The sequence below is a fragment of the Malaya genurostris genome, chromosome 3 (assembly GCF_030247185.1).
Source record: "Malaya genurostris strain Urasoe2022 chromosome 3, Malgen_1.1, whole genome shotgun sequence".
Lineage (NCBI taxonomy): Eukaryota > Metazoa > Arthropoda > Insecta > Diptera > Culicidae > Malaya > Malaya genurostris.
Window position 1 is genome coordinate 84,867,448 of NC_080572.1, and position 144,179 is coordinate 85,011,626.

The window sequence follows — 144,179 nt, forward strand, 5'->3', positions numbered from 1 at the left end:
CGAAAACGTGCAAAATCGGAAAAAAAGAAGAAGAAGACGAATTGACAATTCAGTCCGCATCTTCTCACTCAATTCCGACAGATTTCCGAATCAACCGGTTGCAGGCGAAATTCATTCGGAATCGGTTGTTGCGCTGGAATTGGAATTGTTTCTCGCCGATTCGGAATTGATTCGGATCTGATAATGTGGGAATGAACAAAACCGAAAAAAATTAATACTCATAAATAAACACTTTGATTTTACTGTGTATTGCGAGCTTTATCGATTCGAGAAAACAAGTTCGATGAACAGCCCGATTGGTTCGAGTCTTAGATAAAAGCTTAGGGAACCCCAGTAAATTCCAACATCGAACGAACCATGCTCGAAGCTTACGATTGCATGTCGATGAAGGTTGCTGCTAACATTGTTAACATGTTAAAGAATGAAAAAGATAACAAAACAAGCAGCACGACGGTTTGCCGTTGCTCTACAGCCCGCTTGTGAGGAATTCTGGCAACCGTGAGAAGGCTGGCTACATTCCGGCTGCTGTCGAAATTATCCAGGCGAAATTGCGTCATTATCTCGCCGTACGTGTCTTGTTTATTTCCCTCCTCTTTCTTTTTTCTTTTTTTTTATTCGACTTCATTTGATATTCGTCAATCCCGCATGAACGTACAAAAAATGAATCTTGAGACGAGGTAAATGAGATTGAAATATGGGTATGTTTGGTAGTGAGAAAGCAATGTTATTAGCAATAACATTTTCCATGATTAGTATATATGAAGGGCAAAAACTTATTGCCTTTCATATGTATCTTTTATTGAAAAAATAACACCAAGACGCTTAAAATGTAGAACCGATTCAAAACGGTTCTGCCAATCTTGAATGGCAAGAATCCGACAGAAAAGAACCGTTAATAACCGCTAGGCAAAATTCTCAGCAGGAAACGGTTGTTGCATTTTTGCCAGATTGAAATTCTTGTTCAGATGTGTTACAGAATGATTTTTGCGCAGGATACATATTTTTCAGAAAATTACCTTATTAATCTACATGAGGATGCGTTTTTAAGATTTACATGGTTAATGCAAATGAAGCAAAATTACCCGATGACGGCCCGATCGCACTGCTTCGATCATATAGTGCTCTACGCCGCACAGTGGTTCAAAAGCGCAATTTCACGCTCTTAATTGATAACTCATAGGATCGTGGTTTTTGAGGTACAGTATCTTCAGCAAAGTTGCTCAGAATGATAGACGCCATCTTTTGGTAAATTTTATTTATGTGATTAATCCCCCTAAAAGTGAGATAAACATTTTATTTTAGCTCAGGGCAAACATAGGGGCTAAGTTACTTCGACAAAGTTGTGCAGAAAGTTATTTCAAACAAGTTTGCTGAAGGTACTATTCCCGTAACTTGAGTGTAATTCAAGATATAATGTATTTTCTGAAAAGGGTGTCCAAAACCAGTTTTTGTAAGAAAACATTTATATTTTCAATTTATATGAGTTTTTCATGTTATACAAAGTTTTTCATCTTTAAAAACTACACAACTTTCTCGAACATACTATGCTGCTATCATTTCAGTTTAATGAAATAGAACAATTTTTCATGTTTTTTTTTAATAAAATTCTAACTTGTCTAATATCAAAAGGCGCAAACTACTTCAAAAGAGCTTTCGTACCGTGGTTGAATTACTCATCAGCGATCGTCTGCAGGCGAGATATGTTCTTTTCAAATATCCTTGTCCTTGACATTTTCAATGATAAGGTTCATTGTATGTCAGATCAATGTTCTTAACCAGCTAAAAGACTCTTAGCATCGTTCGACAGATTTTTCTTGGACTGTTTTGGCCATTCACGAATATTTGTAACCAAAGGATCCAATGAAACTACTTACCAATTCATGGGATCCCGATTCGTAAGTGATCTGGATTGCTCGCGTGTATAATACTCCCGACATCTGTATAAAAGAAACTTCTTAATCATTATGAACAGAACAATATAGCAAGCGTTTATCGATCTCCACATTAATTGATGAATAGAGGATATTTATCCGCAGAGCTTTTCTATAGAAAAAACGCAATTCGACATGATGATTGCCTTTTTTCAAAGTCGTGGCTTCTTATCTCACTTTCAAAAACCGTCGGACAGTTATTTTCAAAAAACGTCTGTAATTATTACTAAACTTTTCTATTTGTAGACTTCGATGTAGATAAAAACCTTTTATTGTGAGAGTTTCCATTGTAACGAATATATACTAAAATCTGATCTGACATACAATGAACCTTATCATTGAAAATGTCAAGGACAAGGATATTTGAAAAGAACATATCTCGCCTGCAGACGATCGCAGACGAGTAATTCAACCACGGTACGAAAGCTCTTTTGAAGTAGTTTAATATGTAAGTAGTCTCATCTGCATCTTCCTGCGCCTTTTGATAATAGACAAGTTAGAATTTTATTAAAAAAAACATGAAAAATTGCTCTATTTCATTAAACTGAAATGATAGCAGCATAGTATGTTTGAGAAAGTTGTGTAGTTTTTAAAGATGAAAAACTTTGTATAACATGAAAAACTCATATAAATTGAAAATATAAATGTTTTCTTACAAAAACTGGTTTTGGACACCCTTTTCAGAAAATACATTATATCTTGAATTACACTCAAGTTACGGGAATAGTACCTTCAGCAAACTTGTTTGAAATAACTTTCTTCACAACTTTGTCGAAGTAACTTAGCCCCTATGTTGGCCCTGAGCTAAAATAAAATGTTTATCTCACTTTTAGGGGGATTAATCACATAAATAAAATTTACCAAAAGATGGCGTCTATCATTCTGAGCAACTTTGCTGAAAATACTGTACCTCAAAAACCATGATCCTATGAGTTATCAATTAAGAGCGTGAAATTGCGCTTTTGAACCACTGTGCGCCGATGCGGTTCAACAAAATCACAGCTGTTTGACGGTCAATATTTGACGTGTTTGAAGAACAAGAGAGATTGAAAAACGATTTTCTCAAGATATACACTCATAGACCGTTTTTATCAATTAGTTTTATTTCAGTTTCATAATTGTTCATATAACAGTAAATATCAATAAGTGCCAAATATTTTTCTTACAATTTCCACCTTATTTAGTTTTATAATTTTCGTTCTTAAGGTTAAATTACGTTTTTTGTGTTTTTTTTCTCATTTTTCTGAATAACTCTTTTTTGTATCGTTTTGTTCTTATATTTTGCCGAATTATTTTACAATTTTGATAGATCTGTCACTATAGAAATCACTTCTTAAGTACAAAAATCAGCGAACGCATTCGAAAACAATCAAAATCAATAAGTTTAAATAGAAAGGAAATATCTCATAAACACACAAATGTGTCTCCGTGGGTTTGACACTGGGTGCACGTACACTTACTTGTTACTCTCGTATCAGCCAAATCATTTAACTTTGGATTTTATTCTTTTTGTTTAAATAATTGTGCCTAAATAACAGTTAGTTTTGTTTGCCATTTGCCTAAAACTGCATTTATTTATGTTTTTTTGTTCGTTTCACGTCCAAGTCGACATTGGATTTACTTTGTCTTGTTATTAAATTTTCATTATTTTTTTCACTTATTACATTCCACACCCGTGTGTGTGACTATTTTTCCTCTTCGACCAAAGAATATTCTCTGCACATTTTTGTTACCGCTACCTTACCGAAATTTTCGATTTTTATTTACAGACGTCAATACGATCTAGTACCAAATATGTTTAAAAACCAAAAGTTCGAAATATCTCAACTGAGTTTGAAAAATTAAAAGTACTTTGATTATAATATTAACAGTACAGGTTGATATCACATATCGAAAAATTACATTTTACAAATATTTACTGTATATTTGCTCATTCACTCTACAATTTTCTCTACTGCGAAATCACGCAACTCCGTCATTTGACATCCGACTGTCAAGTAATATTCAAACTAGTTTGTGCTCCGATTTCATCAAGTCATCATTCATTCATTCATTTGTGTTTACTATGTAGTATCTAGCTCTAATATTATTTTTTCCATTGTGTAGTTTAAGTTGTCTGCTCTTGTTTGTTTGTTTCGATTTGTTTTGTTTCGTTTAATGTATATGAAATTCAATAGATTACCCTGTTTTATTCTTTCCGTTATTTTTTTTTCATTTGATGAGCAGCAGCTTAATTTGTAATTCAGTATAAACAGTTAATGTAAACAAAATAGTAGTTGAGTAGTTTAACGAGGGGTGCTCCGATTTGAAAATGTACTTGTAGGGCTGTAGGTTTGCAATATATGGTAGTTCCTGTTGTTGCGGTTGAAATCCGATTGTCTATTGCTGCAAATGGTTTGCTGAGGTTGTTTATAAAGGATTAACATCTGTTGCTGCTGATCTGAACATGAAAACAAAATTTATGGTATGGAACGGATTGTGGGCTTATTTCCCAGAGAAACAAAACATAAATACCAAAACAGCGGTAGTTTTGTTTCAGTTCCTATTATTGTAGCTACGTTATTTTGTACATGTGGTTTACAGAATTTTTTTAATTTAGCCTATTATTTTTCTTTGTTCACGTTCCAATTTGGAATATGACACTACGAGACCTGTTTCGATTAAGATTTTAACATTGTTCGTCCATTGTTCGTGGATGAAGTCAGATAGAATTCAATACAAACCCGTAAGGCGTTCCAGGAGAGTCTTGATAAATGCTTAATTTATTCTCTTATTGAGAAAAAATTCTTCCCCAGTACGGATGTCTGTTCTCGCTGGCATATTTGAATTATTTCAAGAATTTAGCATTTCTGCAAAATAACTGAAACTTCTTTCTGTCATGCTTGAGTTTCAATGGAATGGTTCACTGATCATCTCCCGGAAAGTCTTATAGATAGAATCCACTATCTGAGAAAATTTGAACAGAGTGACATTTAGATCTTAAATCGTATACTAGGCAAAACATATTTCGTTTGGTGATAATTTCTACAGAAAACAAAGGGAGGCTCGGTATTAACTTGTTATTATCATCAACAGAAAATGTCCACTAACTTGCCTTATTGGTTTGGTTTGTTTCACGACACTCAGTTCTAGAATAAATTTTGTACAACGCTTAATGTTACGATTTAGCTTTACTTTGGGAGACAGCGCTCTGTTCTCGAATTTACAGCCAAAATTAAACATTCAATTATTTTTGCAGTTACGGTTAAAAGTTGGTGCAGAAAGGAAACGAACTAATTTTCGGCAAACATTCTTAACTCTTGCTATCTGGATCTTCCCTAATTCACTTATTCAAAGGGATAATTAATGCACTGTTGTCGCAAGACTTGTATATTGGTTGTTGTTTCACTGTAAATAATAAAAATATATGGTTTGGCTCTATTGGTAAGTTTTTGGTTTATCACTGTGACGTTTTCGCCGTATCTGTCTTTTGCTTCTGGTATACACTATAGTGCACTGCTGTAATGTCCTTGGCATCCTCAGATTTTCCCATCGTTGCATTGTAGGGAATAGGACTCATTCGACAAATGAAAATAAAAAAAAATCCAAGTCTATTGTTCCTGTTGCTGTTGTTAATGTTGTATATAAAAACATCAAACGTTTAATCAATGTGTCCTATTTTATGTATTAGAGAACTATTAAAAAGCATTGTTTATTCAGTTCTTTCCAATCTGTGTTTCGAATCATTTCAATTATTCGAGAGCATTTTCTTTAACCTTATCCTATTTGTAGAGATTATCCTGTTAATTGTTAATGTGAACAATATATTTCTGTAAATTAAACTGAAAACATCGATCGTTCAGGTGAGGTAGAAGTACTGCACAATGGTGCGGTTTTTTTGTACAAAGTAATTTGCATACAAAAGTAAATTTCATTTTACGGGAATTTTCATTTTGAATGTATGTTCATTCGGCGTAACTATTTAGTTTTGCACGTTGACGACACAAATAAACTGTCGGTGGTTTGTTTTGACTGGAATGACAAGGAACCCAATGGAATGAGAAAACGAATAACATGAAACAGAATGAAATGATACGGAATGATCATGTAAACAAACCACTGATAGCTGTCAAATGGTGTTCATCCTAAACCTGTGCAAAACCTAATTGCCCTCCGAGCGATGCGAATTACTGTAATAACCAGTGATTAGCAGAGCCTGCGATGCTACCACTGCAAAGATTATAAATTGGGTATGGCAATTATAAACAGATTTTTAATGTACGAATACGAAATGTTTGTAAATTCATGCTTAAGCATGAGTTTACATGATTTTTTCGAAAATCAGAACAACTGTCGGCTGGCAGAGCTGCAAATTGTCATGTGTCATGTCAAATGACCTTAACAGACTGACTAAAGTCATCGTCAACTGTAATCGGTACGATCAAAGTGTCTGTCAAATGAGATACTCGATAGTTCTATGACGAAGTAGAAGTATACTCAGTCAAAGACAGACGACTTTTTTGTTTTCTCTCTCATTCTCCTATTCCCTGTTGAAGTAAAAAAATTTCATGAGAGTACTAACATAAACATAAATTGATAAAGTTCATTGTGTTTTCCAAAAAGTCATCGGACTTCGGAGTTTATTGGTGTAAATGGTTTTAATTCAATGTTTATGCTGTTTGATTAATATTTAGTCACATCGTAATCAAACAGTGACAGTGGAGAAATGAAGATAATATCAATCGCATCGCAATCAATGAGCGTCCTGGTGAGTGTAATATCAAGAGTATTTAAGTTATGACAGATCGGCTCTCAGACACTCAATATATGATGATTGGTAGAGCCTGGTTGGCAGCAGTCCAGTGACATAAGCTTTCCAATCTTCATCGTGCAACTTTGCTAGTTGATAGTGACATGTAGCAGCTCTGTCGGCTGGTAAATGTTTTCGGGGAAACGCCCATTGTTGTTTGCTGATATTATCCTCAAAATAAGTCCCAATAAGATATTTTATTTGAGCCTAAGCCTAGAAGATACACTCTTAGAAAAAATGAAATTTACGCTTAACGTAAATTCAAATATGCCGTAATTTCTTCGGTGATGACACAATATTACATCTACTAACATGTAAAAATAAATTTTGCGATTGTATAAATGTAAGTTTCAGCTAAATCAACTGTGAAGTTAATGATATGACTTATCTTTACATGCTTTGTATTGTGAATGTAAGTGAATCGCGACACACCTTTTATGTGGATCTAAGAAGATGTAAGATTTTCTAATTGTGTAGGTTTTACCGTCCCCGGTATGAGCTCCACTTCTTTTGAAGATTTGACCTCTATATCTGGATCTAGAAACTGAAATAAGTCTGTTCAAATCCGTTTAAGCTGCTCCGAGAAAAATTTGTGCACAAACTGGGTATTTGATTCGGATAAAGTTTAGGAATTTTGTATAGAACAAAGCCTCGAAATTGAATCGGCCCAGCCATTTTTCCGAGAAAGTGAGTGACATTATTTGTCACACAAAGCAAAGTCTTGGCATTACTTTCCTTTTGTGGAATTTGGCCTTTTTGTTTCAACAGACTTCGCAGCCGATTCATAGCATACAGAATCATTGCATGACTAGTACTACGATTCGACTAAAAATTAAAATCCATTCAAGTCGGAGTTGGCGAGCAAAAAAAAAATGATTGCGGCAATTTCAAAGGTCTGTAAATTTGACGAAAGTCTGCGAAAAACTGGATTTTCCAAAGTCTGCACAACAAAAAATGTGTACCCCACTATATACAAAATCTGCAGATTTACAGACAAATCTGCAGATCTGGCACCTCTGCGCTTGAACCTACGTCGGCCGATAGTGTACCATAAACCGTGTTCAATTTGATTTCCAAATGGATTCGTAATCAAATGCAACAATCAATTCCGATTGCATTCCATAAATAGGTAAGATGTTATGAACATTGCAGCATCTATTAAAATATATGCATCTATATTTTGGACCTGGGCTGTTCAATGCATACGGCGGTGGTCGTACAGGCCAGTTGTGATATGTTCGAGCCCCGACCTGGAAGGATTCAGAGTGTCAGTAGGACTAGCCATGCAATGATTCTGTACGCTGTAATGCCATGACTTTGCTTTGCTGTATGTTCATTCAGTCTGATTGAAATGAAAAATTGTTATTTTCATAACCATAGCACAAGCTTTTTACAGCTACGTAGTCTTAGTTCAAAAATATATGTAATAAGAACAATTCCGAATCCTCCAATAATATCAATAATAAATGTCCAATGCTCAATATAAACATCATAAAAATAGTTCAACAACAAATTGTTTATCGAATTTGTTGAACGAATTAAGCTATCAATGATTGCTAGCTGTTCAATAAACATGTTCCAAAAATAGCATACTTGTTCCCAGAAACGTCTATAGCATCGATCAACGAGATGTCAATTAGATTTACTCGATTGGACGACTTTTTCGTCAGAGCATTTCTGCCTTCTGTCAAAATATCGTAGGAAATTTTTAATACCCCGTGAATTATGTCGAACCTCATCGGTCCATCAACAGTGCAAAAAACGTTTCCGGCTGAAAATTTCACTTAGCGGTTATTGACGGCACTGTTTCTACCAGATTGTTACCATGCAAGAATCGTTTTTCAATAGGATCGACATGTCCACTGCATACCTATAATACGATTGTTGGGTAGTTATATTTACCTTATCTCATGATTTTGTCGTGAATACGACTTACTTTACTAAGGGGCGCCTTTTCAAAATTTACCCCATATAAGAATGGGCAGAATTTTATCGCAAATATCTCTTGATATACTTAACCCAGCCACATAATTTTCTCTACAATTTATCAGAAATATAATCAGGAATTTATGGTTAAATTTTCAAAAGCATGAGATAACCATAAATAACTGAAAAACAGAGTTTTCTGAAACTTTTGAAAATAATGAGGAAAATTCATCACGCTTGCTTGCTTTTTTCGCACCCGGACGACGGTTTTGAGGTAGTCAGGCACATATCAGTTCCGATTATCTACTGGACGAGTATGACAGGTAAACTTTGATTGAAAATCGTTTCTTTCTTCTAGTGCTTCAGACGGAACTGGATGTCGAGGTGAGGTTTTCCCACCGACATTAGTAAGAACAAACCAAGTTTAAAGCATGAAATGCTGAGGTCGTGCTCTCATTTGGACTTCGGTTGACAGGTGTCAGGTCAGGAATTTACTTTCAAAACTATGTTTCAGGAACTTAGTTCCAGAATACAGGTTTAGAATTCAAAGCATGCACTGCCAACTCACTCAAGAACTAAATTGCAACTTAATTCTGTCCTAAGCTCTTGAACTCAGGTTCAGTCCTTAATTCCTGAACTTTTCGATTCGGTTCTTTTTAGAACCATTAACATATTCCCAAAGAACTATGCGAAATTTTACTTTACTATATACGGCCTTTTTTCAACCAGTTGTAGTTCGAAGTTGTAGGAATTTTCTGCTGATTTTTTATATAAAATGCATAGCACCGACTCAGTTCAGGTGCATCTTTCAAATTATAGTAGTGAAGAAAGGGAAAACTGGCACAATTCACATAATCGATCAACTAATTGATATTTGTAAGTAAAAAGAAAGCATTTAAGTTTTTTCGTATTCACGACACCCAGTTATGTCTCTGACATTACACACCCGTACTTTTTTTTCTACGTAGGTTCCAGAGGTGTAATAGAGTAATGGCGTTTTTGCAAGACATGTCCAACTAGAGAATGCCGGTTTCTAGCTAGGCTTCTATCGGCTGCCGAAATTCCATTAAAGCGGGTTAAGACCGATTGAATACGATCCCAGTGAATTTTACGCGAACCACTTTGGTCCGATCAGCGGTGCTAGTATCACAGCGCTGCAATTTTTAAATTTTTGCTAATGACCGTGAAAGCAAGTGACAGTTACTCTTTGTATAATTTATCTTCTATTAATTACAAAGAGGTTTCCACTTTACTACTTAACTCTTTATATAAAATGATACCCGAAACCTTCGACATTAAAACAGAATTGTAGAATTCTGTACAAAAATTTTTATAATCTTGTCACAATAATCGAAGAGAAACTATCACTTGCACGAGAAATCTGCAGAATTTGTATCAACCGTGTCAAACAAAACACGCATCGTGATTTTATGTGCGACTTCGTTCCGATGAAACCGGTTGATGAACTTGAGTCGAGATTCATTTAGAATGTCGGAAGATTTAATCGGGTACAATTGCGTATCGACACAGATAAAGAAAAAACTTTACTCGACTGTCGGTTTTTCAGTGCTCGATCCTCTCACTCTAACCGATTTTGGGGTCCCATTGACATTCAGTTTCACGGACAGTTTTTCGTCAATTTGAGTCGAAACCGAATTGAACCCATTTAAATCGTCCGAAATTTGAGACGAAATTCATTACGATACTTAGATGAATTAGATAGATTCCGAATCAAGCGCAACATCCGGTGTCCCGCATACACATTGCTGCCAGATGGCTGACTAAACGCTGCCAGCGGGAAAATATGGCTGGCAGATATTCTGGTTACCGACTGCCTCACCGCTGCCAGACATACAACTCAAACGATACAACCGTATCCACCAGGATTTTTCCACATCGAAATCTTTGACATTTTCGGTGAAAGTGAAAAGATGAAAACACTCGGCTAACTAAGATACAGGCGACTATGTTTTGCAAAATTGGATTTGACAGCCGTCACTGACACAATTTTGGTAGCCGTCTGGTGGCCATGGCTGCCCAGGTAGCCAGAAGGCCGAGCGGGTTCTACACTCAAATATAAATTCACGTTCGATTTACTTGAAAAATCACGTAAAATGTTTCAAATGTTAAATTGAATATATTACGTAATGAAAATGAATGTTATACGAACACCCCCTAAAATGCATAGGTTTACGTTAATTGAAAAAACGTCAAAAAATGGCGTTTACGTGAATTGACCAAACGTCAAGAAATGTCGAACAAAGCCCCTCAAAGTGTAAGTAGTGTAATTATTTGCGAGAAATGTTATTTAATTACAATTTTTACTACATCGACCGGACCATTCCAGTATAAAAGTTTCCATTTGTTCGACTGGACCCAGTGCCTGCGTGAGCCCGGTAGTGTGCCCGCTCCGGCCGAATGCTTCAAACAGGCCGTTGGTCCACCGAAACACGGGTTCAAAATCGGTAGGAAGCTAGAGACACTGGACTCATGTAAATGTGGGAGTTCTCGGATCTCGACTTCGATTTCGGTTGGATGACAGTGACAACAAAAACGATTTCTGGCGGCTTGTCGATTCGAGATCACACGACGTTATCAGTTGCTTTTTATTATCAGCCATTGTAACTCCATGCTAATTTTCTGAAATAAATGTTTTATTTTTCATAATATTGTTCATTTAATAGATTTATATAAAAATCTGAAATATCTGAAATATCTCTGGTATCTAAATTTGATATGAACTGATAGGTAAATGTGATATGAACAGTATATTACATTTTACCTATGAAACACGTAACTTTACTGAATTATGCATTAAACAGCTTTTAAATGCCAGTCCATTAAAACCTACGTGAAAAGTAGGGTGAAAAATATTCACATAACTTTTCGCGTAACTATAACATGATTATTATTTTGAGTGTAGTCATAATCGGTTATTGCACTTGGACCCACTTGTACGCGGCCGGCAGATTTTCCCCCCAAACGGCTGGCAATGCTTACCAAACATTTTCGCCGGGATTTTACCACAATTCCGGCAAAAGTCTGGCAACAATTCAACAAACGTTTCTGGCATAGAATTTCGCCTAGCATTTATTGTTGGTCCTGTTTCTACAGCATTCTTGCCATACAAGACTGGTAGAACCGTTTTGAATCGGGTCTACATTTTTAGCGCCTTGATTTTATATTTTCAATAAAAAAACTCACATGAAGGGGAATACAATTTCAGGATTCGTTTTTTTTTGTATGCATATGCGGGAATGACGAATATCAAATAAAGTCAAACAAAAAAATAAGGAACAGCGAAATAAGCAAGACACGTACGGCGAGAGAATGACGCAATTTCGCCTGGAAAACTTCGAAAGGCTACTTTCAAAATTGACGTTCCGTGACGGTGACGTTATGTGTGAATGTCTCCATAAGAATGCAATAATTCAACTAATTTGGACCGTGACGGAGCGTCTGAATCACACTTAAAGTGGCAACAACCCCCGCACCCATTCGATCGATCGATCCTAAAACAAAACAGTGTTTTTTTGTGTTGATGCGAATGGTCTTCTATTGTTAGTTTGCTGGTTTCCATTTGTTTTGTATGTATACCAATATTTGAAACTGGATATTTGTGGTTTGGTTGAGGAACTATTGTTTTGCGGTCTCGCTCTGCGTGTATGATCCCTACTATTTCTGCTTTTGCGTGTAGGAAAGCTTCCATTGAACTTATGTTTCGCTGAAGTTAGAAACTTTAACAAACCGACTCGTTTACTTTATTTTGTAAAAAATAGTGTATTGTGTTACCATCTGTAGTTTTGTGTTTAGTTTAAATTGCAATCTTCAATTATAAATTTTCATTTCTTTTCTTATTAGTAGCTTGAGGTACTGGAACAGATCGGCTGTCGATTAATGTAAACAATATAAACGAGAATGCAAACTTCCAGATGCAGACATTTGACGCATGTTTTGCTTATTCTGTTTGCTCTGACCTTTTTAAGACGGTTAGAATACCGTTTCAATAACTCAAGGATTCTGGATTGCAAACCGATTTATAGCCTGACTGGTTCCGTCAGTAGTAGTAACCTATGTAATGCGAGTTAAAATTAGTTCCATTCTGTTTTGCTTTTTACTGCGATTTTCGTTTGTTTGTTTTATTTTTTTTTTTCTTTTAGTTTAGGCTAGACCACATTCTAACCTCATATCTTTCACTAACGGTGAATGTATTTCGACTGTTACACGGTCGATCTTTTTTACTTAGTTTTATTTTCCGTCTGTGTTTCGGTTTTTACTCAGTTTGTTACTGATTACATCAACAAAAATGTTTAAAGATTGGCCTTTCAACTTACGCTTGGCTGTTGGAATGTTTCGATCTTACGTAACCGGAATATCGGAACAGATAACAGGGCTTGCTCAGTCTTTCATTGATTCTGGCTGTTGGGTGTAAGGGATGGGGGGACGTGAAATTAACCGAAAAAATAAAACAAAACAAGGAAAATAATTTCATTTAAAAATTGCTGTTTTTATTTGATTAATACTGTATCGTTTGTTGGTTCCCGTTGCTTCTGCTTGGAAGTACGCTGGTGTGCGGAAAACTAAAAAATATACAAAATGTATAATACCATTCTAGTGTTTGTCTGTGTAGGTTGAAAATAATACTAAATAACTATCGAAGGAGGGGCGGGATTTCCGTTAAAATCATATCTAGCTTCAACAAAAATAGAAATTATACTACTCAAAATAAAATATGGTGTACATAACTGCTCTCGCGATAACAGCACTACGATTCACTTAGTTATGATTGATAAATAAATTAGCTATTGTAGTAGTATTTGTGTATGCGTATTTACCACCCTCTGTTTCTCTGTTATGCTGTATATTCACTTAGATCTGTTTTGTTTCAATCTGCTTAGTTCACTGTAAATGGATTTTAAAACTTATACTTTAACTTATATACTCAGGAAGCACGTTTGTTTATCTCTTAATTAGTAGTTCTATTGTTTTGTTTGTATTCCATCTGAAGGACTGCACAGTTTTATCTTTGTTGAAGAAAAATCATAACTTCTCGCTCGGTAAGTTCTGTTCTGTTGTTAGGGTTGTATCCTTTGCAATCGTTTGGCTCTCGCAAGTAGATTCAGAGTAAACTTAAATTGTATCCCATAAAGCACCATCTCGCCAAACTAATTCGCTTAGTATGTCAAAAAAATTGATTAAAAACTAATTGCTGCGATTCTACCTGTTCTATCGCACGTTCTATCGTTTCAATTTTCAACTACAAATATTGCCCCAAAGTTGTTCACGTGTATGCTGCTCCTCTGCAGAATCTTGCCAGAAAATAAAATAGTTTTCAACTTAGTAAGGTAGAATTTTAGTTAAAATAAAATATTGCATTTTTTCTACTATAACATTGCTTTAAATAATGATTCAACTAATATACTCAAAATATAAAACAAACATATTTAGGAATCGTTCAAATAAAAACCCTAACGCTATCACGTTCGCTTGTTGCTCTGTTCAATCAGCTTTCGCTTCGTTGGGTGGTGAAGCTTTTATTTTTTACAGCCGTCGAACGCAGCTTCATCGACGGCTAGCGGTCATTGGCTAGCCTAGACACGAACCGGTTAGCCGCCGGGCGCGCTAGCTTTTTTTTTCTTTCTTTCGTCAATATCACACAGCCGAAGGTAGTTTTTGAATTGCTTTTTCACTTTCCTTGTTTCGAAGTTGTTCACACGTTTCTGTTTTCCTTTGCGCTCTTTCGTTTACCCGACTTTCTCAACCTACCCACTTGGGATACCGTGGCATTGCCTTGAGGCGGTCAAGAAAGTATAAATATTAGTCCTGTCCGTTCTGTTGGTAGATTTCCCTTCGGCTATCGGCCGCGTGACCGCCGGGTCCACCGTCGGCCCGCTCCGGACCGGACAAGGACGACCGGTTCAGGGCTAACGGTTGCGGGTAGTCATCATCCAGGGACTGCTTCGATCGATCACTTTTGCAGTCTTCGTCAATGCCCATCGGGAGTTGATGATGCGGCCCGTGTCGGTCCGGCGGCAAAAGATTCAGCATGCTAAGGGGGAGACCAGGAAATCCACCGGGGAAATCCGGATAGAATCCCGGTGGGAATGGATTAAACAGAGGGTTAGGACTACCGAGTAGATCCGGTTCCGAGGAAGCCGACCGAGGCCCACGCTGATCCGGACCACCATTTCCGCCGCCAGTTCGTCCATCGTTAGGCCCTCCATTACCCAGGTGGAGCGGTATGTCCTTGTCAGAACCATCCTTCTTATCTTTGTTGTTATTGTTGTTCATGCCCATCTGAAGCAGTTCAATCGGTGGGCCACTTATACAATCTTTTCGCAGTTGCTCCAATTTTAAGCTTTTGCCATATTTGCCACGGACGTACATCAGCAGGGAATTGTACGGAATGCCGAAGATTCGTGATGCCTGGCTGGTGGTCATTTTTTTGTTCCACACATGCTGTAGGGCTTCCGTCAGTTCCGCATTCGTCCACGATCGAGGCGGACCTCCACGCGGGGCCGAGTGCTGTCCTTTCGGTCGATTTACTGTGAACAAGAGATAGGGAAGAGAAACGAAATGATTAGTTTGGTTGCCTTCTGATGTGATTGGTATGATTAGCGAGGTCAGTGAAACTGGCAGTCCAGGCTGGGTCGTCCGCCGTTTGGGAGGAAGGGACGAATCACGATCCAATAGATCTCCCTCCCACAGCCCGAACAGATCTTGAATAGTGTTGAGCTTTTTCCTTTGCTAACATAAAAAAGCGAAGACTATCACCGACGACGATGACCGAGCGGATTTGATTTCAGTCGGATCGGAAACGTCAACAGATTTGAGAAACTACGCGCTTCAGAATTCTAAGTAAAAACCGCCTTTTTGTAAATGATGCCTTCGAGCGGAGATTGATTGCAAGGTGAAATGTCAGATTGCTACCAGTTTATTTCGCTTGACAATGCTGATATCGATGCAATAAGATTTGAATAGTACTTTGACAAACAGATCTGTTGGATTGAGATAATGAACGAATAACTCATTTTGTCCAATTTCCTAATCTATTCAAGATGGCAATTTATTTAAAAGCCGCAATGATATTTTATTTTTCGCAAACCACTTCTATCGCAACAACCACCGGTTATCAATCGAATTTAAATTACAACCTCGATCAAAATCTAAGCGATTCTGCCATTTGAACCTTACCGGCGTCACGGACTGCTGCTCGTTTGACCCCTTGCAATAATTAATACGATCGACTAATTCGATGCTTGTTCACCCTAATTGGACAATTTGACTACTTTCTTCCGATGAGGCTGCTGCTGTTGCTGCTGCGTGGGTTACCGGAGTCAATACCTCACTCCCGAGCTCTACTCCATCGTCCCTATCAACCGTTCCTCGAGGAAACGAGGAAGATAAAAGGCATTCCTGCACCGTTTGACTGTTCGCCGTCCCGGTCCGACAATCCGAGAAGCCACGAGCGGCGGAGAGTGAGAAGATAAAAAATCACTTCGGTTCCACCCCCAAACAATTGAAAAGTTTCTTCGAGTCACGACTTTTGGCTTGTTTTTTTACTATGATCACTACTACTACTACTACTACCTTTTTCTGTCGGTGCTGACACAGCCGGTGTGGATTCTGTTTCTTCAAAAGGTATAACGACGATGACTGTAAAAGCGACGGGTGAAGAAAAACAAAAACAAAAAAAAACTCCGGGAACGAAACATGAAAAATCTCTTATACTCTACGAGCAGTGGCCCTGGTGGACCAACTGGGGTCCCGACAGACGCATATGTACACGCCGGGACTTGTTTGTTTCAGAAGTTGATGTTTGTTCTCGAATATGAGGGATAATTTGTCGCACTGCGTGCTACCTCCGGTTCTGGGGATATTAATCTTCGGTAGGAGCATACACGGACTCCAGAACGTGGGCTCGTGCCCGCCAATGGTACGCAGTTTACACCTTCTTCCGATGGGCGGCACGAGGATCGAACTAGTAAAAGATTCCTCAGTGGTAGAAGATTGGAATCATTTCAGCCAGGTGAAATTGAGGCTTCGCGATAAAAAAATAACTTCCTTTTACAAAAATGTTAAGTGTTTAGAGGTTCCATTGGTTCTATAAGTAGTTTTGTCGGACAGGAACCAGGGTTTCGTTGGTACAATCGGCAGACGGGTCCATCGATTAATTGACCATTTGTTGCACAGACGCTTATGGGAGTTTATTAGCATTAGCGTTGACCGATGCGACAGCCAACGATTGCAATGACGAGGTAAAAGTTTATAAATCAACAGACAAATCACAAATTAAAATGGAAATATTTTGAGCAGATATTAAATGATGAGCCAAGTAATGAACACTGAAATACATTTATATTATAATTTGAACTGATATTCAAGGAAGTCATGGCATCATGAAACTTTATTGTCAGACTAAGAGTTGTATGACCTTACTTGACGTTGCATATTGGACGTTGGAATTCCATGTGAACTTATGAAGTCACCATTTTCAAACGGGAGCACCTCAAAAGGCCGAATCAAAAAAGGCCTAAATATGAATGGCCGAAATCGTTTAGATTTACGCAAAAGGCCGAGGTACAAAAGACCGAAAACGTTGTCGTTAAATATTTCTGTGAGCGCGACAATGACTTACGATGATATGAAGAATAAATGCTCATTGAATTTACCATTCTATAACCATAATTTAATGGAACCATCATCATTTTATTGTAGAAATTTCATACAATTAGTGAATACAAATTAATACAGCTTTTTTATACTGAGATATGCAGATTTTCTATGAAAATTATGGCATCTCTGGTCACGCACGACGCCATCTTGATGAGACTAAACTCAGAACAGCGTTGCCAGGTCATATTTACAAAAATCAGTATTTGTCGCAAAATCTATCTGTACCATATCGGTGTCATAAACTCTGCTGAAGGCATAAAAAAAAAGACCCCACGACAACCTTTTCTCATGCCTATTCAAGCAAAAACCAAAAATAGGTATTTATCTGTAAATCTTGCTTCATTTAGAATTATAACAAACGTTTGCTCATATTGTGGCGCTCCTTGTGGACGGATTTGGAAGTTCTTGGCGCCCACGTTTCGGGAATTTTGTCAGCTTCACGTATGATTTTTGACATTCCGCAAATTGACTGTACTTTGTAAACAATCAACATGGAAGCCGAAAGAAGGGAAAAATTGTGCACAGTTATTTGGAAAATCCATTGTGGTCTGCATCTAGGCTAGCTAAACAGCTGAAATTGCCCAGAAATACCGTATGGCGCGTTATCAAACGGTATAAGGAAACATTGACGACGATTCGGAAGCCTCAAGCCAATCGTCGGGATGAAACTGTCGACCGGAAACTTCGTGGTAAGATTTTGAAGACGATTAAGAGGAATCCTAATCTGACGGACCGTGATTTGGCCAGAAAATTCGGTGCTGTCCATAGTACCGTGAGGCAAACTCGATTCCGGGAAGTAATCAAGTCGTATCGAGTTAGCAAACAGTTAAATCGGACCATAAAACAGAATAGTGTGGTCAAAATTCGTGCTCTGAAACTATATGACCAGGTGCTGACCAAGTTCGACGGGTGTCTTCTGATGGACGATGAAACCTATGTCAAGGCTGACTTCGGGCAAATTCCAGTTCAAAAATTTTACTTGGCAACGGCTCGGGGGGATGTTCCAACCAAATTTAAATTTGTTTTTGCCGACAAATTTTCAAGAAAATTTATGATTTGGCAGGGCATTGGCAGCTGTGGCAAAAAACGAAAGTTATCGTTACAAATAAGACATGATCCGCATGATTATGATTATAATCCGCGTATTATCGGTATTTTAGAAGATATCGGTATTGCGGTATGGAGGTCAAAAATCTGTATCTGATTGCAACGTACATAAACAATCAATAATACAATCGAAATTCGCTCTACCTTGTTTGTTACCCTAAAGTTTGAGATTGCTGAGTCGATTCTCACTTAGACCATGCCCACCAGTGGGTAGCTAAATGCGTGTCTATTATGATTACGCATTGCGTTACTATTTTACTTAAACACTCATTTCTGGTTGTCATTCTAGCAATGCGTGAAAATAGAAACGATTAATCTGGTTGGAGAGCGTTACTAAATTTAATTATTTAATATCTATTTCTCACCAGTTTAGCAACTGTTATGATCATGGTTGCCAAATTATTTTTACCCACACTCCGGTGGGGATAGTCTTAATAACATGTCTGTTTGCCTATTATACAACTGGAAGTATTTTGGGCAGAACGGTGGCAAGGATAGGGCGCTCCAGCAAGTGCTATCGTAGCCAACATCTGGGACATTTGGTGGGCAATCAGAGCGCTCAGAGTATGGTAAACAAACATTCGAGTATTTCAAATAAAGTAAGATCTGAATCTTTTATTCGCTCCTTCCATTGTTGTCAAAATACAGCGAGAGTAAATACAACTTACCATTGAGTTGATATATCTCATCTTTAAGTATTTTTTGGACGTGCCTTATGAAAACTGCCTAGAGTCACTTTATCTAAAATTAGGTTATTTAACGAAACCCCCGAATTGGGTGGAGTGTAGTTAAAATTAGGTTGTTTTGCGGTTCCGTGTACATCATATGTTTTGTCGTGAATACGACTTACTTTACTATGGGGTGCCTTTTCAAAATTTACCATCTGAGAGAGTGATAAATTTTTGATCGTGAATATCTCTTGTTGTATCTAACGAATCAACATAATTTTTGCTACATGCCATCGGAAATATGATCACAATTTTATGATGAAATTTTCAGTTGTGTGACATAATCTCAAATAATTCAAAATTAAACTTTTCTGAAATTTTTGGTATAAACGAGTATCAAAGAGGATAATTCATAAGGCGCGTTTGTCTTTCTCGTATTTTGAAAGAGTCCTTCTGAAAGGCAGTAATGAATCCCGTACAGCATCCTGATAGTTTCTTTCAATGAATTATGCAAATCCGAAATGAAATAATCGACATTAAAATTATGTATGCGGCTATTTTTATAGCCGTTAGGACCACCCATTAGTGAAAAAGCTACAAACGAAATCTCGTAAAAAGAAACCTCCTAATAAAAATTGGATCAGTTTGGATTCTATCGCCACTGCGAGCAGATGTATTGTGTATCGTTTGCAAAGCTATGTTTGCTTCCGACAAGAGCGACTGCGACACAGCTGCTATTCGTTTGCATTGGTGAAAAAACAACGAAAAGATGACAACGGTGGGAAGCATCACACAAAATCAGCCGTTCTAATGGCTTTAAAAGATTTCTAAAGAACTGTTAGGATTTCTTGCTCGCAAATCGAAGGTAAATATCCTTAGTTTAGTGCAAATCTAGAACAGTTTGATTAGATTTTTGCACTTTTCGCTGTGTGAAATACAACTAATTGATATTCGGAAGTGTTAAGGAACGTGTCAGTTGTTTTCGTATTCATGACATCCAGTTATGTCTCTGATATTACCCACCCGTCTTTTTTGACTGAAGTACGATTCAAAAGTTTTATCAGGTGACCGTTACAGGCAAGGAATGGAAATGGAAAGGAGCTGTTTGAAACACTTATTAAAACACTGTGTCAACCTTATGGAACGTTTTTACGTCCGGTACGTGTATTTGTTTCAATAATGAAAGCTTTAAATTAATCTAAACAACAAGCGAAGCCCCATTAACGTGGACGAAAATTGACAGATCATCTGAATCGTACTAAAAACTATTTGATGGTTGTTTCGTTTCGTGTGAAAACAAACTAATGTGCAAATGTGCATTTGTCAGTAAGCTGTCAGAAAAGTCTATAGAAATGTGGCCAGATGAAATATGATGCACATAAATGGAGCGTCGCAGTTCACGCAAATTTACGTGGAAGAACATTTAATATTGTGTCTAAAACTCCATGACATGAAATTCATTGAAATAAAAAAAAGAACACTGATAGGAACCGCCGCGATTTGAACCGAAAATCATTGGATCGCAAGTACGTCGGTTTATCGACTGAACCACAGAAGCATGCATCTGCTTGGCTGGTAGAAGGTGCATTTAAATTCATACATTCGCACCTGCTAGCAGAAAGCAAGTTACAGTCGAAACCAGTAAAATTCAAGCTAATCTAACATTAAGTCATTACAAATAAGATTTTCAAATTAGGTCTTTATGAATTACATCGTATAAGGGATTAAGTCACCTGTAAAATTCAATTTTTTTGGAGTGTAGTACACACACTCTTAGAAAAAATGAAATTTACGTACGCTTGACGTAAATTCAAGCATGCCATAATTTCTGCGGTGGTGACACAATATTACATCTATTAACATGTAAAAATAAATTTTGCGTCTATATCGATGCAAGCTTCAGCTAAATTAACTGTGAAGTTTATGATATGACTTATCTTTAAAAGCTTTGAATTATGAATGTAAGTGATTCGCGACGCTCCTTTTATGTGCATCTATAAAGATGTAAATTTTTCTAAGTGTGCATCTCCTGATACCGACAAGCGTCAAACGTCAACAATGACTTATTTTTGCAGTTTTGCATTCTGACATATATTTTAGTGCTGAAACATGTAAGGCTGACGCAAATTCAAATCGTTCCCGTAAAATTCTGTCATTTTACGGTTTAGGTTCTTATGAATTGAGTCATATGTAGATTTGCGGTAGTGTGATATATTGGTTTTACGCCGTGATGGGGTGCCTTTTCAAAATTAACTCTCTGGAATAGTGAAAACTTTTTCATTGTGAATATTTTGGCTACATGCCGTCGGAAATATGATCAGTAATTCATGATAACATTTTTTAAATTGTTTGACATAACCACCTCATTTCGGTTGATTCCTGTTCCTCTGTTCCAGTTCCAGTATGGCGAATTCAGTTCATGAATATAGTTGCAGGTTCCCAATTCAGTTCCAGATACAGAATCTAGATCCAGCATTCAGTTTCAAATGGAACAGGAAGGGAAATGACACCAGTATTGTGAAGCATCGAAGTGACTTAATTAATCGATTCTTTTTCTCGCAAAGAACTTCTTTCCATATTTTCTTCCAGCATTCAGCTGCTGGTCATTCGCAATGCAGAAGTGAACAATGAGAGAAAATTTTTCAAATTGGCCTTTTTAAGGACTCTAAATGTTCACAAAAGAGCTATAAAATGATTAATAATTGAAATATGCAAATCGGAAATGAACCATTCGCAGTGAGAGCTTCGCTACAAACGTGTGCAAATGAAACCAACATTCAGAAGATCAGTTCGCTTTCACATCTCATCCAAGTCAGTCGATAAAACAAAACCGCTTACGTTCGGGACGAAAGAAACCAAGTACAGTATTGTGTAGTGAACAATAGAACGACCTCGAAAATTAGTGAACCAAACGAACAAAAGCTACCGCCGGTACGAAAGAATACAATTATTGTTGACTTGAAAAAAAATTCGACCTTCGATACGAGAACTTGAAGGTTTGCTTAAGGAGCAAATGCAACTTGACATTAAACGTTTGCATTTACTTCAATGCAATAAGACAAATAATGTTGTTTACATCCAGTTTTATAAAGAGTTGTATGCAATTCAATTCGCGTCTTTTTTTTAATAATGTGCATTATGTGGAGCACGAAAACATTAAGTACAACATTCCAGTATATATGGAAGATAGTGCTATAGAAGTGCGTGTGCATGATCTTGCCTCAAGCGTCATCGATCCTTATATTCGCAAAACTGTCCCAATACGGAGAGATTTTCTCTATCGAAAAAGAAAAGTGGAAGAATTTTTTCCCCGGTATTCTAAATGGCGTACGTTTGTTACGCATGCGCTTGAAGAGGCCTATACCTTCTTATGTGTCATTCGGTTAGGATACAAGAATCCCGTGCAAATCACTTGTTACCTATGACAATCAGATGGCCACATGTCCATATAGCCAAAAAGCTGTTCACAACGGTAAGCCATGTGATAAACTGGACAAGGAGACAACCACACCAAAGGACAACGGTGCTTTCTTCACACCAACCCCAAGCAACCCCAGTACACCTGTGACAGCCACCAACAACAATGAAGCATCCCCTTCAACGAAACCATCAGTATCCCCTATAAAACAAAGTACACCAGCTGCATTTAACAACATACCCAACGACTGTGAAATAAGTAACGATTGTTCCGCCAATAACAGTGATGCCGAACCAATGGACGGGAGCCTGAATAGCGAACCACTGCTCCCCCTTCATTCGCTAGATAACAGCGAAAGCGCCTCTCCTCCAAGGAAAAAAATTACAAGATCCAGCAAAAAAAAAAAATAAATATTTTTTTATTGTAAAACGGCCGCGTTAATCTTAAGTGCAAAAGAGCCAAATGAAAAACAATTAAAAAAAAAACATTCAGAAGATCGTATGGTCCCATCATGGTCCCATAGCTTGCTATTGAATTTCATCTTTCCCCGACTTCCGGTTCCGGAATTACATTTTAATATATGCAAATGTATGAGAAAATGCGCACTCAATTTTCTCGGAAAGTTTTTAACCGATTTTTACAAACTAAGATGCAAATAGAAGGTCTTAATATTCTTTAAAAAGTCCTTGGAAAGTAGATCCAGATGGCGAAACGAGGTGCAAATTTGTTTAAAACTTACTGATAAATTCATCTAGTTGGCAGATCTTGTTGATTATTGGATATATAAACCTATCCTGAGACGCCTAGCCTCCGGTTTCCGATTCCGGACGCACCGATAGTAGTGAAGAAAACCTCCGAAAACAAAACGCACTTCGATTTCTCACCAACGGTTAAGCCGATTTTCACAAATCTTGATTCAAATTGAAGCTCTCATTGTCTTAAAAGATACTGCGCAATTTCATCTAGATCCGACTTCCAGTTACGAAATTATATGGCGATGAGTGTCAAACTTTCAAATCGTCATACAAAATGACGAAGCAAAACCGGTACGCATCGATAAGTGCTGGCACGGAAGAAGAAAACACCATCGTCTACCGGTTTCCAGTTACCGATTCCGAAAGTACCGGAAACAGTGACAGAATCTTTTAGTGGAATTTTTCAGAACACCACCAGGTGAATTAAAACAGGTTTTTTTGTAAGTTATACTACATGGAATGAAAAGTCCCGGGCCACTCACAGAAGAAAGACGTGAATAGTTTCGAAACGTGTATATTTTTGTTGAGAACAAGCCTCCAGACGGCCCAATACCAAATTTCATGACAAGCTACCCACTAGTGCTTGAATGACAGCTGATTCTGATTCCAGACGAGTTCTAGTTTTCATCAAGCTACGGAATAACATGCTCCAGCGCATTCGTGCAAAAAAGGAACGGTAAAATTGGATGATTTGCGGTACGGATTGGTCCACCACCATCCTTCGTATTCTCCAGACCTGGCCCGCAGAGACTATTATCTATTTCCAAATCTGAAAATGTTTCTTCGAATGCTGAGGTCATTCCAGAAACGAAAGACTATTTTGAAGGCCTGGACCATTATTTTTTTCAAAAGTCATCAACATGATGGGCCAAGTGTATCGCTCTAGAACTAGATTATACTGAAGAATAAAAGAGTTTTCCCGGTAAAAAATCAAAAATCTAGACTCGTCCGTTTCTTTTAATTTTCAGCATCATTATAAATCTGTTATCATCAATAGTTCAATTCACAGCTAATAATAATAAAAAAAAGTCATAAAATCTCTATTTCACTTTTCATTGCAAAAATATAGGTCCGTTCATGTTTCAATCGTTTAAACTATGAACCTCCAAAACTCTTTATATCGAAGGGATTGGTTCTGAAGCACCAATCGTTTCAATTGCGGTATGCCCTTCAGTTCGTTCAGTCGAATCGAATCTTTTGCCGTTTGATATCACACCTGTTTTCATCGGCTTGGAGAGAGAGAGAAAAATGATTCACTTCACATACGACCCTGTGGCTGTGGTTTACGGTTGAAATCGAGTTATTCTATAGTTCAATCAGAATACACAGGAATCGACCAAAGCCGACGTTACACCGTCGTATGGAAATACCACACCATAGACAAATAGACTCACATACCAGGTGTCCCAACTGAAACTGCCAAACCGACGTTGGATCTGTGTTCGTACTGAGGTAAGCCCATGAATTCGGGGAAAGGCGTTTTGTGAGATAACGGAGATTTCAGCGCTAGAGTTTAATTCATGTACTCACATTTGCGGTTTTGTCGGCCGGAAATCGTAGTAAAATCATCCCATATGAGAAATCGGCATCCGAAATCGAACGGTAGAGTTTTCCGGCACTGCACACCCACATGCACCGAGAGATGATGGTGGTAGCACGGCTGGGCCGAGGAGTGAAACCAGCCGCCCATTGATTTGCATAAGCGTTGTCTAAACATACAATTAGGCCATATTTCGGTTGGAGGAGCTTGGCGTAGCGCGTTCGGAAAGAAGGTAGCAAATTACTAGCCTACAGGCGATGATCAAATTTACAGAATCGAAACCATCGGCGGAGTTAGTTCCCCATTTAGGCAGTGCGGCTACGCCAGGCAGCAAAGCAACAAACGGTAGCTTAAAAGGTGAGAAAATCATATGATTCTTAGCCCCAAAACGGGGGCTATTAGCCGGAGCCAGAAGTGCTAGGAATCCAGGCAGCGGCAACACGTGCAGCAAACACCTGAGCGGTAAAGTGCTTCCTCTTGGCCACCGGAGGTTACCGGCGAAATTCCACTCCCAAACGAAGCATTGATAAGAGCATATATTACACTGGACATGGGAAGTACTAAAGTTGTGTGTTTTTCTGTTCTTCTTTTGTTCTGCACCATGATCATAATTCGGATGTGAATTAAGTGAGGATAAGATAATTATTTCGTAACGGATTCGCGCCCAGCAAATACAGCGCGAAAGGGGCAAACCACCGAATAGATTGCAGCTTCCTAGGTCAATAGGGTAAAGGGTTGTGCACGAGGATTGCATGCATTTGTCGTGAAATTCCAATTGCAGTAGAATGTCGTCGTAAACAATTCCTGGAAGCGGATCTTCTTTCAAATCGAGCACAACCGTTCCAAACTTGTACAAAGGCACTTTCTCAAAGAACTGAAAAACAACTGCGGATTTCCAACGAAAACTTTGCATCGACGCTTCCCATCCCGCAAGCAACTTTTTAATGACTAAAATGTATGACGAAATCCACCTCACGAGATGCACATCGTCAAACATTCCTGAACCTTCTCCAGAAAAAAAGACGCGAGACGGAGAGAAAGGAAAAAAATCGAAAATCAGCTTAGCACGCATTGACATTGAAGCCAACCAGATTTAACGCATCCTTTGCACGATGATAGATAAACTTCAGACCGAAAACATCCTTCCTTCCTGTCATCCTTCCTGGCTGCCTTTGATCCATTCCACACTTGCAAATCGACGACGATAGACATGTCATCCGTTCTCCTTGCATGATGATGAACCTTATCAAGTGCCAGTGTGCGAAACGTATTCTCGGCTGATACCCAAGTGTGACGATAAAGTTTTTTTTTGATCCCGGATGTTGCAACCGAGTGCGAGTCTCAACGCATTTCAACGGATCCAAGTAATCCTTTCGGCACACTCTTCATTCATTTATGCGGTGGCGGAGCTGTCTCCGGCTTCTTGCGACCAGGGGAAACAAGAAGGCAGAACAATTGTTCCAAAGCATCAAAACATTTAGAAAGAAGATTAACTTTTGCATCTTTGCTTCCATACGGAGCCGGAGCAAAAGAAGGGAAGCATTCCAAAAAAAAATGATGAAAATAAGTATGAGGTAGTGATTTTTCGTTATGCCACCGTTTTGTGAACTCTCCGTACGTGTGTTGCCTGTGTTGAATAACTCCATCCAACCGAGGTTCGATTTCGATTTCCACCTGTACTTCCATCCATAGAGGACCGGTGTTCGTGTTTTCTCCCCCCCCCCCCCTCCCCCACGTATCGTGTTCAAAGTGGTTGGTTGCCTTATTTTTTAAATTTCGATTAAACAATTCCACCTCGACCACCTCGCATTGCGGTTCTCCCAGCCTCTGTCGATTACGATTACCCGGGTTTGGCAGTCGGTAGTCATGTGCAACGTGCGACCTGCTGGGGCAACACTTGCTTACCACTTGCTAAACGATGGCGGCGACGACGACGACGATGGCGAGGAGGTCTCCACCTCCTCATACCATTGCCCCGAAAGCACAGGTTGCTATAACCGCTGCAACGTTTATTGACAAATTGACAGTGATGACAGAACACTGGCTGCGATGATGATGGGGGATTTGTGTGACTGATTCACATTCGAATTATGGGACTGGTTTCTGACGTTCGAGTTAAATTTTTAGAGGATCTTGGAAAAAAAAGTCTGCGAACAAAGTAACTTTTCTTTCTGATCTTCAGTAATTATTTGTAAGGTGAGAAATTGTAAAATCTATCCAATTCACATTTAATCTGTCAATGAATTTCCTTATGCAGTAATCAGAAATAAATTTATTCTTTGTTCGAAAATATTAATAAACACTTTTCTCAAAGATAGCTGCGATTTTCTCAAACTCCGATTCAAACGAAAGGTCGTATGGTCCACAGCTTACTATTGAATTTCATCTTTATCCGACTTCCGGTTCCGGAATTACGAGGTAATATGTGCAAATCATTGAGAAAATGCGCAAATTCTTTGCAAAATCTCCGAAAAAGTGATCCAGATCTAACTTCTAGTTCCAGGATTACAGAACGATAAGTGAAAAATTTTCATTTTCATGAGTATTTTTTCACAAGTGATGGCGAAACGAGGTGGTTAATTCATCTTGTTAGTTAGTGGATATAGAACTCTACTTTGGGACTACTATTCCCCGGTTTACGCTTCCGAAAGCACTGATAATAGTGGAAATAAGCTCCAAAATGGAGCTCGCTTCGATTTCTCAGCAACGGTTAAACCGATTCTCACAAATCATGACTCAAATTAAAACTCTCATTTTCTTGAAAGATACTGCGCAATTTCGTCCAGATCTGACTTCCGGTTTCGACATTATAGGGCGATGAGTGTCAAAACTTTCAAACTGTCTTACAACATGATGCCAAACCGGTACGCATTGGCACGTGCTGGTACGGAAGAAGAAAACATCACCGCCTAACACACAGCGTGTTTCGTTCGATTTTGTATAGCGTGAAGGCTCGCCACATTTGAATCTATATTAACTTGACATAACTGTTTACAAGTTGAAAAGGTTATGGTAGTTTATATCCAAAGAAAGTTTTTGATTTAATTCATGTTTGAAGAAAAATTCTTGACAGAATCTTCTGGGGATGTTTTTGTAAACATACATTAATATACACTCCAAAAAAAATTGAATTTCACAGGTGACTTAATCCGTCATACGATGTAATTCATAAAGACCTAATTTGTCAACTGACTGAATTTTACTGGTTTCGACTGTAACTTACGTTCTGCTAGCAGGTGCGACTGTATGAATTTAAATGCACCTTTTACCAGCCAAGCAGATGCATGCATCTGTGGCTCAGTCGATTAACAGGCGTACTTGCGATCCAATGATTCTTGGTTCAAGTCGCGGCGGTTGCTTATCAGTATTCTATTTTTTTTATTTCAATGAATTTCATGTCATGGAGTTTTAGACACAATATTAAATGTTCTTCCACGTAAATTTGCGTGAGCTGCGACGCTCCATTTATGTGCATCTAATAAGATGTAAAATCACAGGATTTTTTTAAAGTGTGTATTTACGGAGTAAATATCACTGAAAAGTAAAGTCTTGGCATTACATTCCTTTGGTGGAATTTGGCCTTTCTGTTTCAACAGACTTCGCAGCCGATTCTTAGTGTACAGAATCATTACATGGCTAGTACTATGGATCCTACTGACACTAAGAATCCTTCCAGGTCGGGGCTCGAACATACGACAACTGGCTTGTAAGACCAGCATCCTATGCATTGAACCGCCAACCCGGGGAAATTTCACTGAACGTTGGTAAAAAACGACGAAAAAATCATCATAATTATAACAGGAAGATGTTTAGTGCACTCTTCCGATCGTTCCGCAAATGAAACTTTTACTAAACTGACTATTGAATGTTCAGCTGTTTGATATTTAGTAAAACTTTACCAACATCCGTATAACATATATAATGTTGTGAGAACATAATCTAAAATCGCACAATTGAAAATGAATCCCGTACAGCGATTTGATAGTTTCTTTCACTGAAATATGCAAATCAAAAAAAGAAACAATCGACATCAAAATTCTATATGTTGCTGATTTGGTGGTCGTTTTGACCGCCAATTTGTGAAAATCCTACAAACGAAATTACGTAAAAATAAAACTATGAACAAAAATTGAATTAGTTTGGATTCAATCGGCAATGTGAGCAGATGTATTGCGGGTCGCTCGCAAACCAATTCAAATAAGAGCGATTGCGTCATCTTGCTGGTGGTCGTTTGCATTGGAGAAAAAGAAAGCGAAAAGTGGAGAACGATGGGGAACATTACACAAAATCAGCCGTTCTAATGGCTCTGCATGTTATCTGAAGAACTATTAAGATTGCTTCCATGCAAATCGAAGGTAAATTTGATTAGCTTTGTGCACATTTCGCGGTACGAAATTGCAAATAATGCTAGCATTTGACTGCATCGCATTCGAGAAAAATGTTTACACAGTTTGACCCTACTAAATGCCAGAAATGAATCTCGTACAGTATTTTGATAGTTTCTTTCACTCAAATATTTAGATGTATGAAATATTGAAACATATGAACGATTCTACGCCTTGTGGAACGATCATCTAAGCTCAAACTTGCCACTCATTTGGAATGGCCCCCTACTTCCTGTAATACGAGGTCTGTTCAAAAAGTACCCGGCATTCTCATTTTTCTAAAAAAATATTTATTTATTCGTCTACATCTATATGGTCCCCTTCATAGTAATCCCCCCTAGATATAATACACTTATGCCAGCGTTTTTTCCAGTCTTCGAAACACCCCTGATAGTTACTTTTTGTAATGCTCTGTAGCACTCTCAGCGGTTCTGCCTTTATCTCTTCAATCGATGAAAAACGCTGTCCTTTCATGGGTCTCTTCAACTTTGGGAACAGGAAAAAATCACACGGAGCGATATCTGGTGAATAAGGAGGTTGACAGCTCCTGAGCGATGGTAATGCGTTTGTTTTTTTGATCAAAATTCAGCAATTTTGGAACGAATTTTGCTGCCACTCATGCCCAAAACATTTGAAAAAATATGATGGCATGAGCCAACTGATATGCCAACTTCATCAGCAACTTCTCTAATAGTGATTCGGCGATCATCCATAATCATTTTTTCCACTTTTCCCACATTTTCATCGATTATTGACGTGCTGGGTCGACCGGAGCGTTCGTCGTCTTCAACGTCTTCGCGGCCATCTTGGAAACGCTTATACCACTCGTAAACACTTGTTTTTTTCATAGCAGACTCACCGTAGGCTCTCTGTAACATTTCGCACACTTGGTTACACTTTATTTCATTTTTCACGCAAAATTTAATACAAATTCTTCGACTCTTCAATTGTTTAAACTAACAAAAATCGCCGAGCTTAAAAAAACACATCTACACCAGCCGCTACAAGACAGAATGTAAACAATGAATACAGCTGAAAATTTCACCATACATTAGGGACATATGTACCAACACAATAAAAAAAAATTTTGACCACCGGACTCTCCAGACGCGCGCAATTAAAAAATTCCGGGAACTTTTTGAACAGACCTCGTACAAACGTAATCATCCGTAACCAAATAATCTTTTCCAGGACTCCAAAGCCACTAACGGTCCTTTCCAGTACCCCAAAAGTAATGTAAAGAACTTATTTAGAAAACTCCCTTAAATTGTCGCCCTACTTCCTAGAATACAAACACAATATTTGGAAACCAAATTGTCCCTTTAGCACTACAAAATCGTTAAAGATCAAATGGTATAAAATCAATTAATATCTATACACATATCGAATGCAGTCTTACGTCAATCTCGCGGTGATGTCTCTGGCGTTATATACTACCAGTTTATTTTTAATTTTACAAGTTGATATGTTGACAAATATCGAGATCCGGAATTTGTTTCGGTTCGGTTGAGGTTATTTTGAACGCTAGAGAAATAAATCAAAAAGCAGTAAAAAACTATTTCCCATCATATCATCGCATATTTGGTTTGGTTTGCGCATCTGCACGGTCCTTTAAGTAACATTTCATAATACAGGCGACGAATAAAATCAATGGAAAATGATCAACATAACATTTTCTCGCATGTTGAAATCGGAACTGAAAATTTTCATTGTTTACAACGAAATCTTGGGTGCAGCAAAAATAATAGAGATGGAAAGTGATTTCTCTCACCCTAAAATTTACTTTTCACTTGAACTAATGACGTTGTAAATAAGTTACAAAGGCTTTTACAAGCAGAGATGCCAGGTAAAAATTTCAAATATCTGCAGACAGGGTCTGCAAATCTTAAAAAAAATCTGCAGTCAGCAAGTATGTCTTGCTGGCAGCAATTTCTCTATAAAGTATGACACGCAAAACTGACTTGGCGAGCAAAAAAAAACAGGTCGCGGAAATTTCAAAAGTCTGTAAATATAGACGAAAGTCGGCGAGAATTTCAAAAGTTGCAAAAGTCTGCGAGAATTTCAAAAGTCTGTAAAAGTCTGCACAACAAAAAATGTCTGCAGCACTATACCCCAAATCTACACATTTACAGACAAATCTGCAGACCTGGCATCTCTGTTTACAAATAGAAATTTGATTTCCTTTTGACAGATAAACTTGCTATCATCATCCTCGCACACGTACGCCTCTAGCTGTGAAACAAAACGTTAGATCGCCCATAAGTGAAACGACGTTTCAGCCAGAGATGCCAGATATTTTCATAGAAAATCTGTATAAATCTGTATTCACTAATAAAATGAAATTCTCACAACAAAATGATGCTAAAAGATGTTATTCCAATAGATTGTGGTTGTAGGATGGTAGATTCAATCAGTCCTTGCCGCGCTCACAAGAATATTCCACGACGAAATTTCATAGTTTTTTTTCAATTCTTTATCCACAACAATTGAATTGTAATTCCGTATATTTATCTATTTTGAAATTGTTGACTTTATAATTTGACATGGAATTTCAACACCCAATATGCAACGTCAAGTCGGGTCATACAACTTTCAGTTTGACAGTAAAGTTTCATGGTGCCATTACTTCCTTGAATATCAGTTCAAATTAGTTTCAAATTATAATATAAATGGATTTCACAACAGATTTCCATATAAATTTGTGATTTGTCCGTTAATTGATAGAATTTTATCTCGTCACTGGAATGAAATACTAAAAGGTAGCTCAGACAGAAAAGTTTTCTTCTTAGTTTTAGTAAGATCTGTATAAATCTGCATTAAATTGTGGATATCGGTATAAAATCTGTACTTTGTATTTAATCTGTATCAGTATAATTAAAAATATACACTGAAAGAAACGTGTCCAAAATTTAACGTGGATAGACTATACAAGATGATTTTCCATTGTTCTCGTTTGGAATCAGAATAGTAGTAGTAGTAGTTTCGTTGTACTTGTATGCTCAAGTAGGTGTTCAGTTTCCCGCAAGAATTTCTGTAGAAAGCGGCTTTCTGGCGAAATTGGGAGAGAATTGGCATCACTGGGAGTACGATGCGGTACAGCAGTGTTACTCTCAGAAAAGACTAATTACAATTTCAACCAACTTATAGTAAAGTAATTGGTCGAAACAGTGCAGCTGTGGCAAGTGTGTGTTGATCTGTGAAAAGTGTTATTTATCGAATAATGCGCAAATAAAAAATAACCAAGAGACTACGAATTTAACACCCAAAATTGAACGATGTCAACCGATCGGAGCGCCATCTGCATATTATTTTCGGAGTTATCAGATTCATGTTTTCAGATTTATAGAGAATGTGTGAAAATTTACAAGTCAATCGTGTGATTCAAGCTGAAAATCTAAAATTGGTCTGCAGCAAATCCATCCGCGAGTGTTTATTATATTTTATTTTTTTTCTGTGGTGGTGTATTATCTTGCATTATTTACAGCAATGCGCATAGAAGAAACAGGATACTGGTGAGATCGTTCCTTAGAGATATTTGACAATTCGGCGTCATCATTTCATAAGGTCACATAAACCAAAGAGAGTTTCTCTTTGTTTACTCTCTCTTTTGTTAATATCTCTTTAATTTTCACGTGTACTTCCAAAATATTCGTATATAATGAAAGACAATATTCCCATGTTTCTAACAGTACTAAATATATAACGAACATTCGTATAATAACGCAGATATAGTCAAAAGAGAAAATAAACAAAGAGAATCTGGCAATTGTTTTTATGCCCTTTTGAAATGTTGACGGCGACTTCTCTTATTTACAATGTCTTATAATATTGCTCCTTACTAAAAGTTGGGCTAGACTAAACTCCATCGATTATTCGGGGAACGTTTGATCAATGGATCTAGTCTTATTCGGGCTAAACGCTAAGTTTAAGAAACACGCGTGAAGTTTATAACCGTGTAGATATCTTTTGCGACCGTGCTTAACAACGACGTACGAAAATAAAGTTTAGACTGCGAGGAGGATCCATTTGGTATTTTATTATTTTGGTTAGGAAGTAGATATCGACATTACTTCGTATCACGTAAGGCGTTGTTGTTCGTTTGAGAATGATCGAGTGATATCATGCCAGTATTACGGCTATCTATTGTAAAAACTTAGTTGTAGATGGAAACGCATGGTATTTAGTTCTGAGGGCATGTGATATATGGTTTTAGAACTAGATACCATGCGTCTCCATCGGATGATAATTTGATGGAGGTGCATGATTTTTCGAATGATTTATTATTTTTAAAGTCTGATATTATACACGTCCAAATTTTTTAAAAATCTTAAAAAATACAGCGTAATGTACTCCTAAATGATTTATTTTTTATGTAAACTTTCCAGAATTTTGAACATTTTTCACATGAAATACATTACAAAAAATTCTGAAAAAAATCAGAAAGGTTTCCCATAATTCCTAAAATATTACTGATACTTTAAATTTTTTTAATAAAATGAACATCAGAAGAACCTCCTGAACTCCACAAATATGGTAGTTGAAGGGTTAAAATTTTGGGAATATCATCTCCAATATAAATCCTTCCAAACAGCTTATATCAATTTTATTTCTGTTTGGGGGAAGTTTTTATATGCAAACCCGGCTACACCATTTTATACCTATCAGTCTGTAATACTGGAACGGGAAGTCGTATCCAGATGAAATTTAGTATTTTTATATGGGGTAGTAAGACCTTTCATTTGAACCTAGGTTAATGAAAATTGGATGAGCGGTCTCTGAAGAAACCGAACCGGAAGTTAGATCCAGATGAAATACAATATAAACTTATGGAACTATAAAGCCTTCAATTTAAATCTTAGTTAAACAAAATCGGTTGAGCGATCTCTGAGAAAATCGAGCGCACTTTTCATTCATTTTTTGCACATTTCACCCCGTTACTTCCGAACCGGAAGTCTGATCCGGGTGAAATTCAATAGCATCCTATGGGACCAAGAGACCTTTCATTTGAATCTAAGTTTGTGAAAATCGGTCCAGCCATCTCCGAGAAAATCGAGTGCACATTTTTGTTACATACACACATACTTACACACACATACAGACACACACAGACATTTGCTCAGTTCGCCGAGCTGAGTCGAATGGTATATGACATTCGGCTCTCCGGGCCTCTGTTAAAAAGCCGGTTATCACAGTGATTGCATAACCTTTCTATATGAGAAAGGTACAAAGCAACTATGAATAAAATGTGTGAATTGATAGCGAATCTCGCGACAGTCGGCTGTCCGGAGTTTCGGAAAAAAATCTTATTTATTAATACAAAACGCGAGAAAATTTCAACGTATTCTCGGTAGCCGACTACCCAGAGTAATAAACACATGATAATATTAAATTTACTAACTAACAACCCCTTCCCGTGAAATCCAGAGGAGCAACATGCATTGAACTAACAATCCTTCCTTCCAAAGTAGATCTGCATTCGGACGTGGCCGGCGTCGGTATTGATCAGTGGGGATCAATGCAGTTTACACAATGTAAAACTACGTGCTATTCCCAAGCAAGTTGTTTCAGACATTTGGCAAGCTTAATTGGCTTTGATCAATAACGGAGTAGCAACACACGGGCGGTCGCCAATGCTAATGCCAAAGATAAGCGGATTTTTGGCAATATTGAAATTGTTGATTACCGTTGCCTGGGTTCGCGATTCAATGCATAAGGCACTGGACTTGTTACAAGCCAGTAATTCTTAGTGGCAGTAGGATCGTAGCACCAGCCATGCTAAAAATCGGTTGCTAAATCTGTTCAAACAGATGGTAAAACTCTACAAAAAAAAATGTAATACCAAGGCCTTGTTTTGCTTTGATTACCGTTGGCGACCAGCGATTTATATAGGTACATTGTGTTTTGACCGAAAGTCGCCAAAGAAGGAATTGGTTTCCTCAAGCGCACATGCAACACACTAACGTCATTGATGTCGGTAAAAAATATTTTCCACACTTCGTTTTTGACACCCTTCGCACTGCGGAATGGCTGTTCGAGCATAGCTTAGTGCACTGTAGTGCATTTCGCTGTACGAAATTCGCACCAAACGAGTGCAAATAATGCGAGCATTTGACTGCATCGCATTCGAGAAAAATGTTCCCACAATATGACCCTTCTAAATGCAAGAAATGAATCCCGTACAGCATTTTGAAAGTTTTCATCATTCAAATATGAAGATGTATGAAATATTGAAACATATGAACGATTCTACACCTTGTAGTACGATTATCAAGGCGCAAACTTGCAAATCATTTGGAATGGTGCCCTAATGGTCCTGGAATACAAACGTAATCATCCGTAACTAAATAGTCTTTTCCCGGACTCCAAAGCCACTAACGCACTGCGGAATGGCTGTTCGAACATAATTGTCGATAACGGCTGAAGGAATGTTGTTGTGGTATGTTATATTCGACTTTCTCTTGTTCAACATAGTGTATGTTGCAACTGTCAACAACGAATTTAATTGTCTGGCACTAGAAGGAGATTTGAATGTAAATTGCACATTTACTTTTGTTGAATTTAATCTCACGCACCTTTTCTAGATAGCATCTCAGTCTAGAAAAGGTGCGTGAGATTCAATTGAACAAAAGTAAATGTGCATTTTACATTCGAATCTCCTCCTAGTGCCAGACAATTAAATTCGTTGTTGACAGTTGCAATATACACTATGTTAGAGCAATTTTTTGAACCGGATATCGATGCATTGTTTGAAATCGAGCACGATTGTTTTTGGTCGATGCAGTCATTCTAAATCAAACAATCAATCAGTTCAATCGATCTCCTGTACTCGGTTGTCGTAATTGATCCATGACAAGCAAACAGTTCATCGAACAGCTTGAAAATCACACATTACTACTCGCTCGAATATCTGCGAACCGGGATCATCTACGTATCATCCGAAACCATTCAGTGCCACATCCTATGCGAAGTTGATTCCAGAAAACGAAGGAGCACCGATAATAAATTATCGTTTTATACTTTTTTGATGTGATTTATTGCTGGTTTTGTTGATACTACTTCTGCTGCCGATGCTGCTGCTGCTGCTGGCACCGCAAAGGAACAAGATTTGCCCTTGGATCACACGCCTAAATAAAAGCTCGGCTGTCTACCCTCGCTCAGTCGCCGGTTCGCTTCTCTTGTGCGAGGGAGATGAAGATCTTTCCTGCGGCGACGAACGCCGGGCAAGGCATGGGAATGGAAGACGACGGCAGCCGCGGTTATGATACATGATTTTGATTCAATGTGACAACCTGACTAATAATATGTCTCCGCTTCTTTGGCTTTTGAATATTATGGGGTTTATCCGGCGGGTAAGCAGTTTGGATGTTTGGTAGCAGCAACGGCGGTGGTGGTAGTTGTTTTCGTTCTTTGTTTTTTTTTGTTTGTTTTGTTTTCGGTGGTTAATTCCATTATTGCAGTCTTCGCCGGTTGATTTGTTTACGGATTGAAACAAGACAACGGCTCGATTCTCGATTGACGACGGGGTAGCAGAACCTACACAGGTGCGTGGTGCAGGTGAGACCTCAAAACATAAATATGCTTCTTACGGTGGCAGTCGCGCCGCGGTCGGTGGTAGCGGCAGCAACAACCACGACGAGTCACACTGCGCCGGTCACTGCGGTTTCTCGGTTTCACGCCCGCACCGCGAACGATTATCAACACTGTACCATATAAACGTACGCAACGGAAATCTATTACTGTATTATTCGGTCCAGTGGATGATGGTTTGAAAATCAATCACCGCCAGTACACCGCTGATCGCCTCGGGTCGGCCATGTACGACGAGCTTTGAGCCACCGGTTGTCACCGGTTGACTCGAGGACGAGGTCACAGATCGACGACCACAGCACAGACACGGGGAGGTGTGATCATGTAGCACCTTGAAGGACTAGTTGTCAACGGCTGTGACCACAAGGCAAGATCACTATCGGCTAATCAGGGGCCAAAAAGATTGATTGCCGGAGAGCAGTGCTAGTTTTTTTTCCCGTGTCAAACATTGCGACACGATCGAATAATTAGCAGGATACGGGCAGGGCCTGATAATACTGGCTAATATTAGATACCGAAACTGATAAATTTCTGTGTTCGAACGCTTGTCGATTCCGGCATTCGATAGACACCAGAAAAAAGTGTGTGTGGTCAGAAACAGCAAAACATTAATTCAGTTTTTTTCCCACGATTGATTGACATTATAATGTGTCAATTATTCTATTTTAACAAGTTTGCTAGCGGTTCGTAGTTGAAGTTTGTTGAATTTTAAATCTTCTTGTTGCCAACTTATTAAACATGGACAGCTCAAAATATCTACTCTTCCCGTTCAGGTGGTTTCCATAGTAGCCGCTCCAGTGTTCCAATCCGTCACACGTCTTAACTGTTATTTCGTAAAATTTTGCCATTCGGTGGTTACTGCAGCAACCAATCAACGGTATGGCCCAGTTTAAATTGGTCTTAGCTTTCCAAGTCACAGCCTTCCGGTAATATACGATCATCATCTGCCCCGGAGAAGCAGTTAGACTACTAGATTCGAAACCAAATCAATTAAAACTGTCAGCTGCTGCGGATTAAATGTTCCGTTGGCTGGTTAGTTTGGGAAAATTTTCTCTTTTGTTTTATTTGAATGCTTCCCACACACCGATGAGCTGCCTGATCCCCCTCCCATCCCCTCCGACCCCTGCACAATTGACCGTGCTTCTGTGAACAATCGGAACAACTTCAGAATCGGAATTAGTTTTTTGTGTCTGATGGAAGCTTCCCGTCTGGCGGCTACCGGCAAAACTCGTTACGACAAAAAATATTGCACCTGCAAGCCTACCCGGTAAAGTTACGCGCTCCAGGCGTAGAATGCCATGAAATATCCCCATTCAATCCCCACTGTCAAAAATCATGATTTTTATGCAATTGTTGTTATTCGGTTTGCTTTACTTTTCCATTTCTACGGACGGTTGTTTCCACCCTCTTCTGTTGAAAATCGACCCACAGTCGACTCAACAAGCCATAGATTTTCGTGTTTTGAACTGATTTTTGTTTTTCACCTTGTGCAAAGCGGTATGCCATGGGATTCTCAACCCTAACGGCGCAGCACCTTATTATTAGACCGTGTCAGCCTACTGTGCGCCGTGTTCTAACGTTTAGTGCTTGCTTCCCGATTGGAAGGAAATTGTTCGAATGCTTGAGTTTTTTTTTGTCAAAATTTGAACGCTTTGAAGGCTGCTTACTCATGGTGACGTGTGGGGTGAGAAGGGGGGGTTGAATATAAACAAAAAGTGCGATGCTAACCGGGTGCTGCGTCACTCGTGTTAATTTTTTTTTGCAAACAAAAATAGTGCTTGATAATGCGAAATGTACGCGGCTCTTCGTCCGTCCATCCACTAGTCCAGAATGGAGGAAATTGTTCAGAACCAATTTGTGATTTGACAAATTTTCCCCACGGTGCAAACCAACTTCACGTTGTCCGTGTTTGACAGAAGAAAAAAAACAGGAAACAGAAACTGGTGTTGCTGCAAAGTGGGTCAATTTTGATTTGTTTGCTCGTTCAGTCGACAGTTTCATTTCACCAAACTAGCAACTTCCGTGTGAGAATCGATTGGTTGAACGTCTGAAATGGTATCCGCACGAGGTAAACTTCGGCAATGCTATTGGAAATGTCTTAATGACAATTTAGCTCTTCTGGTAAGCTTTATTCGAATATAATTAATGGCGTGTCGTTCCGTAAATAAAATAATCAATAAGTTATTCGTTTTCTGGTAGCGAAAGAATTAAGCAAGTGACGAGAAATGAACATTCGAATAGGTACAGTTTTGTCAAAAATTGATCTCAAATTTGACATGTCTGATTTTTTGATTTCGCGATTGAATTTTGCGAAAAACCAACATCACTTAGAGATAGAATTCAAATATGCGAACCAAACTTCTCAAATGCGTAGAACTGCTCTTCCACTGAGCTAGCCCGAAGAGATAGAAATCTCATCTCTAAAGTGAATATCCAACGAAATAACGCTCTGCACTTGTCCACTATTTGAATTCGGTGCAGTGTAGATTGCAAGCGACGTTCACAAGTTTACACTCTCAACGTCCTCTCTATCATTCACCAGTATGTATCGTTTTGACATTATGCCAGGTTTTTCTACTTTCCAGGTTCGTCGCTTTGATTGAAGCTTAAATCATTTAATAGCAGGGCACACTGTTTATATTACTGTAGCGCTTCTAGCAATCGGATGTGGAATGTTCTGACAGCAATTTGTTTTGAAATGTTTTCTACTGTAACACTAAAAATTTGTTTGTTTATTTTGTTTCAAAATAATTATAGTTAATGACAGCCGCCAAACAAAAATTTATTTTGAACATCTACTTCGTAAATCTCATGTGTTCAGGCTAATAATAAACCCGTCGTCATAGTGGAACTAAGAATCCGGAGTTGCATTGGAAAGTGTTGAGAACGATTAGAGCCAACCCAAGGTTATCGGATCAAAAGTTCTCTAAAGGCGTTGGTTGAAAAAAGATTCCTAGCAAATTCACTTTTACCGATTTCGTTGCAAGAAATCTTCTGATCTGGCAAGGTATTTGCAGTTGCGGATAAAAAACCAGAATTCCGTGACAAAAAGTCTATGGATTTTTGAATGCTTTAGCCGGGGCGCTTAATACACCGTATTCTATCGTACCTTGAAGCCTGTTAAACTTTGGTTTGATGCATGCAGTCGATGCTGGGTGGAAAATGTCCTTCGGAAAGGACACCAATCTACCAAACTGTCCACATTTCCGTCCAATTGAGAAATATGGTTTAGTTATTCAGGGGTTTTTAGTAGCTCGTATGTAACCAGTTCACGCAAAGTGCACATGACTCGAATTTCTCGAATAATTTCAATAAAATCTCGAACTTTTCTTCGGGTAACACTCCTCATAAGTGTTTGATAACTACACAATTATTTTTTTTTTCGTTTTGTCTTCGACTATTCAGTGCATAAGTGCATGAATTCATTAGTTCATTAGTTCATTAGTTCATTAGTTCATTAGTTCATTAGTTCATTAGATCATTAGTTCATTAGTTGTAAAATTTCTTTTTCTTATAAGTGAAAAATTCAGTAAAAACATTTCTATCCAGTTTATGAAATGATGAATCCTTATTTCTTTATATCTTTAATGAACTGTCTCTTATGTCCGTTTTACACAAAAACTGTTTCAATCCATCTGATGACGCCTTTTTTATGACTTTTTATTCTATGGAAAAATTGTTTAACCTGATGTATGCTCCACTTTGGAGTTTTTGACCAAGTTTTTAGTAGCCGAAGTCGATTCACTTGGCCATCAAATACTTTCAAATTTCTGCTCCGTTTGTTTGCATTGTCAATTTTAATAATAGGTTCCAGACTGTACTCGACAAAAATCCAACAGACAAAAATGATCTCTAAAAAATTATTTTAAGTCTGATATTTTTGAAACTATCAGGGACAGACTACACTCATATTAGCTATTTCTTTCCAAAGTTTGTTTATTCAACTTCCTTTCCTAAGGTAAATGTCCGTACTTAGGACTTAACACTACTGATCAAATTCTGTATAACAACTGCGCCATTTTTCTAATACACTTTCTTTCACTCGTTCGTCGAATCATTGTCGTTTATGAAGACCTTACTTATTTTCCGAAGTATTGCCTTCGTAATCGCTCAGATTGTTTTTACAGAGCGAAGTTTGGCGGATTGGCTGCGTTCGGTACAAAAACAACATCGTTGGCTTGGTACCACTCCATCGCTGGTTCCGCGCAATGGCACGATGCCAGATCCCACCAAAACAGAGTGTGTCACCTTCGTGGGACCGAATGAAGGTCAACAGGAACTGGATTTTCCACAACCACGCACAAAGTTTTTTCTTGAAACACTTTCTGCTCTAAAACCATCTCGATAGCCACTTGATAGATTGTAACTAAGTTTTGCACATGCAAACGCTACACTCTGAACTATTTTTTTGTTTTGGTTATAGAGGCATTAACCATAAGGTCATTCGCCTCTTCCGGCCAGAAAAACTTTCTAACCAGATGTGCGGAGTAGGAAATCGAATCCAGGTGGACAGCGTGAAAGTCGTCGACTTATTCATATAGCTATACCTGTCTCCTACACTCTTAACTAGTTTTGCCCAAAACTTTATCAATTTTTACCCATCCAATTAAAAGTATGCATTTGCTTTCGAGTACAGTCCTCAAACCATCTGTAACAATCGAACTACTTATATCCACTAAACTGAAAACCAATAACCGGAATGGTAAAGTGAGCTTTCTAGACTATCAACTAACCAATTCGGTAAACTATTGGGAACTGCTTTTCAGTTTGAAGGAATTTGCTGCGTTTTTTCATAATAACTTTCTAGAATACGCTTCTGAAGTTGAGTTTTTTCACGCACCCCCCTATAAATAGTTCCGGAACTGCAAGTCGTATGAAATCAAATGGAAATCAATGAAATTATAAGATCATAAATTTGAATCTAAGTTTGTGAAAATTTGTTAAGCTATCTCAGAGAAAATCTAGTGGATATTTTTTATCTTACACATATCACCCTGTAGCTCTGGAACTGCAAGTTGGATTAGATTAAAATTCCATTTAGTGCACAGTTTTGTCACACACACACACACACACACACACTTGTAAAGGCAGATTAATTCATTATTTCGACGAATTGTTGCAATTTATTGAGTTTACCAGGTAAGTTTACCGTTAAGATACAAATGTGCCTATAGTGAATATTTGGTTCGAACGAGCCTTACATTTTTTTGTTTGGTTGGTATGACATCTTACAAACATGTTTAATATATCAATCAAGCCATTGAACAAACAGCATCATATTTTTACATCATATTAAAATGCCGGACTTTGTATCTGAAAGTGATTAATTTGCGGAAAGCATTATTTGTTTTTGTTTTGTACTGCAGAGTCCAAAAAGGTGGAAAATGGGTGCCACATGAATTGAATGGAAGACAGATGAAAAACTGAATAAACTCTCAAGTTTGTTTTAAATTTACGTTTTGCGTCCAATTTTTACTGGATTTATTATAACTGGATTTATTAAAACATTATTAAAACATGGGCTAATACAGGACAACCAATGCAAAACTAGATCGATTCGGCAAGGACACAATGCTCTGTGTTTGGTTGCATAAGAAAGGTGTGGTGCATCATGATCTTCTAAAACCTGTTGAAACTGTTACTAGAATACAATTGAGAGAAAACTAAAAAAAGTGGAATCAAAAGATACGGCAATGTAAGGCAAAGCAACACCCGTTCAGGATACAATCAAAGCTTTTGGCTGAGATTCACCAGGCTTGTCCCCTTTCGAGCAGCATTAGAAACTAGAAAACATTCACTTTACACCAGTATAGCTGGTATGATCCGCCGCAATGGCTTTCAGTAAAATGACCCGGAATCGTAAACAGTATTTAGTATGAATAAGTAAAATGTTGGTTTATTTTTATACGAATTTTATCAGAAAAGAACTATTAGGTCACTCGATTGAAGTGTAAGGAGTGTATCGAAAAAAAAACACTGGCCTCAGCCCAAGTGCAGATTTTTGTCACACACAGACATTTTGCAATCGTAACGAACTGAGTCGAATGGTATATGACAATCGGCGTTCCGGAAAAAGTCGGTTTCCACAGTGATAAGGAGTGTTTCGAAAATAAGCTATCCACATACATTTGTGCTGTACGCATGTATTTGTGATGTTTTTTTATGTTCAGATGCTGTGCGCTTGGCTGTCAGCTTTCGTTTGTTTACTTGTTTGTGCGGTTGAAATTCTGCGTTTTCCAAAAGAAAGTGAAAGGAAGTGAAAATTAAGGTTCCAGACACATGGCTAAGCGAAAAGAGTATTACTATGCGGAAATTGGCGAAGCGGTGTGGAATTTATCGTGCCAGTGTTAAAACCATCATTAATAAGTTTGGGGAACACTATTCTTTGGATGAGCTAACAGGAAGAGGCAGAAAACCCGGCTCTTCCAACCCGAAACTGGACCAGAAAGTGGTATCTCTAATCATGAAGAACAAATCAATGTCATTACAGGATTTGGCCAAAAAAGCAGGAACGAGTCTCGGAATGATTTAGCGTATTAGGAGGCGAAATCACCTGAAGACCTACAAGAAGCAGAAAATCTCGAAACAAAGAGTAAAACAGAAGAAGCAAGCAGCAACAAGGGCCCGGAAATTGTATTCGCGTCTTTTGCAGGGTCCGGATGCATGCGTTTTGATAGACGATAAGACTTATGTAAAGGAGAACTCAAAAACCCTTCCAGCTCCACAATACTTTACTGTCGTCGTTGGGGAGGACGTGAGCGATGCGGACAAGTCGATTCAAGTGGAGAAATTCGCTTGAAAGGTACTGGTATGGCAAGCAATATGTTTCTGTGGTTTGAAGTCAACCATTTTTTACACTACCGGAACTATAAATGCAGAAATCTATCGATCTGAGTGTCTCCAGAAGACATTGCTGTCTTTATATAAAAAGCATAGTACACCTCCACTGGTTTGGCTGGATTTAGCATCGGCTCACTACGCCAAAACCATTCTCAATTGGCTTGCGGAAAAGGGTATAAATTTCGTTGAGAAAAATATCAATCCTCCAAACTGCCCTCAGCTTCGACCCATCGAACATTACTGGGCAATCGTGAAGAGGGTCTTCAAGAAGACTGGTAAGGCAGCTGGGAACATGCAGGAGTTCAAAAAAAAATTTGGGCTCAAGCGTCCAAAAAATGCGATGCATCACTTGTCAGGAACTTGATGAAGAGTGTTCGATCAAAAGTTTGAAAATTCGTGAAGGAATTTCATCCGGTTTTTCATTATGCTCAAGTTTAATCTCGTACAATAAAAAGATCAATTTTTTGTTTGAATAAAATATCGTTTTTTATCATTATTTGAAAGAAAAATTTGTGGATAGCTTATTTTCGATACACTGCTTATTGGTTAGGAATAGTGAAACTGCAATATTATTACAAATGACAATTTTGAATGTTAAAACCGCAGGAACTGAACATATTTGAAAGGTGAAGTTTTATATTAAGTAAACGCGAGCACATCGGCCGACAATTGAGTCATTACCCGCTCGGCAGGATGATCATTCAATTACTTCATAAAACACCCACAAAAATATCACTTGCAGCAATGGCTTCGGCGGCGATTCGCAGGAGACCTTTTCCGAAGCAGCCCTCCGGCGGTCCGGTATGGCCACAGTAAATGGCACCAGTCGAAACTGCGCGCCAAAACGAGCAAATGGTAATACCGATGCGCCACCACTACGCTGCCATACATGCCAAATTACACCGCATCATAGGTCGCCCCGGCGCTCGATAATAGTAATTTCGTCAATATTTACCTTGCACGCGCGAGCGCGCACCGCAAATCGATGGGCCATTCATCGATTGATGATTGATTTTATCTGATTTTACAAGCTAACCTATCGGTACCACCCACTTCCACCCGTGGCAATCGAACGCGGCACGGTGAAACGCGTCGTCGTCTCGGCAGATTGTGTAAACAAAGTCGGCACCGGGTAAGGTTTTGGTACCGTATAAGGGGGCTTTTTCTTAAAAAAAAGGTTTTAATTGAAAGAAAAGTCTCACTGTAACGGGTTTTCAAGCTGGTGCTTCATCTGAGTTCAAGGGGTATCAAATCTGACTGGATCCTTAAGCAGAGACATTTACGCGCGTTTTGTTACTAATCGATTGAGATCGGAAATTTGGCACGCGTACTGGATCTTTGGATGCCGATCAAGGACACCCCATTGCATCGTGCCTAAAATTGGCGCAGCATCGACGGAGTCCGCACACCGAAATAGGTAACCTTTCCTATTGGCACACACCGTCGTCGAAACAATGGTCGATTCGCTGGTGGTATTTCACCTTTCACGTGCCGTTATTGCGCTATTATTTGCATATAAAACTCGATGGTGAGATCCCGATATTGGCTCGAGCCTATGGCATCCACCCGTAGACGTGAGGGAAGCGTGAAGGCGGGGGGGAAGGCAGGTTGCAGTGGCTTAAGGAAGGGTGAAGATCAACCCACCCAAAGCGAAAACCATTCCAAAAGCCCATACTTCAGCGCTGCGTTCGACTACGATCTTCATCTCGTATATCGCATACGCGGCGCTCCTTCCTACCACTACACAGTCACCCATCGCAAACCAATACCGCACTAATCGAATATATGTTAATCGATTAGTCTATTGGCATATTAGCATCATAATCCGGCTTGGCGCTTGGGTTGAATGCAGTCTCTTTTTTTTCGGGATTATTATCTTCTTTTTTGCTTTGCCTTGCCTCCGGGTTTCCCCGAGTCAGGCTGGTAGTCAATAGGGCAGAGTGGTGAGAAGCGAACCAGGTAGACAAACCAGAACTAATTTGCCTTTGGAGATTTTGAGCTTTTCCTGTTGTTGCTTTTCCTAGCGAGCAGCAGGAATACGACTCTAGAGCGGGTGTGTTTCACTGGCACTGGTACCTGGCCTCGCCTTTGTTTTGTTTGGGTTGCTTGCCCCCGAGATGCTAATCCCCTGTGCTTGCCCATTGATATGGTTAACTGCTTTATTGGTTGATTCAGACATCGATGGATTACTGTAATTACGCAATGTTGCTGGAGCCGCAATGATGCTTCATTTCGGTTGTTTATGGTTTCGGTGAGTCGGAGGGCATGATATCGAGTGCCCCATCCGTCATAGCAGCTGGACAGTAATTATAGTAGCTCAAACACACGCAAAATGTATCTACTATCTAATACAGAAATTAACGATTGCAACTATGTTCTAAATTTACTCCCCAGCACATACCGAAAAGTATCTGCGACAGTGACGGCGACGGGCCAATTCCCACGGATTCTTCACACCGTGAGTGATCGAGATAATTCAATTGCTCAAAAGCCTCCACTTTCTCCGCTAACCCGTTCCGTTCCGGCTGGATTGTCTCCCGTTCGTTCTGATCAGAGCTGAAACCAGGCGCGCGATTCCGCAGACCGATTGCGTCCGAGTCGTCGACTGGATTGCGCTTCGATCCTTCGTTCCACCACCGTCCGGCATCATCTCACAAGAGACCGGAAGTAACGTGTTGGATCGAGCTGTTTGGCGGTGGAACGGTGGCGGGCACGGTGATTCCACCGGCTCATCGATTTTGGGCACTCGTTCGTAAAAGGGCACAACAAATGGAACGGAGCACCAGCGTCGTTCCGTTCGTTCACTGGCCGCGACCCGGTCCCGTTGTGGTGTCTTAATCGAGCCATTAGATTTGGTGTAAAATGTATATCATTTCGCGGTTGACGGATTGCGAGAACGATCACCAAGATTGTTGCGTCGTAGTTCTTTTTTTTTTTTTTGGTGCGGGTGTGCGCGGAGGTAATCATGTGTGATTAGATGCCGCCGGGAAATGTGATATGTTCAGTGTGGGAAAAGTTGGATACAATGTAGGAAGCATCGTTTCTTTTTCGGAGGGGAATTAAATTTAACTAGGCGATTCTTGTTAGCTTTCAAGATTGCATTAGAAAGTATAATGTAATGGATCAGAGAACTACTTATTTTTGAGGGTTCTCACATGTGATTGAATGTTGGTAGCGGATTTTATGACAAGTGCTAGTTCTAGTTTAAATCAGAAATGAAAAACTCATGAAGAAAATTATAAGCACCTTTTTCTTCAACGATATATTTAATAAGGCACACAGAAGGCTCTTAAGATGCCGAGGACATTTCCTAATAGTTATGTGCGCTTTGGTTCTACATGGAATAATAATTTCAATTATTCGAAAATTTATATATAATATAATTGTTTTATATTTCTCTTCAAACCATAACAGAACTAACTAACTAAGTATGGATTGACGATTGACTTTAAAAGTCCAGAGTTGACGAAAAGTAGAGGTGTCTTGTTTCATCGGGCCAACGCCAGGTCACACACGTCTACTAATTGTCTAGTAACTTGTCAGAGAATTCGAGACCATTGGGAGAATGTTTTTATACATCCAGTTTTTATGTATGGTCGACCCCGACCTGGAAGCCTTTTTAATGTCAGTAGGATCGTAGCACCCGCCATACAATGGTTCTGTACGTTATGAATCGACTGCAAAGTTTGTTGAAACTGAAGACCAATTTTCACGAAAGGAATACGAAGGCGTGTGCATGTGTGGATCATAGTTTTACCACAAACAAAACTCAAACTCAAAAAGATTCATCATATCAAAGGACAAAAAATTCCATTGGATTAATATTGGATTACCATGAACATTACTGGCTCCAATTGTATTTGTAATCGGCTAGCAAGTGCGACTGTATGAATTTATATGCACCATTTACCAACCAAACAGATCTGTTTTCATGTGCAGTAAAATTTCATTTTCAAATGAAAAAATATTTGAAGAATATGAAAGCTATGGCCAATCCCTGTCAGCATATTCCTTCTGATTCATTTGATTTTTGCTGCCATACTCAAATGAAGCTCCCAGAATTCATCTTCAGGTGAATAACCGTACCTAATCATTCGAAGTTTTGCTTGGCCGATTTCAAATGCCATGTTGTCTACCTGTTTCATTGTTTCAGCCAAGGATGGCTTTTATCGTATCAAAGAACGCTCACTGGCAACTCTTCACACGATTGAATCAGTGCCATCAAAGAGAGACGGATATCATCGCAACAACAAAAAACCCGGCATGGCTCATTTAAAGGCTGTCCGCACACAGCTGTGTGCATGTGCAGCTCAGCCATAACCGAAGCAGAGAAAAAGTCAACGCCGGAGAGCTCGGATCGGTCGGATCGGCATAATGCGGATAGCCTCTTAACATAGATTCGACACCAGTGCGAAAGCGAATTTCTCTAGATGAAATTTCTGAGAATCAAATGTTAGCACACTGCTGTGGGGATCCTCTCTGAAGCAACAAACGGTCGCTTATTCTCGTTTCGCGATCCGATTCTATGCAGGCAGTTGATAATTGCGATAGAATCATTTTACTTTTGCCGCTTATTCTAACTGTGTGCATATCCTTTGTATAAGTAGTGTCTATGAAAATGTCTGTGAATGCTCCACACAAGGGTTTTGAAATATTGCAACCTAGTATGAGAATCATCAAGTTGAATCATCGATTCGATTTTCTGCGATAATTGTCGACTTGCGATTCTCTTTTGGGAAATTCCACACAGCAACGATCATTATCAGACTGTAAATTTTTTTGAGGGTGTGAAATACTCAAAGTATGAAGTGGAGCGAAGAAATGTAGTAAAATTCTCTCACGGTGCATTGAAAGACTCGAGTTCTTGTAGCATCTTCTACCGGATTAAAAATGTTGTATACAATATAGATAGCAATATTGCAGCTTCTTTCAAATTTTCGGCAATCACTAACACTGGTTTCATCTGTTGGTATTAAGTAAGGCAGTCGGATTAACAACTCTGATAATCGAGTTATTTTTAATCGATTAGTTCGAAACTAGTATTCGATTATTACACTAATCGAATAATTCGATAAATCCAACAATAATAATCGAATAATTTAGCGAGTAATCGATTAATAATTCTGATAATAGATTTCAATTTAATCGATTAATTTGAAAATTTTCACCCGATTATTGAATAATCGAGCAATTCGAAAAATCCGGCATCCAGCAGTGAACGATGGCAAATCGAATTTAATTTGATAACTTTTGACTGTTTGGAAGATGTATTAAAAATGGAAACTGGAAGAAGAAACATTTAATTTATGTATATTCTGTAATTCTGTATAAAATGTTCAAAACGACGAATGTAACAATGAGAAATTCTCTTTGTTTACTTTCTCTTTCCATTATTACGGTACTTCTAGCTATCCTTCTCTCCAATTATTTACAGATAATAATAACTAAAGCTATCAACTTTGAATCTGCACTGCAGAAATTACCGAACGAAGCAGAAATATTTCGCAATAATCGAAAGAGAAACTAAACAAAGAAAATCTCTCATTGTTACATTCGTCGTTTTGAACATTTTATGCAGAATTGATATATTAGCTATCATGACTGGTTTACCTTTCATCTATTATCTTGAACCAATTCGAATGTTTATGTTATATGAACCTCATTTGAGATGCGCTCTCTCATTGTCAGCGAACGTTGTGTGTGTGTCAGAGTTTGAAGTTTACTGCATCAGAGTGAACGGCAGTGTATGGCATATTCGGTTTTAGTTGAATCGAATGGAAATTTACTGCACTGTTTCTGAGGCTCAGTAAATTAACAGGCCTACTTTGTGATACAATGATTCTCGGATCATGCCACCGGTGCCGTTATTTTTTTTATAAAATTCCATGCTGTTCTTGAACGTAAATTTTCGTGAACTGCGAGACATTTTTTTTAAATATGCAGGGTATTTATTACAAAAGTTTTAGTTGTTTTCTGATCATAACTAATTCACGCTGTTGTTCGATGGATAATTTATAGTAAGGACTTTGCAAGAATAGCAAAGGATTCGCAAGATCCATTTGATTTACGAATTTATTTAAGTGATCGTAAGAGCAACTGCACCGTTTATTATACTTCGTAATGATGATGCATTTGCATTAATTCGCTCAATTTGCGTTAATCTCCCGTAGAACTGTTCGTAGGAGTCTCGGAGTATTCGAAGAAAGACGCGACTCTCGGATGAATTGCACCCAGTGGCGTACCGAGGAAATTTGGCGCCCGGGGCTAAATAAGAGATTTACCGCCTCCATCGTTGGTTTAGTGAGCAACAAAAAAAAACCAAAGATATCGTGGGTGAGCAAAAAAAAAGGTCCCAAGGATAGTCGGTGTTGAACAGTCGTTCGCACCGCACGCGTATAGCTCTTGGCTCCTGGAATTTTTTTCTGGCTACCTAGAGTTTCATTGATTCAAGGCTTCAGTCTTTTTCAAGGCTACCTGAATCACTAACTAAGTGACTAAGTGATACAAAGAGTGATATTAGAGTGACTAAGTGATACAAAGAGTGATATTAGAGTGACTAAGAAATTAATCAGCCTTTTTTAAGGCTAGCTAGGAGTCTAATCGAAGACTAATTTAGCCTAGTTAATTTAATTTAAAATTTCATTAATTTCAAAAATGCCTGCGTCCAACCGGAAAGGCAACAAGCCTAAGGCTAAAAATAATTCAATACGGAATAAATCACAATCCGTTATTCAACATTTTTCTAATAACATTCACGATCTTATAGAATCTGAATGTAAAAATAAAAGACAACGGACGGATTTCCCTTCCGTTGATCCTATGCCGTCTAACAATATTTACGAGATTCTTCCTGAATCCGATTGTAGCGACATAGAAGAAAATTCTTCAAAAATTCCCAAAATGGACGCTTGTCGTTCTGGGAAGAAACATCAATCTATGCCACCAGTGACGGTGATGATTTCCGACTTCAAAGCATTCCGTACTGAGCTTTCTACTTTTCTCCCGGAAGTAAAAGTCTCATTTCAAATCGGACGAAGAGGAGAATGTCGAGTCTTGGTGGATGGATTGGAAGATTACGAACGTCTTATTCGATATTTGTCCGAAAAACTTCATAAATTTTATTCATATGATATAAAATCAGACAGACCCTTCAAGGCTGTCTTGAAAGGATTATCAAATGATCAAAGTATTGATGAAATTAAAAATGAAATAAAAGAATTGCTTGGTTTTGCCCCTTCCCAAGTAATACTTATGAAAAAAAGAGCGAATGGTACTTCTAAACCACGCTCTGGAATTTCCCATGAACTTTACCTAATACACTTCAATCGAAGTGATGTAAACAATTTGAAAACTTTAGAAAAAGTACGTTTCATTTCCCACATTAAAATTCATTGGGAACATTATAAACGGCATAATCGTATTGCAAACTTAACGCAATGTCGTCGTTGCCAAGGCTTCGGCCATGGAACCAAAAATAGTCATATGGATATACGGTGTTTAAATTGTGGTAAATCGCATTCGAAAGACGTTTGTCCAATGAATGAAACCACTGATAAATTTTCATGTTCAAATTGCAATGGAAATCATAAATCCAATTATTTGAAATGTCCTGTCAGGGAAAAAATTTTAAACGCTCGTTCGCTTAGACAACAAGTCAAATCAACGACCTTAAATTTACAGAACATACCTGAAAATTCTTCTAAGGCACCTGCCAATTCGTCTTCTAACGAAAACAATTTATTGACAGGTAGATCGACCTCGTCATCATCTTCTTCTAATGTCAGTTATGCTGGTATATTAGGTAGAAATCTATCTCCTATTTCTTCTAATGTAAATAATCAAAACACAGAACCGCCTTGCAGTTCTTCTTCTAACGAAAACAATTTATTAATAGGTAGACCGGCCAAATCATCTTCTTCTAATGGCAGTCTACCTACAAATATTCCTTCAATGCCATTCGCTTCTTTAAATGAAGTCGATTTAGGCGATATAACTGAAAATAAAATGATCTACCTACAAGATCAACTTTTTCAAATGATCATCCAAATGAATTCGACTTCATCACTTTTTGAAGCATTTCAAATCGGATGGAAATTTGCAAATAATATTATAATGAATTTAAAATTTAACAGTGATGTTAAATAATTATTTGAATATTTTAAATTGGAATGCTCGATCTTTGAAATCGAGTGAAGATGAATTTTATAATTTTCTCAAAGTTCACAAAATTCATATTGCCATTGTGACAGAAACTTTTCTTAAACCAAATGTAAAATTGAAAAGTAATCCACATTATGTGGTTCATCGATTTGACAGGTTTACTGGAATTGGTGGTGGAGTTGCCATTTTTGTCCAACGGCAAATTAAACATCGAATTTTACCTTCTTTCAATACTAAAGTTATTGAAAGCTTGGGAATCGAAGTTGAAACCATTCATGGAATTTATTTCATCGCTGGAGCATATTTGCCATTCCAATGCACCGGCGAACAATTAAATTTCTTTAAAGGCGATTTGCAAAAACTTACAAGATATCGATCGAAATTTTTCGTAATAGGGGACTTAAATGCTAAGCATGTCCAGTGGAATTGTAGGCAAAATAACAGTAATGGTAAAATACTTCATAATCAACTCTCAGCTGGTTACTTTACAGTTCTTCATCCCAGTAATCCTACTTGTTTCTCTTCCGTGAAAAACCCGTCTACAATTGATCTGGTTCTAACAGATCAAAGTCACATTTGTAGTGAACCGATTACTCATGCTGATTTTGACTCAGATCATCTTCCTGTAACATTCAGACTTTCCAACGAAGCTATAATTAATCCAATTAGTTCTATTTTCAACTATCATAGAGCTAATTGGTTGGATTACAGATCTCACATTGAAAATCATGTGGATCATGAAACTATTTTAGAAAATTCTGCGGACATCGACACAGCAATTGATAATTTGAATCATTATATTATCGAAGCTAGAAATCTTTCAGTTCCCAAAGCTCAAACTAAATTAAATTCTCCTATCATCGATGACAATCTTCAACTGCTCATTCGGTTGAAGAATGTTCGTCGACGACAATATCAACGTTCTCGTGATCCTGCTATGAAAAACATAGTTAAGGATTTACAAAAAGAAATTAAACATAGATTTACTCTTTTGCGAAATGAAAATTTCGCTAAAGAAGTTGAACAAATTAAACCATATTCTAAACCTTTCTGGAAACTTTCTAAGGTTCTTAAGAAACCTCAGAAACCAATTCCTGCTCTCAAGGAAGGAAATCAAATACTTCTTACAAATGGTGAAAAAGCTCAAAAGCTAGCTCAGCAGTTCGAGAGTGTCCACAATTTTAATTTAAACGTTGTGAGTCCTATTGAAAATGAAGTCTCACTGAAGTATGATCATATTTCAACCCAAGTGTTATCACACGATGACATTATTGAGACGAATTTTGATGAAATTAAATCAATTATTAGGAAACTCAAAAACATGAAGGCTCCTGGTAATGATGGAATTTTTAATATTCTTATTAAAAATCTTCCCGATGTTGCCTTGAGACTCCTGGTTAAAATTTTCAACAAGTGTTTTTCATTAGCTTACTTCCCAAAAAGATGGAAAAACGCTAAAGTAATTCCTATCCTAAAACCTGATAAAAACCCAGCAGAAACATCAAGTTATCGCCCAATTAGCTTACTTTCTTCTATCAGTAAACTTTTTGAAAAAATTATCTTGTTAAGAATGATGACTCATATAAATGAGAATTCAATTTTTTTACCAGAGCAGTTTGGATTTCGTCATGAACATTCAACTACTCATCAACTTGTCAGAGTAACGAACATGATAAAATCAAATAAATCTTCTGGGTTATCCACTGGAGTTGCTCTTCTAGACATAGAAAAAGCATTCGACAGTGTTTGGCACAAAGCTTTAATAGCAAAAATGTCTGATTTTCAGTTTCCTATTTATTTGATCAAAATGATTCAAAATTATTTAACTGATCGTACTCTTCAGGTTAGCTATCAGAATTGTAAATCTGAATTGCTACCCGTACGAGCCGGTGTTCCGCAGGGTTCGAGTGTAGCTCCAATCTTGTATAATATTTTCACTTCTGATCTTCCAAATCTACCCGTTGGTTGTCAGAAATCGCTATTCTGTGACGACACAAGTCTGTTAGCCACAGGTAGAAATCTAAGAGTGATCTGCAGTCGCCTACAAAGAAGTTTAAATATTTTCAGTGATTATCTGTCAAAATGGAAAATTAAACCAAATGCAGCAAAAACGCAATTAATTATCTTTCCTCACAAGCCAAGAGCTTCTTTTCTTAAACCAAACAATAATCACATTCTCAAATTGAATGGTTTGGAATTGACATGGTCTGATCAAGCTAAATACTTAGGTTTAACGTATGACAAAAAGCTCACTTTCAAGGATCACATTGAAGGAATCCAGGCAAAGTGTAATAAATATATTAAATGTTTATATCCTCTTATAAACAGAAATTCTAAGCTCTGTCTAAAAAACAAATTGTTAATTTATAAACAAATTTTCAGACCAGCCATGCTTTATGCGGTACCAATTTGGTCAAGCTGTTGTTCCACCAGGAAGAAAACGCTTCAAAGGATTCAGAATAAAATTCTGAAAATGATTCTGAAGCGTCCTCCCTGGTTTAGTACAAATGAGTTACACAGACTCACAAATATAGAACCATTAGATGTAATGTCACATAATATTATAAGCAAATTCCGACAAAAATCGATGCAATCTTCAATTGAATCGATTCGCTCTCTGTATTAGTTAGTAAGTTAGTATATAAGTTCCTTTTCCCCATTACACAATACAAGTAGGTTTAGAATTTTCCCTACACAAAAATCTCAGAATTGCGGAAGCAAATGATGTCTTCATGGTAATAAACAAATCATATATATATAACAGGGCTGAAAAGTCACCACTTGTGGCTGAACACCCAATTTAAATCTTAATAATTTAATTTTAACTCATATTCCAATAAATAGTTATTTAAAAAAAAAAAAAATAAAAAAAAAAAAAAAAAAAAAAAAGGTCCCAAGGATTGTTTTACCGCCCCCCTAAAAACCTTGTGCCCGGGGCGAATGCCCCCTTCGTCCCCTAGATACGCCACTGATTGAACCTATCCGCATTCGGCCGGATCCGGCAAAATTTGTAGATCGGTCGCAACAATAACCAAAGTGGGATTATTGATTTTTTTTATTTTGAAGAATAAGAAACACTTTTAAATATACGAATTTTCGAGCCCCCTGAAAAAGTCCGGGTCCGGGGGCAAAATCTAAGCAAAACGACTTCCGGCTCTAGTATTATAGGATAACGAGTGCTAGAATATTTCAAATAGGCATACAATAGGCATGCATAAAACGTAAAAGCATTTCTAAATTGTGCTATAAAATGATACAATTTGTAGGTCTTGTTAGTTGATGATCAAACGAATCGACTTTGGCAAAATCGATCCCCGGTTTCCGGTTCCGGAAGTACCGGAGATTGTGGTCAAAACTCTAAAGCTGTTCTGAGATGGTCGAGCCGTGAATACGAATTCTTTTCCAGTATTCGGTTCTAGAATGGAGTTCTAAAATCCAGAATTTCATTCAAGTTCACTTCATGAATTTAACCTTGGAATTCTGATCCTGGATTCTGAACCTGAGTTTAGGACCAAAATTCTGGAACTGAATCGTAGAACTGAGTTCTGGACTTGGAAGAAATGAATTCTCAAACTGAATTGTAGACATGCATTCTATGTTAGAACTAAATTCTGAAGCTGGATTCCGGAACTGAATTCACAACTTGAATTCTAGACCCGTTCTTGAATGGAGTTTTGGAGCTGAACTCAGCACCAGGATTCTAAACTTGGAATCGAGTTCAGAACTTGAATTCTGGACCTATGCTCTTGAACTGAATCTTGTTATTTGAGATTCAGGTCCTGAATTCAGTTTATGGATACAGTTCCGAAATTAGGGATCGGAATTTCGTACTGAAGTTTGTGTTCAGAGTTCAATTCCCAAATCCTGGCCCCGCATTTAGTTCTGGAATTCAGTTTCAAAATTGAGATTCAGAACCCAGACCCAAAGTTCGGCATCGAAGAACTTGAACGATCATTTTATTCATATCATCCGATTTTACCTCAGACAATACATTTCATTAACTTAGATTCATACCCTATAATCCTACAGGCGACTGTTAAATCACAGATAACAGATATACAGGCTCGAACATTTTTTTTTCAAAATCCTGTGTAAATTTCAAATTTGCTATACGTTGGAAACACTACTGTCACCTACTCGACTGTTCGCCGCGTTCCACTACGTTCCGGAACGATAACAAATCCTCCTGCCTGGTATAGAAATATTCCAATTAAAATAATTTTAACACTTATAACTTATTCCTAAGTGTTAAAGACAACTTTATTTCCATGTCGCATAAATCACACGAGAATTCGATCGGAATAAAACAAAAAAACTTGTCATTTTAACCAACAGCAAAACAGAAACCTAGCGTGAAGTGAATGTTGCTCCAAAAAATTGTGGCTCATTTGAAAGCGGAACCCAAATCATGGTGGCACCCTGTGTCGATCGTGATGACATCTGCAAGTGTTCGCCACGCTGATTGAGCCTGAATATCTGATATCTACGGTTAAATCTTAACTAGATCCGTCTTCTGAGGTAGAAATTAGAAGATTAGTATAAAAAGTGTCAAGTCTGTATTTAAAATGATGAATCCATTCCGTTTTCGGAAGAACCGAAAATAGTGGTCGAAGTTTAGAAATGGAACTTGCTTCGATTTCTCATATTAACGATAATATGATTGGTATCAGTACATCACTGGGTGGATTAAAGCAAATTATTTCGCCTAGCATCACTTTGTTTGACGTGTCGCTTTTACTCTATAGTTTCGCACATAGCAGACCGTGATAGCAAACACAAAGCGACGCGTTGCGTTAAACTGTTTTAAGGCGTCGCGTTTACTTTGACATGTTTGTTTTGATGAAATGTGAAAATCTCATTTGCACGTGTAGTCACTCCGTAAAACTCATTCACTGCTACATTGTCTCAAAAGAAGTACTGAGTAATATATTTTTACTCGATTGCTTGTTTCTGATTGCTCGATCAATCCTATTGACATTGACATAATCAGGTGTTGCACGAACATGACATAACCTCACAAAATAAACAGAATGAATATAGGGCAATTTTTTTTAGTACTTTTCACTGTGGAACACGTTTTTAACAGGCACTTTTTCGTTATTTTTCAATTTTAAATTTGCAGTAAAACAAAACAAACACACAGCAGCTGTCAAAGAACATGATTCATCGGCAGTTCATTTGTGTCGTCATCGCGTAAAACCTAATTAGATTTTTTATCGTGACGTCAAAAAATGAACAAGTAAAAAACCTAATTAGGTTTTGCACGAACATGACATAACCTTACAAAAATGAACAGAATGAACTTTTTTTGACAGTCGACGTGTACTTGTTTACAGTTTAAAAGTTCATCAGAAATTCATCGTTCGAATGTAAAAATTGCAAGTCGCCTCACACTCAACAGATTCATACATATATCGCTCCTTGATGCTGGAAACACATACAGGGCAATCTTTTTAGTTGTTTTCACTGTGGAATACGTTTTTAACAGGCACTGTTTCGTCATTTTTTTCAATTTTTAACTTGCAGTCGCAAAACAAAACAAGTACACGCCAACTGTCAAAAATGAACTTGATTCATCGGCAGTTCATTTGTTTCGTCATCGTGCAAAACCTAATTGGTGGTTTGTTTACGTGCTCATTCTAATTTGAATACGTGTTATTAGGTTTTACACGAATATGACATAACCTCATAAATTGAACAGAATGAACATTTTTTACAGCCGCCGTGTGTTTGTTTACAGTTTAAAAGTTCATCAGAGGTTCATAATTTGAATTTAAAAATTGCAAGTCGCCTCACACTTAACAGATATATACAAAAATCGCTCCTTGATGCTGGAAACGCATACATGGCAATCTTTTTAGTTCTTTTCACTGTGGAACACGTGTTTAACAGGCACTTTCTCGTCATTTTTCAATTTTCAATTTGCAGTAAAACAAAACAAACACACGGCAGTTGTCAAAGAACATGATTCATCGGCAGTTCATTTGTGTCGTCATCGCGTAAAACCTAAGTAGATTTTTTATCGTGACGTCAAAAAATGAACTAGCATTCATCCATAACAGTTCAGCGGTACACATTTCAAACAATCATCTTTACACTTTGCAACTAGTCACTTTTATTTAAAAAATCTCAAAAACAAACCGTATTCAATTGTGAACAAATGTTTTAAAACTCTATTTAGGCGATATGGCCCGAAAATGCTCTCATCCAATTTGTCAACAGACAAACAAAAAAATCTCTGTTTACATACAATACTACTGAACTGTCAAAATGTGTTCATCCGATTGAGGTTAGCAGTGACGGTAAAAAACCTAATTAGGTTTTGCACGATGACTACTCGAATGAACTACCAATGAACTGTCGATGAATCAAGTTCACCTGTTGACAGCTATCAGTGGTTTGTTTACATATCTATTAACACGTATTCAAATTGTAATGAACGCAATGAACACATAAACAAACACATTTAGCTGTCAAAATTGGTTCATTTTGTTCATTTTTGTGAGGTTATGTTATGTTCGTGCAAAACCTAATAGGAAATGTGAACAAACCACTGGTACATGTCAAACATGAACTTCATTAATTACGAATTCATTTGTGACATTATTTTGGATAACCTTATATATGTTATTGAATCTTCGCTAGCTTTATGAATGTGTTAGTCTAAAAGTCAGGCGACTTACGCCATTTTATCACACCTCAACTAGATGAATACAAGATGCAGACTAACGGCATTTTCGTTTTTAACGGTGGCAGTACACCGGTGTATGGAAGAAAAGCATGCCATGAAAACATCCAAATTAGAGCGAATATAGTCACTGCTACACTACACCGGTGCAGTGCTAAAAACAAAAACGGCATACGGTAGGCCTTTATTTTACATTTACATTTTCTAGTTCTATATATTCTAAGAATCAGAGAAGAAGAAAACGAATTGATAATTCAATTCGCTTTTTCCCACTCAATTTCGACAGATTTCCGAATCAATTGGTTGGAGGCAAAATTTGATTTGATTCGGGAATACATCCCGAACTTCGTGGAAGGATTCCTAGTGTCAGTAGGATCGTAGTACTAGCCATTAGATTTTTTATTGTGACGTCACAAAAGAACAAGAATTCATCCTTGACAGTTCAGCGGTACTGTTTACAAACAAACTTAAACAAAAGCGAGGAGCATAACTGAAACAAGCCTCTTTACACTTCACAACGAGCCACTTTTATTTAATAAATCTTTGAAACGAACCGTATCGAATCGTTAACAAATGTTTTGAAACTCTACTTAGGCGATATGGACCTGAAGAAAACAGTCGTTTATCAGTACCACGAACGTTTCAGAAGTGGGCGTGAGTCTGTGAATGATGATGAGAGAAGTGGTAGGCCATCAACATCGAAAACTACCGCAAACTTAAACAAAATCAAAGAATGGATGACCGCAAATTGTCTACGCAAGGAGTATTATTCGGGCGTTATTTTTGCGTGAAGCGATTCGCCGAAAAAGACCAGATTTGTGGGCAAACAACTCGTGGATCTTGCACCATGATAAAGCACCGTCACACAATGCCATCATAATCCGTGAACATTTGGCTAAAATCGAAACAAATACCATTCATTATCCACCGAATTCACCTGATTTGACTCCCTGCTACTTTTTCCTATTCGGCCGACTCAAGAAATCGCTCCGTGGAACGCGTTTCAGCACCCGAGATGAGATTATGCAAAAATCGCAGATGGCTCTGATAACCATACCGAAAACTGAATATAATTTTTTTTCGAGACTTTGATCAAACGCTGGCATAGGTGTGTTGCAGTCGATGGGGAGTACTTTGAAGGAGACAATATCGAGTTCGAGAAATAATCTTGTATGTTTAATTTTCTGAATAAATTCCGGGAACTTTTTGATCAAGGTAGTATGGTCATGGCACTAGCCCCGAAAAGGTCCTGTACGTTAAGGATCGATTGTGAAATCGTTTGAAAGAGCAAGGAAAAACTCCTTCAAATGAAATATAATTTCTTATTATGCCCTTTTCAGCCTCAACCTTTTAGGTGTAGTGACTGTACGATTGTATGTATGCATTAGAAATAATCAAATAAACAATATAATGAATTTATTAAACCGAACGACCACCAATTTACTAATAGATATGAATAATTATTTACCCGATGAATTGATGCTTTTAAACTATGTATGACAAATCAAATATAAATGTATATTTTGGTGAAGAGATCTGATTTTAATTTGTGCTCCTAAGAATAGCATCCCTTCAATGTTTTTGGTAAGGCTGTTGACTTCCGCCATCAGACATGAAGAATGAAACACCTCATCAAACACTTTCAATTCTCAATCTCATTTGCACCAATTTATCATCTCACACCCAAAAGCACTCTATCAAAAAGCATCAAATCACCCAATCCTCATTTTTCACGAGCTTGCTCGTGTGATAAAATTATTCATATCAACTTTATCGCAACTCGATCAAGACACATAATCTCCATCAGAGTCAACCAGGCTGGAAGCTTTGGCGGTACGCTCGCTTATACCAGACCATCAACCGAAGCTCATCATCGAAGACGTCGTGAACCGTCGTATCCTCCGTTACATCCACAGCCATTATTACCACCACCACCACCACCACCATCGCCGTAATCATCCGGGTCCAATCCAATCGCTGTAGAGCTGCCAAGAGCGCATACCTTTCGCTCCCCAAAGGCGAAATGCGTTTCCGAACACGCGGTTCGGGTTTGGGCCCCAACTGATTAGGTATGAATTACGATCATAAACGACGATGAGTGGAAGAAACCCTTCCGCACCGCAGTCAGTTTCCAACCCGGGCCCGGTCGGTCGAACATGATAACACACCCAATCTGACGCAGATGGTGATGGCAATGACGAAGTTGAAAACAAACAACTCTGCCGCCGAACTTCCCCAACTTTCGTTGTTTGGTGCCGAGTGGGGAGGGAGTTCGTCGAGTTCCGCCGAAAGGGAACTTCAAAGTTCATATGTTAACCGAAGCGGGTGGATCCCGCTTTGTGGCGAAAAACTTCACAGTCGAAAGCAATAAAACGCTCGATTGAAACCGTTTCAACTTTTACCGGGAATGCCGCACGCGGAGACAAGTTTCAAATGGCTGCATGTCTTATCCTACTGCAAAGGGGGAGGGGGATGGACACCGCGCGCGCGGGAGGAGATAAATGATCTCGGCGGGCTCACATGACAATGTGGGAAATTATTAATCATCTCACCCGCCCTAGTCGATGGCCCGATTCCGTTTATCATCTGCCCTGGTGACGACTGACGCGTGATGGCGGCGACGGTGGTAATTCGCCGGAGTATTGCAGATAAGCTGCCGGGGAGGGGGAAGGAATCCACGACTAATATTTAGTCGATCAACGCAACGCCGCATGGAAACACAATGACCGACAGCAGCAGCAGCAGCATCGATCGCGCCGTATAAACATGTGAACTGTGGGGCGGCATTGGATCAAAGCCGGATGCCCTGATGACCGAAGCTGGCCCCGGACGGAACTGGAATCCAACGACGTCGAACGGTGCGGAATGAAAATATTGCCGAAAGTCGTGAGCTGCCTGGTGTTTTTGGATTGGAATTCTTCAAAGTTGCAGACGATCCCATCGGGGCTGGTGAGCTGCTTTCGCCGATTGTGGATTCAGTTTCTAGTTAGTCAACTCGTAAAAGATGAAAAAAAATAGACTAACGTCTTTCGGTAGTTGATTCAATCAATATATTAAACAATAAATTAAAAGCAGCGGTTGTAGACGGCAGGTACCACCAGCAAACCAATCTATCCATAACCTAGATTCGCACAGGAGACAACAACATATTTTCCCCGAAAAACTTTACCTAGTGGAAGCGTAGCTCGAATCCATCATACGAGCCTTCGAAACAAAAAATAGAAACGATACACACACAAACATTTAACCGCTATTCATAAAAATAACTTTTCGCAACTCGCTAAAAGCCCTCACCGCGCGGCGAAGGCTCCCATGGGGTAGTGTATCATCTTTATTTTTTTTACTCTCTCTCTCTTTCCAAAAACGCCATTCCGTGTCATCCCATTTTCAGTTTAGTATATGAACTGAAATGAGCGGCCCTAGATTCTGCATACTGGGGGGGAGTGCAGGCACTTGGCCAACTCTGGCTGTGCCATATTTATGAAGAGCTGCTACCAAGTGAATAAAGTAGTCCCATGGAGACGTTCTGCACACTCTGCCAATGCACACAGACGCGCACACACACACATACATACCCACACATGTGGAACCGGGGTGTGTGGAAACCGAATTTATTTGGCGAATTTCCGCCGAAATGCTTTTCTCTTTCTAACTTGGTCGGTTTTTGTGCGGACGAACTTTGAACTTCTGGCGATGAGAGACAGAGACATTTGCAAGTGGAAATGGGACTGGTTCCTGTGGCAGCAGAAAATAGAAGGCTGGAGAGAAAGGAAAAAAACGGCAGCCATAGAAGGAAGGAGACATGCCTGGAAGCTACCAGCTTGCCTCGGAACCGTGAACCGTCGACACACAGGGACATGTAAGTTTATAAACATCGTTATGAATATGAGCATCCGCCGTTGCGACAGCCTAGGCTAGCAGGAACTGACGTGAGAACTGCTGCCAACATCAGCGAGACTGCCGAAAAAATAAACGAATAAAAAAAAAAGTAAACGGTAATTTTATATCCTTGCATCGCTATTCGCGCTGTTGGTCTCCGTTGGTTGAAGACTTGGCGAAAAGTTGGACCTACGGTTGGTTTCTGGAGTGGGCTGCCCTGCCCGTTTGTGTAGCCGTGGCGAAGGTTGCAAACCGACATGTGCCGCGTGTTGTAACTTTTTGGCTTCTTTGAACGGTTACATCAATAATAATGACGACTGACGGAGGCTCTGCTGCAACGGTGGAGACTTTGAATATCACAGCATTGCGGCAGTTTGAAGTGAATCATTTAGACAGCCCGACCGACAGATAGCCACCGATAGACGGGGGACGTACGGGGACGACTAGGCAGTGGTTGTATTTCGTGGAGATTTCTGCACGATGATAGTAATTAATGTACGTTGGAAATTCTCTAGTCCAGTTTGTTTTTTTTTCTCTCTCTCTATGCAGTGGACTTAGGTTAGGGCCGGGTTTTGAGTGCAGTACTTACGCTTCTTTTTCAGAAATGGTGGTCCATCGTGATGCATTCCACGCGGGTCGGACATCTCCATCAGTGGGCTGTAGATTTTGCCCGGATCCATGCCCGGTGGAAAGAGGCCTAGCGGAGAATCCAGACCGAACACTAGCGGGAGAGAGAGAGAAAGAGAGAAAAGGAAGTTTGTGTAATTTAACTGAAACAAATTGGTTGCAATGTTGAATGGTTGCTGAATAAATTCTATTATATTGCTTGTGTTCGAGCCGACGAGAACTTCATCAAGTAATACTGCAGTGTCAAACAAATCCACGAATGTTGAATAAAATCCATTTTCTATATACATTCCTCGGAAATGACAAAAAATACAAGTTATCGATGAATATGACTCTTGAGCCACTACAATACTAACTAACAGTTTAATGAATGTTTGACATGTATACAAGTTGTGACTAAACGCCTTTATTTTTCTAATTAAAGAGAGTACGGAATCAAATTGCATCTCTCAGTTCGCTTTCATATCTCATCTAAGACAGTCGATAAAACCAAACCGCTTACGTTTGGGGCGGAAGAAACCAAGTACAGTATTGTGTAATGAACAATAGAACGATCTCGAAATGAGTGAACAAAACGAACAAAATCTACCGCCGCCACTACGAAAGAATACAATTCTGTATAAAATGTTCATTTCGACCTAAGTAACAATGAGAGATTCTCTTTGTTTACTTTCCCTTTTGATTATTACGGTACTCTTAGCAATCCTTCTTCCCAATTATTTACCGGCATCTTTCTATATTCACTGAAGAAATTACCGAAAAGAGCAGGAATATTTCGCAATAATCGAAAGAGAAAGCAAACAAAGAGAATCTCTCATTGTTACTTAGGTCGAAATGAAATGAACATTCAATTCATAGGGCACTGGTCTAACAAACCAGTTGTCGTATGTTCGAGCCCCGACCTGGAAGGATTCGTAGTGTCAGTAGGATCGTAGCACCAGCCATGCAATGGTTCTGTACACTCTTTATCGGCTGCGAAGTCTGTTGAAGGTAAAATTCCACTACAGGAATGTAATACCAAAACTTTTCTTTTCTTTTCATTTAGAATTGGAACAAACTTTTGCTAATATTGTGGCGCTCCTGGTGGACGGATTTGGAAGTTCTTGGCTTTGTCAGCTTCACGTATGATTTTTGACATTCTGCAAATCGACTGTACTTTGTAAACAATCAACATGGAAGCCGAACGAAGAGAAAAAATTGTGCACAGTTATTTGGAAAATCCATTGTGGTCTGCATCTAGGCTAGCTAAATAACTGAAATTGCTTAGAAATACCGTATGGCGCATTATCAAATGGTATAAGGAAACATTGACGACGACTGGGAAGCCTCAAGCCAATCGTCGGAGTGGAACTGTCGACCGGAAACTGCGTGGTCGACCGGAAACGATTAAGAGGAATCCTAATCTGTCGGACCGTGATTTGGCCAGAAAAAACGGTGCTGCCCATAGTACCGTGAGGAGAACTCGACTTCGGGAAGAAATCAGATCGTATCGAGCTAGCAAACAGCCAAATCGGACCTTAAAACAGAATAATGTGGTCAAAATTCGTGCTCGGAAACTATATGACCGGGTGCTGACCAAGTTCGACGGGTGTCTTCTGATGGACGATGAAACCTATGTCAAGGCTGACTTCGGGCAAATCCCAGGTCAAAAATTTTACTCGGTAACGGCTCGGGGGGATGTCCCAGCCAAATTTAAATTAGTTTTTGCCGATAAATTTGCAAGAAAATTTATGATTTGGCAAGGCATTTGTAGCTGTGGCAAAAAAGGAAAGTTTTCGTTACAAATAAGACAATGACATCGGAACTATACCAAAAAGAGTATATCTAAAAACGATGTTTGCCGTTCGTTCGATCCAGCGACCATCCCGTAATGTTTTGGCCAGATTTGGCAAGCTGTCATTGCAGCAAAGTCGTCCAAGAATGGTATGCAGAGAAAGGGGTCCAGTTTGTTCCGAAAAACCTTAACCCACCCAACTGCCACCAGTTCCGCCCTATTGAGAAATACTGGGCAATCATGAAGAGGAGACTCAAGGTAAAGGGAAAGGTTGTCAAAGACATCAATCAGATGACGACCTGGTGGAATAAGATAGCTAAAAAAATTCGAGATTTTTTTCGAAACCGTGACGAATAATTTTATCCGTATTTTTTCTTAAAAGTATGAATAAAACGCTACATTGTATAAAAAAAGATCTTGAATTCAGTAATAAATAACATTAATACAGGCAATTGTTTTTCTTCCTATTGTATCTGAAACAAACTTTATACAGAATTATTGTTGATTTCAGACCGTTCAAAATGCGTCCTTTGATACGAGAACTTGAAGGTTTGCTTAAGGAGCAAACGCATCTTGATATTAAACATAGTTTGAGAAGATAACGACCTAATTTTGAGTAGCTAGCTCGATAATAAGTGATTTCTCCTCAAAAAATAGGTTAAAATATTTTTCAGTGTACTCCCAAGCATCTGCGATCCCTATATTCGCAGAACTATGTCCCAGTACGGAGAGATTCTTTCCATCGAAAAAGAAAAGTGGTAGAACTTTTTCTCCGGTGTTCTGAATGGCGTACGTTTGTTACGCATGCGCTTGAGGAAGGCTATACCTTCCTATGTAAATTTCGGTCAAGATACAAGGATTCCGTGTAAATCACTTGTTACCTATGACAATCAGATGGCCACATGTCAATACCGCAAAAAAAGCTGTTCAATATGGTAAGCCATGTGATACCTCAACAATACCAGTTGTACCCAATGTAGGACAAGGTGCTCCAGCTACAGCTAACAACGCACCCAACGCGCCCAACGCACAGTGGGGAAAAATGGATCAAAAAACGCGACGATTTTTTTGGAGGCATGATACAGCTGACCACAAATCACTTTTTTTTGTGTAAAACTGTCAGTAAATTCGATTACATGTATTTAGAAGGACCGCACGAAACGCTATCAAGTTCATTTTACCCTAAGTTCCCTTTTTATACTGCATTGTATTCAAGCTTAACTATATAAGATAAAACCGAAGAACTTGCAGAAGAGCGAATAGAGTGTTTCTGACGTAAAAAAGTCTAACAAATCGATTGCATATAGTTTTAATGACAGCAGAAAACTCGTTGTACCGTTTTACCCCATTTCATTTCTAGTTATAATATTCAGTTGAAGTATGATCTACAATCCAAAAGCAGGTCCAATACGATCTATAAATATTGGTTCATATTACGTGCAAATATCTGTGATTCAATAAAACACAACGGGAATGACAGTAGTAGCTTATTTAACCCGTTTTACCCCAATTTATATCAAAAGTCGTATTTCTGGTCAAACTTGCTTTCGCATACCGAAAGCAGGCTGATTGCGGTTGATAAAAATCGATTGGTATTACGAAGAAAGACCTGGAAATAAGATTACAAATGGATTCAATGATTGCGTGAATCTTGTTATACCGTTTTACCCCAATCTATTTCATAAATCGTATTTCTGGTTTGAAGAACAGTTCAATTTTTTTATCAATCTGTAGTAGACGAATCACTGTCAGCTGAAGACACTGACGATACTGATGAGTGGTGATGAGAAAATAGAGAAATAATTATCTGTGCAAAAAAAAACGAAAGAATGAAAACATGTTTGTAAGTGTTCTTCGAACACTAATTTTTTTAACTTTTTTTATAATTTTTCAAATCAAGGTATCATGTTACTGTTACTGATCATGTTACTGCGAAAATGTTCAAAGAGCTGCTTAAGCCACTGCGTATTTTCAACAAAATGTTAGTATTATATAACCAATCTGTTTTATAAATAATCGATTAGACCAGATTCCTTTCAGAATTTAGGAAAATTTTATCTCGAAACTGTTATAAAACCTTCAATGACAGTTATAAACCATAAAATGTAATTGGTCACTGAAGTTTTTTACGTAATATGGACCAATATTGATAGTTCGTATTGGATCTGCTTCCGAATTGTAGATTAAAAGGCTCAATTAATAAAAACTTGAGGCTCAAAATAAAAAACATTGAGGTAAAACGCTATAACAAGATTCGTGTGGTCATTGAATTAATTTTTTTCTTATTTTCAGGTCATTCTTCGTAATATCAATCGATTTTCATCAACCGCAATCAGCCTGCTTTCGGTATGCGAAAGAAAGTTTAACCAGCGATACGACTTATGAAATAAATCGGGGTAAAACGGGTTAAACGGACTAGTACTATCGTTCACAATGGTACTTGAATCACTGAAGTTTTCTACGTAACATGGACCAATATTGATAGATCATATTGGATCTGCTTCTGGATTGTAGATAAAATTTCTACTGAATCGGAAGGGTACGGGATAAGAAAGACGACAAAAAGTAACGAAAAGCTTACGAACTGCTTCCTTGGATCCTTTATGATGCGAACTTGGAAGAATACGACAGTGAGTAAAATTCAGCCGATCTTTGAGTTGTTACTCGATATGAAGGCTACTTACGGCTCACGCTTTGAGGTATTCTTTTTTACAGTCTACCATAAACGATGGTAAAAATATGAATATAATCTCTTGCACTTGATTTATCGCAGCGGACTCTCAGTGTTTCGGTTAAGACGAAATGTTCTCGATTTGAATTACATTCAATCTCGGATAAAGGCCACCTAGATTTGATACAATGCTCACTGCTAATTACACCCGTCATCCGCCCCCTGACGAGTGTGGCAACGTTTGACGGCACAACGACACACATCTCCATATAAAAGCCATTTGTCCGAAAAATTTAATCACCACCTTTGGGGGAGGCCGGTGGTAAAACAATCGCAGATCGGGAAGCCGCACTTTGCCGAAGGGTCACCTAACGGGCGCCAAGCAAAAAAAAAACATTGGCTATATGGATGCAATAAAAATTAAGATATTTCCATTGTTCTGCGAGTAAGTTTCTCCCGTATTCGTTCGCTCAAAGTCACAGGAAAATGTCTTGGGAAAAACAATGACCATATAAAGATATACATATTCATTTGCCCGAAGAAGACGAAAAACACACCAATTTCGATTGAGGCCGTGGTGGACCGCGCGCACAGATGAAAAATCTGACCGAGAATGTTGTACTCCTCCACACGCAACAACACACACAGCCGGAGAGTCGCATTAAGATTAGCATCGTAAAGCAAGTTTGTGCTGATACCATCTTCATTTCATCAGACTTGATTTCGGGGGACCCCCCCCCGCTAGGTGTTCGCGGAAAACCACCGTTAGAAAGTGGCGTGTGCATCGGCAGGTGGCTCCGGTTTTTATTGTGGCGGGAAAATTCGGTAATTCCTGGTCGAATGGAATGGTGTTTTCTCTTGTTTTCGAGTTGATCCCCTGCCACCGCGCTCCCTTCCTTCCACCACCGTGTCACGGGAATCGTTAATGATCCACTTACATATACGGACCTCGTCGGTCAGCTGTAACAGACCTTGTCTTATCCGCGCACACGGAGTTGCTTTCGAACCATGGAAAAATTCGCACTCTAATGTATGTGGGAATTTACCCGAATTTCGGCCGTTGTTTGTTCGAATGGCCCGCCTTGAACGACGACAACGACGACTGCGACGATGGTCAAATGCGTGTTGTGTAGCACATGGTTTTCGTCAGCAGCCAGTCGGAGCCGGATTAACGCAGCTCGGTCCAGTGCCGGTCACAACTCCTCATACATACATGCGCATCGTGGGAGTCTTTGAAATTAATTTTTTTTCGACGGTACCATCGAAATGGATTTATTCTGTTACTCGATTATAATTGTAAAAAGTCTACTCTTTCACAAAGCTCGGACAACGTAAAGTGAGTGGCGTAGACCGGAGGAGCCTGAGCGTCATACATTATTAATTGTTCACTATCGCTACGGTATTTATGTAGTATTTTGAAAATGAATTGTCCTCTCAAAACAGTCACCTGTAATTACGTGAGACTGACGCGCAATAAATCGTTTGACAAAAAGAAAACTAGTCACAGTTGAAATTGAGCTTGTTGCATGTCCATCGGATGCTTAGCTCACTTGGAAGCATTTCAAATGTTGCACGATTAGTATTTTTTCAACGGTTTCAAAGATAGTGTAAAGTTTTAATATTTTACATGCGTCATATAGGAATCAAGGAATGTTTCTAGGAAAGATCTAGCGACTGTGGTTTGCCATCACTGTCGGACACGAGCAGTAAGTCTAAACGAAGCACGACGTTTTGCATCATGGTGGGAATAAAAGGTCATCAACGAAGCTTACAGCGATACCCACTATTCATTTTTGAGAAGTGAAGGGGAACATGGAAAAATTTGGCACATGGTCGATTGTTGGATCAGAATTGAAGATTCTTATTTTGTGATGCAATGTAGATAGTAGAAATAATTTGATGGAGGATAATTAAGATAACGTCGTACTTATTGAAGACTGAATGCCTAGGCCTTATCAGTTTTTGCTCGGGAGCTTTGAATGGAAATTTTTCGAAGATATTTTTCACTGCCGAATCTATTATTGTTTATTTTTTTTTTCGACGAAGTACTACGTCTTCTCAGATTGTACAATCTCTGTGAAAACCGACTTTTGGACTAAGGTTCGTAAGGTCAATGTGATTCGAATGAAAGTTTTTTTGGTCCGATATTAGACTCCTGAATATTATTTCAATATTATTTCTCTTTACGGAATTTCAGGGTGATATACGCAAAAAAAATGAAAACATATTCCTTACACAGAAAATAATAATGGATTTTACAAGTGACTAGTTCAACAAACGATACAATTCGAATGTAATTTACACTCGGCTACCACCGGCAGTGACAAATAATGTCACTCGATTTTCTCAGAGATGGCAAACTTGGATTTAAACGAATGGTCTTATGGTCCCATAGATCGTTATTGAATTTTATTCCGATCCGACTTCCGGTTTTGGAATTACAAGCCAATATGTGCAAGTCTATGAGAAAATGCGCAATCAATTTTCTCTGAAATTTCTTAGCCGATATTTACAAACTAAGATGCAAATGAAAAGTCTTTAAATTGTTTAAAAAGTCCCCAAGAAGATGTTCCAGATCCGATTTCCGGTTCCGGAATTACAGTGCGATTAGTAAAAATTTTCAATTTCTTGTATAGTTTTTCACAAGCGATGGCGAAACAAGGTGCACATTTTTATCAAATTCACTGGTAAATTCATCTAGTTGGCAGCCCTTGTTATTTGGTGGATATATAAATCTACTTTGAGACTTTTAGTGCCAGGTTTATGCTTCCAAACGCACCGGTAATAGAGAAGAAAAGCTCAAAAAACGGATTTTCACTGATTTTCACAAATCATGATTCAAAATAAAACTCTCAGTGTCTTAAGGGCTGAGGACAGTACCATAAAGTGGTAGGTTTTTTGTTATGTTCCCGTCTCAAATTAAATTTTCTTGGAAACGGTGCAGAATGTAGAAAAACCTATCTGACAATATCTTCTAAATTTAGTTGAGAATATTCTGTGAAATTTTCAGAATGATTCAATGAGTTTAGCGGTCGTGTTGTATTTTTTTCTGACTGAAGAACTGCTGAAAATTGGAACGCTCGGAAATGCATACCTCTACTTGTTCATCGAATATCTCGGCTTTGAAGGCTTGTATCATAAATCCACCGGGACAAAGTCTAGATAATTTAGTTTGAATGCGATTAGTTCATAAAAACATATATGTTATCGCGATAAAAATAAAGTCTTGTATTTTTCTGTGAAACAAAGTCAGTTTCAATGCATCCGCCATTTTTTTCGCTTTGGTTTCCTGATAGCATTCTGAAAAAGGAGAAAGAAATAAAATTGGCTCGACAAGGCTGCCAAACACACAGACATTCAATCTTTGTGAAAGTTGAATATTTTTCATTGTTCATTGGAACCCATGTAATGTCCAACCCATACGATAGATTAATGTGATAAAACTTCTCATCAAAATAATAAAATGTATGCTGGCAGCTCGGTACAGGTTGCTCATATACGAGAGAGTACAAGAGAAATACGATGCGAATTGGGAATTGAGCGTGGTCGATTCAAAACTCAACACGTGACCCTTTGTCCTCATACCTTAAAAGACACTGTTCAATTTCATCTACATCCGATTGCCGGATCCGAAATTATAGGGCAATAAGTATAAAAACTTTCAAACTGTCATACAAAATTATGCAAAATTGTTACGAATTGGTACGTGCTGATACGGAAGAAGAAAAAAACACACCCGCCTAGCACACAGTGCCATATACCATTCGATTCAGCTCGACGAGCTGAGCAAATGTCTGTGTGTGTATGAGTGTGTGGCAAATATTGTCACTCACTTTTCTCGGAGATGACTGAACCGATTTTCACAAACTTAGATTCAAATGAAAGGTCCCATGACCCCATACAAAGTTCCTGAATATCATTTGGACCCGACTTCCGGTTCCGGAATTACACCACCAAAAATGTGAAAATTATGCATTAAAAATGGGAAAATAATGTCACTAACTTTGAACACTTAACACTAACACTGAATTTCATTCGGATCCGATTACCGGTTCCGGAATTACAGAGTGATATGAACCAAAAATGTGAAAATAATGTCACTAACTTTTTTGGGAGATGACTGAATCGATTTTCACAAACTAATGAAAGGTTTCATAGTCCCATACAAAGTTCCGTAATATCATTTGGATCCGACTTCAGCTTCCAAAATTTCAGGGTGAAATGCACTAAAAAATGTGAAAGGTCTCATGGTCCAAACAAAGTTCCGAAATTTCATATGTGTTGATAGAAAATATGGAAATAGTGCATTAAAAATGTGAATATAATGTCACTCAGTTTTCTCGGAGATGGCAGAACCGATTTTCACAAACTTAGATTCATATAAAAGATCTTATGGTCTCGGACAAAGTTCCGGAATTTCATTTGGATCCAACTTCCGGTTCTGGAATTACATGATGATATGCAAAAAAATGTGAAAATAATATCACTCACTTTTCTCGGAGATGGAAGTTCTTAAGATGTCATAGGAATATCCTAATTTTTATTCGGATCAAATCCCTGGTTTCGGAGATAGGGTGCTCAGTATGAAAACGTCAATTTGAGGAATACTTTACTCATAAGCTACTTTGTTAACATATACTCTTACTCTCACTTTTATATTGACTAGTGGCACCTTTTTATATTGGCTAATGATTTTCTCTAGTTTGCAGACCATGAGACTCTGAAACCAAATAAACCATTGATATTCCAATAAATGATTTGCTAAAGTCCGACTACTGGTACATTTTTTTCCCACTTTCAAAACGTCATAGAGAACCGTAAATAAATTTGTAGTTCATGTTAGTGTATGGTTGAATGAACCGAATGTCACTATGCCGATATCCAGCTTTCGGTTCCGGAAGTACCGGCAATCATAATCGAATATGATAAAATGGAGCTCACTTCACTTTCTCACATATGATTGAATAGATTTTCACGAACTTAATTTCAAATATAGTGTATCAATGTAGTAGTATTATTCAACAGAAATCATCAAAACTATTTTCTGAACTTTTTTAAACTGTGGTATTTCGGGGAATTTCTGCTGAAATATACAGGTAAAAAAGGGAAAAGGAGAAAGGCATCATTACACCACTAGGTGAATCAAAGAAGGTTTTTTTTATTTCATTCGATTTCAAGCCATATAATGTTCAAATCACACAATTTCACATGTTCTTGAATATAAATTTGTGTGAAATACGACACTACATTTATGTGCATCTTATAAGATGTAATAAGATTTTAAGTTAATGCCGGGTATGAATAAATGATACATAATTATTTGAAAAATTTCTCTAATTTATAGATCTCTCTACCAGATGACCAAATACTCTCAATTTAAATATACCGGCTCGCATTTCCGGTTCCGAATCTATTGGAAATAGTGGCTAAAAACGGTGATTTCTTAGAGATGGCTTGGCAGATTTTCACAAACATACATTGAAATGATTTTATGGTTCTGGAATTATAGAGTGATTAAAGTTTCAACGTTATTTAGAGCGACTGTGAGCAGGACGGTCCCAATTTATTAAATTGATATAAAAACTATTAGGAATACAAATCCATTCGATCCGTTTGTTTTAAGTCAAAAATGCATTTATTTCAAAATAAAATGAATTTAAAGATTAATCAACGTATCGTCCATTGCTAGTTACTACTTTTTTCCCACCTCTCAAGCAATTTTCGAATTCCATCTCGGCAAAATATCTCGTCTTTTGAGGTGATTCAAGTTTGAAGCCAAAACCAGTATTCAGAAGGAGCAATGTTAGGAGAATACGGCGGGTGCAGCAAAATGCCCCACTTGAGCGTTTCCGAATATTTTTTCATGACTTTTGCGTCATGAGGCCGAGCGTTGTCGTGCAGGAGAATAACTTTATCATGTCTTTGCTTACTTTGCCGACCATTCTTCTCGTAATGCTCGGCTCAAACGCATCAATTGTAGCCTGTACCGATCGCCCGTTATTGTAACACCCTTTTGGTTCCACCGGATGGACAACATGATCTTCAAACCGAAGCTTTGGTGTTGATGTTGAGCTCGATGACAACAGTTGACCGGATATAGCGTAGTATTTTTTCTTCTTGGGGTTATCATAGAATAAAGACTGTCCCAGAAAGTATGGACGCAACCAAAAACCGCTGCCATTTCGCAATGGCTCAGAATCTGTCAATTTTTATGGCTACGTCCTGTTGTTTACACTCTTCTCTAACCACATGTGCAGTTGTTTATTCGTTTTCATTAGTTTGTTTCGTAATGCGTGGACTTTCAGCAGAACAACGTCGAAAAATTGTGTACAAATGGTGCACAGAACGCGGACTGTCACTGAGAAAGATAGCAAAAATGGAAGGAGTAAGTGAAAAAGCCGTGTGAAATGCAATCAGGAAGTTCGGTGAGGTTAACACCTTTGAGGATAAACCGAAAACGGGTCGAAAAAAAGGTTCTGCTAACCCTCAATTGGATAAACGTATACTAAAGGCGTTCGAGGTTTCAGTTCGGGATGTGGCCAAAAAAGTGGGTTCTTCGAAGTCAGATGTTCTTCGTGCTAAAGAACGTTTGAATCTTCGAACCTACAAGAAGCAGAAACAACCAAAACGTAGTCCGAAACAAGAAGCATCGATCAGGCCGAGGATTCGAAAGCTGTACAATACGATTCTTGCTGGAAATTTGAACTGCATAATCATGGACGACAAAACCTACGTGAAACTCGATTACAAATCCTTGCCGGGACCACAATATTATACGGTGCGAGAAGGGCAAGTGCTAAACTAGTCCGAGACTTCGATTGAAGTCGAAAAATTTGGTAAGAAAGCTATGGTCTGGCAAGCAATTTGTAGCTGCGGTAAGATTTCGAAACCCTTCATCACCACTGCTTCAATGAACAGCGAAATATACATCAAGAAATGTTTACAAAAACGACTTCTACCCATGATTCGAAGCCACAAGGATCCTGTTGTCTTCTGGTCAGATCTTGCTTCTTGCCACTACTCGAAATCAATGGTAGAATGGTATACTACCAAAAATGCCACTTTCGTCCCAAAAGACATGAATCCACCAAATTGCCCATAACATTGACCAAATGCGGAATTTTGGGCATTAACGAAGACATATCTTAGGAACATGTATCGGCAGCCGGTACCATTCAACAGTTCGAAAAAGGTCGAAAAAGTGCAAATGTTGAGAATAATATTCTGTTGTTGTAGTCTAATATTATCAGTGTATCGAATAAAATATTTGAATATCTAACACTTGTGAATTATTTACGGCGGAATCAAAGTGCGCCAGGGACAGGGACAGTCTTTATCCATTTTTCATCCCCAGTAACAATTCGAGGTAAGAAATCCTTTCTTTGTTACCTTTGAATCAGCTGTTCGCAAGTAGAAAAATCGTCTTTCAATGTCTCTCGGCTTCAGTTCATCAGGCACCCAGCTCTCTTGCTTTTCCATGGGTTTTAATCGTACAAAAACTGCTTGTTGAGTCACTTCCAATGATTCTGCAAGCTCCTCTTGTGTTTGAATCTCACCTTCATCGAGTAATAGCTCCTGTCTTTAACGTTGAAAACTCCATTCTTGAAACGTCGAAACCTTTCCCTACATGATTTATCAGTTGGAGCATTATCACCGTAAACATCCACAAGAATTTGAAGCGCTTCAGCTGCACTTTTCTTCCAATTAAAACAGAAAACTAAAACTTCCCGTAAATTCTGCTTAGTTAGTACAAAATTGCTCATAATTAACAATGAAAATCAAGTTTATTCAAAAGAACTGAGTATTAATGACTAACCCGTTGAAACTTTCGACATTAGCTGTTATTGTTCAATATTTATAACAGGCAGAGCCATCTTTTGAAAACGGACCGAACTAATTTGTACTTCCAATGATTGAATTTATGAATCATATTGCTTGCTGGCCATTAGAGCTGATTTTAACTATACTGGTCTCCAGAATATGGGATCGGAAGTACCGGAAATAGTGAGCACACACTCAGAAATGGAATTCACTTTACTCCGAGATGGCTGATTTGACAAGCTTAGGTTCAAATGAACGGTGTTATGGTGCCAAATAAATCGGCGGAATTTTATCCGAATTTGACTACCGGTTCCTGGTGTCGTCAACAAATCTTTGTTCAAAGCGCTAAAAACTAATGGGCAGGTCACGTTAGTTGATGGCCATATGAAACACTTTGACTATACCAGTTCTCGGATTCCGGTTTCGGAGCTTATTTCTTTTTCTCTGAGATGGTTCAACCGATTTGAGAACTGTACAATAGCTAAGATCGTGAGTATCCAAGAATTTTCCGGAAAAAAGAATTCAGTGTATAAACGCGTCAGTGATGACTTTTGTATAACTTTTGAGTGCGGTATACGCTCGTAGTAAATAGCCATATGGTGGAAGTTCTTGTTCATCCGAAATCTCCTTGGAATATAGGCCTTAAGGTCTACCAATGTAATCCATTACTTTAGTGAGTTTCTTGTTTGTGGGCCATACTCGTGGTATTATGAAGAAGCGCTTGTTCATCCAAAAACTATCTGGAGTTCAGATCTCAAGATCTACCACCATAACAAATAGAATTAACGAGCTTGTTGTCGGCTCGTGACACCACATTCAATTAATGATGATTCACTGAAGTCCTTGAATGATTGAAAATATTCCAAGCTACTGATTGCTCGTGTAAATTTTAAGACCTGTTTTCACTGAAGTTGCCCCGCTACTGAAATCACCACATGAACTTATTGTCGGTTGAAGATGGCAATTTTAGCAGGAATTTTTATTTTATTGTTATTTCAAAATCATAACTTGCTCAGGTCCTAACAGATCACACTGGATCAGTAACGAACGCAATTGATGCGTTTGAGCCGAGCACTGATCGAAAAATGGAACCATACAAAGAAAATACTCAAACGTGGTAAAAGTGGTCAAAAATGATTGAAAATGTTAAAAATAATTAGCTTCGTTTTTTCGATCAATGAAATAGCGTATAAAAATACCATTTTCTAACAAGAGACAAAAAACAGCCAGCAAAAAATAAGAAACAAAATATAATACTCACTGTGCGGTGGTGTCAGCGTCAGCGACGAAACCGACGCCATGTGCGGGAAGGAGAGCGGCGAGTGTGGCGGCCGCGGTGGCCCGTCCGATTGATTGAAGAACGGCGGAAAATTTAGCGTTGGGCTGTGTAAAAAATCCTTTGGACCGTGGCGGTCCTTTCCCATGCCACCCGACGAGGGACCATGGTCCCGCCCGATGGGTCCATTTCCCGAACCGGAGCTGCTGCTGTTGTTGTTGTTATTGTTGTTGCTGCTGTTGTTGTTTTTGCTACTGTTACTGTTGTTGTTATCGCCATCCGGCGTAAGACCCGGTGGTCGTAGCTGTGACGAGGAGTTGTGATGCGCGAGGTGTGCGAGCTGGTGTTGGTGGGAGGCCAGAGCAAGATCCATGTGGTCTAAAAAATGGGATCCTTCGTCGTCACCGAGACGATCATCGTCACGATCTTCCAGCTTGACACGTTTTTCGGCATGCGATAGTCCCGATGGTGGGTTGTTATTCAGGTGAAACGACGGTGGAGGCGATAGGGAACTTAGCGAACGTACCAACGAGGACCGGTTCAGATGTCGAATGTCTTTCAACGATAGTCGACCGATGGCGGATTCCGGAGGACTGTCTTTCAAGTTCTGTAGATCCGATAACCGAGAAATGCTGTCTTTGTTGGAGCCGCTGTTGTTCAGACCGCTGTTTGTTAAACCACTGGAGCTACTATTCGAAGTAGTTGTTAGGGATTTTTTCATGCAGAGATTCTCCGGTCCATCCAATCCAGACAAAGTAGCCGTCGAGGCCGTCGAGTTATTTTTACTGTCACTTTCGTTGTTTTCACTTTTACTGGGAGTCTTGTGGGGTCTCGTTTCTTTTCGATCTTCGCTTTCACTTCTTCGCAGGATTTCCTTAATATCGTCGTCCTCGTCTTCCAACTCGTCATCATCTTCACGTTCAATATCATTGTCCGCATCTTCTTTTCCATCCAGATTGTGTGGAATTGGACTGGCAGGTTTGCTGCTGAGATCCTGTGGGGCACAGTCTCCGGATCGTCTTCGCGGACGAGCTTGCTTTCGCCGTGGCATCGGTGAGGTACAGATGTCCGGATTGGGTAGGTTCAAAGCGGGATCGGCGAACACCTGCGGTGGTAGCAGCAACTTTGGAGTGCTGGAACCTAAAATGCTCGGTGCGTTTGAGTTCTGATGCGAGTGTCTAGCGTGGTGATGGTTGAAGTTTGGTGATGGTAACGATGGCGACGTTGGTGATATCAGCGAAGAATCCAACAGGCTGAAGTCTTCCGGAGACTGCGCCGGAGTTGGAGTGTTTCCTGCGACCGGATGATCAACCAGTCCCCGGACCTGTAGCGACTCTCCGGCCTGTATCAGCACTGATAGCCGTTCCTGGGGAACACTGATTTCACCGCGGTACATAAAGTCCACGATCGCTTGCACAACCCATCCGCGGAAGTCTTTCAGCACTATCACAGGATGTTTACAGGGTGTTTCGGAGAATACTCGTTGAAAGAAGGGAGAACAGGCGGACAGGACGACTTTGTGGGCCCTTATACTCGTCTCGGCACAGACCAGTGTGACATCCACGAGTGTTTTGGTCTGCAGTAGGGTATCGAATGCTCTAAGAATATGGTTCTGGTGGTTGTTCCACCGAAGACTGTAGTGCTCTTGGTCGGTCATGATTTCAAAGTTTTCTTTCATGCCACTCTCCAGATCGGAGAGCAACTTATCGGTTTGCGTCCAAAGGGGGATTGCTCACATCCGTACCGGCCGGTTGGGACTGATCCGTTCTTCAAATGTCGTGGATGATGATGGGTTTTTTAATCTGCAAATAGAAACCGAAAATCACCTATTAATGAATGGTGTTAACTCAATCACCGGGGAAAAAAGCACTATTTAAAGATGAGTTAGCGTGGCAAACACAATAAATTGGATAATGGTTCTGCCATCGGCAAACTCTTTTGCTCCATGCAGGAGCCGCGGACCCTGTGATTTAATAGCTCTATTTTTCAATTTGCTTGGCAGCCAGTCTGCCACCCAGAAGCCATTTAGTAGCAGCCAGTAATTTGGCTACACGAACTGGCACGTTTGGAGGCACGCTTCACTCGATTCCGGTACCCGGGAGCTTATAAACAGAGCGCAAAGCTCACACGCGTATCCAAAAGGAGCAAAGCACTCAAGCTTTCCACGTCTGGCTGCCTGGGCAGTATCGGGAAAAGCAAGGATCAGCGTCAAACAGCAGAGCTGGGTAAACACTATGGTGGTGGTGGAAAAAAAGTGTTCAATTTAATTCCACTATTGCCTGGTTGCACACTACTACTGTGCTGCTCTTCTTGGCCATCACGTAGGGTGACAGTAAATTTAAATTCCGTTCCGTGTTCACTTTTTCTTTTCGTCCGACAATTCACGTAGAAAGCTCAGCGAAAAGCACACGGGATCCGGAAAGTTGTATAGAGATTCACAGTATAATACACTGACAGTAGTTTGGCGAAAGTAGTAGAAACCAGAGTATGTTTGTTTTGATGAAAGTGCTTGCTGACGTGTGCAACTAATTTTGAAAAATTTAAAGAGTTGAGGTTTCGTCATATTAAGACATGAGCAACATTTTATATTTCATAAGTAGCCTAACTCTGTTGTGTGTAGATTCTGAAACTAATCAAGGCAAATTGATATACTTTACTTTACTCGACTCTACTCTACTCTACTCTACTCTACTCTACTCTACTCTACTCTACTCTACTCTACTCTACTCTACTCTACTCTACTCTACTCTACTCTACTCTACTCTACTCTACTCTACTCTACTCTACTCTACTCTACTCTACTCTACTCTACTCTACTCTACTCTACTCTACTCTACTCTACTCTACTCTACTCTACTCTACTCTACTCTACTCTACTCTACTCTACTCTACTCTACTCTACTCTACTCTACTCTACTCTACTTTACTCTACTCTACTCTACTCTACTCTACTCTACTCTACTCTACTCTACTCTACTCTACTCTACTCTACTCTACTCTACTCTACTCTACTCTACTCTACTCTACTCTACTCTACTCTACTCTAGTCTACTCTACTCTACAATGCTTGCTTTACTTCACATGATTATTTGCTTCTTTGTAGAATGATTTCGTTTTTCAGGTTATTTGGCTTACTTCCTTACGTATTACAATAATTTTTTGCATTATTTTTCCTACTTATTTTGTCACTAGGTAAACTAAACCTAAATATGATAATGCTTGTTTTGTTGATTTACCTTTTATACCTTATTTGGCTGATTTCGGAAACTTTTCTCATTCTACTTGATTTTCTTGTTTTGCGTACTTTGCTATTTCAACCATTAGTTCGACATTAGTTGTTATGTTTAGCACATTTTGTTTTGGTTTGCTAGGTTTCTGCCTTTATTTCGGGAATTCCACGTGAGAATCTAGTCTTTCCAATCAGGTTTATTTTGAAGACTACGTAGCGGCCGTGCAAAGTCGAACATGTGCAGAAGTTCAACTCAATAAGGTTGTTTCATGAGTTGTTTCACATTCTACATCTACAGGAAAAGTGGCGGGATCAAGTCCAGACGCAGTGGAATTTTTTTTCCCAAATTTTCATTTCTGCATTTACATTCGGAAGTTTTTCTTTTCGAATCGGGGAGAAAAAATGGGACTCCCATGGGGTACTGATAAATGTTATGCATTCACTGTTAATGTTTTTTTTTTCTACTGCACCTTATTTTGATTTTGTGCCTTTTTCACCTTTCATCTTATTTTACTCAACTAAGTGGTTACGTTATATTCATCCATGTTACATATTTTACTCAAATGTATTTTATTACCTTTACCATTTGGATTATTTTACCTCAATATGTTAGTCCACAAATTTGGCTGAATTTACTAATCGAAATAATTGTCTCAACAAATAATCTTTGTTTTGTTCGTTTTTCATCGTTCAATCGCTAAACTGAAGAAAAATTTCCACAAGTTCTTCCAAGCAGAATTATATTAGCATTTATGCTGTGTGGCACAAGTTGAAGACACAGCAATGGAATGTCTGTTGTTTCAAAAGAGTTGAACATAATGTTAGTGTTATATCAAGGAACCGTAAACTGAACGACACCAGTAATAACTATCGTTGTCAAGTCCTCCATTTTATGGATTAAGTCAACGATTCATCGTTTGGCCTAAGCAGGTGGATAAATTTCCAACAAAATTTGTATGGAGCAAACGATTTGCTTGTTTGTAAAATTTGTTACGCAATTCATTGTCAACGATTTGAATTCCGAAAAATGTCCAAGATAATTATGGTAGCTTCATTTTTTTTATCGTATAACATTTAAATAGCGCTACAAGGACCAATCTCGACGCATATTTATACCTCTACGCTTGATGATAGGAAAAATGCAACGTCTCGGAAAATGCAAAGAAAAGCATTCCGCATTGCAAAATTCACTACGACAAACACCTTCCGATACTTCCTTCCTCGCAAAAAAAATGTGCTTCGGAACTGAGGCCACTGGAAAAAAGTAGAACGATGTGACGGGAAGTTTTTTCGCTGATTTCGGCCTTGGCGATTCCGTACTTTTTTCTCCCCCCCCCTGTCGGTGGACAGAGGCAAAAGAAAAATCTGAATCGTATGCCGAAGAAAAAAGTGCTCGGTCGCAGACAACGAGCGTGAAGGAAGAAAAATTGTTCAAGTTTAACTGCACGTACTTTAAACTTTGTCCTTCGCGTTCATGCACGGGCGGAGGGTCTCTCGTCGAGACCTTTTGTAAAGTGGGAGATTTTTCTATTATTACTACGGTGAACTGCTCAAGCCGCCATTTGAAGCAATCTGCTTTAAAAGATGGTCTCACGAGTTTGAAAATATTTAGCGGGGTGTTTCAATTTGGATTTTTTTTTCTGGTTTTGTACTACGAGCTTTAAAAGATCTTTCGTTGTTTTTTTTCTTTTGGAGCAGGGAGAACATCTGGATCGTCTCATAGAGGTAACCGGTAGCTGTTACCCAACCGGCATACCTGGAAAGGAAAAGGCAATGAAGATCCGGCCCACTCACCGTTGTCCTAGAGTGAGAAAACCGAGGGGGGAGTCTGAGAAAATCTGGCAGAGACACAACACAGTGTTTGTGTTTTTCTCTGCACTTTCCTCCCACGGGTTCCGAACCAGGTAGGTGTACTGTGTACTATTCAAATTGAAGTATTGCAGCAAACATCATCGTATATAACCAGGCCGGGAGGGGGGAATGATGAACCATCAGCCCATCGTTTTTTTTAAGGTGCGATTCACGAGGATTTTCGCCGGTGGCTTCGAGTTCTGTACAATATCGCTGCGCTATTTTGCATTCGACGGTTGGCGTGGTTTCTTTTCTTTTGGCTAGTATTTTTCAGTTTCACAATAGAAATTATAATAAATCTTGTTATTGTGTGAGTTTGGGAGAGCGATCCGAGGAAAGAAGCTGCAGACAAACTAAAAAATCAGCTCCAAAATCGGCTGACAGAAGATGAAATGCGGTCAAAACGGTGGTATAAATCGATATCTGAACTTGTCTGGAGTATTCTGAGCGTAAATCAATAATTTGCCATCCAGAGAATCGATTTAAAATTACTTGTTTCAAGATAAACATCCTTCTGTGAATTCAGATAAACACAGATAAAAATATTTTGTGATTTTACATTTATTTTAATGCACATATTTGGAGCAGGCAATTGAATGGAAATTTACATTACAAAACGAAGCGGTTTGTAAATATACAGTCTTGTTCAATGAAAAACTACATGAATTTTAATGTAATTTTACATCAATCATGGTTTTAAATCAGATTTTCGTTTCAACTGATGTCTATTCCATAGTACTATCGGTTTACATGTCGTGTAAGTTTTATCTTTTCTTTCTGTGAAGTCTGTAACTCTTTAATATATTACCATGATCAAAATGACTAACTGTTGCTCCAATTACGGAAATGAATAATGATTCCGTTTAAAAATTCCAGTTTTCTCATTCGTAACGTCGTTTCCCCCGAGCCCCAAAAAGAAAAACCAACGCCACCGAGCAAGGATCAAATTAGGAATGCACATGTAATTAAATAAAATAACAAATTTTTGCATGCATGTCAAATAGGGGCGGCTCGAGGAGACGACAGGAAACCTGGTTTTCCGTTGGCCCGAAAATCCCATTTCCCGACCGCCACATCGTTGACGTCTTTCTGCCCTGCCTGTCACCTACCGGACCTGTTGGCCTGGTCTTGGAGACGACTTGATGGCGTGAAAAAGCTTCCACATGAGCTGATTCCTTCGGTGGTTCTGTGCTCGCAAAGGAAGCCAGTCAACATGCGAGATGTTGAGGCGGAGAACGAAGAATTGAAGCAAAAAATGAAAGCACACGGCAGAATGAAAGACGCCCAAGCAAGTGGAAAGAAACGTACAAACGACACTCGTTGTAATTATTTTCCGCTACACTTCCTTCCCGGGACGGTAGTCGCCGGGGTGAGTGGGGTGATGTTTTCGGATCGGCTGACTGGACGGGTTGTTCGGATGCACGTGATGGTTGGTGGAGTATGTTGGTGGAAGCACAAAAAGAATGCGATTTTGCAAACTGACACCCAAGCACAAACGCATACCCAGCAGAGCCCGGGTGCCCTCCGTTTCCGGGTGTGTTTCTGCCAGCCGGAGAGGAAGGATCTGGAAAATTTTCACGTGTGTAGTTGGGGGTGATCAAAAAGTGTTGTTTTTTGTTTTTGATACGGAAAATTCGGAACATCCGATCTACCTTGGGAAAGTAGTAATCCTTCGTCAACGACAAAATGATTTAGTAACATTTCCCACATATGAGTTCAGTAAATTTCATTATTATTTTAATTGTTAAATATTCGTATTTTGAAAATACAAAACACAACGAACAATGCAATGGCATTTGAAGCAAAGCTACTAAGTAAGGAGTGTATCGAAAAGTAGTTAGCAACATTATTTGATCATTGAATAAAAAAGCGTCAAAAAAAACATATTTTGACATCAGTTTTCGATATATTGTAGAAAAATTACATTTTTATGCATTTCACTGATTATATTGAAGAAAATCCTAGTTTCTTTGGAACGCTCGCACTTTGGACTTGACATTCTTCATTAAATTCTGCAAGTTACTTTTGTGACTTTCCTGGTGGCAGCTGTCCAGTTTTTTTCAACTCCTGCATGTTTTGGGACACTGTACCTTCTTTCCGAAAGTGCCGCTTGACAATAGCCCAATACCTTTCAATTGGCTGAAGATCCGGGCAGTTCGAAGGGTACATTATTTTTTGACAACCACTGTAGAACGGAGTTGGCGTAGTGGGCTAAAGCCAATTCCTGCCAGAAGAGAGGAGGAGCCTTATGCTTTCTGTACAGTGGTAGCATTCTCTTCTTCAAACATTCTTCTTCGTACACCTTGGCGTTAATTGTCCCCTTCGTGAAGAAAATCGACGACCGCAAACCACAGGTACAAATTGCTTACCAGACCTTCTGCCCAAACTTTTCCATCGCCACCGTGGTGTCAGCATCGTCCAGGTCCTGGTACACCGATTTCGTATAATATTGCAGTCCGGGCAGCGCTCGAGAGTCTTCCTTGGCGTAGGTTTCGTCGTCGATCAGGATGCATCCGTCTTTATTCTGTAGAATCCGGTTATACAGTTTTCGCGCTCTTGTTTTGGCCTGAACTTGCTGAACCAGGAACTTTTTCGGCACCTTCTGTTTCTTGTACGTTTTCAGGGAGTTCCGAACTTTGATCCGTTGAATCATCCCGATGCTGGTGTTGAACTGCTTGGCCAGATCCCGCGTCAACGCCGATGGGTTTTTCCTGATGTACTCAACCACTTTTAAGTCCCGGCCGGGCTGGCTGCGACCCGTTTTCCTACCGGATCGGGGCAAATCCTTCATGGAAAGGGTCTTATCGAACTTCTCGATAATATTTTTGATGTGGTGCACTTTCATCCGTTTTGCAATTTCGTTGTACGTGACACCACTTTCTGAGTACCAAGTGTGCAGAATTTTCTTTCGCGTTTCCGGATCAATTCGACTCATCATTGAAACGATAAACCGTACCGAAACCAATCGATTACGCAGCTATTATTGACATGTAAACAAACATGTCACCGCAAAACACGCTCCAAAAAATTAAGCCATTTCAGAGTAATAACTGTTTGAATGTTGCTAACTACTTATCGATACACTCCTTAATAAAGACTGTCCCAGAAGGTATGGACGCAACCAGAAACCAATTTTGTCAATTTTTATGGCTGCGTCCTGTTGTTTACACTCTTCTCTAACCACTTGTACAGTTGTTTATTCGTTTTCATTAGTTTGTTTCGAAATGCGTGGACTTTCAGCAGAACAACGTCGAAAAATTGTGTACAAATGGTGCACAGAACGCGGACTGTCACTGAGAAAGATAGCAAAAATTGAAGGAGTAAGTGAAAAAGCCGTGCGAAACTCAATCAGGAAGTTCGGTGAGGATAACACCTTTGAGGATAAACCGAAAACGGGCCGAAAAAAGGTCCTGCTAACCCTCAGTCGGATAAACGTATACTGAAGGCGGTCGAGCAAAAGAAGGAGGTTTCAGTTCGGGATGTGGCCAAAAAAGTGGGCACTTCGAAGTCAAATGTTCTTCGTGCTAAAGAACGTTTGAATCTTCGAACCTATAAGAAGCAGAAACAACCAAAACGTAGTCCGAAACAAGAAGCATCGATCAGACCGAGGGTTCGAAAGCTGTACAATACAATTCTTGCTGGAAATTTGAACTGCATAATCATGGAAGTCGAAAAGTTTGGTAAGAAAGCTATGGTCGAGCAAGCAATTTGTAGCTGCGGTAAGATTTCGAAACCCTTCATCACCACTGCTTCAATGAACAGCGAAATATACATCAAGGAATGTTTACAAAAACGACTTCTACCCTTGATTCGAAACCACAAGTTGTCTTCTGGCTAGATCTTGCTTCTTGCCACTACTCGAAATCAACGGTAGAATGATATACTACCAAAAATGTCACTTTCGTCCCAAAAGACATGAAACCACCAAATAACCCACAACTTCGACCAATTGAGGAATTTTGGGCATTAACGAAGGCTCATCTTAGGAAATATGTCTCGGCAGCCGAAACCATTCAACAGTTGGAAAACGATTGGAAAAAGTGTCAAAAGTTATTGCCAAGAAGTCTGTACGAAACTTAATGAGGAACGTTTGCAAGAAGGTGCGCCAGCTAGTTTACAATGGCTAAGTAGCAAATGTTGAGAATAATATTCTGTTGTCGTAGTCTATTATTATCAGTATATCGAATAAAATTTGAATATCTTACACTTGTGAATTATTTACAACGAAATCAAAGTGCGTCCATACTTTCTGGGACAGTCTTTATCTCTGATCTGCATTCGTTTTGAATTTTCGCGTTGCTATAACAGCAGTTTGTCCTTTTAATTCTTTTTTTGTGATATTGCTTCTTAGAGCCCAAGCAAAGAGATTGTATTCGATTTTATCATAATTTGTTGATTGAAATAAAAAAACGCTGATTTGCGAAAGCTACGACTTGAACCGAGAATCATTGGATCACGAAATACGCTCGTTAATCGACTGAGCCACATACGCACACAACTACTTGGCTGATAAATGGTGCATATACATAAACTCATAGGACCGTCGCACTTGCTACCAAATTACAGTCGGAACCTGTATAATTTACTCTAATTCATCATTGGTTTATTACAAATGGAATTTTCCGTCATTTGACAAATCAGGTCTTCATGAGATGTATCGCAAACGGAAAACATTACTACCATTTGAACTACCTAAATATGTAGTAACAAACTTCCTCTCACAACTAGGAACTTTCGAAGTGTCTTCTAATTGCCGGCGACAGGTGTGATATCGTCCATAGGACGAATAAGCAATATTGAGTGGATTGTGAAGTGTAATAAAAAGACAAACATTTTTGAGCTTTTCTAAAAAGAAACGGGAAATGGAAATTCGTCAGCCAAATGAGCGATCGAAGTCCATCCTCAAATCACCGAGCCATGGACATGGCCATCCCTACTGGGACAATTAACCGTCACCGGTACCGTTGCAAAATGCCAACAGAGAATCCTGGCAGTTTAGCAGAGCTGCCGTACAAAGCTTACCGAAAACAGTGGCAGCCGGTGGGGCTCGGTTGCAAACATAACGAAGGCTGACACATATTAACACATCACAAGGAATATGTTATGAGACCAAAAGGTTGCCCATACCGGAGAGTGTGTTCCGGGCGGTAATTCGCGTTGTGCCGAGACGTACGTCATTCCCTGCTGGGGAGGGATTCCGGAGCGAAGGAGGATGGCTGTTTGGCAAGTTGTTGGGCGATAAAAGGTTGCAGTTACGATGGTTGCGTCCTTTTCGTGGTTGACTCGTTCGTGCCGCAGGTGTGTGGTCTAGTGTGCCCAGGTCTCTGTGATATTACGATACGAAAACGAAACGATATTCGTCGCAAATTGATACGGTTTAAGAAAGACTAGTTCTTTGAATATGGGTTTGGCTAAAACTTGTTTCTTAAGCATCATTCCAGGCAAGCTTCCAGCCATGCTAATGTAAATGCCAAACGGGAGTTATTCGTTTGCCACGTGTGTGACACATTTAATTAATTACACGGCAAAAATCCGGTGGAGCAGATTAAAGCACGTGTGGGTTGTGTACCTTTCTACTTCCAACCGGTGGTGGTGATAATGTTCTGATCACAACATCAGAATTACAGCAAAGTGACAAGTATCAATTCCATCCCCCTAAATGTAAAGCACAGTGCCCTACAGCCCTGCAACCGAACCGAAGGGTCAAACCTAATTAAAATACAATACGATGGTGTAATGTATAATTATAATTGCCGACCGACACGCAATGACCCCTCTGATTTTGACCGGCCGTGGTCAGATTTTTATTTCCATCGGTATCCGAAAGTGAAACATAAAAACACATGAACAGAAAATAATGTGATTATGTGGGTCCGTCGGTCGCAGGGTGAGCTCAAGTGCACGATACCTGCTCGATAGTTTTCCCCCTGTCCAGGCTTTCCACACCATCCCCTCCCGGAGCGTGGACATTAGATTGACCACACGGCTGACCACCATCCTCGACTCTCGATCGCATGAGGTGAGCTACGATAAGTCTAGGAGAAATGACCCGGTTTTGATTTATGGCAACCAGCAGCCCCGGATAGTTTGCTCAGCTACACGTGGAGTGAATCGGAAGGGTTTAAATTTTTCACACCAGATTTTGGGCTGCGAATCGGAGCGGACTGAGCGGGATCCGGGAATCGTTTCGGGGAAACATATGATTGTTCTTGTGGTACTCCTCTCCTGCTGCCAGCATAGCCGATTAGGGAAAGCCTGAGACGGGCCTAACGAGGTAAAGGGTTAAAGCATTAATGTTCATAATTTATTCCGTGACATGATTCCGGTGGGAAAATATCACTTGCTCTACCGTTTCGTCAGTGTTCGGAAGATGGTGGAGGAACGCACTGTGGAAAAGTTTTTCAGTAGTGCTCTCGAATGTTTGAAGTGTTTAATGCTGATTCATGTCTTGCCTAATTGACTAACCAATAATGTTCGGTAGCAGATTAAAAATTGCTGTTTTTCTTATTCGAGACAATTTTGCTAGGAATGTGGCATGTATCCAACAGCTCCAGGCGTTAGAAATCTCAAGGCGGTACACACCGTTTGCTCATTTTATGGAAGTAGGTTGAGGATTTCTCGAAATAAGTAGAAGGTGAAAATGCAGCAGAATATTTCCACTCTAGGTGCAAAAATTAATGACAAATTTAATTTCAAATTGAAAACTACAAACCGAAACACGGTCAATTCTAATTAGCTTAAAACATCTTCGAAAGTGATTCCTAACGAGGTCCTTATATTGTTTGAAGGGCATGAAACTTTTCTAGTACATGTTATTTTATAAAAAGGTGATATTTTAAAAAGTGCAGAATTTGATATTCAAAACAAAAAACACTAAAATTTGTAGAAAAATGATGATATCTTCATTGGAATTTATAGAACGATCAATATAATTTAATGTTTGAAGATGATTTCATGCAAATGTTGGCCACGACTCCGCTTTGAATGGCCAACTCGCAAGGTCCAATTTTGACACACTCTCCCCACTATATCGGACGATATTTCAAGAATAATGCCACCGGCCTATAATCCACACCAAACAGTGATTTTTTTAAAGATGCAGCTCTTACTATGCTTGTGGCTGATTTTCGCTCCAGATGCGGCAATTTTACTTGTTGACGTATCCGTTTAACCAGAAATAAGCTTTGTCGCTGAACACAATTTTTCGATAAAAAGTGGATCCTCCTCCAACGTTGCCAGCGCCCATTCATGAATGAATTATAGACCGCACGACGATTCATGATTAAATTATAGACTAAACAATGACACAAGACACGATTCACGAGTGATCTGTCAAAAACAGTGTTGCCAAAACGATACCAGAAAAAAAATTACCCTCTAGTAACACTTTACTTGCTCTCTTATGTCGTTTTCGCTTGAGAAAACTGAAACTGACCCAGAGCAGAGCTGCAAATTGTCAGTCATGCCAAATGACCTTGATAGACTGACTAAAATCATTGTCAACTGTAATCGATACGGTCGAAGTGTCTGTCAAATGAGACACTCGATAGTTCTATGACGAAGTAGAAGTATACTCAGTCAAAGACAGGCGACTTTTTTGTTTCTCTCTCTCATTCTCCTATTCCCTGTTGAAGTAAAAAAATTCAATGAGAGTACTAACATGAACATAAATTGATAAAGTTCATTGTTCTTTGCAAAAAGTCATCGGACTTCGGAGTTTATTGGTGTAAATGAATATAATTCACTGCTTATGATGTTTGATTAATATTTAGTCACATCGTAACCAAGCAGTGACAGGAGAAATGAAGATAATATCAATCGCATCACCAATGAATGAGGGTCCTGGTGAGTGAAACAACAAGAGAATCTAAGTTATGACAGATCGGCTTTCAGACACTCAATATATGATGATTGGTAGAGTCTGGTTGGCAGCAGTCCAGTGACATAAGCTTTCCAATCTTCGTCGTGCAAAGTTGCTAGTTGATAGTGACATTTAGCAGCTCTGACCCAGAGTCAGTGTTGGTGATTGCCGAAAATTTGACAGAAGCTGCTATATTGCTATCTATATTGTATACAACATTTTCAATCCGGTAGAAGATGCTTGAAGAACTTGAGTCTCTCAATGCATGAACCGTGAGAGAATTTTGCTACATTTCTTCGCTCCACTTCATACTCTAAGTATTTCACGCCCTTAAAAAAATTTACAGTCTGACAATGATCGTTTCTGTGTGGAATTTCCCAAGAGAGAATCGCAAGTTGACAATTATCGCAGAAAATCGAATCGATGATTCAACTTGATGATTCTTATACTAGGTTGCAATATTTCAGAACCCTTGTGTGGATCATTCACAGATATTTTCATAGACACAACTTATACAAAGATTATATGCACATAGTTAGAGAAAGCGGCAATAGTAAAATGATTATATCGCAATTATCCACTGCCCATATAGAATCGGATCGCGAAACGATAATAAGCGACCGTTTGTTGCTTCAGAGAGGATCCCCACAGCAGCGTGCTAACCTTTGATTCTCAGAAATTTCATCGAGAGAAATTCGCTCTCGCACTGGTCTCTATTCTGCGTTAAATGAGCCATACCGGGTTTTTGTTGTTGCGATGATATCCGTCTCTCTTTGATGTCACTGATTCAATCGTGTGAAGAGTTGCTAGTGAACGTTCTTTGATACGATAAAAGCCATCCTTGCCCATAGTAGTTTCATCAAACAAACACTTTTCACGAACCTGTGTTGACTTCGCACTTAGCAACGGGGATCTGAGTAAACCTGATATAAAAACCAGGTGCGAAACTGACTCGATTTTCAGTTCAACAACGTTGAAACTAGGTTCGAAACTGGCTTCAAACAAACGGTTTGACAGCAGCTACAGTGGAAACTGGGGTAGGTTTGGCATCAAGCGAAAACGACATTAATCTCTTTACAGTAGACAAATATTTCTCGGAGCCAACTTTCGTTTGGAATAAGACCCTCAAGGCCCGATGAATATTCCCGAGCTCTTGTTTGCTCGAAAATTAGTTTTTGGGATGTAAAAATATTGAATAGAATTTGGTAATCGGAAAATATGTTATCTGTGTAATGTTCCGTTTTGGATTGGACTTATGAATGTTTAGAAAGGAAGATTGCAAAGCGGGATTCTACAAAGAAAAAAAAGAGATTTAGAGGTAATATAATTCTACAAATGATACGATTCATAACATCTTAACTTGTCAAATGACGCAATTATCCATTCGTGCAGAATTTTACTGGCTACTGGTGTATTTTGCACTTCACACCTAGAAAAAATCGTGTAAATTTACGTCTTCAGAGACCGACATATACGAGCGTCAAAAATGACTCATTTTTACAGTAGATTGTACATATATGTAACGCATTTGGAATGTGCTGAAGCATGTAGATTTACACGTCTGCTTTGAAGGTAGTGTATGTTCGACACATATGTGAATCATTATTGTAAAATTCAGTCATTTTACAAATTACGTTCTATGCGTTTGAGTCATATGCGGATTTAAGTCAGCGGTAAATTTCATATTTTTTGCTATGTTGGTTACCAAGAAACGCTGTATGGGTTTATATGTATCTAATATCCATTAAGCAGATGTGTGCTTCTGTGGTTCAGTCGATTAACTGCGGTACTTCGTGATCTGGTGGTTCTTGGTTCATGTTGCGCTGTTGCTATCTATCTTTTGTCTTTTTTTCATTGGAATTCAAGCCATGTAATTTTCAAATCACACAATATTTTACGTGCTCTTGAATATAAATTTGTGGGAAATACAAGGCTTCATTTATGAGCATCTTATAAGATGTAAAATTACAAAATTTTTTCGAGCTGTGTAGTCAATTTTTCATGCGACTTTTTTGTATGGATTTCAATGCGCCCTTCTTATGCCAACTTTCATAGTTATACCCTCTTCGTTTGTATTAGGAATCTATGAATTCTCGATTTGAAATAAAAAAAAAGTTTTCTAAAATAACACCAGATCTAGATTTTTTTATGAAATAACCCCAGATCTCGATGACGTCATAAGGAGTGTATCGAAAATAAGCTATCTACATACATTTGTGTTGTACGCATGTACTTGTGATGATTATGTATGCTCAGATCACAGCATGCTATGTGTTTGGCTGTCAGCTTTTGTTTGTTTACTTGTTTGTGCGGTTGAAATTCCGCGTTTTCAAAATGTCGCGTATTGAAAAGGAATTGAAAATTAAGGTTCTGGACACATGGCTAAGCGAGAAGGGTATTACTATGCGAAAATTGGCAAAGCGGTTTGGAATCCATCATGCCAGTGGTAAAACCATCATTAAAGTTTGGAGAACACTATTCGTTGGATGAGCTAGAAGGAAGAGGCAGAAAACCCGGTTTTTCCAACCGGAAACTAGTCCAGAAAGTGGTATCTCTAGTCTTGAAGAACAAATCAATGTCAATACGTGATTTGGCCAAAAAAGCAGGAACGAGTGTCGGAATGATCCAGCGTATCAAGAGGAGAAATCACCTGAAGACCTACACGAATCAGAAAATTTCAAAACAAAGTGTAGAACAGAAGAAGCGAGCAGCTACAAGGGTCCGGAAATTGTATTCGCGTCTTTTGCAGTGTCCGGATGCATGCGCTTTGATGGACGATGAGACTTATGTAAAGGTGGACTCAAAAACCCTTCCAGGTCCACAATACTTTACTGTCGTCGTTGGGGAGGATGTGAGCGATACGGACAGGTCGATTCAAGTGGAAAAATTCGGTCAAAAGGTACTGGTTTGGCAAGCAATATGTTCCTGTGGTTTGAAGTCAACATTTTTTCCACACTACCAGAACTATAAATGCAGAAATCTATCGATATGAGTGTCTCCAGAAGAGATTGCTGCCTTTATATAAGAAGCATAGTACAACTTCACTGTTTTGGCCGGATTTAGCGTCGGCTCACTGGGGGGTCTTCAAGAAGACTGGTAAGGCAGCTGGGAACATGCAGGAGTTCAAAAAATTTGGGCTCAAGCGTCAAAAAATGCGATGCAACACTTGTCCGGAACTTGATGAAGAGCGTTTGAATAAAATATTGTTTTCATCACAATTTGAAAGAAAAATGTGTGGATAGCTTATTTTCGATACACTCCTTAAACGTTTAAGACACTTGGCAACAACAAAAAAAGGTTTTCTTGGAATTATGAAAACTTCTTGTCCCTATTTCATCTCATTTGTATGGACGTTACCTCAAAATCCTATTTTAGCCACTAAAATCACTATAATTATTTTATATTTCTGCTTAATCCGCCTTGCTCTACATTGAGAATTGATTTACATTTCTTAGAAATTAGAACCAGTTTGGAATAAATTCGACTTTTAAAAATAATTGGATAGCTTTCGTTTCCTTTTGTTTTACATTTGAAGTTTTACTGGAAGGTTATTTATTCTTGATTGACCCTTTTAAAAATATGAAAACATCAGATCCACAGCCGATGAAATACTCAACAGCGTTTTGTTGACATATATCGTAATAAAACCAGTGCTACTAGACAATTATTATTTTATTAGTATTTAACACGCACAATCTAGTAATATTCGATACCGGAACAGGTTCATTGAAATATAAATATCAATAATATAATTAAACTAATGTAACGGATACCTAATAAAACTTGTTGATTGTACTTTTCAAAAGGAAACAATTTTTTTTCATTACGTTATGAGAAAACTTGGCAACTTTGCGATACGAAATGAAATGAGAACAAAGCACAAGGGAGTAAATTAAGTGCAAATTTTCATCTAATATTTAACGGGCAGTTTTAGAAGTTTTCAATCGTTGATTAAACAAGTGCAAAGTGAATATAACTAATTATGAAGTCATCCAACATTGAATAGTGGTGTAATCATGGGAAATGGAGATCATGTCTTGAGATGAATCAAATACTAAATATTCAGAAATGACCTGTAAAATTTGAGACGAAAATATATTCTACATAGGAAAGTGAATTATTTTCAAATGAAAAAAAAAAATCACTGCAGGATTAGAACCAATTTTTTGAATGGTAAAGTGTGACAAAAATTTAAATAAACATTTTAAAACATTTCACAGTTTGGTGCAGGTATGCTGAAAGATATCATTCATGTTCAAAGTTTTAAGATGAAGGAATGAGATGGAAACAGGAGCTCAGATGAAATAGGAAGCTAAATACTATTCGTACATTCTTCAAAATTTATAGGGAAAAATAGGGAATTTCGTACAATTAGTGTTAGCTGTCATTATCTAACTTCGATCTATGCGAAACTTCTGTCAGCGTAGTTTTTTAGCTTCATCTATTTTTTTCATTAGCAGTCGAAGCAGTAGAAAATTTTGAGATTCCAGAAGTTTTTGTTGTGACATCTGTGTTCTAACATGTTTTCATAAGCGAAGCAGTGAAAGATCCTAAAAATCATTACATTAAAATATGGTTTGCTCTTTTGTCTAACTAGGCTTGTGGGAAATACCGAGCCTCTTTTTATGGGCGACAATTTATTTTTCATGCTCCTGAAGGGTTTTGCAGACGAAATAAAATATGCGTAGTTTTTCAATTATTACGAAAAATTTGCCCGTGGGAAATACTTCTATTCAGTAGGTCACCTGAAGCGGCAAGCGATCAGCAACAAAAAGCTGGAAACAAGTGCAAGAAAACCGAAGCCCAGAAACAGTAAAATGAAGCAAAGACAAATTCAGCAAAACGACAAAAAAGCCGTGCATTTGTGAAACCAAAGAGAAAAGCAACAAGAGCAGCAAACTAACGATGGAGGCTTGGATGATGATTCCGGCATTATTTGCCGCAAAAAAATTGAAAAAGAAGCAGAGCCGAAACAACAGGATTCATTGCAACGAGTGCGATCGAGCTGCTCACTTCTATATGCAAAATCAACGACTCCGAATAAATATCGTTTTTGCCTGAAAATATTATGTTTTGATGTGAATCACATCTTTGTTTTCTAAATAAGGGTGCAAATTAGAAAATTAAGAGCTTAAGCTGAGCAAAGTGACAAAACCTTTTGAGCACCAACTGATTGAAAATATTTCTATGCGTTGTTGTGAATGCATGAAGCCACATATTTTCATGTACATATGTATGAAAATGTTATAAATAGCGAGCAGTTTCCTAAATTGCCTACTATGCTATGCTGGCTAATGGCTTTCCCTAACGGAGACGATGGTTTTGAAGGAGTAAGCGACATATCAGTTGGTCGCTCTGAAAATCGAGACTGCGAAGCGCTCGAATCTATAAATATAAGGAAAATTATAGCTAATGTTTCAGGCTTGCTTCGGTTAAATGTAAATTTTTTGCATTCGCTTGTTGATTTTGACAAGCTTGGGAATTTTAGTTTCCAATTTTTATGGCAGAAACACGTTTTAATTGGAAAATATTTTTATGGCATTTATGAAAACTGTGAGCTCGAATCGCTGCCCAATGCATTCCCAAACGAAACCTGAACGTTATAAAATAAAGTGCATAAGGCAAAACTGCAATACAAATTTGAGTGTAAAGTTGTTAACTGTGTAGTTAAGCAAGCACTGTGAAGAAATATAATTGCATACATTTCGACTGCTGAATTTATTTTATCTTATACAAAAACAAATACAAATTGTGTTTCCAGTGTTTTTCGAATTACTACACAAAAGCTGAATGGTTTGTGTTGTGACGCTCGTACTATATCGATAATTATTAGTTTTATGGTGAGTCATTCAAATTTTTGGCAGCCTTGTTCCACATCAATAACTCGAGGAACCCAATGAGGCTGACCCTTCTAGTTTTTTATATCAATTAATTTCATGTCATGGAACTTCCAAATCACGCAATATTACCAATTCTTGCACGTAAATTTGCGTGAACTGCGACACTCCATTTATGTTCTTCTCGTAGGATAGAATGTAGCCAGAATTATTCGAACATTGCGGGTAATATTACTCCTTCGATATGCGTAATAAAAAAATTCATATAACAATCGTGAAACATAAAAAATTTCATCAAGCTATAATTGCTACTTGAGTTAGTACTTGAAATAATACATTTCGTTATTTTTACTTTGATTACAGTAGCTTTAACTTTAGAATAATTTTCCTTTTGGGTCAGAGTACGACCCAACGAACGAATGTGAGTGGTCGGGAATCGAACTCAAGTAAAGACTGTCCCAGAAAGTATGGACGCAACCAAAAACCGCTGTGATTTCACAATGGTTCAGAATCTGTCAATTTTTACGGCTGCGTCATTTTGTTTACACTCTTCTCTAACCACTTGTGCAGTTGTTTATTCGTTTTCATTAGTTTGTTTCGAAATGCGTGGACTTTCAGCAGAACAACGTCGAAAAATTGTGTACAAATGGTGCACAGAACGCGGACTGTCACTGAGAAAGATAGCAAAAATGGAAGGAGTAAGTGAAAAAGCCGTGCGAAATGCAATCAGAAAGTTCGGTGGGGATAACACCTTTGAGGATAAACCGAAAACGGGTCGATAAAAAGGTCCTGCTAACCCTCAGTTGGATAAACGTATACTTAAGGAGTTCGAGCAAAAAAAGGAGGTTTCAGTTCGAGATGTGGTCAAAAAAGTGGGCACTTCGAAGTCAAATGTTCTTCGTGCTAAAGAACGTTTGAATCTTCGAACCTATATGAAGCAGAAACAACCAAAACGTAGTCCGAAACAAGAAGCATCGATCAGGCCGAGGGTTCGAAAGCTGTACAATACGATTCTTGCTGGAAATTGAAACTGCATAATCATGGGCGACGAAACCTACGTGAAACTCGATTACAAATCCTTGCCGGGACAACAATATTATACGGTGCGAGAAGGGCAAGTGTTAAACCAGTCCGAGACATCGATTGAAGTCGAAAAATTTGGTAAGAAAGCTATGGTCTGGCAAGCAATTTGTAGCTGCGGTAAAATTGCGAAACCTTTCATCACCACTGTTTCAATGAACAGCGAAATATACATCGAGGAATGTTTACAAAAACGACTTCTACCCATGATTCGTAGTCACAAGGATTCTGTTGTCTTCTGGGTAGATCTTGCTTCTTGCCACTACTTTGGTATACAACCAAAAATGTCACTTTCATCCCAAAACATGAATTCAACAAATTGCCCACAACTTCGACCAATTGAGGAATTTTGGGCATTGACGAAGGCACATCTTAGGAAACATGTCTCGGTAGCCGAAACCATTCAACAGTTCGAAAAAGATGGCAAAAAAGTGTCAAAACTTGTCGCCAAGAAGTCTGTACGGAATTTAGTGAGGAACGTTCGCAAGAAGGTGCGCCAGCTAGTCTACAATGGCTAAGTAGCAATGTTGAGAATAATATTCTGTTGCTGTAGTCTAATATTATCAGTATATCGAATAAAATTTGAATATCTAACACTTGTGAATTATTTACAGCGAAATCAAAGTGCGTCCATAAATTCTGTGACAGTGTTTAGGCTGCGTGGAATCATTATTTTAAACTTGTGCTATTGTCATATAGATGTTTTATACTTCGTAACTGAACTGTTTGGCGTTCAAATTTTAAGAAGTGTAAATATTTTCCTCATTGAATAAGTTGGTACCTAATGACTTTATTATATTTCTTGAATTTACATCATTTTTTAACGCACATATTCGGAGTAGGAAATTGAATATAAAATTCCTTCCAAGTCTTTATTTTGCAATATGTTTTAGAAGTGACACAAAGCCACAGTGAACAGACATCCAAGTAGGGATTTCAATTTATGTAAGAAATTTAACGGTTGTTTTAAAAAGCACTCATCAAAGCAGCATATTTATAGTAGATGTTTTTCTAGATCCCAACGTTTTTGTTAGATTTTTTTTAATCTTTTGAATTTTTGGTGGTTGTTTAAAATTAAAAACTCAATTTTTCACGAAAAAATATGTCTTTTTATAGCTGTAAAACCTCCCCGAAGTATAAAAAAAGGATTGTAGAAAGTACGTGCAAAATTCAAAAAATTATTGGTGAAGTAGTTTTCGATTTTCGATGGACACGGGCATATATTTTCTTTGTATTTTAGCATAAAAATCATTTTAAGAATGTTTTGTCAAATTTTCAAGTTCATCGTAGCAGAACTTTTGGGTCTGTGCGACGCGCACTTCGCTCTTTGTAGTATGAGATAACTTCCGAAGTTGTGTTCCGATAGGCTTGCAAATATAACAAAATATTCTTAAAAATGTTTTACTATAGAAAAACACAAAAGATTTTTCAATAGACCATCCCCGCCCTTTAAGTCATAAATACAGCCTTCTTCGTTCAAATATTATTGCATTCCGATTTAGTATTACTTCGATGATGATTTTCAATCAAGTTTTCCTTTCAACTGATGTCTATTTTTTTTTGTTTCGATTATAGAGGTTTTAACCTTGAGGTCATTCGCCTCTTCGGACCAGAAAAACTTTCTGACCCTATGTGCGGGGTTGGGAATCGAACCCAGGCGGGCTGCGTGAATGGCATGGACTTACCCATCACACTGTACCCGTCCCCTAGATGTCTATTTAATATTACTTTTGATTAACATAAATATAAACGCTAATTGGCATTTCAGTTGCTCTCAGGATAGCTTGAATGTCGATTTTGGTGGAAAAAATCATCATTTTTGCGATTTTTTTTCAGAACTATCGTTCAACAAAATAAACTCAAACATTTTGCATAACACACAGCATCATTCGAACAACATTGTGTAATTTTTTCGTGGAAAAATATTGAGAAATAAGACGGTGAAGAGGTATTTTTGAGAACGCTTCTTAAAAATAATGATTTGCGGTGTCGACTGTAGACTAATCAGAAGTCAACAAATCAAAACAGCATAGTAAAAGTAGAAGTTTTTCTAGACCCCAAGTGTCTGTTTGATATTTTTCATTTTTTTTTCAATTTTTGGTGGTTGCTCAAAGTGAAAACTACGATTTTTCACGAAAAAATCCGCCATTTTGTAGCTGTGAAGCCTCCCCAAAGTAACAAACAACGAAAAGGAAAACGTTAGGGTCTGGTTTTTTACATGTAGAAAGTATGTGCAGAATTTGAACAAAATTGGTGCAGTAGTTTTTGAATGACGATGGACACGCACTTTTAAAACCTGCTTTTGAGAAAAACGCGTTTAAAATTTTTGTCTATAAAATCAATGGAAACAATTTATTACTCCAGGGAGCCCGTAGGGCCTAAAACTTTCAAAAAATCATATTTTTTCTTTTATAATTTGTTATAATGAAACATTTCAAGAATGTTTTGTCAAGTTTTGAAGTCAATAGAAGTAGAAATCTTGGACCTGTGCGCCGAGCTCTTGTTTCTTCGCAGAATGAGATAGCCATAGATAAAGGTCCATAACTTACAGAGTTTCGTTCCAATAGACTTGAAAATTTCACAGAATATTCTTGAAATGTTTTACTATAAGAAAATATAAAGAAAATAATAAATGATTTTTAAAAAGTGTTAGACCCTACCCGCCCTTTAATATACGGCCATTCATTCTATCTTGAAAAAATAACACATATTCACTGTCCATTTGAGACATGTTTCTTGTATTCTGTTATATTTTGAAGTGCTGAAACATTTAGTTTTACACGACTTCAAGATAGGCACAGACTAAACATTAAACGCTGTAATTAGTTTATTTTGTGAATTGACAAATTGAGTTCTTATAAATTGGGTCAAATGTGGATTTCCGTCTCTTATAAGTTTCATAATTTTTTGCAGTGTAGGTAAAACTTGTTTGAGGCTGTTACAAATTTTGAAATATTTTTGACTGGTAAGCTGTTAAAGTAACAAAAAAGACTCTAGCGGGAACAAAATCGTAACTGATTTTGAAACGTTTGTATCACAATTATTATTGAATTTGATATAACTACAGAGGTTCGAAAGCAGAAATTTATAACAATAATTGTAATGAATTAGATAGCAAATTTAACACAGAAAAACTATATCACTTTTAGCATAGCTTCAATCCAAAATTGTTGAATGATTTTTTTTATTAAATGAATAATTTATTTAGTGATCTGGTTTCTTCTTTTAGTTCTTTGAAATTCTGATAATTTTATTTCGATACGGAACGGAAAAACGCATTTTTTCAATTAATGAACGTTATCATGAGTCTTGCAAAAGAAAATAAAACATCATAACTGATTTTGTTATTATATTGTTATCATAAGTTTTAACTTTCAACTGTTTTCATTTGTTAAATATCTCAAAATAACACAAATTGTTACACATATCAACTGTTGATATATTTGTGTTATGATTTTTTTATGTGCATTTGATCGGGTAGTGTCAATATTTTTAGCTTCACGAATAAAAGAAACAAAATACATCCGTTGAACTGGAATACGTCATAATTTTTTTCCCATAAACACCAATTTTCAATAGATTGCAACACACGATTTCTCCTCCCCATGCAGCCCATTTTCGTATCTTTTGCGTAAGTTATACACAATAGCTCAACTTGCATATGGCGTCAAAATATACTTGCATTTGTTGCTTCCAAATATATCGGAATAAATACTCTTTTTAACTACCATTCATAAAAAAAACAATTTTGAGGTAGAAATTCACCCCAAAGAGCGTTCACGTATAGAAAAAGTGACGAGAGCGTTCTAGGTTTAATACTTTGTGTAATGGAGGATAAACGAAAAAAACATAAATTCGCGTCTCGGTAGAAAAAAAGCCGCAATTTACCTAAATTTACAATCCAAAGCATATAACTCTGAATCCTTTTTTAAATTTCTGATAAAATTGGTTGAACTTTTCATTGAAATAGACTCAAAATGGAATTTTACTTGCTAATAGATGTAATATCTCGTTATTTCCTTAGCAAATACGGCATGCTTGGATTTACATCTTGAGTAAGTTTCATATTTTTTTTGTAGGAGTCTACGATTGAGTTGTCTCAAATTCGTTTGAATGGCGTTATTGGTTTATTATCTGCTGTTATCTGTTGCAATTCGAAGTAAATTTTCATAGTTTGAAGACATATTTTACTGAATCGAGTATAACCATTCTTTGGTAAAAGGCAGAAACAAACAACTAGTATATTTTTTTAAACAACGCATGTGGCTTTTTAAATCAAGGTATGCAAATCCGAACAAGAGTTGTTTTCAGATGAGTTGTCCTTTGACGTTGTGAGCGATGAAAATGCAAATGCTATCAGAATACGGCATTCGTCCGTGTTTTTTGGTTACGTAGGTAGGCAAAATCCTAATTATCAATTAATTTCTCTAGAATAGGTTTCGTTTATTCATAATTATTCTTATATTTTTTTTTATTGACAAAACCACAAAACACTGTACAAATTGTAGACAGTAAATTTCTCGGAGCACCAAATTTGATTATAATTTGTATCAGATGAAAAATTAAAACAACGTAATTTGCCTAGAATGAAATGTTTTACATTTATCCGATCTAGTACTAGAACTGGCGAGTTCGAAAAATTGTGTTTGCCAGCTGATTAAAAAACTAGAGACCCAATTCATGGATATCTGAATTGTTATAGACACCAGAAAACTCAATTCAAGTTCATTTAAATATTCAACGGTAGTCCAGAAAATTCCATTCAAAACCAGTTTCCAATGATCGCATTTTCCACCGAACTATGTATAACACAATTTCTCGGTACATCTCAATTTAGAATTTTCATATCAAGAACAAAAAAAACTCGGTAATGCCATCAAACGAATTACTTACCTTTTCCTAGTGCTTCCTGCTCGAAGAAAGTTTTGTTTTAAAATCCGATTTTCAGCTTCGATCACTGCTTCACTCTGTGATTTCTAATGTAATCGCACACAAATTTCGGTTTTTCTTCGTATCGCTTTAAATTTCAGACATCCGTTTTTCCTTCTTCTAGTACAAAGCACAAACTAATATCGAATGTAATTTGGTTCTACGTTTTTTTTTTCTTTTTTTGGTTGGTTATTTATCCTTGACACTAAACATAAATATTCACAATTTTGTCTCGACACTTCAGGTTCCCGAAAGGTTTTCTCCTTCTACAAATCCGAAAGTTTAAGTTGTTTTGACGCCAAGTATTACTACTGTTCTGATTATTATTTTTGTATCTCAACACTTCAAACCTTCTGCAATATCAACTCACGAAAACGGAAAAAACTAGAATCAATGTTTTTTTTTTATCAGAAGTTCAAAAACGTTTTTTTTTGGTTCAATTTATCCGAAAAGTTTTATTTTCCTGTTTGCTACGATTTCTTTCCTATTTTTGCCATCACCCGAAACCGTGGTCCGAAAAAAGACAATTTTGAACGGTCCAAAACTGTGCGGTCACCACCAACGGAAACATACAGGTTGTGTCCCGTCCGGGGCTAATCGATCACCATCATCGATCCCGATGCGTGCAATGTGGGAGCTGGTGCGGGTTCACTCTGCCAGTGGGCATACTTTCGACACGGTTTTCCTTGTAAGTTCCCACAGGCGCGGAGCGTAAAATCATACGTAAGAGGGTGATAAATGTTTTTTTTTCTTCTCGTTTTCAGTCAACCTCTTCTCGGGTCCTGTTTTTTTTACTTGCAAAGGTTTTTTTTTTGGTTTTTGTCGACCCTCGGTTGCCGTGGCCTTCAAGGGGTGTGGAAAGGCTTTTACGATTGCTGCGAAGGTTGTTCACAGGTAGCCGTTGTCGCCGGGGTACCTTTGCTTGGCTGGGATGAAAGACCGGGAACCAGTGTTTTGTGTCCTTTGAACTTTCAATGCCTCGGAGTGGCACAATAAATTAGATCATGCATCGGTTCACGTGTGATGACGCTGACGGTGGTGTGTGGGAAAGAGTCCCGGTACGCCAGGCAAAGGGAATTTCCAAGTGTGTTTCCCGGCTTACTGACGAGGATCTCCTTTGTTGTGCGATGCCTCGGTCGGAATTCACAGCATCTGAATCTTCTCAGGAAATGTGCTACCAGCTTGTTTGCCTCGTTTTTGTTTTGTTTTTCCTAGAACCTAATTCACTTTCACAACAAGTTGAATAAAAACAAACTAAAATTGCACTTTTTTTATCGTATCCCGAAACACTTTGTGGGTTGAAATTAAATTTTTTTTTCATTTGCCCAAACGTGTAAAAATTTTTCTCTTCTTTCGCTTTCGGTTGACCATCCAACTATAATCTTCGTAGAATTTTGTGTTTTGCTCGCGATATTCGTCGATTAAACTGCATTCAGATGTCGATCAGCGAGAATAAGTTTTCGTCATTTTCCGAACAACTTCAGCAAAATAAAAAAGCTCCGGAACCTGTACGTCCGACACTCGGAAGTGGGTGTAATTTCAACTCTTCTTTTCCAAACGGTATTGTGCTGGGGTGTCCAAAAAACTCTAAATAAACCAAATTTCAACTATCGAACCGCACATTTTGAGGTTTACGCCGTGACTGCCTGAGACCGACTGACAAGTTGTAGCGCGACGGCTAAAGTCTCTCAAACATATATCGCAAAACATATTCGGAATCATACACCAGCCGCTGGCATGAACGAGCGAGCACTAACCGGCCCGTAGCATACGAGTGAGCGAGAAGCGAATTGCACTCTTCGGCTGACAGCAGCAGAACCTTCCTCACTCCCTTTCGCACTCGGCTCTCTCTCACTCGTTATCATTACCCGCTACTCTACCCTGCTATCCATTGGAAAATAATAAGAGTTGTTGAATTTTTGATTCCTACAATTTATTCTTATGCTCACACACTCCCCCGCATGACCGCAGCAGCCTACCAGCGAGCATGTGAGTCCCTTCGGCGAACACATTCGCAGCCACCCATACTCAAACACCCCGCACAACACACACACTCGTATGCCGGGCGATATATGAGCTTTCCACGTCCGACGCTCACACAATCCCTTCGCAGCACATACACCATCACATCGGACCCCAGCACTCATCGCAGTACATAAAGTACCCCGAATGATGTAGCATAAGGAAAAAACAAAAACATTACCCCGTTTTCTAGGAACAGAAGCCCACTCACCAACACGGGCGCACAAAAAATCGCATTCATCTCTACAATCTTTACTTCTCGCAAGTGCTGGTAGCTCACTTTCCAGCCGCTCACCAGAGCTCACTCTCTGGGATCACCGTGCAACAACTAGGCCGGACTGTGAATGTACATAACACGGCACCCATTCGCGTGAGTGGTCGCATATGACACCCAACTCAGAATCCTTTCCTACCGAGCGAGTGGATATACACTTTCGCGAGACATCCTTCCGAAAGCACATGCGCATAATTAAATCTACCGAATTTTCCCTTTGCACGGACAAAACGAATCCTAATTTCTAATGTTACCAAGCGTGGATCGGTCGGTCGAAGATGGGGTGGTGAAATCTGCCGAACTGACAAAGCAAGTCGTAGAGGGTCGTATCGGGTGGAAGGGAACGACTAGAAAAATAGTCCGGGATTAGCGCAATAATAACAACAGAAGCGTGCGGTGACTGAACTGGCAACGGATGAACGAACGAGCAGGGCCTTTGATGCTCGGAGGGTGACCCTCGGATACTCGGCCGAACGAGCACCGCCAGCAGAGGATGCCACCACGGTTCGGCCGACGCTCGGCGTCGTCCGGCCTTCTTTTTCGCTCTCTCCGTCGTCGTCGTCGGCTGATGCCGCATGTGGGTTCAACTTCACATATGTGGGAACCGAACTCTATGTGCCGGATATGAGGCGTGTTTGTTACCGTACTCATATGGGAAAAGTCTGAGCTTCGGGCCTAGAGAGGGGGCCCTTCCGAGGGCGGTGATGTGTGTGGGGGAGAAACACACGAGAGTAGGGAAAAATAACAGAATTTAGCCAATATCACCGCTCGGTGCCGGATCGGTGGGAGTGGATCGATGTGCGCTCGGCTTCGGATCGACGTGCTTTTATGGTGTATTTATGCTATTTTAACGCTATATGTGTCTATTTCCTATTTGCTGCTAGCTAGCGTGGACGATGCATTTCTCTTTTATTCTGGGGCTATGGTGTGAAACCGTTTAGGACAAAACAAAATGGAGAGGTGTCATATAGAGTACAATTGGTGGCATTATTTCACTCGGTGCACTACACGCTTGGGAAAAATTCAAAAGTAATGTTTGAAATTAGACAAAATGGTTTTGTAGCAGCTTTTGTATTTAACAACTTAAAATGAAATATATGTATATAGTTCCGTTACCATTCCAGTATTTATGGTTAATTTCTCATCATACTCACAATTAATGGTTCATATCCCCTATTTTCTTTATCACCTTCTGACACGATTGGGGTATCACACTATCCTATTTCGATCAATTCTATCAAATGTCCTATTTTAATTAGATTTTCAATTCCAAAGTCCCACGACAAAAGAGCCTTGCTGCAAATGACAGTTTCTCTTTGTTTATTTTCTTTTTCACGAATTATCAGGTTGATTTGATCCTAAAGAAAACTAAGTGGGTTCACTATTATATGCACTTCCAGCATCGGAACCCGAGAACCGGTATAATCGAAGACGGTTCGTACGGCCAAAAACTAACATGACGTACAAACTCCACTAGTTTTTTATTCAATTTTTTTGTTATTTATTTATTTATTTGGAGCAGGAAAAAGCCCAATGGAGCTGAAATATAACAATCTCTCACTCCAGCAGGCATAAAACCTCCTCATCTTTACATCAACAGATTACAACAATCCAACAGATGCATGTATGTACTTAATACTATCAATTAAAACTAACCCTAGCTAACTAACACTACAGTAATTAGATGACATTAAGCCCATCGGGTAAACGATATAGATTTTGCAATAGAATTTTGAAGAATTTATACAATTTTGCCATCGCACTCTAAATGACGATTTAAATGTTTGTTGTATCCGAAAATATGCAGTAATTTCTGGTAGGACCATAAGACTTTTCGTTTGACCCTAAGATTAGGAGTAACGATTTTGAGTCCATTTTACAACATTTTCTATAGTTTTTGTTCCGCCAGTTTAAGTGACGTTGTATAATATTCAACACACTTTACTCTATAACTTCTGAACCGGAAGTCGGATCCAGATCATGAGACCTTCCATTTGTGGAAATTGGTCAAACCAACGCTGAGAAAAGTGAGAAAAGATCCATTTTGGTATATATGACCACTATTTCCGGTGCTTCCGGAACCGGATACCGGGAACCAGGGTAGCCGGAATCGGTTTGTTTAGTTGCCTACTGATAATGACTATCGATTCGTGTAGTTTGGGACCAGTTTAAATTTTTTTTCAAGTTATTTGTTTCGTCGGTTTAAGTGACGGTGTACAATATTGAACACGATTTTTTTAAAACAAATTTTTGTCGAGAATACACCAAATCTCGATGTTACATCAATTTTTGTAGAAGTTTGGTAACCAAATTTTGTCTAAAGTTTTGCGATTTTTCACGAGTATTTCTTTAGCTACGCTTTTTTTTATTCGGATTTCTAAAGCTACGCAGTTTTTTCGCATGTTTTTTTCTTGGTGCGGTATAAAAAGGGAATATAATCAATAGCGTCAGAGCGTTTGAATGCAACAATCAAGGAAAAACGACCTCAGATGTCGAAGAAAAACTCATGTTTAACCGAAGCAATGCACCGACTCACAAGTCAAAGGCAACTTGAGCGAATGACTCTTTCAATTTGCTTCCTGATCCACTGACTATACAGCTGTGGCCCGCGGAGACTTCTTGGAGAAGGAATTATCTTTTGCCTCAACATTGGCTTCACATTAAGCAATTTATTTTTCGTTTGAGTTCAATTTTCAGACGAATTTTCACGAAGAGCCGCTGATCTAAAAAAAATGAAAATTCGTCTGAAAATTAAACTCAAATGAAAAGAAATTGCTGAATGTGAAGCCAATGTTGAGGCAAAAGATAATTCCTTCTCCAAGCACGGTTCCAAGCCCTAATAGATATATTGGAATGATTGTATTGCGCATGAAGGAGATTACATAGATGTACCAACATAAAGAGTAGAGGAGATTTAAATAATGTTCAGGAAATACAAACCCTTTTTACAGTGAAGGCCGCGCATTAAGATTTGATATCGGCATTTGGTTTTGTTTTGACGAAATCTTTTTATAAAGAAAATTGGTTCCATTTTTCAAAATCTAAATTGTTTGGAATCGAGAACTTCGATCAAAACGAAATATTGCCGAACCATTCGATAGACGACACTACTGAATTCACGGAACTGTTGTTTGACAGCTATGTTACATTTGCACGGTATGAGAGAAAAATACTAGACATTTGAAGGTGAATATTATTCATAGTGTATTGTTCACATGGGTCGAGGCCATTTCAACGAAAGCCTTTTCACCGATATTCATTTCACCGAAAGTTGTTTCACCGAAAGTCGTTTCGCCGAAAGTCATTTCATCGAAAGTCATTTCACCTAAAGTCATATCACCGAATGTCAATTCACCGAAAGTCATTTTACCGAAAGTAGTTTCACCGAAAGTAATTTCACCGAAAGTAATTTCTCCGAAAGTAATTTCGCCGGAAATCGTTTCGCCGAAAGTCATTTTACCAAAAATCATTTCAGCGAATGTCATTTCACTGAAAGGTGTTTCCACGAAAGTAATTTCACCGAAAGTCATTTCACCGATAGTAATTTTACTGAAAGTAATTTCGCCGAAAGAAATTTCACAGAAAGTAATTTCGCCGAAAGTCGTTGCACCGAAAGTTATTTCACCGAAAATCATTTTAGTGCATGTCATTTCACCAAAAGTCATTTCACCGAAAATCATTTCACCGACAGTTATTTCACCGAAAGTCACTTCACTGAAAGTCATTTCACCGAAAGTCATATTACCGAAAGTCATTTGACCGAAAGTAATTTCACCGAAAGTCATGTCACCGAATGTCATTTCACCGAAAGTCATCTCACCGAAAGTCGTTTGATCGAAAGTCATATCAACGAAGGTCAATTCCTCGGAAGTCATTTGACCGAAAGTCATTTCATCGAAAGTTATTTTACAGAAAGTCATTTCACCTAAAGTCAATTCACTGAAAGTCATTTCACCGAAAGTCATTTCACCGAAAATCATTTTACTGAAAGTAATTTCACCGAAAGTAATTTCGCCGGAAATCGTTTCGCCGAAAAATCATTTCAGCGAATGTCATTTCACTAAAAGGTGTTTCCACGAAAGTAATTTCACCGAAAGTCATTTCACCGAAAGTAATTTCACCGAAAGTAATTTCGCCGAAAATAATTTCACCGAAAGTCATTTCACCGAAAGTTATTTCACCGAAAGTCATCTCATCGAAAATCGTTTCACCGAAAGTCATATCACCGAAGTTCATTTCCCCGGAAGTCATTTTACCGAAAGTAATTTCGCAGAAAGTCATTTCACCGAAAGTCATGTCACCGAATGTCATTTCACCAAAAGTCATTTCACCGAAAATCATTTCACCGACAGTCATTTCACCGAAAGTCATTTCATGCAGTCATTTCACCGAAAATCATTTCAAAGAAAGTCGATTCACTGAAAGCCGTTTCACCGAAAGTCATTTCACCGAAAGTAATTTTACCGAAAGTAATTTCACCGAAAGTAATTTCGCCGGAAATCGTTTCGCCGAAAGTCATTTTACCAAAAATTATTTCAGCGAATGTCATTTCACTGAAAGGTGTTTCCACGAAAGTAATTTCACCGAAAGTCATTTCACCGATAGTAATTCCACCGAAAGTAATTTCGCCGAAAGTAATTTCACAGAAAGTAATTTCGTCGAAAGTCGTTTCATCGAAAACCATTTTAGTGAATGTCATTTCACCAAAAGTAATTTCACCGAAAATCATTTCACCGACAGTCATTTCACCGAAAGTCACTTCACAGAAAGTTATTTCACCGAAAGTCGTTTTACCGAAAGTCATTTCACCGAATGTCATTTCACCGAAAGTCATCTCATCGAAAGTCGTTTCACCGAAAAAAAATCACCGAAGAGCATTTCCCCGGAAGTCATTTTACCGAAAGTAATGTCACCGAAAGTTATTTCATCGGAAGTAACTTTTCATTTCACCGAAAGTTGTTTCACCGAAAGTCGTTTCGCCGAAAGTCATTTCATCGAAAGTCATTTCACCTAAAGTCATATCACCGAATGTCATTTCTCCGAAAGTCATTTTACCGAAAGTAATTTCACCGAAAGTAATTTCGCCGGAAATCGTTTCGCCGAAAGTCATTTTACCAAAAATCATTTCAGCGAATGTCATTTCACTGAAAGGTGTTTCCACGAAAGTAATTTCACCGAAAGTCATTTCACCGATAGTAATTTTACCGAAAGTAATTTCGCCGAAAGAAATTTCACAAAAAGTAATTTCGCCGAAAGTCGTTGCTCCGAAAGTTATTTCACCGAAAATCATTTCACCGACAGTTATTTCACCGAAAGTCACTTCACTGAAAGTCATTTCACCGAAAGTCATATTACCGAAAGTCATATTACCGAAAGTCATTTGACCGAAAGTAATTTCACCGAAAGTCATGTCACCGAATGTCATTTCACCGAAAGTCATCTCACCGAAAGTCATATCAACGAAGGTCATTTTCTCGGAAGTCATTTCACCGAAAGTCATTTCGTCGAAAGTCATTTCACCGAAAGTCATTTAACCTAAAGTCAATTCACTGAAAGTCATTTCACCGGAAGTCATTTCACCGAAAGTCATTTTACCGAAAGTAATTTCACCGAAAGTAATTTCACCGAAAGTAATTTCACCGAAAGTAATTTCGCCGGAAATCGTTTCGCCGAAAGTCATTTTACCAAAAATCATTTCAGCGAATGTCACTTCACTGAAAGGTGTTTCCACGAAAGTAATTTCACCGAAAGTCATTTCACCGATAGTAATTTCACCGAAAGTAATTTCGCCGAAAATAATTTCGCAGAAAGTAATTTCGATGAAAGTCGTTTCACCGAAAATCATTTTAGTGAATGTCATTTCACCAAGCCATTTCACCGAAAGTCATTTCACCGAAAGTTATTTCACCGAAAGTCATCTCATCGAAAATCGTTTCACCGAAAGTCATATCACTGAAGTTCATTTCCCCGGAAGTCATTTTACCGAAAGAAATTTCGCAGAAAGTCATTTCACCGAAAGTCATGTCACCGAATGTCATTTCACCAAAAGTCATTTCACCGAAAATCATTTCACCGACAGTCATTTCACCGAAAGTCATTTCATGCAGTCATTTCACCGAAAGTCATTTCAAAGAAAGTCAATTCACTGAAAGCCATTTCACCGAAAGTCATTTCACCGAAAGTCATTTCACCGAAAGTCATTTCACCGAAAGTAATTTTACCGAAAGTAATTTCACCGAAAGTAATGTCGCCGGAAATCGTTGCGCCGAAAGTCATTTTACCAAAAATCATTTCAGCGAATGTAATTTCACTGAAAGGTGTTTCCACGAAAATAATTTCACCGAAAGTCATTTCACCGATAGTAATTCCACCGAAAGTAATTTCGCCGAAAGTATTTTCACAGAAAGTAATTTCGCCAAAAGTCGTTTCACCGAAAACCATTTAGTGAATGTCATTTCACCAAAAGTCATTTCACCGAAAATCATTTCACCGACAGTCATTTCACCGAAAGTCACTTCACTGAAAGTTATTTCACCGAAAATCGTTTTACCGAAAGTCATTTCACCGAATGTTATTTCACCGAAAATCATCTCATCGAAAGTCGTTTCACCGAAAAAAAAATCACCGAAGAGCATTTCCCCGGAAGTCATTTTACCGAAAGTAATGTCACCGAAAGTTATTTTATCGAAAGTAACTTCACTGAAAGTCATTTCACCGTAAATCATTTTAGTCAATGTCATTTCACCAAAAGTCATTTCACCGAAAATCATTTCACTGACAGTCATTTCACCGAAAGTCATTTCATCGAAAGTCATTTCAACGAAAGTCATTTCACCGAAAGTCATTTCACCGAAAGTCATTTCACCGAAAGTCATTTCACCGAAAGTAATTTCACCGAAAGTAATTTCACCGAAAGTAATTTCACCGAAAGTAACTTCGCCGAAAGTTGTTTCACCGAAAATCGTTTCGCCGAAAGTCATTTCACCGAAAGTCATTTCACCAAGAGTCGTTTCATCGAAAGTCATTTCACCGAAAGTCATATCACAGAAAGTAATTTCACCGAAAGTTATTTCGCCGAAAGTCGTTTCATCGAAAGTAGTTTCACTGAAAGTAATTTCGCCGAAAGTCGTTTCACCGAAAGTTATTTCACCGATAGTCATTTCACCGAGAGTCATTTAACCGAAAGTCATTTCACCGAAAGTCATTTCACCGAAAGTCATTTCACCGAAAGTCATTTCACCGAAAGTCATGTCCCCGAAGATAATTTCACCAAATGCCATTTTGTCGAAAGTCGTTTCACCGAAAGTGTTATTTCACTGAATTTTCATTTTGCCGAGCAGTTTATATCGCAGAATGTCACTTCTTTGCCGTAATATCGTATTAAAAATAAAGGAAAATGAAACATGGTAGTTTTAACGCTCGTTTTGTTGAACTAAAATTGTATATGTGAAATGTTTTCTAACCAAACTAACGAATAAGCTTTTTTTCATGTTTAATTCAGATATATTTCATGATTGAATTTTCAGATGGACTTATGATTCTCAGAATGGAATTTCCAGAAAAACTAGTTGACTTTATTAATTACACCACAGTATTTGCTTTGATGTGTATCTACCAGGCTAATATCGGCTTTCGGTTTGAATTGATTTCTCATGTAAACGTTGATGAGAAAGACATCATTACCCAACTCTAGGTGCATGAAAACAAGTGTTTAATTCAAACTTGCTTGATCTTTTGAACCACATTGGAAAACACAGTGAACTGGTAATGTATGTCGTAATGTTATACATCAAGGCTGTTCGTGTCACTTACACTCAGTTATTTGCAATAGCACAATTGCCATGCAAACGATGTTTTGCCTCCGGTTTTTTTGAGTTATCGTTATATTGCATGTCACAGAAGGCTTGATGAACCTCAGACTTAAACAGGCAATATTACTTTTTTGTGTCATCTCTTTCTGCGGAGACATAAATGAATAATAGACCAAATTCATCTGCTTTTGCTAAAGTTGAACGTATTTAATTACAATTGTAAACATGTGTCCTTACCAAACGTAAAGAACTCTTTCTTCAGTTCGTATAAAGACCAGTCTGGTAGTTACTGCCAGGACGGGGAAACGTAGGAGGTATGTTGTCATAAAAGAGCAAAACTTCAACCGCCCCTCAGTAACATAAACAGCATAGCTCGAACAATGGTTTACTCAAAAGTGGGATCCCGCTTTGTTATTTCGAGTCTTTTATTGCAGTTTTCTGGGGACGAAACAATTTGCGGCAGTTTTTCCTACCCAGGCTGTCGCATAGTGCAGGTAACTTTTGCCATTGGAATCAGTCGATGTGTGTTTGTACACACACGTACTCATTGATCTTAATAACTGTTCGAATGTTTCGGTGCCATTTACTTACAAACGAAAAAATACAACAAAATATTTTTGTCGATCGGTCGTTGTTGTTTTGTCTCTCTTGTCTAAAAATTGAAAGCGCGTACATTTTATTAATTCCTATTTAAATCCAGACTAGAGGTGGCTCATCCGTTCGCAAACGATCAACGAAGAATGAGTGAACTGGAGTTCTTCATTAAAGAATGATAGTTCTCTATGCTTTTAATAGAAATGGTAGGAATCAAGTTCTTTGAGGATATCTAAAAATAAACTGCATATTTTGGGAAGCTTGTATGTTTGAGAATTCTGGTTGATATATTTGCGATCTTGAAAATTTTGTACCAAAGAGAATTCTACTATTGAATCTTTTTACTACGAAATATTATTTGCGGTTCACATATTAGTTACGAAGAAACAAAGGTTCAAATTCTGGTCTTAGGTCTACGGAAAGAAAGAAATCCCAAACCTCATAACTCTATAGCATGACTCAACAAAGCAAGCTCTGAATTTACAGCATACAATTTTCTTATCTCAAAGAGTTCAGTCAAAATTAATAGTAAAAGTTCGTAAAAGTTTTCTAACATGGGTTCAATTCCGAACGAAGTGCTGATCCATACCGTGCACGTTTGTATCCAGATTATGCAAGTCGCCTGGAGGGCACTAACGTTTGGCAAACCCGTTCCGAGAGATGGCCTGTACGGTTCGCTATATCCACTTTACAACGCACTGAATTCTGTGCTAGATAAAACGGAGGAACGAACTCCCCCGAGACCGAAGTATCGTCCGGGTGAGCTGACGCCTCCCCGAACAACTTCTACACCAGCACCGGTCAGGACACCGGAATGGGCTCGGAAGCAACGTGCGAAGCTGGACCATCAAACACCGCCCTCGTACCGATCCGACGGCGGAGCATCGTCCTACTATCCGGAAACTACAACTCAAGCCATGGGAACACCCGAATACTATGAGGAGGAATCACCGTCACCACAGTATCAGGCCCAAAATCACAATTATCTGACGGTGGGACAGACCACTCCAAGGCGTCCCCGAAGCAAGGGGGGACGATTCAACGAGAGCACACCCGGATCCTATATAATGCAGGAATCGATCACGACCTACGCACCGGGAGGCGTTAGAAAACGGGTAACACGAACGGCGTCCGGACCGGATTGTTCGGTGTTGAATGCGACCTCCGAAATGTCCTCCTCCGGAGTTGGAACGTCAGTCTATACGGATGAAGATCAATACGAGTATGAGTAAATTGAAAAAAAAAAGAATTGTAATAAAATTTATGTGTATGTGCATGTGTTACGGAGTTGAATTACATGATTACTGTTCTTCGAAAAGATTTTCCTATAAGTTGACTAGTCACTAAAAAATTCCCGCCCGTGGTTGATGGGCTTGACGGTATTGCAAACATCATCAGATACGATTAATTATTGTTACAATTTAATATAAATATGTGTTATAATTTTTAGTTTAATTATTGAGTTTATTGAGTGAGGCATGAAACGATTTGAAAAAGATGTTGATTGCAATACGCTTCAACAGCCGGGGTTGGAGAGGCCGGTAGGGCTTAACTGAGCTCTTTTTTATGTTTCATTTTCATACTACCGGCCCTTATTACCGGTGTGAAGTGGAAATTAAGCGAAATGAACGTACCCCAGTCAGGTTTCACACGATAACGGAATAGTTGAATGGTGAATTAAGTTCATCTTTGACGTTTATTCTGTGAGGTTGTGTTGTGCTCGTGTGGGATCTGATGGATGAGGTGATATGTGAGTGAAGTGTAAGTGAAGTGGAATGCAAGAACGGTAATAAAGGCCACCGTTTCAGCTCAGGACCAAGGATCGACCAATAGAAGAGATAGAAATTGGGTGACGGCACCTCCATTCATCTCAAATCCATTAGTCATTTCATATATGAAAACCATTAGTTAGAGCGAGATCTGTTGTGTTTGTTCGATAGATTGACTTCGAGAGTAAGATGAAATTACGAGTATTTTGCGTCACTATAACAGCAATATCGTACATATTCTGAACTACTTTTATGCTGTATTGCTTATCAGAGACGAAGCAAAGATTGTGTATTTGATTTCATCACAATTCATTTTTTGAAAGTTGAGTAATCGGTAGAATAATATGGTAACTCTATTAATGAAATGACTATTGGCACAATGAATTTAGTTATAATCTATTAGAATAGAAATAGTAAATCAATGTTACAATGTTTGCGTGGGAAATACATATTTGTATATATGTATATGTATGTACACATGTGTGTGTATGTATGTATGTATGTGTGTTTGTCAGTATGCCTTGGTGCCTGTATATATTTATACATGTATGTATGTATGCGTTGTATCAAACCGTATATGGTGATACATTTCGGTTGTGAGTGAATAAGATGTTGATTGCATTACGCTCCAACATCCGGGGTTGAAGAGGCCGGTAGGACTTAACTGAGCTCTTTTTATGTTTTATTTTCATACTACCGGTCCCTATTACCAGTGTGAAGTGGAAGTTAAGTGGAGTGAACGTATCCCAATTGGGTTTCACACGATGACAACAGGTGAACGGTGAATTGAGTCCATATTTGACGTTTATTGGTGGTTTGTGTACAATGGATTACTGTGGAATGAGATAAAATATTGTAGAATAGAACGAAATAATAATAACTTAACTAATGGACAAACCACTGATAGCTGTCAAACGATGTTCATCCAGTTTGTATTGTGAGGATGTATCGTTTGGGATCTGATGGGTTCGATGATGTGTGAGTGAAGTGTAAGAGTAACTGCATGCAAGAATGGTAATAAAGGCCACCGTTTCAGCTCAGGATTAGCGATCGACCATTAGAAGAGATAGAAATTGGGTAACGGTACCCCCATTCATCTCAAATCCATTAGTCATTTCATACACGAGAACCATTTGTTATAGTGACATCTGTTATCTCTGTTTGATAGATTAACTTCAGAAGTAACATGAAATTTGGAACATTTTGCTTTGCTAAAACAGCAGTATTGAACCATTTCCGAGCTACTACTATGCGTTATTGCTTCTTAGAGAAGAGGCAAAGACTTTGTATTCGGTTTTATCACAATTCATTTATTAAAAGTCGAGTGATCGCTAAAATAACATGATGACTCTACTAATGAGATGACTATTGGCACACTAGTTTTAGTTAGGATCTATTAGAGTAGAAATAGTAACTCAATGTTGTAATGCTTGCGTGTGGAATACATGTGGGTATGTATGCATGTGTGAATGTGTGTATATACAATATACATTTTACCGTGCCTTTGAGTGCGTTGTACCAAATTGCTAGTGATGCATTTCGATTGTGGGTCAGTGTACACCAGATGCTCAAAAGTGCCTGAGCGGATGGTAACACTGTCAAGGATCAACCGAAGACAACTAAATGTGAACATGCTGTAGCAATACTTATGGGACCCAAGTGTCAATATAATTTAAATAAAAATGCATGTTCTCAGTTTTTTTTTTCCGTCATACCATCATGACCGGCCGTACAAAGATGTCATTAAAACACACTAATCCTTTTTTGTCTCTCTTTTTTTCGGAAATGGATGACTGAGCATGAACAAGAAATCCGGAATAAAGAATAAGATACTCAAGAAAAGCAGGAACAAATGTGATAGATGTGGAGCTGAAAATTGGAAAATAATTTAATTAACATTCTTAGGAAATCTTAGATACAAAATGGAACATCGGTAAGAATAAAAACACCACTGCATACAACTAACTTTTACATTTCAGGGAATAAAATAACATCAGCAAAAGTACGGAATGGAAATAAAATAGAAGGACAACAAAAGACACTTACGAAACACAATTGAATAGAACACTGGAATTAAGGTAAAACAGAATATAAACTATGACCAAAGGTAAGAAAACCAACATGAATAAATAATAGAAACTGTTGGGTAATAAAATAATTTTTTTCATTTTGAAAGAGGCGTTTATATGGCGCGCATACGCTAATTCGGCCTGATACAAATTAACGGGGAGGGCAATACGTTTTGGACAGGGCTGTAAAAAGCTGATTGGAGCCCTTTCCCCTCAAAAATGTAATATAAGGAAAACTATAAGGAAAAGTTGACTAGTCACTAAAAAATTCTTGGAAACGCACAGATCTTGCACGTTTACTACTGTTCTAATCGGATAACCAGTCGAAGTAAATCCAATACGCTAGAACATACAATGTTTCTTTGAATAATGTACATTTAAATTGTCAAAAAACTAGAACGAATTCCTTTTTCTCCAATTTTATATCGGGTTTCTTAAATATTGATTTCTATAGAAAAGCATAGAAACTATTTCCGTACATTCAATTCCTGGTCTCGAATGTATCCTTTGGCGTTTTTTAACCTAGTTTCAACATCACTGAGCTTAAAATAGAGTCCGTTTTGAGCCTGATTCTTCAATCAAACCGTTTGTTTGAAGCTGGTTTCGAACCTAGTTTCAACGTTGTTGAACTGAAAATCCTAGTCAGTTTCGAACCTGGTTGTACCTTTTTTATATGTATAAAAAATAGGTTTCCGAGGTGTGTGTGTGTGAGAGTTTCGAAAAAAAATTCTTATTTTAGTAGGAAGCACATATTAATACAAAACGTGATAAAATTGCTATGTATTCTCGGTAGCCGGTTTGTTATATGAGATCAAAATGCACCTGTCGCTAACAGTACATCGCATTAAAGCTTCACCTTTGGGTTTCGTATTTCGGATCACTACTCATTATTCATCGGATGACAGTACCACTCGGAGCTAATTTGATGGTCTCATAGGACATTTATGACATATTTGTTGTTAGCTATTGGATTTAATAGGAGAAGGTGTTCGCTTGCCGGCAATGTTCTGTTGCCGGCACCCCACCGTAGCTTTTGACAGAAAGCAGCTAGCGTCATTCCGACAAATGTCATGTGGGTGTAATAGCAGCACGTTCTTTTTGCGCCAAATACCAAAGCAAACACACTCTATTTAAATTTTTGCAGCCAGTTTTTTTTCGATCTTTTCAAAATGTCTACCGATTTCGGTTATCGGCACCCCAAGGTATTCGGTTACTGGCACCCCATTTTTTCGACAAATCTTGAAAAATTGTCGGCCATATGCAGAGATGCAGAGAGACAAAGCAAGCCGTAGTTTTGGCCAAACATCCAGCTGCTCATACAGCAGATGCTCCGAAAAATCGTGAAAGACCGGCTGAATTAAAAAAAAAACCAAAGGCGCAACCATCCAAATCATCGGCCAAGAGAGCCAATACGAAGTCACCATCAGACAATAAAGACTTTTATCCAGAAATAAATTCCGTTTTTTCTTTGAATAATTAATCAAATTGTTTCATTCGATTATAGAAACAATCGCAGTTGTGAAAAATCATAGTTTCGACTTGCAACAACCGTCAAAACTTAAAACAAAAATCACTTAAAAAGGTTACAAATCATCTGCAACTTACGTTTTTATGATTTTTTAACTTTTGAGAATTCTACACATAGTTATGGTCGACACCGCAAATCATGATTTCTAAAACTCGTTCCCGAAAACACTTCTTCACTGACATATTTCTCAAAATTTATCCACAAAAAAATTACAAAATTTTGTTCGAATTATGCTTTTTATTATGCAAAACATTTGTTAGAAAAAAAAATCGCAAAAATAATGTTTATTTTTTCTTTTGTTAGATCTTATCCACCCTCCCCTAATCCAAATTCAAATTAAGAGTATTCAAACTATTGAAAAAAATTGGGCTTTTTTATTTTTAATTTTATCGGTAAAATTTAATTCTTGACAAATTATTTAAACTCTCATTGTCTTTAAATATGTTGTGCAATTTCATTCAGATCCGACTTCCGGTTCAGAAATTATAGGGCGATGAGTGTCAAAACATTCAAATCGTTATTCAAAATGACGATGCAAAACTGGTACGCATCGGTACGTGCGGCTTTGCTCTGCTCGCAGAAAGCTTTGTTCGTATAGCGTGCAGGGTTGCCACATTTAAGTCAATATTTGTCAAGTGAAAAAATGTGAATTATGTAAATTTGTAAATCTTTTATTCAATTTGTAAATACTTGTTAGTGGTCATACAAAATCATGATAACGGCGCTTTTATATATAGAAAGCTTATGCAATCACTTGAAAAATTGACTGATGAAAATTGGCCCAGAGGGCTAAGTGTTCATCATCATTCGACACAGATTATAGAGCTGAGCAATGTATGTGTCTGTGTGTGTATGTGTGAGAGTATGTGTCAAAAAATGTCACTCATAAAAAAATCTCATAGTCCCATAGGTTGCTATTGAATTTCATAATGCTTTCATAGGGTGTGTTCAAAATTGCACATCGTCATTTAGAGCGACGATGCAAAAAAGGATAAGATTCTTTTAAATTTGGCTCAATTTGGCTGATTCAATTTGTAGGCTATATTAGTCACTTACTAAACAAACCGACTGCGGCTGTACGACTTCCCAGCTCCCGGTACCCTTCAGTACCACAAATAGTGGTCAAAAACTCTAAAAAGAAACTCACTCAATTTTCTCAGAGATGATTTGATCGATTTACACAAACAGTCTCAAATAAAAGTTCCCATAGTCTCATAGGTTGCTGTTTAGTTTATATCGATATTTTTGTGTAAGCGACTTTTTACCCTATAGAATTCGCTCAAACTTTAGAAAAATTTTCAGAGGTCCAGAGGGCCGAGTGTCATATACCAATCGATTCAGCTCGACGAACTGAGCTAGTGTCCGTGTGTGTGTGTGTGTGTGTGTATGTGTGTGTGTGTGTGTGTGTGTGTGTGTGTGTGTGTGTGTGTGTGTGTGTGTGTGTGTGTGTGTGTGTGTGTGTGTGTGTGTGACGCCTGGACCGATTTTGATCAAACTAGTCGCATATGATATATGATATATGATATATGATATACTTTTCGAGTTATACGAAGTTTTATGTCAAAATTTGGCCAAATTTTTTCACAATTGACATTGAATGCAAAAAACACATGCGTAATGATAAGAAAGGTATCATCTCACTGCTAGGTAGATTAAGCATATTTTTATATCAGGTTTGCTCAAATCCCCTATTGAATTTTACCCGGATCGAACTTCGCATTCGGGAGTAGCGGAACAAAATGTGCAAAAAAAAGTGCACTCGATTTTCACTTCAACTCAGATTCAAATTAATGGACTTATATTGAATTTTATATGGATCCGACTTGCGGTTCCATAGTTACGGAGTAAAAAATACAATTAATTAAAAAACTGCGCTCATTTTTTTCGGACTCCGCTCATCCAAATTTTACAAGCTTAGGTTAAAACAAAAGGTCTTACAATTCCACATCATTCTACCAAATGACATCCCGATACGACTTTCGGTTTTAGAATTACAGTATAATAAGTATAAAAAAATCATTTTCATGAGTGTGTTTTATAAAGGACACTGAGCAATTGAGCAAAGCACTTTCAACTAGCCGTATAGTTTGTGAATTGAACAGGTTTGGTTAGTTTATACCAATACACATTGATTATGAGTATACCGAATCTTTGTTCCCGATTCCGGAAGTACCGAAATCAGTGATCAATCACTTCAATTTCTCGGAAACGGCTAGACCGATTGTCACAAACTTAGAATCAAATAAAAGATATTTTGATCCCATAAATAAATGTAATTTTTTTCCGCATCCCGATCAACAGAGCATAACAGGATTCTATCAAAATTATATACGATCTAAATATTTATATCTCATTTTGTTATTCATATGATTCCAAATCAGAAGCAAACATTCAGATTTTAATAAGATAGTCCAGATATTATATTAAGGGCCGTTATATTTTGGGTAAAACAATACTAGAGAATTGAGAAAAAAAGAGTTCATACACTTTTGTCGATCAGGTTTTCGACTTTCAACCCGAAAAATGCTATGCTTCAATAAAGAGCAGTAACAAACATACCTGAAGATGCTTTTGAAAACATTAATTTGATATTTGATTTTGAAATGACGACATAAATTTTAAATTTGAGAACGTTCCTAAGTAATTCCTACTTAAATTGTGTAAAGTTTTTATTCAAATATTAATTATAATTTGAAAATAAATATTTTTCAAGATAATTTTGCGCTTTTTCTTTTACGAATAAAGAAAGCTAAGGCAAAAGCTTTAAAACTCGAATAATAAAAATTGGACAAAGTGATATTGCATTCGACTCTGTTCATTGAATTCTGCAATGTTTCCTCAGATATGATTTTCACAAGCTTGGAATCAAATGAATGATTGAATTCTTCAATTTTATCGGTGACCGATTTTTTTCTTCCGCAAACACAGAGTGATAAGTGTTAAAAATTTCAAAACGTATTCAAAAGTGACGCTGCAATAAACGAAAAACAAAATCTAAACTGGGCTCAAAACCAAAATCTAAACTCAGCTCAATATTTTTCGATTTATAGGTCTTTTAGTTGCAGATTGAAAATAGCGACTTTAGTTTTACCGGACCCCGGATATACTGGACATAGAGAAAAAAAATTTAAAAAAAGGCGGGTGAGTAATATCAGAGACATAACTGGATGTCGTGAATTCGAAAACAACTGACATGTTCCTTAACTCTTCCGAATATAAATAAGTTAATCAATTGTATGAGTTATGCAAGCATTCTCCTTTTTCACATTATTCGCAAAAACAAAGAAGCCTTCATTTGATATCGATTACTATAAATTTCACACAGCGAAAAGTGCACAAATCTAATCAAACTGTTCTAGATTTGCACTAAACTGAGGATATTTACCTTCGATTTGCGAAGAAGAAATCCTAATAGTTCTTTAGAAAACTTTCAGAGCCATTAGAACGGCTGATTTTGTGTGATGCTCTCCACCGTTGTCCTCTTTTCGTTGTTTTTCACCAATGCAAACGACTGGCAGCTGTGACGTAATCGCTCTTGTCGGAAGTGAAACTAGCTTTGCAAACGATCTATCACAATACACCTGCTCGCAGTGGCGATAGAATCCAAACTGATCCAATTTTGGTTAAGACGTTTCTTTTTACGTGATTTCGTTTGTAGCTTTTTATTTCGATTATTTCATTTCGGATTTGCATTTCATTGAAAGAAACTACGGGATTCATTCCTGGATGGAAAGAAATTTTTTTGGTAACTCAGGGGTTTTGGTTAAAACACATTTTTGTGCTGAAGGCGCACATTACCGGTTTCAACATTTCTTTACGTTTCGTCCTAGACTCGTCGAAAAAACGTACACAGAATCGATTATCTGTCACGGATAAATGACCTCACGCTGGTATTTTACTAGAACACTAAAATAACACGTTTATAAGAGATCGTCGCCGGATTACTTTTGATTACTTCAACATAGAAATTTCGTCAGCACAGTTTCACCAATGACTCGCCCCCGTTCGGAACAATCTCCGTCTCCGACGATGACCTTATTAAAATCTACAATAAAATGCAATGGCTGTTCTGCCAGGGTTTCGGTCAGTCAGCGTCTCTGTCTTTGTGTCTGGCTTGTGACTGGGCAAAGCACAAAAAAAAACACCGAGAAAAGCTTCAAGGTCAAAGAAAAAGTCTTACAGTAGGGGTTTTCCGCCTCGCAGCTGTTATGAAAATGGTCAGTTTTTCTCACTGTACCTTCGGCTTCGTTTTTACTTGCGTAAAAAGAACCGTCCAAGTGAGAGTAAAATTGATCAATATTCTTAAAGGCACTTTCGCGGACCGCTTGTTCTTTCCGACGATGATTTTATGCCGAAACTTTCAATTTCGTTCTATCCTGTACATTTTTTTGTTGTTGTGAGAAAAACGGAAACTCGCCGCTAGAAATAACGAAGGGTAATAATTTATGAAATTCTGCAATAATAGTGGAGCTTTGAACTGCGGCCACACGCCCGTTGTAAGGAAATTTATCTAACGAGCTAAATTTTAATAGCGGAGGATTAAGTGAGTTTTAATTTAATTACAGAATCTTGCGGAATATTCAGAGAAGCACATTAGACACGTTTCTGAGAGCTGTGTAGTAGATCGGGACCGGGTAAAGGGCCAGAATTAAAACTAAGGCAAGATTAATTATTTTACAAAACTCGTGTTCCCCTTCACCGGACACCCGACACACCGCCGATGCAATTCATTGACTTTCGGTGGCTGCCCAGTGCGCTCGTTTACTGCCATTTTGGTGCACCGAAGCCAGATTAATCAGGCCAGCGGCAAACTTGGAAATGAGCAACTAAAATTTGCACCGCCATCCGTTGGTGGCAGTTGCAGTGTTCCTCCATGATTAAATTCCACCACCGATTCGCAATCTCTCCTCTCACACTTTCGTCTCACTTTTTTTCCCCAGTATCATCGCGAGGAGGACTATTCGGCATCAGTAATGAAGTCAGTTCCCTCCGGTCCCGAATCTGTCCGTCCGTCCGTCCACAAACCCATCAAGCCGAGCTATTCGATTTTCCGGCATTTTTCGTCTTTCGTCTCCTTATTTCTTCCCAGTCTCTTTTTCTGAGGTTGATAGCATCCACTGCTGATGTGTCTACACCAACAAATTAATGAGTTAAAAATTTAATTCTAATTTACGCCAATCTCATCTCACTCCCTCCTTAGACCGGTGGTTGACTTTACGATACACTCCGTGTACTATCAGACTAGTCCCGGTAATTTCGGTGGCGTCGCAAGGTAGGATGGCGGATAGCTGGTAGGAAAGTTTGTAAGCTCTAGCGTTTTCCCGATCGAACTACTTAAGGCGTATTTTCAATGTTGGAAGCCTGCGGCAACCGGCCAATTTTGAGAACTGTCAAACCTGTTCGATAATCCTAGTTACGCCGGTTGCTAAAACCCGAAACACCACACGGCAGCCTGTCAGTTGACGAACTTGTCTCAACTTAGTTTCCTCTAGTTGGGCTCAATTTTCTCGAGACCACAGAGTTGAGGTTGTAGAACTTTTTTTTCCCCAGCTACTATCTCTTTTGGTGATGTGCGTTGCCTTTAGTAACCGGGGGAGAGCAAAAAAGTTATATAATTAAGAAAAAAACACAGCCCCATCTTATCCATCCATCGCATGCAGGCAGTAACGAAGCAACAACCGACCGACTGACTCCTATCCTGTTTTGCGATGAAACGCCATCTTCTCAGATCTACGATTTTGATCTTCCGGGCGAAGGAGGGAGCGACGGCGATCATCGCTGTCATTTTCCTAATTGGAAATGAATTAGGTTATGTTGTTAGTCTTTTTTATCATTCTATGAGTTTCAACCTAATTTCATACGAAACATTTAGTATTTTCATGCATGATTTGTTGAAAAACACCTGTTTTAATCCACCTAGTGGTGTAATGATGCCTTTCTCATATTACTTATATTTTCAAAAATATCACCAGAAGATTAACCTTTTCAAATTCTAAACAGTTGTGTCAAGTTGATAAGAATTTTTCTTTATTTTGCATCGTCGCACTAAATTATTAAACACTCTTCGGACCTGGATGAAATTAAACAGCAACCTATGAGACTGTAGGAACTTTTTTTTTGAGTCTGTTTGTGTAAATCGAATTTTTGACAACTACTTCTGGTACTTCTGGAACCAGAAACTTGGAACCAGTATAGCCAAAGTCGGTTCGTTTGATAAATAACTAATATAGCCTACGAATTGAATCAGTTTTAAGCCAAATCTAGAATAATTTTACCCTTCGTCGCTCTAAATTATGGTGTGAAATTCAATAGCAACCTACAGGACTACGAGATCTTTTTATGAGTGACATTATTTGACACATATTCACACACAGACACATACATTGCTCAGCTCGATGTACTGTGTCCAATTATATAGAACATATTGTATAAACTTTCTATATGAGAAGGTCAATAAGTGCACTTTTATTGAAAAGCATCGTTATCATGATCTTGTAATAACACTAACAAGTAGGTACAAATTAAATAAAATGTACATATTTTTCACCTGAAAAATATAAATTTAAATGTGGCAACCCTGCATGCTATACGAAATTGAACAAAGCACGCTGTGAATGGAGCAAAGCCGCTCGTACCGCCGCGTACCAGTTTTGCATCGTCATTTTTTTTTCGATTAAAGAGGTTTTAACATTGTTGTCATTCACCTCTTCGGGTCAGAAAAGTTTTCTGACCCTATGTGCGCGGGGTTGGGAATCGAGCCCAGGTGGGCAGCGTAAAAAACATCGACTTACCCATAACGCTATACCCGTTCCCGTGCATCGTCATTTAGAATTTGAATGTTATGACAACTATATCTCGCCCTATAACTTCGGAACCGGAAGTCGGATCAGGATGAAATTGCACAGTACGTTTAAAGACAATGAGAGCTTTAATTTGAATAATAAATCGTGAAAAACGGCTTAACCGTTGCTGACAAATCGACGGGAGTTCCGTTTATGGAGATTTTCTGCACTATTATCGGTGCTTTCGGAAGCGGAAACCCGGGACTAGTAGTTTCAAAGTAGTTTTATATATTCACTAACTAATAAGATCCGTCAACTAGATCAATTTAGCAGTAAGTTTTAAAAAATGTGCACCTCGTTTCGCCATTGATTGTGATAAAATACTCATGAAATTGAAAATTTTTACTAATTGCACTGTAATACCGGAACCGGAAGTCGGATCTGGATCAACTTTTCGGGGACTTTTTAAAGAATTTCAGGACCTGTAATTTGCTTCTTAGTTTGTGAGAATCGGTTAAGAAATTTCCGAAAAAATTTATTGCATATTTTTTCACAAATTTTCACATATTTCCTTGTAATTCCGGAACCGGAAGTCGGATCCAAATGAAACTCAGGAAAATTGTATAAGGTCATAAATCCTTTCAATTCAATCTACGTTTGTGAAAATCGGTTCAGCCATCTTTGAGAAACGTGTGTGACTATTTTTTTTTGTGCATATCACCCTGTAATTCCGGAACTGGAAGTCGGGTCCATATGAAACTCAGGAACTTTGTATGGGACCTCAAGACCTTTAATTTAAATCCAAATTTGTGAAAATCGGTTCAGCCATCTCTGAGAAAATTGGGTGACATTATTCAGCGCTTAAAACTCTTACTACTGGAATAAGGCAAAAAGTCGCTTACACAAAAATGTCGATATCTCCGTTAAAAATGGAGGGATTTTGACAATCTATGGTTTGTTGGATAGCTATCACCGTGCGGAATCTAAGTCTAAGGTAATATTCTGTTTTCAAAATGAATTGTGACAGATATTGTCAAAAAACTGAAAATTTTTACATAAAACTTAGTATAACTCAAAAGGTAAACATCCGCATGTGTTTTTTGCATGAATCCGCATGTGTTTTTTGCATGAATATTCTTCGGTGTTTAAGTTTTCATGACATTATTTTAATGACCGTCGTTTTAAGCGACAATTTGAGATTTTAATCACTCATTACTCTGTAATGTCGAAACTGCAAATCGGATCGAATTTGAATCTAGAAGTGTGATAATCGATTAAACATGCCATGATATGTAAGTTCCACTTTAGAGTTTACGGTTATTTAAGGTACTTCCAGAGCCGGTATTCAGGAACCAGCATAACCCAAGTCGATTCGTATGGCCATATGACGAATAAATTACAATAGTTTTGAGTCCAACTTTGAAGCTTTTCGGGATTGTCATCTTCTATTTCGGTTTGAATTTTAAAAATTCATCATCATTTAATTCGAGAACCGGAAGTCATAATTGGATAAAATTAATTAATTTTGTATATAAGTTTGTTTTAATTTGAATTTTTGTTTCTGCAATTTGATTAGGCTTTTTTTGAGAAAGCGATTGAGCTTTGAGAAACGATTTTATACTGGAACCGGAATTCTAAAATCGGTATGGCCGAAGTCAAATAAATTCACCTGAGTACCTGTATAGTTTACATTGGCTTCAAAATATTTGAAAATCAGTGATGACATCTTTGAGAAATCATAGCACGAATTAAATTTGTAGGTGCCTTCTGAATCGACAACTGAATACCACTAAAACTGAAAAAAAAGTTATTTTTTTTTTATCGACTATCCAAATCTGCTAACCCGATAAACCTGATTAATTTATGTGGAATAGACATGTTTATACCAATCACCCTGTATCTCCGAAACCGGAAGTTGGATCTGACTGAAGAGCAAGATATTTTATAGAATCTTGTAACTTTTCATTTGAATCTTAGATGATTCTTAGATTTCATTTGAATCTTAGATCGGTTCAGCCATCTACGAGAAGAATGAGTTACACAATTTTGATTTCGTTTCACATATCATCCTGTAGTTCCGGAACCAGAGTTCGGAACCAAACATACTTCAGGAACTTTGTTAGGGAGCATACGACTTTTCGTATGAATCTGAATTTGTAGAAAATAAATTTTCCGAGAAAATTGAGTGAAATTATTTGTCACACACGCATTTGCTGATCTCGACGAACTGATTCGAATGGTATATGAATGTTATGTTCTTCCAGCATTTATTGCTGTAAGTAGTTTAAAACAATATAATTAAAAAAAAATCTGCCATCATCTGGTTTATATATGTCATATTCGAACGATTATGTTGCCAAAAACGAGCCGTGCTAAAATCGGTCCGAGGCTAAATGTCATGAAAATGGATGCTGTACACAATCTTTTTGGTACTTAGAATAATTGTATGTAACAGTACTAAAAATCATGTTTTCCGTTGTTCCCAAGCATTTCTTTGTCATACAGCGATCAAAACTCCTACTGCTGGAATAGGAAGAAAAGTCGTTTACACAAAAATTTCGATATCTCCGTTAAAAATGGACGGATTTTAACAATCTATGGCTTGTTGGATAGCTATTACCGTGCGGAATCTAAGTCAAAAACATATTCAAGGTCAATTGTGACAGATACAGTCAAAAAACTGAAAATTTTGACATTAAACTTCGTATATGTATATGTATATGTCATTCGGCCCTCCGGGCCTCAGAAAAATTTTTTAAAGTTTGAGCGATTTCTATACCTATTTTTTATGTTTATAAAAAAGAGTAAAAAGGTAAAACTTTGACTCTGGAACTGAATCCTAATTCGTTTCTTGACTTGTTTTTGGAACTGATTTTAGTGTCTTAATGTTTGTTCGGGATTCGAATCCAGAGTTCTGATTTAGGATTTCAACCTCAGAATTCATGGAAAAAAATCAGGATGTAAATTTTCGATCTGGATTCTGGAGGTAAATGTTAGATCTGAACCCCGAACCTGAATTTTAGAATTGATTTCTTAACCAGAAATAAATTTCTGAATTAAGTTCTCAATTTAATTCCAAAACTCAGTTTCAGAATTCATTTCCAGAAAATTGAATAAAATGATGGCTATAAAGACATTTGTAAACGTTGGGTAAATTTCGGTTCTTTTTAGAATCATTAAAATATTCTGAAAGGATTATTTAATTTACCTCTATTTTCAAAATTTTTTTTTCGTATTATTAAATTATATGGCAGAATATGTCTGTCGTCAATAAGTCGTACACACTACGATTTTATTTCGCTGTTCGGTAATTTCTTTGACGAAAACTTTCGGTAAACATCAGAAATATCCTAATGTCCGGTATACGAATTTTAGTTTACAAAAATTATGCAAATTGTTACAGTACGATCAGTTGCACGCAAATTTTTCACAGAATTCTGTTAAAAAAGCACAATTAATACGGTAAATATGAATAGTCGCCGAGTACGGTAAAAACATACAGTCCTCACTGTAAAATAATTTTCTATTACCTAACTTCGGTAAATATAGAAACCAACGAAAACTAACTGTCAAACAGTAACCATTTTGAGAATTTTAAACGCGTAGAATAGAAATCATTCTAAAAAATTGAGTTATCGAGTGAAGATGGAACAGGTAATCCAGCGGTTACAAGAGGAAGACGGACACCTTATTGAAATTTTCTTACCAATATTTGAATTTTTCAGGTAATAATATGTTTTTTTCTGCCGGAAGCATATCCCTATGTGGTATGTGTCTGAATTCTTCGACACGTAAATAACCACTTTAAAAAAACACATATAATTGAAAAAATCCGACTGAAATGTCCACTTTTGCGGAAACAGTGAACGTTTTCTCTCCTACAGATGAGTAGTATGAAATTTCAAGCTTCGACATTGTAATCAATGGCGAAGAAAATATTACGCTGGATGAACACATTTCAAGTTTGGGCATTTGCCAAAAGACGACTGGAGCTAAATTTCTTCACACTTTGCAGTGAAAAATCAAGGAATACACATTTCCAAAATAGAAAAGCGTAATCGATGAATGAAAAGTTATATTTATTTGGAAAATTCAAAATTCTTTTAAATTTATTTTTAATTTTAATTTCAACCAAAGCAAAAAAAATTACCGAACCGTCCGTTAGTTAACATCACTGAATTTACTGAATGTTCGGTAGTTGTTTGACAGGCCAACAAAATTTTCATTACCGAACGCTCAGCAATCAATTGAATTACCGAACTGTTTACCGAACGGTCAGCTGTTGAAAATTCGGTAAAATATTACCGAATTCTGCGAAACTTTCTAAGTGTGTAATTTATTACTTTTTACCTTTAAAATGATTTTCTAGTGCTTGAATGACTATTTCTAATCAAAAACTGGACCTCTTGAAAATAACAAAATGATTTTTCAACTGTTACTACTTAGTTTTCCGAAAGTCACGAGTCGCATTAACGCAATGATTTTAGTTTGAATAGTAGGCTTAAAATAAAAAAAAAACGAATTACAAAATGTTGATTAATTTTCAAATTTTTGTAAAAAAAAAAGCATTCGACTCGATTTCCTGCCACTTCGTTTTCAACATCATTTTGCTACCAATAAACAGCTCCCGAGTTACGATTTGAAAAAAAAATGTTCCAAAAAAAAAAAAATGTTCCAGCAAAATCGGATCGATCTTGATTAACAATCATTAAGAACGTAATTCGTAAAATCACTTAATTTAACAAAAAAGATTTTAATGTTGTTGTGTTTAAAATTTGATCAGAAAAGATTGGAAAAATAACGAAAAAAAGCTACCACAGAGACATGGCTCGAATCCGTTGCTAGCTCTTATGCGGGGAAATCGTTTTACCAATTAAGCTACCCTGCATGTGAAATCATATGAAGAAACAGTCTAATTGACTAGAAGAACCGAGCATGCTTCGCTGTGCTTGGGCGCCATGGAATTCTTCTATAGTCATATCTCCATCGCAACTCCACCGACAACAGTTTTTTGCGAAATTTTTACAATGAAACCATAGACAGTCGGCTGGGAAGATGCAGGGATCTGTTGACAGAAAATTGGCCCAATGCGTTTATACCTTCTCTGTCACTTCTAAAAGAATTACATTGTAACTTTGGACTAGCCCTTTCAGTGTGCTGACATAAACTTAATCGAAAATGTTATAAAAGAAACTTGCAGAAATGATTTAGCGATCTCCATCAATAAGCTACGCTCATAAAATAATATCTATGACATATTATTTGACCAGCACTTAACTGTAGATCGAAAGGTTCGCCAGATAAATCGACAAGAAAGTTGTTGCCATCATAGAGAAAAATCCCAATCGTTCTGTGCAAAATGATCCTCGCATCGCTGGGAAGTCAAAATTACGTTCATAACACTCATAAAGTGAAACTGACTTGAAGCGTACAGAGTGAAAAAAGTGTCCAACTGCAAAATTTCACTGCAAAAAGTCATGCTAAGAAACTTTACAACCAACTTCGAAGAGTTCTAACTGCTTCTGGATCTGGCTTTTCATATACCACATTGCAAAGGAACACCGTTGCCGAGTATTTTCGTACAAAGAAGGTGTTCAAATTCCCGAAAAGTATTCGATTTAGCAAGCCTCATGTAGTTGTGACTGAAAATCCAATAGTCTCATTTCTACTGGCACTGCCAATAAGGATGTGTGCGAAAGTGTTTGCTACCATTTATCAGAAGCCACGACTTTCCAGCTCTGCTTTGGTCTGATTTAGCTTCTTGTTGCTCTGAAAAATCCATCCAGGAATGGTATAAGGTACGAGAGATCAAGTACGTACCAAAAATCGTCAAGTCGCCAAACAGTAAAGAACTTCGCTCAATAGAGAAGTACTGAGCTCTAGCTAAGCGCGGAAATCTTGGAAACTAAGTAGAAAGAAAGATGAAAAATCGTTACCATGTTTGTATCTGAAGATACCATACGAAACCTTATGGCGGGTATGTCACAGGAGGTACGAACATTCTCTTGAAAGAAGGATTAACATCCTAATCAATTGTTTCTAACGTACACACAAAAAAAAAATTGAATTTTACAGGAGACCTAATCCCTCATACTATGAAATTTATAAAGACCTATAAAGAATTTCATTAGTAAAGACTTTATGATGGATGAGACAGAATTTTAATGAAGTCGACTTTAATGTCCAAACGGCTAGCAAGTGCGACTATATAAATTTATATGCACCACTAACCAGCCAAGTAGAAGTGTGCTTCTGTAGCTCAGTAAATTAATGAGGGTACTTTGTGATCCAATGATTCTCGGTTCAAGTCGCGACAGACACTATCGGTATTTATTTTTTATTTCAATAAACTTCATGTTATGTAATTTTCACACAATATTACAAGTTCTTGCACGTTGTTTTGTGGTCCGAAATTTGAGGTGAACTGGTTTTGTACAACGTTTCAAAAAGTGGTGGTGATTTTGTCCCCCTTTTCAAAACATTGTTACTCGGAAACTGTTACTCGCTCATAAAAAAGTCCTAAAAAGCAATTGTAAGACACCATAAAATATATGAATTGAAAAATCGAGGGACAGAGGGCTCGAAAATTGTCGAAAAAACTACAAAGATCAGCCTCTTGGGGTTGTTCGAGCCGTTGATGTGGAACAAGGCAACCAAAATTTCCAATGATTGTCATTTTCAATTAATCGTCACATTTTTGAAGCCGCAAATGAACACGAGTCTACTTAGATTGATCCTTATAAGGAATCAACACCGAACACGCGAACCCAGAATATAGACTCTATTTATCGTGATTTGTATTTATTTCGTAGCCGACGAAATTACATCAATTGGCGAAATGTATGCAATTAAATGTTTGTACATGCTTGTGATACGGATATCGATATTTAAGCTTCTCTTCACCAAGCTTGTGTTCATGTTTTGTATGCAAGCAGTTATTTTTATAGCGTTTCTCTAACATTACTACCATTCTGCGATTTCGGTTAGAGCGATAAAATATTTCTCATTATCAATCGAGTTCATCTTATATAAATTAGAAATTAGTCTTATGCACTCAAAATTTACCCTGGGGTAGTTGTCAATTTCTCAGGCGAAACGACATAACATGGGATTTCATCCAATCTTGCATGCCACAAGATCAGAGCATACCAGTTAAAGCTTCAAATCGTTTTATGGCACTTTTTGTCTTGCTGTGTAGCAACAACCTACCTCTAGCAAGCAACGCATAAGACTGAAACGTTAGCTATAATTTCGCTTCTATTTGTAGATTCGCGTGCTTCCAACAGCTTTGCTTTTGCTTCGATTGACCAATCAGAGCGCTGATTTCCCTTTGATATATCGCTTACTCCTTCAAAACCGTCGACTAAGGCAGGGAAATCCGGTTTGCCGGAGATTTTTTGCAGCCAAAATAGGACACTGCTAGCTATTAATCAACATTTCAATGATATAAAATTAAAAATACATGGCTATGAACATTCAAATCAATCCGTAGAAATATTTCTAATCAAATGGTGACATAATATTAATAATTGATATAAAATTGACTGAGTTGTAATTGTTCAAAACCTGACCACATTTCTACGTGTATTTTTCTGGAGTTTCTAGTTTGCACCACTATATAGAAAACAAAAATGTGTTCCACATTAAAAATGTAACTGAACAAAAGTTTTATCTGTATCATTGTCGCTTTAAGTCTGTTATTAAAGCATACTTTTGATGTTTATATATTTAGTCCCTATTAGGAATTTAGGTTTTTAAGTTCAACTTTTTTGAAACAAAATTTGAATTCTTTGAATTCCATGTCTAAATATTTCTAGATCGGCTGCTTCTACGTCGCAATGAGCAAATTTATTGATTTTGATCGGTAGTATTTTTTTTTGTGTTTCAAGAGCCATTTCAAAAAACTTGTTTTGCAAATACATTCAATATGTTCTTAGCTGCATATTCTTTGGCTAAGCAAAAGGACGAATGATTTGAAAAACAGAATAGCCCAGTATTGGTATTAATAACAAGTTCAATGCATTAAAATTGCATGAAAAAATGGAAAGGCGTTCTATTTGAAAAAAAAAACTATTGATAGTTTTTGTTCAGTGTAATTTTTTTAAATTACAAATTTTTTTTGGAAGACCTAATAAATTTCCTGCAACTTTTTCTTGGGCACTGCAGATTTGAAGAATGTGTGAGCAAAGATACATTCCCCCTTTTTTTTAAATTAACCAATGTATCGAATCTGTCTCTTCATCAAAGCAAAACAACTGGTTTGCCATACTGAAGATGAGTGCAAAGTTCCATCCAAATTGAAGCCAATGTTCGGGGAAATTAATCAAGTTCCAAACACTACAGACCATTCCTCACACCGTTCCCTGCCACAAGTTCTGTCTGTCTTCGGGGAAGTGGAACAGGAAAAATCCTGGTAATCGTAAACTTTCACCTTATTTCCCACATCATCATCATCATCACATCAACAAGCTTTCACCTATTAAAAGACTGCTGACTGTTGCTGGTTTGCTGGTCGCAACTGCCACCCATTCACCACCCATTCGCGATATGTGTGCCCACGGTTACCGGCTCCTGAAAGTTGAACCGTTCGTGGCTTCTGTCGGTATCCACTGCCAGAATTTCATGTTTGCTTCTTTTTTTTGTACCTTTCTCCTGTTTCCTTATCCTTGCTTCAGTGGTGGTGTGGGTAAGGCAAGAGTGAGAAGAGAGAAAAAAAATCACTGCTTGCCTTTCCAGACTTGATGGTGGCTGGTTCGGAAATTTGCCCATTCGCGGTAGCTAACTTACGTTAGTCTACCAAGGACGACGTCTGACGGTGTGTTGTTCAAAGTGCAACCCTAGAGGGCGAAGGTTGAGGTAGCATGTAGGACCAACAAAAAAAAAAAGCTTACTGATGAATGATACGGTGCTACCGAGTTTCGGTACAGTCATCTGTTTCGCGGGAGGATGCAGAAGGAGCAAAAAAAAAACTCTTAAGACAAAAAGGAAAGTAGTGAAATAAAATGATTCGCATAAATGAGATGAATGTGTGCTTGCCTTCTTGCGAGCTCGTGAGGTAAGCGAAACCAACTAAAAACAGCAGCGTTTCGGAAGAAAATTCGCCTTGTCGTTGAACAGGCTGATGATCCTTTATGGTTGAATGGGTCCTCGTGAGTGAGAGATGATGCTTATGAACAGCAATGGGTTTCCTTTCTCTAAACACGAGAACAGCTTGGAGTTGGGTATCGCTTTATGTAAGCAGTCCTATTAAAGCATGAAGCATTCGAATAGCGGAAAACTAAGACTCAACAGTTTGAGTTCTTTGATCGAATACTAACTAGATTTTGTGCGTAAGTCCGTGTCCGATTCCGTGCCTGTGTTAGTGACTGCGTCTGTATTTGTATCTATCACTAGCCAGCTACATGTTGATAAGTATTTGACGAACTGTCCTATTTCGACAATCGTGCGATCAATTTTCTTAAATGACTAGCTTACTATACAATACACAGTGGAAGAAATGATAATACGAGTGAGCATTCCTCTAGACGGAATCTGTTCCACAAGTCAACATATTATTAACGTATTAAAACGTCATGTTGATATGATATTATTTTCTCAATCGCCAATGTTTGTTATAATTGGACGAAATCACTCATACAGCATCAATCATAGTAACCCATGAGTCAGCAGACAAAATTTGACAGCTCTATCAGTCGAACTGTAACCGTGATGACAAAAACAGTGAAACAACTCTGTTCAGAAGTGTACGCGTACAAATAACGGAACCCCCACGGCGTCGAAAGTGGGTATCGTGCGGCACTTTGTGGACGCCGAACCGTTCCAGCATCAACAACATCTTGACACTATTAGACAACAATTAGAGCCCAGTTCCGGACGACCGACGACAATGAGAGACAAGAAGCTCCAAAGGAAGCTGAAAAGAAAGACCGAGGGAAAAATGACTCCATTGCTACGTGCGCTTGGCCGGGAGTTCGATGCAACCGGTCAAACAGTGGAAAAGTACCTGGCGAACATGATGGTACACGTCAGGAAGCGTAAGTCACGTCCACTGGTTTCGGAGCTGCAATCACTGTGAAAACCGACTTTTGAACCAAGACCCGGAGGGCCGAATGTCATGTGCCATTCAACTCAGTTCGACGAGTACGCGTGTCAGTCAGTCTCAACTGTCTCGGAGGTAACTGGACTGAGTTCACAAACATAGATTCAAATGAACGGTCTCTTGGTCGCATAGTCAGCTATTACATTTTAACCGAATCGAGCTTCCAGTTCGGGAGTAACGGAGAAAAATGTAAAACAACTAACAAAAGAGCACTCAATTTTCTCAGAGACAGCTTAACCGATTTTCTTTAACTCAGATTCAAATTAAAGACCTTATAGTTCCGTAGCTTTCTATTTAATTCTATTTAGATCCGACTTCCGGTTACGGAGTTACGGGATGAAATGTGCTAAATGAACTAAATGAGCAAACTCGATTTTCTCAAAGACCGCTCATCCAATTTTCACAAGTTTGGGTTTAAATGAAAGGTCTTATAATCCCATTTAACCCTGCCGAATTTCATATGTATGCGTCTTCCGGTTCCGGCATTACAGGCTGATAAGTATCAAAATTTCATATTCAGTAGCCTGTTTTTGTACATGACACGGAAAAATCCAACGAAATACATTCAATTAGGTTTATGATTAGTATGATTGAATACGTTGATTTTGGGTGTACTATTCATTCATTCATTTTCGATCTAAAAACATGCAGAGGGCTTTTAAGAAGTATATGGTTAGATTTTCAAAAAAAAAACTGTTTCAATCCACCTAGTGGTCTAATGATGCCTTTCTCATGTTACACATAACATTTACGAACTAAACGGGGGTTCGTGAAAAGAGGTAGTTCGTAAAAAAGGTTTACGTTATTTGGGATTTGGTTCGTAAAAAAAGTTTGCGTTATTTGAAATTTACTTCGTAAAAAAAGTTGTGTGTAATTAATGTGGAAACCGCGCATCATATGGTTATTTTCGGAACGGATATGAAGAGTAAGTGCAAGAAAATTATGTTTGAGCTCGTTTCAAAATCCAAGATGGCGGCTTCCGGTTTATTGAGATTGACTAAAACCTATAAGGATATCGGAACGGAATTGATGAGTAGATGTCAGAAAACGATGTTTGAGGTGGTTCTGAAATCCAAGATGGCGACTTCCGGTTTCTTGATATTCCTTGAAAACCCTTACAATATGGGTATTTTCGGAACGGGATTTATGATTAGATGTCAGAAAACGATGTTTGATTTAGTTTTGAAATTCAAGATGGTGACTTCCGGTTTCTTGATATTCCTTGAAAACCCTTACAATATGGGTATTTTCGGAACGGGATTTATGAGTAGATGTCAGAAAACGATGTTTGATTTAGTTTTGAAATTCAAGATGGCGACTTCCGGTTTCTTGATATTCTTTGAAAACCCTTACAATATGGGTATTTTCGGAACGGAATTGATGAGTAGATGTCAGAAAACGATGTTTGATTTATTTTCGAAATTCAAGATGGCAATATCAATAAACATCGTTTTCCGACATCTGCTCATCAACCCTGTTCCAAAAATACCCATATTGTAAGCAGTGATGCCACTTTTCCCTGAGGTGGAATCCGTAGATTTGGTTTCAAGTGTTCTCAAACTCATATATTTGCATAAAATTTTTATTATATCGTTTATTTAATCCGTGCGTAAACAGTAATTTCTGAAGTATTGAAATCATCCAGACGAAAATTTCGCTGGCGCCAAATCATCCAGGATCTTTCTTCAAAGTGAATTTGCGATTGGAGTTATTTGGGATTTGGTTCGTAAAAAAAGATTACGTTATTTGGGATTTGGTTTGTAAAAAGAGTTACGTAAAAAGAGGTAACGTATAAAAAGTGTTCGTAAACGGAGGTTTGGGTGTACTGTGGAATTCGCAAAAACAACTGTTCATTGAATAGAAATAGGAAACTTGGTTTGTACGGACGTAATCTAACAAAATCTACAAATCCTGTTTACCCTGTAGTTCCGGAACCGGAAGTAGTATCCACAACAAATTTAGGAATTCCGTATGAAACTGTAAGACATTTCCTTTGAACCTATAAGTTTGTGAAAATCGATTTGGCCGCCTTGAAGGAAAGTGAGTGAGACCCTTTTGCAGTTTTTAATCACCATTTCCAATTCTTCCGAAACCGGATTCAGATGACCGGTATAGCCGAAGTTGGTTTATTTGCCAGCAACAAATATGACCTACAAATTGAAACAGTTTTGAACCTAGTTAAACCTAGAATTAATATCTCATGCTCTATTTCGATTAAATCAATCAAACGAAATCTAACAAACGAAGCGAACCTGCGTTTCTTTTACTTCTACATATGTAAGTCAAGCTAAACAGCATGAATCAGCAGCATAAAATATGTAGTAGGATTATTACTTTTATTATTATTATTATTGACATCATTACACCACCGGCACGGTATTACTGCACTACCGGATGTGAAAATCTCATATTTTCTTCAAATAAATTTGAATTCATTGACGTTCATTCTTTCGGTCGCACTTTTCATAGAATAGCTAAAATTTTTATCAACCGCAGCACCGTCTTTTACTAATACTACGCACTAGTAGCAGACATTCCTAACTGTTACCAATAGCGTGTACGAAATAGAACAAAGAACGCATCGTTTGTTTTGTTTTTTCTTCTTCTTTCTGTGTGGTACATATTGTCATTCTATTTGGCGATATGTAAACTTCGACACTCATTGCCATGCAACTGCGGAACCGGAAGTCGGATCCGGATGAAATTTCACAGTAGCCTTAAAGATACTGTGAGCTTTAATTTAAATCAAGATATTTGAAAATCGGTTCAAGCATCGCAGAGAAATCGAAGTGAGTTCTATTTTTTAAGTTTTTCTGCACGACTTTCGGTGCTTCCGGAACAGATAAAGGTTGGACCAGTAGTGCCGAATTAAGCTTTCATGCCCAAAAAACCAACAAGCTTTGCAACTTAGAAGAATTTATCAGACAGTTTTATGGGATTCGTACCTGATTTTACCATCGTTTGTGAAAAAATACTGATTTTGAAATTGGTAATTTTCCACTTTTTACGCTTTAGTTCCGGAACCGGAAGTCGAATCTGGAAAAAATGTTCTAGAAATTTTTAGGAAACCATAAGACGTTTCAATTGAATCTTAGTTGGTGAAAATCGGTTGACCCGTTTCAGAGAAAATTGAATGGACACTTTTTCTCTAATTTTCACATATTACAATGTAACTCCGAAGCCGAAAGTCAGATCCAAATGAAAATCAATAGCAGGCTATTGGACCATAAGACCTTTTATTTGAAACTTAGTTTGTGATAATCGGTTTAGCCATTTCTAAAAAAAGTGAGTGCATATTTTTTCCATTTTTTTGTGCACATCATCCTATATCTTCGGATCCGGAAGACAGATCGGGATGAAATCCAATAGCAGGCTATGAAACCATGAGACCTTTCATTTGAATATTACACTGAGGTCTTTTTTTATGCGGTCTTTTTTTATGCGGTTTTTTTTACGCGACTTTTTTTATGCGAATTTTCAGAGTTATGCGGTTTTTTTTTATGCGAATTTTCAGAGTTATGCGGTTTTTTTTTATGCGAATTTTCAGAGTTATGCGGTTTGCCCTTCTGCGGTCTTTTTTTATGCGAAGTTTCAGAGTTATGCGGTTTTTTTTATGCGAATTTTCAGAGTTATGCGGTTTTTTTTTATGCGAATTTTCAGAGTTATGCGGTTTTTTTTATGCGGTTTTTTTTTATGCGGTACGTAAATTCGCATAAAAAAAGACTTCAGTGTAGTTTGTAAAAATCGGTTCAGCCATCTCCGAGAAAAGTGAGTGCATATTTTGTTACATACACACATACAAACACACACACCCACACACACACACACTCTCACACACAGCCACAGACATTTGCTCAGTTCGTCGAGCTGAGTCGAATGGTATAAGATATTCGGCCCTCCGGGCCTCGGTTAAAAAGTTGGTTTTCACATTGATTGCATAGCCTTTCTATATAAGAATATGGATATGGTTATATCGGTTGAACGATCAATATAATTTAATGTTTGAAGATGATTCCAAGCAAATGCCAACATTTGCGTCCATTCGTGATTAAATTTTAGACCAAACTGAACAAGGTTGACAATGACACAAGACACGATTCACGCGTGATCTGTCAAAAACAGTGTTGCCAAAAAGATATCAGCACAAAAAAGTCACCCGTTATACATTGGATTTACGTCACGTTTTTTTGTGTGTTTACGGTACGAAATTGTCATCGAACTTAAGGCCATCGTCCAAGTACCATGCGCGCGGGTGGTTTTAGGAAATTTTCGATGGAAATTTTGAAAAATTTGCCAAAACCAAAAACATACAGACCTTTGAAAAGCTTCTATCTATCTGCAGGGTGAAAATGGCTGAAATATTCGGAGGGTTTTCCGAGTCTTATTAAAAATAGCACTGAAAAAATGAGCTTTTTAGTGATCTTTCACAATTATTGGAAAAATTAATTCGATGGTATGAAATTTTTTTTAAAAAAACCTTATACTGGCAACAAGGACCACATTCAGACACATTTTTGAAAAACCTTTTCACGCTTTTCATGGAAAATCAACGAATTTCATATAACCGATTTCGTTGAAATTTTTGAATTTCGTGGATTTTCTATGAATAGCGTGAAAAGGTTTTCCAAAAATGTGTCCGAATGTAATCTTTGTAGCCATCATAAGGTTTATTTGAAAAAAAAAAAATTATGCCATCGCATTATTTTTCCAGATAATTGTGGAAGAAAACACTCATTTTTCAGAGCTATTTTTGATAAGACTCGGGAAATCCTCCGAATTTTTCAGCCATTTTCACCCTGTAGATAGATAAAAAGTATTTCAAAGGTCTGTATGTTTTTGGTTTTGGCAAATTTTTCAAAATTTCCATCGAAAATTTCCTAAAACCACCCGCGCGCATGGTACTTGGACGATGGCCTTAACGACATTTTTTAACAATTTTAGCAGAAAAGTACACACTTGAAAAAATTATTCAAAATTGAGTAAAATCCGAGGTACTCACATTCGCAAAAAATGAAGCAATCAAGAAAAGGAGTAACTCCTTAGTTTTTCGAATTTGGCATCTTGGGCAAACAAAAAAACGAGAGCAGAAGCTACTCATGGTCATTTATGGTAACTGGTATTAACTACACCGAAAATTAAAACTACCTATTATCTTTTCTTTCATTCGTTCCTTCCATTGGTGTCAAAATACCAAGAGCAAAACCACACAACAGCGAGAAGCTCGTTCAATAAGCTAAAATTAAGTAAACCGTATCAACCTGAATTTGAGTCAATACGACTCAACTGCAGAGTAAACATAACTCATATTTAAGTATTTTTTGCACGTGCCTTACGGATACTACCTAGAATAACTTAACCTAAAATTAGGTTATTGGGTGGAATGTACTTAAAATCAGATTGTTTTGCAATTCGATGTACTCAAATTTCATATACCATTCGATAATGAATAATGAGTACTCTCAGACTCTGAATATCAATTTTATTGTACGTTTAGAAAAGTAGAAGACTACCCCGGTAGGACTTCTATTGGTTTGAGTACTCCATTAAAGTTTCGTTGATTTATTATTCCGCGAAAGAGAAGAATGCTATTTCGCAATCGAGTGACTGAAAATCACAATTCATTTGATTTGTTCCTTGAAATGCCATTAACCATGGAAAATTGAATAGTTTGCTTCTTTCTAGAGTTTAACTGAAAAATTGTATTTCATTTCTAGCAGAATTGATTCGAGATGCGCAAACAAATGAATTATTTCTTATTCATCATTGCGATCACGATAGTTACGATGTATCGACAAGAAAAAACAATCTCCGAAGTACGAATGTCTTAATCCAGAAACAAAATATTCCCTCAGTTTCCTCCCCGGTGGCGGAGAGCTCTTAAACCACTCACACTCGGTCGAATCAATAAATCATACTGCAAGCAGAAAGCATTCATACGGGGAATATTTCATTTTTTAAGAATCACTTACTCCACTCCTTCGCTTAACAAAAGCAGCCGGTGAACCGTGCGGTGGTGTGGGTTCGGTAGGCCACAGACGCAGCTCGGCAAAAACCACCGGCAAGGATGTTGATGACAACATATATACCATGTGGTGTAGGTTGGGTGGATGATGCTGCAACAGTGGCAGCGATACCCGCACCCGCAGCAGGTTTTTCGCATTCATTTCCAGAGATTTTCCCCACCCGCACGAGACTAGCGTGCAGCAGCGCACAATTCATCGTCAGGGCGGTGGTTGGGGGTACGGTTTCTTTTTTTTTCGCTGCTCAGTCTCAACCAAGGATCCCATCTCCCATAAGACACATTCAGACATACGATGCATACTTTCATTTCCACTAATTTCTTAGTCGCAGAGATCCGTTTCCTTGCAGGGTTCCTTCCGCAGGCTGCTTCAGATTTCGTTGCCGCGTTTTTTTTTCGCCTCTGTTTGCCAACTTAGAAGAAGACGATTCTTCTATCGGAAGGAGGCTTAAGCATCCAGAAAAAGCCAGTCTCGTCTTTTTTCGTACTCTTGGCTCTCGACGGTAGCGACGATGGTGGCGATGGGGAGGGGGAGGCAACTGAGTCCTCTGTTTGCATCACCACTCATGTTCCGCTCTGGGATATAAATATGCGATAAATGGAAATAAATGAATCGATCGAACGTAAATTCATATGAGTGAGCCAGCTTTTCTGCTCTTTGTTACTTGTTTTTCTGCCTGTTGAGATTTCCTGATAAAAACTGTGGAGGCGCACAATGCAGGATCTGCTCTGTGAGGAGAATACATATATTCAGATAATGCGTTTAAAAAACAGCCTCGGTAACGGCAGCTTTGGAAGTTGAGTTTTATTTCTCTGTATCTGCTCCATACTACTATGTATTATGTGAATGCAAATAGATAAAGTTGATCCAATCAAGAATCAAGTACTTTGCCAGACAATGGTCGAATGAAGTTGTTGTGCTATTGATGAACCGTTTCAAATCAATAATTTAAAATTTATAAAAATTTATTATTCCAGGGAAACGTGCCCTTTGAGCCAATGTGTTGAACCAAAAGCTTTTATTTTATCTTAAGCAAAAAAAAAACCGTCATCTATGGCAGGGAAATCCGGTATGCCGGAGATTTTTAGCAAACAAAATAGGACACTGCTAGCTATTATTCAGCATTTAACTGATATATAATCGAAAAAACATGGCTAAGAATATTAAAATCAGTACGTAGAAATAAGCTAGCGATTGTATTAAATTTTTAACACACTTTACCCTATATTTCCGGATCCAGAAATCGGATCCGGATAAATTTCAGAAATTACGTATAAGGCCATAATACCTTTCATCGGAACCTAAGTTTGTGAAAATTGATCGCGCCATCTATGAGAAAAGTTGGAACACATATTTTCATTTTTTGCATATTTTAACCCATAATTCCGGAACCGGAAGTCGGATCTAAATAATATTTAGGAATTTTGTATGGGACCACAAGACCTTTCATTTGAATCTAAGTTTGTGAAAATCGGTTCAGTCATCTCCGAGAAAAGTTTCTGAAACCAAGTATAAGAGCATACTTCGGGCCAAGAAATGTAGCTATTGGAGACATTTTGTCGAAGGTTTGTCAAGAGAAACCTCAATGAGCACTCTTTGAAATACGGCCAGACGAATGAGGAATCGTAACGTAGGAAACGAGAGTGAGGAATACTCGAACCGATGGATATTTGATTTTGCGAGGAAAGTTTGTCCAGATTCTGTTATTATTGATAGCACTCTTGTCTTGTAACAATAACGCTCCTGGACAGAATTAAATTCAACTTGTTGAAGAATCTGTCCAATCTCCCAAATAGACGTTTGTTCCTTGAGCAAAATGTTGTTTCACCTGACTGGAGGCAAGTGAAAGTTATCGCCATTTAAAAGCAGGGAAAACCAGCTTCCAATCACAACACATATTGCCCTATTGCTATGTTGTTCTGCATCAGAAAATTGTTCGAAAATATTATTCTTCGACGTCTCGACACTTGGGTCGAGACGAACGGTTTGTTGTCAGATACTCAGTTTGGCTTCCGTAGAAATAAAGGTACGAATTATTGCCTTGCATTACTTTCGTCTGGCATCCAAATTGCCTTCGCTCAAAAACAACAAATGGCATCTGTATTTTTTGACATTAGTGCAATTGAAGCCATTCGCTCCAACGCTGCTGGCAAAAATATACCGTTTTTCTTGAACAAAATAAAACAATACCTGAACAACATATTGAATAATAATTATCAAGTCTATAGTCTGCGTCCCGGCTCATTGCTCCATTCCAGGTAATGAGAGATCCGATACTGTAACCAAACGTGGTGCTATTGAGAGTGAAATTTATGAGAGACCGATTTTTTTTGTTTCAATTATAGAGGTTTTAACATTATTGTCATTCGCCTCTTCGGGCCAGAAAAACTTTCTGACCCTATGTGCGGGGTTGGGAATAGAACCCAGGCGGGATGCGTGAAAGGCATCGACTTACCCATCACGCTATACTCGTCCCCCGAGAGACCGATTGCTTTCAACGAATTCTATAGAGACCGATTGCTTTCAACGAATTCTATAGCGCGTCTCGCCAAACAACACTTGCCAGCTGTTCTTTAGCGATAAAGATGATCTGGGTCTGTGGATGCACTCAATTATTCCTAAAATATCGACAATGCCATGGTTTAGGGGACTGGATGTGAGTAGGGATTTCATCCGTGTGATGTCTAGACTCATGTCCAATCACTACACGTTAGATGCACATCTCCTTTGAATTGGACTTTCCGAGACTAATCATTGAACTTGTGGCGAAGGTTATCGCGATATTGATCATGTCGTTTGGACATGCGTGGAGTATCGTGATGTCAAATAACTAATAAATTCCTTGCGTACCCAAGGTAGACTATCCAATGTCCCAGTTCGCGACATTCTTGCTTGTCGTGACCATCCTTACACTTCTTTATCATTTCATTATGTCCATTTTAGTTCCAATTTAAATTTTATGTTAGAGCCCTTTCTCTTCCATGAGTTCAACCAATAGCCAGCTATATTATATGAATAAAAATGATGAACTGATACAAACAAACCTGAAATAGTTATAAGATCATATACAAAATAAATGTATTTTATTTAATGTAATTTATAATAGAAAATCGCTTGATAAAAACAGTGTTTAGATTAACTAATGAATACCAACAAAAACTTATGTGTATTGCCTATTAAACAAAAGTATTTATGAAAAAAATGAGTCAAAATTGTAGAGTCAATAAAATTTTCTACTATTTTCAACTTTCTTCATTAGGAAATCTTTTTCAACATCACCAACTTTCCTACGCCATTTCCCACAATTAGTTTTAGTAACATTTTCCGTTCACCGGTTCCAGAAATTTGATAACAAACTACGGTTAATGTCTGATTATGTGATGTCTCGGACGAAACAATGAGTCAAAGATGAAACGTAAAATAAAATCAAAACATTTATGTGCACCTAGCATAAAAATCAGTGTAATCAATTTATCATCATTGTCTATATTGTTTACTTCAGATTGAGCTTGAGCTTGATCGACCACCCCTGGTTGCTACTCCGTTACTGATCGGGATTAGCTGAAATTGTACAGGGAATTTTTAGATGATCCGACCTGAGACTGGCAAATAATCCTTCAATGTACATCTTCTGATAACCCCAGAATTGATTGATCAGTACCGGTGCCGGACAGGCCCGAATGTAGACCATCTAAGGAACGGGGAAGGGATGTTAGTCCAACACTTGTAGTTACTAGAGGCCGTGCGACTTAGTATGTTCCGGTTTCAAGATGCTCGGAAGCACCACTAAACTCACTCGCTTCCCGAGTGAAAGTTTCAACAATATCCGATATTGAAGTCCCGGGTAGTCTTGATTCACAGTTCTTAATCGTGGAAACTGAAGGAAAATTTTAAATACTATCGCAT

The 144,179-nt window shown here is 38.1% G+C and overlaps 1 protein-coding gene across 1 annotated transcript; it reads right to left on the reverse strand.

Annotated features, from left to right (window-relative positions):
- Window positions 1-3,044: 3,044 nt before the first annotated feature.
- On the reverse strand, window positions 3,045-102,948 carry LOC131434536 (protein jim lovell). Its single transcript, XM_058601295.1, has 4 exons — window positions 101,270-102,948; window positions 76,504-78,320; window positions 62,939-63,070; window positions 3,045-15,191 (listed from the first exon to the last, which is right to left on the reverse strand). Exons 2-4 carry the CDS (start codon window positions 78,194-78,196, stop codon window positions 14,464-14,466), a joined length of 2,553 nt encoding a protein of 850 aa, XP_058457278.1. The 5' UTR covers window positions 78,197-78,320; window positions 101,270-102,948; the 3' UTR covers window positions 3,045-14,463.
- Between the last annotated feature and the right edge of the window lie 41,231 nt (window positions 102,949-144,179).

Bases quoted from the DNA above. Each gene is read 5' to 3' on its own strand.
- LOC131434536 (XM_058601295.1), bottom strand. From the start codon at position 78,196: ATGAAAGAAAACTTTGAAATCATGACCGACCAAGAGCACTACAGTCTT. The intron at 63,071-76,503 runs GTGAGTATTATA...CTCTCCCGCTAG, and splicing joins GACGCTGACACCACCGCACA to TGTTCGGTCTGGATTCTCCG. The intron at 15,192-62,938 runs GTAAGTACTGCA...TCTTGTTCACAG, and splicing joins ACCATTTCTGAAAAAGAAGC to TAAATCGACCGAAAGGACAG.